This window comes from Malaclemys terrapin, chromosome 5, assembly GCF_027887155.1.
Source record: "Malaclemys terrapin pileata isolate rMalTer1 chromosome 5, rMalTer1.hap1, whole genome shotgun sequence".
NCBI classification, from domain to species: Eukaryota; Metazoa; Chordata; order Testudines; family Emydidae; genus Malaclemys; species Malaclemys terrapin.
In genome coordinates, this window is record NC_071509.1 from 135,179,902 (window position 1) to 135,309,327 (window position 129,426).

At 46.9% G+C, this 129,426-nt stretch overlaps 3 protein-coding genes across 8 annotated transcripts; 2 read left to right on the top strand and 1 right to left on the bottom strand.

Moving 5' to 3' along the window:
- Nucleotides 1–29,646: 29,646 nt before the first annotated feature.
- On the bottom strand, nt 29,647–31,492 carry LOC128838592 (uncharacterized). The gene is made up of 2 exons (XM_054030903.1): nt 31,139–31,492; nt 29,647–30,151 (listed from the first exon to the last, which is right to left on the bottom strand). Exons 1-2 carry the CDS (start codon nt 31,289–31,291, stop codon nt 29,675–29,677), a joined length of 630 nt encoding a protein of 209 aa, XP_053886878.1. The 5' UTR covers nt 31,292–31,492; the 3' UTR covers nt 29,647–29,674.
- Nucleotides 31,493–32,844: 1,352 nt separating this feature from the next.
- On the top strand, nt 32,845–39,518 carry SMIM19 (small integral membrane protein 19). 2 transcript variants are annotated; one of them, XR_008445051.1, is made up of 4 exons: nt 32,845–33,068; nt 34,470–34,594; nt 36,324–36,442; nt 38,003–38,082. XR_008445051.1 is itself a non-coding variant. In XM_054029527.1 (3 exons), the coding sequence occupies exons 1-3, from the start codon at nt 32,905–32,907 to the stop codon at nt 38,065–38,067; spliced, it is 354 nt and encodes a 117-aa protein (XP_053885502.1). In that variant the 5' UTR covers nt 32,850–32,904; the 3' UTR covers nt 38,068–39,518. The 2 variants fall into 2 exon arrangements, 1 of the variants encoding a protein (XP_053885502.1); XM_054029527.1 differs by lacking the exon at nt 36,324–36,442 and having other exon boundaries at nt 32,850–33,068; nt 38,003–39,518.
- A 315-nt stretch (nt 39,519–39,833) lies between these two features.
- SLC20A2 (solute carrier family 20 member 2) lies at nt 39,834–107,396 on the top strand. Of its 5 annotated transcripts, none has more exons than XM_054029394.1 (11): nt 39,834–39,915; nt 65,206–65,755; nt 74,169–74,309; nt 75,853–75,938; nt 80,683–80,779; nt 83,328–83,444; nt 84,019–84,225; nt 86,364–86,955; nt 96,467–96,652; nt 97,280–97,364; nt 105,447–107,396. In XM_054029394.1, exons 2-11 carry the CDS (start codon nt 65,467–65,469, stop codon nt 105,609–105,611), a joined length of 1,965 nt encoding a protein of 654 aa, XP_053885369.1. In that variant the 5' UTR covers nt 39,834–39,915; nt 65,206–65,466; the 3' UTR covers nt 105,612–107,396. The 5 variants fall into 5 exon arrangements, with proteins under 5 accessions (XP_053885369.1, XP_053885371.1, XP_053885370.1 ...); XM_054029396.1 differs by lacking the exon at nt 39,834–39,915 and adding an exon at nt 40,505–40,654; XM_054029395.1 differs by lacking the exon at nt 39,834–39,915 and adding an exon at nt 60,731–60,806.
- Nucleotides 107,397–129,426: the final 22,030 nt, after the last annotated feature.

Consider the following 129,426-nt stretch of genomic DNA (forward strand, 5'->3'; position numbering starts at 1 on the left):
AGTTCAGAGCAAATAGACCAGCCCCAAGGCCGAACATTGTCCCAGCCTGGAGAGAAAATGAGCTTGTGCCCAGCAAGACGTGGGCAGTGTCATGAACCCCCACATGAGGAGTCAGCTATTCCCCCCTGGGCACAAGGTCTCAGCCCCATGGGAGGGGGAGAGGCTCGTTTGTAGAGCATGTATGCCTGTCCACTGACCCTCCCCTGCCTCCTTCTCCCGCAGCACGTCCATTTCTGGCTCCAGTCCAAAAACATTCAGGAGAGAGTTAGAGCCATACGGTGCAGCGCTGCCCTGCTCCAATTCGCCACCTCCCTGCCCGGATTTGACGTAAGTGACCTTTAACCCCAGCATCCCGTAAAGTCAGGGCTTGAGTCAAGTTCCTCATCCCCTGGCTAATTGGTCGGCCCTGGGTCCGTGAGGGATTGCGTTCCATAGGCCACGGGCTGGCAGGGTCGTGCCTGGCCTCAGGGCCCTTGTTATTCTGGAGCAGCCTGGCAGCGAGTGCTCATAGAGGGCCCTTGCCCTGGTCCCTTTGCTTCAAGCTCCTTTGGGGTCAGAGAGAAAGAGGGCTCTAGTTCCTCTCCCTCAGCGCCTCCTACAGATGGATGGGAGCAGAGCTCTGGCCCAGAGGAGCTGGGAAGCTGAAGGGAGAATGTTGATGGATTCCCCTCTTCTCCTCCCACCAGACCTCCTCCGATTTCCCTAAGGCGGGCAACTTTGTCCTGCAGCTGGGTCTGTACATCTCGGACCCAGCCAACGACATCAACCAGCAAGCCAGGAGCGGGCTACATTGGCTGCAGAGGCTCCTGCTGCAGAGGAGGGGTAAGAAACCCAGCTGGGCAATGGGGCCCCATAGAAGTGAGTCCCTTGGCGACTAGCTCCAGCTGGCCATTGGGACACTAATAGAACTAAGGTCTCTTGTGTTAGACCAACTGCAGCAGGGCAGAGGGACCTCAATGGAAACAAGGCCCCTGTTTTGGGCCCCCCACTTGCTGGCCAAGGGACCCTACAGAAAGAAGCCCCCTCCTCTGAGACCAACCGCAGCTTAGATGATGTCTCACACTCATCTCCCTAATTCAGGGAGAGAGGAAGGGGACGAACGTGCCAGGGAAATTGGCAGCTTTACCTCAGAGCCTGGCTCCATCCCCCAGCCCAGGGAAATCAGCCCACCCAGGGGAGAGCCAGCTGGTGAGGGGACAGGAACGGAGCTATTGAGACACGTGGAGGGAAAGAGCCCACCATGAGGGCAGGGGCAGGGACCACAGGAGAAGGACCAAAGCTTGCAGGATGTCACCAGTTGGGTAGCTAGGGCCAGATCCTGACTTCAGTGGGTGGGGAGGGGGGGTTCTCAGTATTAGACACCACTATTAACAGGCGTCCACTCCCAGAGCACGATGGCCATAAGGGACCATGATTGCTGTGATGAATGAGACAAATCCCCCTTCAGCTACTTAACCGCCTGGTCCATGGGGTGCTCCGAGGACCCCGGCCAGTGTTCACCCAGCAAAGGGAACAGAAGGAAACAGGCACTAAAACCGGATGCTAACCCTCCCCAATGGGTGTGTCTCTCTTCCCCAGGGTTGAACATTCAAGAGGCGAGCCATCTGTGGTGCCGGGACAGACTCCGGGACACCGAGCGCCTGGCCTACAGACATATGGCCAGGGTCGGGGAGGTAAGGACTCTCTGCTGGTGCATTGCAGCAGCTCAGGTGTGGAGCTGTCTCCCCCTGCAGTTAGTGTGTTATGGAGAGGGAGGGATAGCTCAGTGGTTTGAGCACTGGCCTGCTAAACCCAGGCTTATGAGTTCAATCCTTGAGGGGGCCATTTAGGGATCTGGGGCAAAAATCTGTTGGTTGATTTAGTTGGTGTTGGCCCTGCTTTGAGCAGGGGGTTGGACTAGATGACCTCCTGAGGTCCTTTCCAACTCTGATATTCTATGATACTTATTTCCAGCTGACAGCATTCGGCTACAAGAGGCCGAGGACTCTGGGTTGGAGCCTTGCTAATGGTCCAGGCTTGTGTGTGTTCCATGGATCTATGTCTACGTGGCATACAAGAGATCCCCTGGGGGGTTGAGTTAATGGAGGATTGTATCTCCGGGGATCTGGCTCCACTCACTCTCCCTGGCTGACAGCCTGGTGTCTGAGAGGGGAGCCCCTGGGTCAGTGAGTTGGGAAGCTCACACCAGCTATCGCCAGACCAGATCCCCGTTGGAGTCCCTGCACCCTGTGGAAGCACAGGCTGGGTGTGGGGTTTGCCCAGCACCATGGCGAGTCAGGGAGCAGAACCTGCCCTTGCGCTGGGCGTTGGGGTGAGGGACACCGAGCTCCTTTCCTGGGCTGAAGTCACTGCACCATGACGCTCGTGGGAATGTCAGTGGGGGGAGGAGCGGGAATGGAAGCAGATCTAAAAGGCCCTTTCCTCTAGCGGGTGAGCTGCAGGACATATCGCTGCTGGGAGCAGTAGGGATCCTTTATTGTCTGTGTGAGCTGGTTCCAGAGCGCGCAGACACATTCCCAGCATGTCATGGCACCTGCGGTGAATCCTGCTCCAGAAAGAGCTATTCCTCAGTGCCTGCAACCTCTTACTGACGGGGGACCCTGGGTCCATGGGACCCCAAAGGTTGGCTGCCCCAGGACTCTTCTTCACCTTGTGAGATACTAGAGGGATTTGGAGCCTGGTTCTGGGCAACTGACAAGGGCTGTGGTGCTGTTGGTTTTAGGTCTTTGGACAGATCTTTTCAGAGGGCCAGAGAATATCTTTCATCCAGGCGGCGCTTCTGGCCATACATGACCCCCAGATCCATGTCAGCCAGGCTGGGCTGGTGCTAACGTACTCCATCCTGGGGGAAGCCGGACAGCTGATAGGGGATGAGGTAACCAAAGAAGGATCAACTGGGGAGGGAGCCCCAGGGCCTTTCACCTCCAGGCCATTGAAAGTCATTCCCATCCCATCCCCATGCGCTGACCTGGGAGGAAGGAGAGGATGAACCCAGGCAGGTGCCGTTGGTCGGTGCCAGCTTATCCCCTGAGCAGCTCAAAGCAGGGCAGACCCAGCTCTCCAGCAAGGTTATTTCCTAACATTCATCACATCAACACGACACGCTGCCATTGCTCATGCTAGGGGCTGCCAATTCCCCATGTGACCACTGTGAGCCTTTCCCACTCCTCAGGGCCTCAAGCTGGTTCCTAGGGCTCTGGGATCGTGTTATCCCAGCCACCCCCTGCTCTGGGAGAACTGGAGGAGTCAGTCAGCAGAGGCTGCTCAAGTGCCCCATTCCCCAGAGCCACTGTCCATGACATCTTAACAACAGGGGCGTCCCTTGGGAAAAGGTGTCAACATCCTCTCACCCCCCGGCACTACTGCCCAGAGCCTCCCAGCCCCTCAGGTGGAGGAGGCGAGGGTGGCTGAGGGGGGTTCAGCTCTGCTCCCCAGAATCTCAGCTCTCACGGGGGGCCTGAGAGGAATGGGGGCAGGAGTTCATTCCACAATGGTGAGAGAGGGGTTGGAGGTCACTAGAGAGGAGACAAGATTTCGTCTCGGGGGTTGGGTGCGGGAATCCGTCCCTCAGACGTGGGGAGGGGTGGGGTGGAAATTCTGCCGGTTCCCGTTGCCGTTAATGCCCTTCGTTGCCATGGGTGTCTAGTCTCTGACTGATTCTTGTTCCCTTTCAGCAGGAGGATGTTAGAGCAACAATCATGGCACACCTGTTCTACATCCGGTGCTTGCGCCAGGTGCCCAAAGCACTGCAGGGTCTGTGCGCAGTGGGACACCTTTGAAGTCCCCTCTCCCCCCTCGCATGACCAGAAGCTCCCACTCCCTGCCACAGGTACTGCTCTGTCTCACTGGGCCTGGGGGAGAAGGGCTGGGGGGGAGTGGACATAAACCCCACAGCACTGAGAGAAACCCAGGCCGAGCACCTCGCTCTCACCACCATGCCCCTCCCCGACCCCTGGAGCTGGGGCCAAGCCAGTTACGGTCCCTGCCTCCATGCCCAGAGGCCAATTTCGTAAGCATCAGGCTGTCAGGGCCGTGGGGCTGGCCCAGAAATGAGAGCATCTGCGGAGCCAGGGGTTATCCTCAGGAACCATTGAAGTCTGGGAGGGGTGGCCCGACGTGGAGCCCCTCCCCTGCCATCACTGCTCAGACCTTCCCATGGCCCGTGTCACCCTGCCGCAGTGACTGTCTGAGCATCCCCCACCTGGGGCCCAAGCCACCCAGCCGGTATCTGAACCCTTCCCAGCCAGGAATTAAACTCCCCCCTAGCACCTTGGGGCAAGGAAAGCTCCTCCCCATCTGGCAGGTGGGGTCTGAGACACAGAGGAAGGGCTGTGCTCCTGGTCACACACTCCTGGGGATAGATCTGGGAACTGGACTGGGTCCCAGGCTGGTCCCTTTCCCCCAGGGGCACCTTCGCTTTCTGCCCTTTATTCTCCCCTCCTGCTAGGGGGTCTCTGAGTGTGAAAGGAAGCAGGAGGGTGATGGGGTCCTGGCACAATGCCGGGGTGGGAGCTCCCCTGGGCTTGGACCCCAGAGTATGAGACATCTTTGTCATCTTGCTCTCTTTCTTTTATTCCTAGGAAGGGAGTCCCCCAATGTGGGGGCTCTAGAGCTCCAGCTGGGCAGTGCCTAGGAGAACCTGTAAGTCATCCTGGTTCCCGCCTGCATGCACCAGCCTGCCCTGCCCTGCCCTGCGGTTCCTCGCTATTGACTCTGGCTTGACCCTTGGCTCCGGTCTCTGGTTATGACTTCAGCGTGACCCTTCTTGGCTCCAAATGTTGGCTACCGACCCTGGTTCCGTATTCTCCTTGCCCTTCTCTAGTCCTGCTCCAGGCACCCCACCGACCCGCTCCAACATTGCCTTCTCCTCCTCATCTTCCCCAAGCACTCCGACTTTGACTACCCGGCTTTGACCCTCGGCCTGTATCTGGACTCTGGCTTGACATTGACTTGGCTGATCTTTGGTCTCTGACTACCTGGCTACGACCTCTGGCCTGGACTTGGACACTATCTCTGCTTCTGCTTTGTCGATGGACTCTGATCTTGATTTTGACCCTGGTGTGTCCCTGGACCATGATTCTAGCACCACTCTTAGCCTAGGCACAATCCTGCACCTCCCTGCGACCTATGCTCCAACCACTGGGCCTAATTATCAGACGCAGCACCTAACATTAGGTGGTGCAACTTTTTACAGAAAAGCAGGCTCTCCGCAAGTAAGTGGCCCATATGCAACAGGGACACAGCGGTAGTATAAGGGATCTACCCTACCATCAATCAAAGCCTAATCCCACCCCTTCACCCCTTGGTCCCGCCCACCTGTCACCAGAAGTCCCAACCATGGGGGTATTACTTCCGGGGTCAAGGTGCCACCTGACCGGAAGCAAGGTGTGCCATGTGACCCCTCTAAGAACTCCTCCCACCACCCTCTACCACTCAGGAGGGGTTTCGTCCCGATAGGACCGCCCCGAGAGGAGATTTTGACCAATCAGGGTGACTTCCGCAGTGGGGGGGGTGACCGGTCCAGAAGTGGGTCGTGTGACCCCTCTAAGAACTCCCCCCACCACCCTCTACCACTCAGGAGGGGTTTCGTTCCGACAGGACCTCCCCAAGGTGAGATTTTGACCAATCAGGGTGACTTCCAGGTTGGGGTGACCCTTCCGGAAGTGAGGCATGTGACCCCACTAAGAACTCCTCCCAAGGACCTCTGCCAATCAGAGTGCCGCACCATTGCCTCATAACTCCCAGCGCCAGACAGAGGATGCGGCCATCTCTTACCAAGGACACGTGTTTTCCAAATCGCGGAAAGGCTGCTGCAAGGAAACATGGACTCCTTCACCACCCCCGTGAGAACTTCGGACTTTGTTTTAGCCCCGAGCACCTTTGGATTTGTGTGGAGAAAGCGCTACATCAGCAACAGTTCCGAGGAGGACCCTTTGACCCAGCCGTTGATGGAAACTTCGTAACCCGACCCTGAAACCCTCGTGAGGCACCCCGCTGAGCGTGACGGCCTCTCTTTGTCCACCCCCTCAGAGGTGGAAGGTGATCGCGGCTCGGGGGAGGCACCGGCGGACAAAGCGAATGGAAAAGATGGAGCTCAGGTAAAATGAATGATTAAGAAGTGGAGGTCAATGAGGGGTGGGTAATGGGGTAGGAACCGGGGGTTGCGTAAATGAAAAAACAAGCAGTGGGGGTGCTTACACAGTTTCTTTTCTGAAAATCTCTCAACAGGTTGACGATGCCTTTTTAGAGACCTTTAAGAACTTACACATCGGAAGCCCTGTGCGAGCAAATATATCGTGCGTCAGCTGTTTTTGCTCATGTCTGAGACACAGATCTCAAGCTGAAAAGGACAAAATGGAAGAATGAACCATCTGAGACTCCCTTATGGTAGGGGTCATGGCATCCCTTTTTACAGGCGGCTGTAAAAGTTTGTGTTAAACCAGGCGATTAATAAAGCTTATTTAAATGTGTCAATATGAATGTGTCCCCTTTCATACTCGTGGTAGTAAAAGACGGTACCAGTAACAGTCATGTCTACACAGACGGCTCTGTTAAAGAAAATATATTCCGCCTCCGGGGAAGTTGGGAGCTTCGGCGGGGTCAACCCTCTTTTTCAAGTGGCCAGAAAGCATAGTAAAACTTTAAACAGAAGACAGATAACAGCATGGCTTTCAGACCAGGATGCTTACACTTTACACAAACCGGCTCGAATACGTTTTAAAAGAAACAAGACCATTCGTTCAGATGTGGATGCGCAGCGGCAGGCAGATTTGGTGGATATGCACTGGTTCTCCAAACACAACAGCGGTTTTAAGTACATCTTAACAGTGATAGACATTCTATCCAAATATGCCTGGGCCTTAGGCCTAAAAGACAAGACGAGTGGTGAGGTATCCAAGGTCTTTAAAGCTATTTTCAGTGACGGTCGCGTGCCTCAAAAATTACAAACCGATCAGGGGAAAGAATTTTAAACAAACCTTTAAGTGGATTGTTAAAGCGGCATGGAGTTCACCATTTTGTTACCAATAATGAAGTCAAAGCAGGGGTTATGGAGCGATTTAACAGAACTTTAAAAACTAGGATGTGGAGATATTTTACAGCCCATAACACCTTTCGCTATATTGACGTCTTACCTGACTTTATAAAGAGTTACAACCAGAGCTTTTTACCCTGAAGAATTACAAAAAGTAAACCCCAAACAAGACAGGATTTACAGGATTGAAAAAGTTCTAGCATAGAAAGGAAAAGGGAGAAAAAAGAAGCTCCTGGTCAAATGGTTGGGGTGGCCCGATAAGTTTAACAGCTGGGTGGAAGCTTCTCAACTCTGTGACATCTAGACACGAACAAAAAAGTTTCCTTCTGCAAAGACAGAGAGAGAAAAGTGAGCGATGGCGGGTTTTACATTACTTTGCCCAGCAATGCCAGCTCTGCAGTTTTTCCCCAAAACACCATCTCGAACTTTACAATACGGCTAATTAAGCCCTTGGATCTCCCGGGTGCCTGGGAGGTGGGGTTAGTGGAAATACAATACCCGCACAGCTGGAATACTATCAACGAAGACACCCCTTTCGAAATCACCTTTGGAGCTACAATGTGGAATTTCATCCTACGACGAGGTTATTACTCGAGCATACCCGAATTACTGGAGCATATGAACAGCAACGTGGCTCGTCATCCCGGACCGCCTGAGGTGGTCATGAACTACGACCCTGTGGGTAGAAAAGTGAGACTTAAATCTACCGATTTTATGTATGTGTTTTCTACTGGCGGGGAGCTAGCTAACGTTCTGGGTTTGGGCCCCAAACGCAACGTCCAAAAATTCCCCTTCTCGGCAGACATCACAGGTGGTTTTAACTCCTTGTATCTATACACGGATATCTTAGAACACCAGTTTGTGGGGGACTTTTCTATTCCCCTGTTACGCTGCGTCCCTGTCCGAGGAAGGAACAACGAGTTTGTTACCATCACCTACGATAAACCTCATTACGTACCTGTCAGTAAACACCACATCGACACCATCACCATTGAAATAAAGACAGATCAGAACAGACATGTCTCATTTCGCTTCGGCAAGGTGATCGTCAAGCTGAATCGGCGGCTGCGGAGAGAGCGAGGTTTCTAAAAACGCAAAACCCTATTATGGCGATCCCAAAAAATTATGGCGACTCCACCATCAACAGGAACTATTACAAAGCCCAGGCTGGATACGCCCTTCCTGGATATCATGGGGGAAGCCTGGGCGAAAGAGGAGACGCGCTCTGCCTGGTAAAAGAGTCATATTTTAATCAACATGGCTTTTGTTCACTGCGGGTCTGAAGAGTGCACCAAATCCGAACTAGACTTGTTTCAAATAGCCCCTACGCAGACCAGCATGGAGAAAAGCATCTACATCGAGGTGCCGTCTCTATCGGCCATTACGGAGTCTGCCCCCATTGACTTTTTTATAGCAGGGAATGGCATAGATTATATGGATTTAAACAACACGCTGCTGTACCTGTGTTGCAAGATTGTAAAAGGAGACGGAACTGAACTCGCCGTGGAGCCGAAGTGGGCCTGGTGAATTACCCCGTGACCTCTGTTTTCAGTCAGTTGGATGTCACGCTGGGAGACCGCCTCATAAACCAAAGCAACAATGGTTACCCTTACAGGGCCTTTATAGAATCGGTGCTCAATGACCGCGACGACACCCTCGCCACGCAATTCTCCGCCGGCCTGTTTTACAAAGACACGGCTGGACAACATGAAGAAACAGAGTTGGATGGAGGGAATCTAGGGTTTGTGAGACGTGCAAAGCTGACGGTCGAGAGCAGAACGGTAGAGCTGCTGGGCCATTTACACAGTGACCTGTTTTTTCAAGAAAAACTTTTGTTAAACCGAGTGGATGTGAAAATTAAACTGACGCGCAGTAAAGACGCTTTCTGTTTAATGGGCAGTGCGGCTGAAGGCTTTAAACTGCGCATTGTATCAGCGTCCCTTTTTGTGAAGAAAGTACGGGTGGCCCCAGGAGTCCGTCTGGGGCACGCGGAGGCCCTGCTTACCGCTAATGCTAAATACCTCGTGGATCGTGTGGGAATGAAAGTGTTTAGCATCCCCGCGGGCAGCAGGGTCAGTAACCAGGAGAACTGTCCTGTTCTTGGGACAGTTACCCAAAATGCTTGTCCTAGGGAAAAAGAGGCCTCGTGGGGGGTACACTAACTTTTGCAATTCCAAAATAATTTGCAAGGGGTCCAAATGTGTCATAGACTCTGTCGGGGTGTCTGAGAGGGTATTCTTTGGTTTTGTTTACGGCCGGAGGCTCTGCTCCTCCCCTGACTCTTCGGCTCTGTTCCCTGCGCCGCCGGAGCCCGGGAGGGGAAGTGCCCGGCCGGCGGCTGGGGTCCGGAGGCAAGGGGGCTGCCTGAAGCCCATAGCGCTCGGGCAGCTCGGCTCTTAAACAGAGCCGAAGAGTCAGGGGAGGAGCAGAGCAGCCGCGGGAGGGGAAGTGCCCAGCCGGCATTTTCCCAGACATGTTCGGCTTTTTGGCAATTCCCCCTGGACGGGGGTTTGATTGCCGAAAAGCCGGACATGTCCAGGAAAAACCGTACGTATGGTAACCCTATTTAAAATCCATTTGGCACAGAAACCCTTGTTAGTTTGAAACACACATACCACCAGTTTAAAACCCACAGTTTGCAACCAAATACTTTTCAAAACCCCACATGCATTTAAAAGCCACATGGTTGTTGTGTCCCCCCAGCCATGTGTGTTTGGGTTAGTTAGTAGCATTCCCTCTCCCCAAATGCCTCAAACCCCATTTTTAAAATCCCATCACATTATGCACAGTAAAAAAAAAAAACCCTGTTAGTTTGAAACAAACCAAGTACTTAAACAAAACAAAAACCTCTGCCTTGCACAGGCCCCTCACACACACACAAAACAGCCGCTTTATAAAACACACCAAACCAAGTTTGCAGCCATACTAGGGTTACCATATTTTGTGCCTCCAAAAGGAGGACACTCCACGGGGCCCCGGCCCCGCCCCCGGCCCCGCCCCAACTCCGCCCCTTCCCCAAACTCTCCGCCCCCTCCCCTGCTTCCCGCAAACATTTGATTCGCAGGAAGCCTGAAGCAGGTAAGTGGGGTGTGGGGGGGGGGGAGGAGGCACGGCCCAGGCTGGCCCCCCCGGCGTTTCCAGCCTGGGTCGGCTCGGGCTCTGGGGTGCCGGCCCCGGGCCCGGCCCCCGGCCGAGCACCCCCGGCCCGCCCAGCACCGCCGGCCCCCGGCGCCGGATTTTCCTGTTCATGTTCGGCTTTTTGGGATTTCCTCCCGGACGGGGATTTGAGTCCCAAAAAGCCGGACATGTCCGGGAAAATCCGGACGTATGGTAACCCTAAGCCATACACTTTTCAAAAACCCACATGCATTTAAAAGCCTGTTGCAAAAAAATAAATAAATAAAGTTACCTTTCACTATGGGATAAAGTGTTGCAGGCACATGCTTGTTCTGTTCCCCCTCATGTGTGTTTGGACCTTCAGGTTCAAGAACAAGCAAAAATGTTAGTTAGTATTACCCTAATCCCTATACAGCCTGTGTAATACTTTTTTTTTTTTAATTCAACAGTATTAAGCACAACTATAGTTAAAATGAAGAACAGGAGTACTTGTGGCACCTTAGAGACTAACAAATTTATTAGTTAAAATGGTTTTTACCTTGGCCTGGTGGTGAAATGCAGTTTAAAGTTACTGGTTCCACGCTAAACAGATCACACTGCAATAAACATAGGCACCATTATTTACTAAGACAGCATGGGCAAAGAGTGGCATTATATAATATATAGTTTCAGAGTTAAAGACAGCAAGTCTTCCCTCTTTTTGCAGTCCAGCAGCTATTCAAGAAAGTTTTCTATTGAAAAGGACAAGCTCCAGCATACCTGAGGTTTTTATACCATCTTAGCCCATTGTTTCCAACAGACTTCAACACAGTTGCTAACAGGTTAATTTAAACACCCCTCCCATAGCATTCCCTTTTGTGATCTGGGGTAGTGAAACCATTTTGTCTGCACAACAGGGCTTCCCTCCAGCTTTAAGTTAAAATACATTTGTGGCTTTCTTACAGTATTAAACAGTACCCATTTCCAAGTGGGGGCCCTTTGCAGATCTCAATGAATGTCTTGGGGGTTGGTTGTTTTTTAAACCATGTTTCTTTCATGCTTAAAGTTTGGGGGGTGGGGTTGTTGCCTAGAAAGAATGGCCCATAGCATTCAACCAACTCCTGGACCATATTTAAACTGTCCAATAGCGTTCCACCAACCCCAGGGGTTATATTTAAACTGTCCAATAGCATCTGTAAATTCCTGAGGTTGAATTTCATTTCCTATTAAGCAGAACTCAGCATCCACCCCCAGCCACCCCTTACTATGGGTGCACTCCCATGAAATGTAACCCTATAGCAACGAGGGTAAGTAATTGCAGTCACCCTGGCTATTCAGTGAGGGGTGTGTGTGTGGTTAAACCCATTCAGTTCAACAGATTAAGGGTAGCTCAGTGGTTTAAGCATTGGCTTGCTAAACTCAGGGTTGTGAGTTTAAGCCTTGGTCTGGGGCAAAATCAATCTTTGGTCCTGCTAGTAAAGGCAGTTCTATGAGATAGGTATATCTCCATATTAACTCTATTGTCTGAACTAGCCTTGTTTGTTTTATTGTAAGCACATTTTTAGGATTTTTTCCCCCCTCCCACCACAACATACATTTCAGCTTTTTGCTATACATAGCTCACTTAAAGGCCAAAGGCCTTCTAACAAAACACAGATAGTCACAAACCCCCTTTTCAAAAATTTACAGCTACCAAGTTTTATATCGCATGTTTGTCCCCTCACCATTCTCTAACTTAATCCTTTTAGATTTCTTACCAATAGTTTTTTTCTTAAGCAGGGCTCTATAACTCTTTGTGCGCACTAGACGGTCAATATAACGCTGTAAGCAGGCATCTTCCGGTTTGGTCCTATTCTTTAGAACACGGTCAGGGTCTGCACTGAATTGCACAGCATTTATCAAGGTCACCCCTTGCGCTAAATGTTCTTGGGTTAGGCACAGACATTGCATAGCAGAACCTATGGCAATAACAGTGTTTAATAAGCTTTCCAAACACAGCTCAGCACACAGGCCCCGGAGCTTGCAGTTTATATCCACTGAAGTCCAAGTCACACAGTCATGGTGCCTTTGGCCTGGCGCATCTATGACACAGCCCTCACAATCTTCAGAAAGCTTTTCCCTAAGGCAGTGTTTAAGGAGAGCATAAACAGCAACGCGTACAATAGTCTGCATGACTTTTTTACGCTCACGACGTGGCACTGGCTCAGGTAGTTCTATGCCAAGCCGCCTCCTAAACTCCTCCTAGCCATCATCCTCAGAGTCCTCTTCAACAACTTGTATCGGCGTTGAGCAAAAACATGGTGGGCCCGGTTCATCTTCGCCGCTTGATGCAATGCTGTCCAGGGCCTGTGGGTCCTCTAGAAAGGCATCGTTGAGCTGTTGAGAAATTTTCAGAAAAGAAAACGTGTAAGCACCCCCACTGCTTGTTTTTTAATATACGCAACCCCCGGTTCCTACCCCATTACCCACCCCTCCTCGACTGCCGCCTCTTAATCATTCATTTACCTGAGCGCCGTCTTTTCCGTTTGCCTTGTCTGCCGGTGACTCCCCCGAGCTGCAATCGCCTTCCACCTCTGAGGGGGTGGACAAAGAGAGACCGTCACGCTCATCAGGCTGTCTCACGAGGGTTTCAGGGTCAGGTTCCGGCGTATCCAGCAACGGCTGGGCCAAAGGGCTCCCCTCGGTCACTCCCACCTCCTCCTCGGAACTGTCGCTGATGTAGCGTTTTCTCCACGGATGGTCAAAGGTGCTCGGGGCTAAAACAGAATCCGAAGTTCTCACAGGGGTGGTGAACGAGTCCATGTTTCCTTTCAGCAGCCTTTCCACAATTTCGAAAACACGTGTCCTTGGTAAGAGATGGCCGCCTCCTCTGTCTGGTGCTGGGACTTATGGGGTAATGGTGCTGCAGTCTGATTGGTGGAGGCCCTTGGGAGGAGTTCTTAGTGGGGTCACAGGATTCACTTCCGGAGGGGTCACCCCAACCTGAAAGTCACTCTGATTGGTCAAAATCTCCTCTTGGGGAGGTCCTGTCAGGACGAAACCCCTCCTGATTGGTAGAGGCTGGTGGGGGGAGTTCTTAGAGGGGTCACACGACCCACCTTGCTTCCGGTCAGGTGGCATGTTGACCCCGGAAGTAATACCCCCATGGGTGGGACTTCTGGCGACAGGTGGGATGGACCAAGGCTCCCTGGATTGCGAAGGGGACTTTGGCTTGGGGAATCGGTTGCTGGTGCCTGTGTCCACAACTGGGATGTTGTCATGAGGCTACTCAATGGTCCATGAAGCGCCATGCGAGCACGGGGAGAATGGGCATTAAAGAGCGAGGCTGGGACCTCTGCGGAGCTGCTGCAGTCGAGCATCCACGGCCAGAAGAGAGACGATGGGAAACTCGCTTCGATGGCTGGCTACAGCCGCAGCAGCTGTCTCATAAAGCTCTGCTCACGCTCCAGCCAACAGAGGCAGGACAAAGAGCCACCCAGTGAGAGCCTGCGTTGCAATTCGCAATACGCGGTTTTTCAGTGGATTCTGCTGCCCTGACAGTCTATTTCCTGTAATGTGCACATCCAGCCTCCCTGGCTGACCTCAATGGGAGTTAGGTTCTCCGTGCCCACAGGACAGGGCTGGTCTTACCATGAGGCGAACTGAGGTGGCCGCCTAAGGTGCCAGACTGCGGGGGGCGCCACTAGGACCCAGAGTGTAGAAAATTGTGTCTGCTGCAGGTGCCTATGTATTCTCTCTGCTCCAGATGCACAGAGATGGTGCAGTGCTGTGCTGGAGGAAGGAAGGCACAAGAGACATAACAGACAGGCAAGCGAAAAGGTGAGAGGGAATAACAGAAAGCAGCAGGAGCTGCGAGGAGAGAGAGGAGGAGGAGCCTCTTGTGTACCTCTCCAGCACCCCCAGGAGCCTGGACTGATTAACACCAGCTTCTCAGGGAGCTTCCTGTTTCCTGCTGCTTCCCTGAACCCACTTGAGGAGAACAGGCAGTCAACTGAAATAGTAGGAGCCAGTTAGGCCCTTAAGACGCTGATATCTTCCCTCACTCAGACTCTGCTACCAGTCTGCTTATTTGTCCCCTTCAATTGAGTGTTGAGAGCCACTGTAGCTGGCACAGAACAGCAGTCCTAGTGAAAGAAGAAAACGCCCCTCTGGGGCAGCATTCAGAAAAAGAAAGAAAGCAAAAGAAGCTTTTCTATCTAAGCAGGAAGGAGCTCTCCTGAGATACACGGACACAAATGTTCACGATGGACCTTCCAGCCCCAGTGAGGATGTGAGTGGTGAGGAGATGCCTGATCTTCCAGTTAGTCAGAGTGCAGGTGACCTGGCAGCTACTGCAGCATCCATATCTCCATCTCAAATGGGTGTAACCATGCACATTCCTGAAGAAAAGTGTAGATCAGAGAAGAGTGTGGTGGAGGTGCAAGAAACAGCTGCTGCTGAGTTTAGTTCCTTAAGTCTAGATGATCCAGGACTGTGGACCCACTTGAGCAGTAGCCTGAGGGACTTCCTTGTACTGCATGGGCCACAGCAAGTGAAAAACTTCATGTTCCTCAAAGACAATGAACATAGTAGCTTCCATCCAACACATTACTGGTGTGAAATCCCCAATGGTGACAAAGTGAAGAGGCCATGGCTTATGTACTCAAAAACCTAGAATGCTGCATCCTGTTTTTGTTGCAAACCCTTCCAGTCTAATGTTCCAGCCACATTGGGTTCTTCAGGAACAAAGGACTGGAAAAATCTGGCTAGAAATCTGGCATGCCGAGAGAAGGCAGCAAATCACCAGAGAGCATTCTATAGTTGGAAAGAGCTTGAGATGAGAATAAGGTTAAAGACCACCACAGATGATCAGCATCAAGAGAAGATTGCATCGGAGTCTCTTCACTGGCAAAATGTTCTGAAAAGGCTCGTTGCCATTGTGAGAATGCTTGCTACCCAAAACCTAGCACTGCGTGGCCCTTCAGATCAGCTGCATGTGCCAAACAATGGAAACTTCCTTAAAATTGTGGAGCTGATGGCTGAGGTTGATGCTGTACTCCAGGAGAATCTAAGAAGAGTCACCAGCCAAGAAATGGACACACCCCACGACCTCAGAAAAACAATTCAAAATGACATCATACTGTTACTGGCAACAAAAGTCAAACAGAAGATTGTGGCAAATCTGAAGTCAGCAAGTCATTACTCTGTTATTCTGGACTGCACACCTGACATCAGCCATATGGATCAAATGACTTTCATGGTGCATGTTGTAACAACAACAGAACCTAATGAAAATGTCCCGGCAATGGTGACCGTCAGAGAGCATTTTCTAGAATTTATTGACAGGTTTCAGAGTAGCAGCCGTGTTAGTCTGTATCCGCAAAAAGAACAGGAGTACTTGTGGCACCTTGGAGACTAACACATTTATTTGAGCATAAGCTTTCATGGACTACAGCCCACTTCATCGGATGCATAGAATGGAACACACAGAAGATATTTATACATACAGACATGGCCAGCTCTTGGTTTTTTGCTGCCACAAGCAACAAATTTTTGGATGCCCCCCACCCCAGCCCTGGGTTCTCCCCCTCCCCTCCCAACTGCACCCTCCTGCTGCCCCAGCCCTGGGTCACTGGTAACTCGCTCCCAGCGTGGGTCATTCAGCAGGAATTCTGGATGTGCACAGAACACAGACAGGATTGGTTCCCATATGGTTACAGAACTGCAGTAAAGTGGAACAATTTTCAGCTTGTGTGACTGGAGGATATCTGGATGCATATTATAAGACTGTCCTACATAAATGAGAAAAAGTTGAGGTGCCTTTATTATTCTTTTGTTCCATTCTTTGTTTCTATGGGGAATTTGCGAATGTAATATCACGGTCTTCCTTTTAAACAAATAAAACTAAAACTTAAAAAAAAAAAAAAAAAGCAATGGCTGTTGAAAATAGCAATTCCAGTCCTAATAACCACTGGGAAGCGTTTCTTGCTCAATTTATTCTACTTTTTCTACAGCAAGTTACAGTGGATCAGTATATTTGATTTGGGGGAAATGAAGTAACAGCTGCCCAAATTGAGCTTGAGAACTCCTGAATTTTGAGGGTGTTCAAATCTGGAAGGCAGGTGCTAGATTCCCTTTCTGAATATTAGCTGTATCTGGAAAGGAAAAGTCAATTTCTGTTTCCATAGCTCAGAAGTGGAAATCCTCCTAAGTGCCTGGTACTGTATCTAAAGCTGCCCAGCTCCAGAGCCTCCCCTCCCTTACTTTTCATTTTAAATTCTACTGGGATCCACATACCTCCCTTGCTAGGCTTCAGATAGAGAGGTGCACTGTCCATTTAGTCCCCCCAATTCCTTCTTTGGGGGAGAGCCCAGGGCTGGGGAGGCAGGAAGTGCGGGAAGAGCCCAGAGCTGGGGCGGCGGGGGGTGTGGATGGGGGCCAGAGCGGGGGCGGCAGGGGGTGCGGGTGTGGGGGGTAAGAGCCCAGGGCTGGGGCAGCAGGAGAGTACAGGTGGGGGCCAGAGCTGGGGCGGCAGGGGGTGTGGGTGGGGGTGGGGGAGAGCCCAGGGCTGGGGTGGCAGGAGGTGCAGATGGGGGCCAGAGCTGGGGCGGCTGGGGATGCGGGGGGTGGGGTAAGAGCCCACGGCTAGGGTGGCAGGGGGTGTTGGGGGGAGAGCCAGGACCTGGAGCAGCAGGAGGTGCGGGTGGGGGGAGAGCCCAGGGCTGGGGCAGCAGGGGAGTGCAGGTGGGGGCCAGAGCTGGCACGGCAGGAGGTGCGGGTGTGTGTGGGGGGAGAGCCCAGGGTTGGGGAGGCAGGAGGTGTGGGCGGGGGAGAGCCCAGGGTTGGGGGGGCAGGAGGTGTGGATTGGGGCCAGAGCTGGGGCGGCTGGGGATGCAGGGGTGGGGGGTAAGAGGCCACGGCTGGGGTGGCAGGAGGTGCGGGTGGGGGAAGAGACCAGGGCTGGGGCAGCAGGAGGATGCAGGTGGGGACCAGAGCTGGGGCAGCAGGAGGTGCGGGGGGCGGGGGGTCAGAGCTGGGGCAGCAGGAGGTGTGGGCGGGGGAGAGTCCAGGGCTGGGGCAATGCAGGGATGGGGCGGGGCAGAAAAATAGGGTTACCAGACGGCCGGATTTTCCTGGACATGTCTGGCTTTTTGGGCCTCAAATCCTCATCCGGGGGGAAATCCGAAAAAGCCGAACATGTCCGGGAAAATAGGGAGGTGCTGGGCCGGGGCCGGCGGTGCTGGGCCGGGGGTGTGGGACCGGGCCAGGACCGGCGGTGCGGGGCCGGCAGTGCTGGGCCGGGGGTGCTGGCCCGGGGCTGGGGGTGCTGGGCCGGGGGCCGGGGCCGGCAGTGCTGGGCCGGGGGCTGGAGCCGGGCCGCGGGCCGGCAGTGCTGGGCCGGGGGCTGGGGCCGGGCCGGTGCCGGCGGTGCTGGGCCGGGGGTGCTCGTCCGGGGGCTGGCCCGGGGGTGCGGCGCCGGCAGTTCTGGGCCGGGGACCGGGGCCAGGCTGGGGCCGGGGCCGGCAGTGCTGGGCCGGGGGTGCTGGCCCTGGGCCGGGGGCCAGGGGTGCTGGGCCTGGGGTCGGGGCCGGGGCTGGCAGTTTCACTAGCAAATTCTCAGAAAATTCATTCTTTAGTCAGGGTTTAGTGCTGTCAATACGAGGAGGACATGCCTTAAATAGGTCAAGAGGGAACAGCTGGACACAAATTAATAGGGGAGTACAAGGAAACAAGGAGTTAATATGGTCAGCATGAAAGGCAATGACCTCAGCACAGCACAGTGAATCTCTGCTTAAGTGGAAGCAAACTCAGCCTTCTCTGTGGCACTCCTCCATGCTATAGAGTACGTACATTGTACTTGGAGCCACATGGACATTTTTTTCAGTGTTGCAGAAAAGTGAGTTTGTCATTTAGTTCTGCTTTACTGGTTAGAAGTATATTGATAATTTTCATGTCAGTTGCACATATGTCTATATTTTGCACTAAATGCTGATCTTATTAAAGATAAGTGGCAAAACATCAATTGACTTCAAACTACCTGTATCGGGTGGGGTGCGGGGGGAGACAGGCTTTCCCAGTGCTCCTGTTTCCCCAAAGAAGCCAACAACATAACTATACCTGTTCTTCAAAACCTTCAGTGATGGGGATTCTCCAAGCTCTGTTCCAGAGCTTAACTAGCCTTATAATTAGAAAGATTTCCCTAATATCCAACCTCAATCTCCCTTGCTGCAAATTAATCCTATTACTTCTCTCTCCCATCAGTTTACAGCATCTTCACCAGAAGCGCTATAGTAGCGCAGCTGCATTGGTGCAGCTGTGCTGCTACAGTGTAGACATAGCCTGTGTCCTCACTGGGGCTGCACTCCCCAACATGTGTTAGTAGAACTTGTAGGGGCATATCCCACCGTGCTTTGTGCTACAGTAAACTGAGCTCCTATGATTCTTTCCTAGTGAATTGTGGGAGAACTGGTCCATCCTTCTGGGCATACAGGGGGAATTGTGGGAAGGCACTAGAGGAATATCAGCATCCTCACTGCAAAGTGGACTCATTACCGTCCTGAGTGAAAGCAGCACCCAAGCTCTAACCCACCCCCTACCTGGACCAGTTAGCCCAGGTTGAAAGCACCACCACATGCAGATGAGAGGGTTTTGTGTGTGGATGGTGGGATGGACAACAGCCGAGTAGGAGCCCTGGTTAACTCTGCGGTAAAGACAGGCTCAGTAAGATCTACAGATAGAAAGCGCTATATAAGAGCGAGGGTGGTTTGTTTTGGTTTTAAATTTGAATTAAATCTGTTCAGCTGGGCCTGTTTCAGAGCTGTGCATGAATGAAAAATGACATCTCCCCCTACTGAAAATGGTTTGGCCTTGCAGCATGGGTGCTGTGCTTCAAGGCAAAATACTGGGTCGTCACATTGTATTTTCCAACAGTCATAACTTTGCACTGTAGAAATGTTTTGTCTTTTTCTGCAAACAAGGTTATTGAAGTGAGGACATGAAGAATTTGAATCTTATTACTTGTGTGACAGATATGGCAATTTCCTACAATATCCTTAAAAGACCTGCTCGTATTAAGTCTCTGTGTTGTTATGGGCCAGGAATTGTATGCAACCTCTTTAGGGGGAAGATGTGAGACCTGGAAGTTCAAAAGACTAAACTGAAAATGTGCCATACAGGTGTAGACTTTTGGTGCAATAAGCGTTAAGTGGATTTCCTGGGGAATCCCTAGGGTGATCTTAATGCAAATTCCCCAACTCCAATTATGCAAAACCTTAGCCTTTTGAAGTTCTGACGAGAGGGTTATTATTTGCTGATTACTTGTTACAGGAGCTCCAAGCTGTATAAAGAAACAGCTGATCTGCCCAGTCTCTCTTCTGGTCATGGATCTAAGACGGATGAACTTGTAACCACAGGGAAAGCCCAGTTGTGGGTTTTGAAGGACTAAAACCTAGGCTGAAGTTGAGGGTGACCTCTGGTCTAGGGTGACCAGATCACCCAAGGCAAATATCGGGACGCGGGGGGGGGGGGGGGCGTGGCGGGGGTGTGGCCAAAAAAACAACAAAAAAAACACACCTTCCTCCGCAGAGGCCCGGGAGACGCAGGGGAAGCGCGGGGCCGGGGTGAGTAAGAGTCCGGCCTGGCCCCGAGCAGGCAGGACTCAGTCAGGTGGTAGGGAGAGGAGGGGGGCGGCCCGCGGGGCCAGGCGGCGGCTGTTCTCCCCCCCGGGCAGCGGGACTCGGGAGCAGCCGCTGCTGCAGCTCCCACTGCCGCGGGGGAGGAAGCGGCCATGGCGCTCCGCGGCTGCGGCTCTGGCGCCCCCGAACCCCCCGAGCCGGGGCCTGCTGCGGGGACCCAGCAGCGCGCACGCTGGGCCCAGCCCCTGGCCAGTCGCGTCTGGGCTGCTGCCCAGCTGGTGCTATCCCGCGGCGGCCCCGGAGTGGGGGCAGCGGGCCCCAGCCCCCCCGTCCCGCAGGGGAACGAACGGGGCTGGGCGGCCGATGCCTCCGCCCCGGGGCCGCCGCGGGATTGCACCAGCTGGGCAGCAGCCCAGACGCGACTGGCCAGGGGCTGGGCGCAGCGTGCGCGCTGCTGGGTCCCCACAGCAGGCCCCGGCTCGGGGGGTTCGGAGGCGCCAGAGCCGCAGCCGCGGAGCGCCATGGTCGCTTCCTCCCCCGCGGCAGTGGGAGCTGCAGCAGCGGCTGCTCCCGAGTCCCGCTGCCCGGGGTGGAGAACAGCCGCCGCCTGGCCCCGCGGGCCGCCCCCCTCCTCGCCCTACCGCCCGACTGAGTCCTGCCTGCTCGTGGCCAGGCCGGACTCTCACTCACCCCGGCCCCGCGCTTCCTCTGAGTCTCCCGGGCCTCCCTCCAGCGCTTGCGGAGGGAGGGGGAATGGTGAGCCCGGGGAAGAGGCGGGGATTCGGGGAGGGAGCCAATCGGGGGAGGAGGGGGCGGAGTCGGGGCGGGGGGGGGGGGTGAGAGCACTTCCGGGCTCCAGGCTCCGGGGCATTTCCTTGTTTGTCCAGTGTCCCAACCGCATGTCGGTCGGGACGTGGGACAAACAAGGAAATATCGGGACAGTCCCGATAAAATCGGGACGTCTGGTCACCCTACTCTGGTCTGCTTTTTTAGCATGTGTGTATGTTCTTTTATTGTTCTGTTTTCTCTGTAATAATTTTAAGCTTAATAAATATGGTTGCTTAGAAAGGGCTGGGTGGTGATTTATAACTGGTCATAGCCCTTGGAGAGAAAGCAAAGCCCAGGACCTGGCCTTTTTAGACAGTCTGGCTTGCTGGGGATATCACAGCATAAGGCCACTGACGGGGAGAGCCACAGGAATGTTGATCCATGCCTCCCAAAAGCCTTACTAAAATCAAGGTAGATCATATCTACTGCTTCCTCCACCCCCCAATCCACTAGGTCAGTAACCCTACAGAAGGAAATTAAGGTGGTTTGGCATGATTTGTTCTTGACAAATCCATGCTGACTAGTCCTTATAACCGTACTATCCTCCAGCTGCTTATAAACTTGCTCCAGTATCTTTCCAGGTATTAAAGTTAGGCAGACTCGTCAATAATATGGCTAAATTAAATGTATACATCTGGAAACAAAAGAATGTAGGCCATACTTACAGGATGGGGGACTCTATCCTGGGAAGCAGTGACTCTAAAAGAGGTTTGAGGGTTATGGTGGTTAATCAGCTGTACGTGAGCTCCCAATGTGATGCTGTGGCCAAGAGCTAATGCAGTCGTAGGATGCCTAAACAGGGGAATCTCAAGTAGGCGTAGATAGATTATTTTACCGCTGTATTTCACACTGGTGTGACTGCTGCTGGAATACTCTTTCCAGTTCTGGTGCCCACAATTCAAGAAGGATGTTCGTAAATTGGAGAGGGTTCAGAGAAGAGCCACGAGAATAATTAAAGAATTAGAACACATTTCTTATAGGGACAGACTCAAGGAGCTCAATCTATTTATCTTAACAAAGAGAAGGTAAGGGGTGACTTGATTACTGTCTATAAATATCTACACAGGGAACAAATATTTAATAATGGGCTCTTCACAGTCTAGTAGAGAAAGGTCTAACCAGATCCAATGGCTGGAAGTTGAAGCTAGACAAATTCAGACTGGAAATAAGGGGTACATTTTTAACAGTGACGGTAATTAACCACTGGAACAATTTAGCAATGCCTGTGTTAGATTCTCCCTGATTATTTTTAAATCAAGATTGGATTATTTTTCTAAAAGATGTGGAATTATTTTGTGACAATTCCATGGCCTGTGTTTTACAGGAAGTCAGACTAGATCAAAGGTTCTCACACTGTGGTCCCATGGACCACCAGTGATCCGCAAGCTCTATTCAGGTGGTCTGTGGATAGTTCCCTCTAAGGTGTGCACCTGGGTGGCCGCACACAAGAGACTGAAGGGCCACCCACATAATTAGGTGTCTGGACCCTGGAGAAGACACACATGTAAGGTGAGGTGGTGGCCTTGGGGGAGAATAGGGGGTAGGTGGGAGGGGGCAGTGGGGTGAGAAGAGGGGGTGGGGGGAATTTGGGACGTGCAGGGCTGCGGTGGCCAGAGAAAGAGGCAACGTTCCCCAGCTCCAGGGCTGTGGCTGCCAGGGAGAGATGGCCCTCCTTCCCAGCCCCAGCTCAGGGGCTGCTGTGGTGGGGGAGAGAGGGAGAGACCCCCCTCTTCCCAGCCCCAACCCAGGGGCTGCCACAGCAGGGGAGAGAGGGAACATCCATCACATTAGAAAGGTAAGACTACTGATATTAAAATACGAGTTTAATTAAAATATGAGGTGCATCTGAAGAAGTGATGTTTTTACCTATGAAAGCTTATGCCCAAATCTGTTAGTCTTTAAGGTGCCACCAGACTCCTTGTTGTTTTTGTAGGTACAGAATAACACGGCTACCCCCCGATACTTAAAATATGAGTTGTGTGCTTTTATTTGTAGAACCAAAAAAGTTAATTACATTTTTTTTATATATATAGCGCTTTTATCCAAAGCACTTTACAATAGTTAGCTAACGATACAAACAACATTTGGAAAGATCATTAAGTGGTCTACCGAGACCCTCAGCAATTTTCAAGCAGTCCACGAAAAAAAAAGTTTGAGAACCACTGGACTAGGTTATCATAGAAGATTATGGTTGGAAGAGACCTCAGGAGGTCATCTAGTCTAACCCCCTGCTCAAAGCAGGACCAACCCCAACTAAATCATCCCAGCCAGGGCTTTGTCAAGCCGGGCCTTAAAAACCTCTAAGGATGGAGATTCCACCACCTCCCTAGGTAACCCATTCCAGTGCTTCACCACCCTCCTAGTGAAATAGTGTTTCCTAATATCCAACCTAGTCCTCCCTCACTGCAACTTGAGACCATTTCTCCTTGTTCTGTCATCTGTCACCACTGAGAACAGCCAAGCTCCATCCTCTTTGGAACCCCCCTTCAGGTAATTGAGGGCTGCTATCAAATTCCCCCTCACTCTTCTCTTCTGCAGACTAAACAAGCCCAGTTCCCTCAGCCTCTCCTTGTAAGTCATGTGCCCCAGCCCCCTAATCATTTTTCTTGCCCTCTACTGGACTCTCTCCAATTTGTCCACATCCCTTCTGTATTGGGGGCACCAAAACTGGATGCAATACTCCTGTTGTGACCTCACCAGTGTCGAATAGAGGGGAATAATCACTTCCCTCGATCTGCTGGCAATGCTCCTACTAATGCAGCCCAATATGCCGTTAGCCTTCTTGGCAACAAGGGCACACTGCTGACTCATATCCAGCTTCTCATCCACTGTAATCCCCAGGTTCTACTTCTCATATCCAGCTTCTCATCCACTGTAATCACAATGGTTCCTTCTTCTCTTGAATCTATACTGAAGGAATTCCCTGGGCCAGCTAAGCTGGTTTTGTAGTCTCTTCATAGCAGTCGAGCTGCTATAAAGAGGCTGCAGCAGGCCCCAGAGTCAGGGCTTACCCCTCCAAAACCCCTATGGGGAGAGCCCTGTGGGGGGAAACAGCTCCCATTCGGCAGGTTCCATGTTGTTTCACTGAAGGAGAGTTGTGCCACATGCTGCAGGTCTGGGAAGACGGCTTTCTGAGGATAGGTCTACACCATAAAGAAAAACCCACATGTCTAGGGTCCCAGAGCTCGGGCTCCAGCCTGAGCCCGGAAGTTTACACAGCAATACAACAGCCCCTCAGCCCAAGCCCTGCGAGCTCAAGTTGGCTGAGACAGGCCAGCCGTGGGTTTTTCTTTGCTGTGTAGACAAGAGTTAAGCAAACCACTGATTTTAGATGCCCCTTTCCTGCCACCAAAAGCAACATATAATGCTACTAATCACAAAACTGAGTGTGTGTGAGGGAGAGAGAAGGGGGAGACAGAATCCTGCTTTTTTGGCTGCAGGAGGGGTGTAGAAACAGGCCCTTAAAGATAATCAGTGTTATATTTAATTAATTCAACCCAAAAAACAGTACACCGAGAAGCAGTGTAGACCAGTGGCTAGGGTACAGGACTGGGAGTTGAGACCTGAGTAATATTTGCAGCTCCGCCACAGACCTAACGTTGGGTCAGTCACTTCACCTCTCTGTGCTTGTTTCACCTCCTGCCTTTGACTTGTCTATTTAGCCTGTAAAGCCCAGATCCTCAGAGGAAATCAATGGGACAGGCACCTAAAACTCTTTGTGACATGTGTTTGTCAATACCTAGCACAATGGAGCCCCGATCTCAATGAGGGCCTATAGGAATTAGTGAAATACAAATGACAACAACAAAATCGAGGGAGCAAAAACTGTTCTTTTTATTCCTTTTATCTCCCTTTACAGATCACAAGAATCTTGTCTTGGCAGGCTATATTAAGCCAGTTAGCAGGAGATTTCAACAAGTTGGTAAAAAGAAAACAAGACCCCCTAGATCACTGCAATTCAGTGAGAAACTGTTTAAATTTCCTGTGAACCGGTGTTTAATTAAGTGTTCTAAATAAAGTTGGCTAGATGATAAACTCCCCTTAGGACTTTACACAGCAGTCTAACTGGATGCTATTTCGCTTTAATGAAATGTAATTATGTCTAACTGGCGTTCTTTAGCTCTTGTTCCCCGTGCTATGTGGGGAATATCACTCTTCCCATGAAGCGGATACCAGTCTCTATTTCTTTTGTATAATAGCAAGCGTTGTAATTTTTATTCTGAGATGTGGTAGTTTTAACTTGTCTCAGGTTCAGAGCCTACTGATTCAGTAGAAAGCTTTTGAAACAGGCAGGGGAGGCAGAGGGAGTCTTAACTTTTCACTGAAAAGTAAACATGTGCTTACTTAAGATGAATTTAAGTGCATGCTTAAGTGTTTTCCAAAATGCGGTCCTGGATCGAGATCGTGCCATAATCACCCAAGTCTTTGTCAGCTCCAGGCTGGATTACTGCCACGTATCCTACTTGGTGCAAAATGCAGCAGCCCACTGATAGCCTGATCTTGTGCCCACTGAAGTCAACAGCAAGGCTTCCATTGAGTTTAATGGAGCAGGCTCAGATAGTGTCTTAGTTGTGCTTTATGCCAGGACCATATTACCCCAGTGCTCCCTGTTTTCTAATTCACTTCCAGTTCTAACTGAGGCCTTGGCTACACTGCCGCGACAGCGCTGTGAAGCGCGAGTGTAGTCGCGTTCTCTCGCACCTCTCCGAGGGGAGTAGCTTGCAGCGCTGCGAGCGAGTGTGCAGCGCTGCAGGCTCTGATTACACTGGCGCTTTACAAAGCTGCACCCGCTGCGCTCGGAGGGGGGGGGGCGTTTTCACACCCCTGAGCGCAGCAAGTTGCAGCGCTGTACAGCACCAGTGTAGCCAAGGCCTTAGAGAGTGAAAGCATTTAAGTGTTGGAATTTAGGTAGCTTTCTCTCTTAGTGTTTTACTCAGGCAACTGAGATGAGCTGGGATACTCGTACTAGTAAATCTGAGCTGTGTACTCTTGCCTGTTCTTGGCGGAGGCCGTATGGCTCCAGAACCTGCTTGGTCTGATACAGCACAGGTTGGCTGACTTTCCAGGAATGCTAGAGCCTTTCTGGTCAGGCAGGCTTCTTCCAAATGGATGGGTGGAGAGCTCTCTGGCTGTCTTGCTCTGCCATGAGTCTGGGCTGCATTTCACGTAGTTACTCCTGTATTGCGCTCAAGAGCTTGTATTTAGCTAAAGCATATCTCTCAGAAAGGCATCAAGTCTTGACTTGAAGATATGGAGAATCTGCTACTTCCAATGGTTAATCACATCTCACCATTAACACTTTCTGCTTTATTTCTAATGTGAATTTGTCTTGCTTCAGCTTCCAGCCATTGTTTCTTGTTCTGCCTTTCTCTACTAGATTAAAGAGCCCCTTTGTACCTGGTATTTTCTCCCTGTGAAGATACTTATACACTGTAATTAAATCACCTGTCAATCTTTTGAATGAGCTAAACTGATTTGGTTCTTTAAGTCTCTTACTGTTAGGTCTGTTCTCTAGCTCTCAAATCACTTGTGGGGCTCTTTTCTGTGCTCTCTCCAATTTTTCAATAGCTTTTTTAAAATGTGCACACCAGAACTGGACGTATTTCAATATCTGGCTCACCCATGCTATATACATAAGTAAAAGCTCCTCCCGACTCCCCATTTATATGTCCATGTATCACATTAGCTGTTTTTGCCACAGCATTGCACTGGGAGCTCATGTTGTTGCTTGTCCAGTATGACCCCTAATTTTTGTAGAATTACTATTTTCCAGAGTTTATTCCTCCATTTTGTAAGTACGACCTTGTATTTGGTTGTACTAAAATATCTCTCTGTATAATTGCCCTATCCTCATCATATGTTACCATTCCACCAATCTGCATCATTCTGCAAATATTAGCAGTGATTTTATATTTACTTCCAAATAATTGATACAAGCGTTGCATAGTCAGACCTAGAACCAATACCGATGGAACCACTCTAGAAACACACCCATTCAATGGTGATTCTCCATTAACTACTTTGAGATCTTTCAGTTAGTTCTTAAACCATTTAACATGTGCTTTATTGTTGTTGTATAGTTCTAATTTTTAATGAGAATGCCATGCAGTACTAAGTCAACTGCCTTACAGAAGTTTAAGTAGTTTACATCTATGCATTTACCTTTATCTATGTCAACCAAACTTGTAATCTCATGAAAGAATGAAATCGGGTTTGTTTGACCAGACCTATCTTCTATTTTTTTCCTTGTGAGGCTATAATTTACAGTTTAGATAGTATTTAAAACACTATTTAAAAAACACTTAATAAAATTTAGATTTCAAAATGCTGTAAAAAGGACACAAATTGCAGTGACCAATGACATAAGCTAACAGCATTACACAATGTGTATTTTACACCAGAGCACTAAAGTTAAGAAGGTTTAAATTCCATGTGAACCAATGTTAATTAAATGTTTGCTAAGTGGTAAATCCCCTCTGTGGTTACACAACACCCTAACTACATGCTATTATGTTTCAATGAAATATAATTATGCCTCACTGCCTGGGGTTCTTTAACTCTTGTTTCCCAGTGCTATGTGGTGGAGCTATTCAGTCCCATGCGGCAAAGGCCAAAATATTTGTTTTTTTTTTTTATAAGGATTGGGTTTGTAATTTTTATTCTGATACAGCAAAGTCTGCTTTGTCTGAGGCCTTGTCTACACTACGAGAGTAGTTCGATTTTACTTAAATCGAATTTTTGGAATCGATATTGCAAAGTCGAACGTGTGTGTCCACACTAAGGACAGTAATTCGACTTTGTAAGTCCACACTAACGGGGAAAGCGTCGACATTGGAAGTGGTGCACTGTGGTCAGCTATCCCACAGTTCCCGGAGTCCCCGCTGCCCATTGGAATTCTGGGTGGAGCCGCAAATGCCTTCTGGGTAAAAAAAATGTGTCCAGGGTGCTTTTGGGTAACTGTCGTCATCCGTCCATCACTCCCGCCCTCCCTCCCTGAAAGCGCCGGCGGGAAATCAGTTGGCGCACTTTTCTAGTCAGTGACAGCGCGGACGCCACAGCACTGCGAGCATGGAGCCTGCTGCAACCATCACTGCAGTTGTGGCCGCTCTCAACGCCTCGCAACTTATCATACACCTTTCCCTGAGGCAGATGCAGAAAAGTCAGGCGAGGAGGCTACATCAACGCGGTGATGGCCTGAAGTCTGAGAGTAGCACAGACCTCTCAGAAAGCAGGGGACCCAGCGCCGAGAACATCACGGTGGCAATGGGTCATGTTGATGCCGTGGAAAGGAGATTCTGGGCACGGGAAACAAGCACTGAGTGGTGGGACCGCATAGTGCTGCAGGTCTGGGATGAATCCCAGTGGCTGCGAAACTTTCGCATGCGGAAGGGAACTTTCCTGGAACTTTGTGAGTTGCTGTCCCCTGCCCTGAAGCGCAATGACACCCGGATGCGAGCAGCCCTGACTGTCCAGAAGCGAGTGGCCATAGCCCTGTGGAAGCTTGCAACGCCAGACAGCTACCGGTCAGTCGCGAACCAGTTTGGGGTGGGCAAATCTACTGTGGGGGTTGTTGTGATGCAAGTAGCCAAGGCAATCGTTGATGTACTGCTGCCAAAGGTAGTGACCCTGGGAAACGTGGAGGCCATCATAGATGGCTTCGCAGCGATGGGATTCCCAAACTGCGGTGGGGCCATAGATGGAACTCACATCCCTATCCTGGCACCGGAACACCAGGCCAGCCAGTACATTAACAGAAAGGGATACTTTTCCATGGTGCTGCAAGCACTGGTGGACCACAGGGGACGTTTTACCAACATCTACGTGGGATGGCCGGGCAAGGTTCATGACGCTCGTGTTTTCAGGAACTCTGGTCTGTTTAGACGGCTGCAGCAAGGTATTTACTTCCCGGACCACAAAATAACTCTTGGGGATGTGGAGATGCCTATAGTCATCCTCGGGGACCCAGCCTACCCGCTAATGCCCTGGCTCATGAAGCCCTATACTGGCGCCCTGGACACTGAAAAAGAACTCTTCAACTACCGGCTGAGCAAGTGCAGAATGGTGGTGGAGTGTGCTTTTGGACGTCTCAAGGGGAGATGGAGAAGCTTACTGACTTGCTGTGATCTCAGCGAAACCAATATCCCCATTGTTATTGCAGCTTGCTGTGTGCTCCACAATCTCTGTGAGAGCAAGGGGGAGACCTTTATGGCGGGGTGGGAGGTTGAGGAAAATAGCCTGGCTGCTGATTACTCACAGCCAGACAGCCGGGCGATTAGAAGAGACCAGCGGGAAGCGCTGTGCATCCGGAAGGCTTTGAAAGCAAAGTTCCTGAGTGAGCAGGGTAACCTGTGACTTTAAAGTTTGTGTATTGAGAAGCTAAACCTGCCCCCGTTTCTTTACCCAGTTAATGTTGACTATCCTATCCAGTTACATACCCCCTTCACCCCACTTCCAACACACGTTTCAAAATAAAAATAGTTCTACTTTGTTAAAGCACACCGTTTTCTTTAATACTGTATTCGCGGGAATTTTTTAAAACTGGGACGCAGACTGTGGTGCGGAGCGGGTGTACTGTAGTGGCGCGAATGCAGCTTCTAAACTCAAGGATTGACAGGCTCCGCTGCGGTGGGATGGTTGTTTCAACGGAGCCTGTCACCCCTCCTGATAGGGACTGTGTGTATGGGGGGGTCTATGTGACTTTGTGGCAGGGGGAGGACGGTTACAGATCCCCTGCTGTGTGGCTCTGTGATCCTGCCTAAGGACCGCCGCTTAAGATCTGTAACTGCCCTCCCCTGCCACAAAGTCACAGAGCAACCCACCCCCCACCACATAACATGAAAACAACCTCCCAGACTAACCAGGGTAACTAGTCACTGCATCACTGCACTATGTATGTGCCCTGCTGCTGTGCCTGCCCCCGACTATATACCCTGCCAAAGGTGACTGTCCTGTCGAATTACCAACCCCCTATCCCCCCCTCCTCCAAAAGAACATGATGGAAACAGTAGTTAACAGAAACGTATTTTTTATTATCAACCAAACATGGAACTGGGAAAGTGAAACTTGGACGGGGGCTTGTGTCAGGCGGGAAGGAAAGAACTTGTCAAATTTTGGGGAATGAGAGCCTTCTGCTGCTCGAGCTCTCTGCAGGGGTGGAGTGAGAGTTAGCAGGGACTCTGCCGCCTCTCCTTCTGTGCACTTTGGGTGAGGGGAGTATGGGACTTGGTGGCGGGGGAGGGCGGTTAGAGATGGACTGCAGCGGGGCTCTGTCCTCCTGCCTCCGTTCCTGCAGAACATCCACAAGGCGCCGGAGCGTGTCCGTTTGCTCCCTCATTAGTCCAAGCAGGGTTTGAGTCGCCTGCTGGTCTTCCTGACGCCACCTCTCCTCCCGATCCATGTTGGCTTGGTGCATTCGGGTCAAGTTCTCCCGCCACTGGGTCTGCTGTGCTGCCTGGGCTCTGGAGCAGGCTATAAGCTCCGAGAACATGTCCTCCCGTGTCCTCTTCTTCTTATGCCTAATCCGCGCTAGCCTCTGGGAGTGTGATGACAGGCTAGGTTGTGAGACAAGTCGCAGATGGGGCTGTGGGAATGGGAAAAAGGGAGTGAATTCCTCAGAAAGATAAATGTAGTTGTGAACAAAGAACATAGTCTTTCTCTGTGAACAAGACCATGCACAGCACCTATCACATGCGCACTCAGCACAAGGTCGAATTCTCGGCCTTCGCATTCAGTGCCTGGGGTCTTCTACAGCACATTTGAGAAGCCTCTCAGGAGAACGGAATTTCTGTTGCAGGCAGACATGGTAAGCCGTAGACTTGTGGCAGCTTAAAACTTTATTAGCAATGGCCTCATTTCACATTGAAATCAATGTCGGTCCCTGCTGCCAGCAATTCGGCAAGCAGGAAGTCTGCTCCTGTCCCACACCCTCGCGGCTGTCCCCGGGAACGATCCCTTTCGGCTGCCCCTCTCCCGCCTCCACCGCGTGGCTGCAAACCAGCGGTTACAGTTCTGTAAAAGAACGGCAAAACAGTCCCAACACTAACATTCCCCTACCTCATTCAAAGCAGGTCATCATGAGCGACATCACCCTCATGAGGATCTCTGACAGCGAGAAAGAGCGAATGCTCCGGGAAAGCCTCCAAAGACCAGGGCCGTATGCCGCCATGCTGTGCAGAGCAATGATTCCAGAGTACTTGCTTGTCTCGTGGCGTGGCAACGTGTCCTACTACGGAGGACCCAATAAGGCCGCTCTCCCCAAGAACCTAATGCAGCGGATTTCCAATTACCTCCAGGAGAGCTTCCTCGAGATGTCACAGGAGGATTTCTGCTCCATCCCCGGACATATAGACCGCATTTTACTGTAGCTGCTGTAGCAGTGACTAACCAGTAGAGCGGCTTGGGCAGGACAATCATGCAAAACCGGACATTGCTAGATTTTTTTTCAATAGTTGCACTGCCCATGACTGAACCGTTAAGCTAATCAAACTAATCATGAGAAACCCATTTTTTAAATTGTTAATATTCCTGTTCTGTTACAAATAAATGTTTAGATTTTTACAACACTTACTGGCTGATCCTTCCCCAGATTCTGTGTCCGGGGTAACGGCTGGGGAGGGTTGGTAGGGGATCTCTGTAAGGGTGATGAAGAGATCTTGGCTGTCGGGGAAATCAGCGTTGTGAGCGCTGTCGACTGCCTCGTCCTCCTCATCTCCTTCCTCATCTTCCCCGTCCGCTAACATGTCCGAGGATCCAGCCGTGGACACTATCCCATCCTCAGAGTCCACGGTCACTGGTGGGGTAGTGGTGGCGGCCGCACCGAGGATGGAATGCAGTGCCTCGTAGAAACGGGATGTCTGGGGATGAGATCCGGAGCGTCCGTTTGCCTCTTTGGTCTTCTGGTAGCCTTGTCTCAGCTCCTTGATTTTCACGCGGCACTGCGTTACATCCCGGCTGTATCCTCTCTCTGCCATGTCTTTAGAGATCTTCTCGTAGATCTTTGCATTCCGTCTTTTGGATCGCAGCTCGGAAAGCACGGACTCATCGCCCCACACAGCGATGAGATCCAAGACTTCCCGATCAGTCCATGCTGGGGCCCTCTTTCTATTCTGAGATTGCACGGCCATCACTGCTGGAGAGCTCTGCATCGTTGCCAGTGCTGCTGAGCTCGCCACGATGTCCAGACAGGAAATGAGATTCAAACTGGCCAGACAGGAAAAGGAATTCAAATTCAAATTTTCCCGGGGCTTTTCCTGTGTGGCAGTTCAGAGCATCCGAGCTCGTACTGCTGTCCAGAGCGTCAACAGAGTGGTGCACTGTGGGATAGCTCCCGGAGCTATTAGCGTCGATTTCCATCCACACCTAGCCTAATTCGACATGGCCATGTCGAATTTAGCGCTACTCCCCTCGTCGGGGAGGAGTACAGAAGTCGAATTAAAGAGACCTCTATGTCGAACTAAATATCTTCGCGGTGTGGACGGGTGCAGGGTTAATTCGATGTAACGGCGCTAACTTCGACATAAACGCCTAGTGTAGACCAGGCCTGATACTCTTCAGGAGCGACATTCTTGCTGACTCATGATTTTTGGAGTTTGAGGCCCCAGTTCCTGGAGACCTGTGATAATCATACAAATGTTAGGCAGGAAGGACCACAAGAAACCATCTAATGCAGCCCCCCAGGCTGCGGCAGGACGAGCTATACCTAGACTAGTGGTTCCCAAACGGGGGTTCGTGAACCCCTGGGGGTTCGCAAAATGTTACAGGGGGTCCTCGGGAAAAATAATAGTGTGTAATAAGCATGTCCTAAAAACCAATTTTATATGTCCAAGGTCACGGCTTTTATAACTTACACTCAGGTAAAGGAGAAAATCCCTGGAAATTTTCATTTTTAAGCGGGGGTTCACGAGACTTGACACGCTAGTGAAAGGGGTTCACGGGCTGTTAACGTTTGGGCACCCCCGACCCAGCCCAGCCCTAACAGGGGTGGCTCTGGCCGAACCGGCGCTTCACAACCTCTCCTAGGGACGCCCCTGCCCGGGCCGAGCGCGGTCTGACGGGGGTCCGGGAAAGTCAGGCGCCGACCCCCCCCCCGCAGGAGCTGGGCCCGGGGAGCCCGTTGCGGGGCCGAGCGAGCCCAGAGCTGCTCCCCAGCGCCAACCGCGAGCGGCGCAGCCCCGCCCCGCAGCCCGGCCTAGGCGGGGCTCACGGGCCTGGGCGGGGCCGCTGTGGACCCCGCCTTCTCTGCGGCCCCGCCCCGGAAGTGACCTCAGAACCCGTGACCTCACGTCCGGCGTACCGTGTGGTGCGTCCCCGCACAGCTTTCCGCCCCGGCGCTTTATGGCCGCGGCGGGCGGGGGCGGGGGTGAGGGCGCGGCGGGGCCCGGCGTCATGAGCGACAGCGACGCCCTCGACTACTCGGTGCACGAGGCCTGGAACGAGGCCACCAACGTCTACCTGCTGGTGGTGCTGGCCAGCCTGGCGCTGCTGGTCTACGCCCGCCGGTGAGGGGCCCCGCGCCGAGCCGCTCCGCCCCCGCGCACCTGGTCCTCCTCGGGGCGGCCCGGGCCAACCCCCGCGCACCTGGTCCTCCTCGGGGCGGCCCGGGCCAACCCCCGGGCACCTGGTCCTCCTCGGGGCGGCCCGGGCCAACCCCCGCGCACCTGGTCCTCCTCGGGGCGGCCCGGGCCAACCCCCGCGCACCTGGTCCTCCTCGGGGCGGCCCGGGCCAACCCCCGCGCACCTGGTCCTCCTCGGGGCGGCCCGGGCCAACCCCCGGGCACCTGGTCCTCCTCGGGGCGGCCCGGGCCAACCCCCGCGCACCTGGTCCTCCTCGGGGCGGCCTGGGCCAAAACAACATTTACAACTGTGCCTAGTTTATTTGTCAGACAACCCCCCGTAGTCACGCCCCCAGATTTAACGAGTTGGGTCCATGGCTGTCAGAATACGGCCTGCGAGTGTGTTGTGCCACACGACAGACAGCAACAGAGTCAGGACATTGCTTGGCAAAGCGAGTCCTGCCTAGGCATATTACTGCGGCACTGTCAGTAATAATTCATTTAGTCTGCAATAGGGAAATCTATTTCCTGCCCCCCTCAAGCAGGGCAAAGTCTGTGGGGAGCCGGGGTAATGGAGCAGCTCAGGGAGAGGAAAGGAGCCAGGGAGTAAACCTGGAGGGTTGTTGGGTGTGGGTGGGAGAAGCATCGAATAGGTTTTTTTTAAGAGGGGGAAGGATTGTTGGGGAGCATCCACCATGTAGACCCTGGCTGACCCCTAGCCTCTCCCATTCAGTCATGCATATCTGCCCCTTTCCCCATATGTCCCTGCAGCCCTTCCCCCTCCCTTGCAGCCCCCAGCTCGATGCTGTCACCTCTCTAGCTCCTGTGCCCCAGTCTGTCCCCCCACCCTCCCACTAGCCCGTCTGAACCTACGTGCGCTGTAAACTGCGTGGCTGCGTAGCAGGCTCTCAAGGGCCACACAGGCAGGTGGGGAGAGGTGCCCCTCCCCCAGCCCAGGCCCCCCAGAGCTGCGGGGGAGAGGAGCCCCTCACCCGGTCCTGAGCTGCTGCGGCAAGAGAGGGCTGGGAGGGAGTACTCACTCCCCACTGCAGCCCCAGGGCAGTTTGCACCCCAAACCCCTCATCCCTGGCCTCACCCTAGAGCCTGCACCCCAACCCTCTGCTCCAGCCCTGAGTCCCCTCCCCCTGCATCCCAACCCTCTGCCCCAGTCCTGAGCCCCATCCCACACTATGAGCCCTCGGCCCCATTCCCACCACATTAAATTTGTTGTGCTCAAGGTAGTTTTTTAATACTTAACTTGTAAATAAAGACCTGGGAAGATACTCTTTTTTAAATACTTGGAAATGTTGTGTTGCAGGTTATTTAATATTCCTTTCTATATTTTAGGAATAAAAGGAAGATCATGCGAATATTCACAGTGCCTCCTACAGCAGAGGCACCGTCAGAGCCAAACTTTTACGACAGTATGAAAAAAATCCGCTTACGACAACAATTAGAGATGTATTCTCTCGGTAAGATAGTGCTCTCACCTCTGCGATGTTCAGATTCCTGAACAGTCAAAGAAAGATGCATGTTTTAAAATAAGAGTAAATATTTGGACACTGTAGCTCTTTGTATCACAAGTAGAACAAAATCTTACACTGAGGGCACCCTGAGCTATTTTGTGCAAGGTACCACGTTGTCGGAAACTAACAATTATGGAAAATCTAAGGGCCTAGTTCTGTCCTCACACGTGCAACTCTCATGTAAGGCTTTGATCCTGAAATATGGTAACTTCAATAGGGCTCTATGCAAATTCACCATGTGCAGCACATTGCAGAATCAGGCCCCTACTGTATGGGTATTTTAGTTGTCAACAATTAATCTAATATGGCAACTAGAAAGAGCTCTTAAGGCCAGAAGGGACCATTATGATCATCTAGTCTGACCTCCAAATACTAACGTGCAGCAGAAGTATTTATAACTGCAAAGAGCTCAAGGTGGGATTTTCATAGGCTCTCAGTATTGGCCTAACTTTGCTTCCATGGAAGTTTTATTATTGTATGTGTATTATTTATGTGTACCAACAGTTCCCAATTCTTTATCACAATACCAACTGTATCTGGTGTTGGGCAACTCTTCATTGGCATGTAGCTGTCAGAGCTGCACCAGCCACCCCCGCATTGGCATAGGAGGCAGTGTGGCAGAGCAGAGCTCCAAGGCCCATCTCAGGCATACCCTCAGAATCTCAACAAGCTCCCTGATGGCTTCCCCCTACCCCAATGAACAATAACCATACACAGTTGTGGAAGGGTAGATGACCAAGAAAAATCTAGTGTTTTTGAGTCCTGGTGTCTAAAAGGTGGTTTCAATTCTAAAATCAGGCCACCATCTAATCTATGAATGAGCATGGAAGGACAGGATCACATCTCCCATACCCTACTGTCCTTCTGGTGTGGGAATTTTTAGTGTCCCACAAACTAAGAATACAAGAATGGCCATACTAGGTCAGACCAATGGCCCATCTAGCCCAGTATCCTGTGGCCAATACCAGATGCTTCAGAGGAAATGAACAGACCAGGGCAGTTATCACGTGAGCCATCCCTTGTTATTCACTCCCAGCTTCTGGCAGTTAGAGGCTTAGGACACCCAGAGTATGTGTTTGCAAGCCTGATCATCTTGGCTAATGGCCATTGATGGGCCTACGTGATGAGTTACTTTCTTGGCAAGGAACAACAAGATTGCAGACTGGCTTAACTGATCTTCGTGGAGAACTCACTCACTGACAGATGGCTCCTAAACTGAGTGGGTGGGTCAGTATCTGTCATGTTCTCTGGTTAATGGGTTCCTATGCTCCTCTGAGTACTTACCTTTTAGAAGTTTTTGGTTTCTAGAAAACTCTTCAGCACTTTCTGGTGGTGGTATACCTTTACTTACATACTGCAGGGTTGATACTGCTCCCCTTCCTTCCCCCGCTTAGCTGGAGAATGATGGGCTATTTCCACAGCAGATGTGGGATATTTATGAAGATGGTTCTAGGAGTGGTTTATGTACTCCAAATTGGTGCTGGAAAACTGCAATTGGCAGTTTTAACTTTTTTGTTCATTGATCCTTTGGGTGCTATTTTTCTCTTTCTGTGGAGACCTCTTTGAACTTTGTAGCCTCCAAGAGGGAGATTATTTTACAACTGTTGCTATAGGGGGGGTGGGTGGAATTCTTTTCATAAGGTACAAGTTGTAATAGATCCTTGTCACCTTCCAGCTGCTTTCCCTGCAGAGTTGGAGATATGTTTGATATGTTGATACTCCAAACTTCCATGGCAGCTAGAAGCGTCAGGGAGCCCACTACGCTGGGAGCTAGCATCCTTCAAAACTCTTCAGGTACGGGAGTTTTCAGCTGGTTTTAGACTGGAAGCACAAAACCCAAATGTGTGCATCTATTACAGTGTATACCTTCTGAAAAGGATTGTTAGAAGAAAGTAAGTTTCTTTTAGGTTCTTCTCACCAGGCCCACAATGGCCATATAGCGCTTATGCATTAATTTATATTTTTAAATACCATCTACAATAATAAAATATACCATATGTATGCAGGCGTATAGCTAGAGTTGCTGGGGGAGCCATAACTTTGCATTGTTTCCTTACAACTTCTAAGTATATATAAATTAGCAGCATAGGTTTTGTCAGGACTGTCTCAGTGGGTCAATGGCAGTAAGTCTGAGCAATGTCATCACAGGAGGCGGTCCCTGAAAGGCGTATCCATTTGGGGAGAAGTCTTAGGGGAGAAATTTGACTAAAGTTGTTGAGCCATTGCGGATCTGCACTCACCTATTGGAGTAGTTCAGAAGCAGCCTTCATTCTGCTGTGTACAGCTGATGCTAACTTCTGCTTTCAAATCACTGCCAAATAATGCGACTTCTGCTCACTGGCAACTGGATACCTCAGCAGGGTGGAATAGATACAGTTTCTTACCACTATGAGTTTTGCTAGTACTTTCATTGCCTTTGAAGATATAGAGGTAATTGTTTAGAAAAATTTAGGGAGATCCTCTCCCCTTTCTGTCCACATTTCTGACTGAAAGATTTCAGGATATATCCCAGATGTTTCCCTTCCCCATCTAGGATGACAACTCTCCTTTCCATCTCCCCTGTCTTTCATTAGGATGTCTTAAGTCTACCCTCTGGGTTTCCAGAACATGTGAGCTGGATTGAGTGCCCAACTCTCCACCCCTTCTGAAGTTATGAGCTGTCTTTATAAATAGTTTATCTCAGGCTGAGGTACTTAGCTTCATGGTCACAATTGGCATATTAGAAGCTGCCTAATGCATTAAGTACTTGGTCCTGCTAGTGAAGGCAAGAGGCTGGACTTGATGACCTTTCAAGGTCCCTTCCAGTTCTAGGAGATAGGATATCTCCATAAATTTGATTTAAATTTTTTTTAATTTAAATCAAGTTTATTACCCAGGTAGTTTCCACTGGGTAATAAACTTGGCTAATCCTTTTTTTCTTAGTAGTCTCTAGAGCTTTTTAGCCACAGAGAGTGGGACGATATTCTAACTAATTAGAATCTTTTACAAGTTGTAATAGATTCATTCATGCCCACACAACCTTCCCAGCAGTGTTGTATATATATTTGCATCCTTTACTGTTGTCTTCAATTAAAAAATAACAAATGGTGGCATTAAGGGTTGTTACACCCTGTCAGTTTAAGTAGAACATAACATCTGATTTTTGTTGAGTAGTTACTGCCTCTAAATTTAATGAATTGGACATTTTGTGAAATCAGTGGTTTTCCTTCAATGAAACATTTATTTAAATTACAGACCAAGACTGGTCTCATACCAGAGCTACTCTTCCTATTAAACCCACCTTCCCAGTGATCACCATGCCTTTATGGAGTATAAGGGATTACATAATTTAATTATGTTTTAACTCTTTTCCAGCAAGGAAGTATGACCAACAGCCGCCACCGAAACAGACTGACAGCGTACAGCTCTCAATGGAATGAAGTCTCAAATTGTGGGAACTCAAGCAATTTTTACAGTGCTGATAATGACAGGAGAGTTGGTATGGAGTCATTTTCAAAGGAACTTTAATGGCGTATGTTTTTAAAAAAAAACTCTCCTATATATTTCTTGGAAACGTTTCTTTGGGGCTGTTTAGGTACTTATTGAACATCTATTGATTCTTTAAAAATGAAAGCACCTAATACATTCCAGTCTTGCTCAAAGAAACACTTGAGGGAAGATGGCTGTAGTCCATAGTAAAGAGATGTTCAAAATGTTCCAGTGGTTTCCACTGTTGCCAATACTTTGGTGATCAGCTCCTTTGCTGAACAGAGGTATTTTTGCAACATGGCAATAGAGGACATTGGAGTTATTGGGTAAGTTTCTACTGTCTGTCTCCTCTGAGGATGGTTTCTTAGGGGAACACATGGAAAAGTCATGCAGTGCCTATGTGCCTGAACGTTGCCAAGTTTTATGTCTCATTTGAACATCATTGGTTTCTGCTGTCAGGGACCACAGAACATTTACAATACATGTAATTGTGCTGCTGTAAATTCACAGCTGAAGTGAATAGCTCTTGAGAGCCAGAAATGTATATCATTGGCCTTATTGGAGGAAAAAAATGAAATTTTCATCTGTACAGAGAGAATAATTATAGTACTGTACCTTCCATGCTGAAGCTTTAATGAAAGCTAAGATCAGGAGGGTAGTACATAAGTCTTGTTTGCTAAAGGACTGTATATTGTAATGCTGTAGCAAAGATAATTAAAATTAGAGAGGACTCCAGTAAACCAGCCAGCTAAGTGAGGTCTCTCCCTGGCTAGCTGGAGCACTTGATTGCCTGTTCTTTTCATTCCCTCTGAAGCACCTGGGATTGGCCACTGTTGGAAGATGGACCATTGGTCTGATCCAGTATGGCCATTCTTATGTCCTCCCCCAGTCCCAGGGGCAATTATCAGCCAGTGCAAACTGGTGAGTCTCTTAGGATCAGATTAGGACCGAAAATCTGACTTGTATCCTTTAAAATGCCACAGTAGAGCTGTGCAGATGGAGAAATAATACATATGGAGCAACAGAGGAAGGAAATGCTGATTCTGACAGGAAAAATGCAGCCTAATACATCTGTAAAATAATATTCAGTGGGAGGGGAAGTTAAACTTGTAAACATGTTGGATATCAGAGAAATTAGAGATTGAAGAAACCTATTAGGTTATTTATATCTGTCCTGCTAGTGAAGGATTGTATTTATACTGAAGTTTCTACTTGTAAATTTCAAGTGGTGAATCTTCCTTTGGAAGATTAATCAATAGTAGATCTCAAGTTGGGAAGTTGCCCCTGATTTTCAGCCTTAATTTCCCCTTAAAGTGCTCTTGGGTATGTGAAATGCTGTTTTTTTTGTATTGTATTTTAATGTGTTTAATGGCATTTAATAGTAAAATACACGTTGAACTGAGGTTGACTGAAGAGCTTTTCTGAGAAATGTGCTCGGCTACCGTGGGGGGGGGGGGGATCACGAGCCTGGCGTTTACAGGCGGCTCCCGAGACACACTTGGGAGGGACGCGTACTTGCCCCCCGGTGACCAGAGCAGATCTCCAGGCCCTGGCGGATCCACACCTTCCCCGCGGCGGCCGGGAGCTCGGTACGGGGGGCGAGAGGGGTCAGTCCGCAGGGCGGGGAGCCGCGGCATCGCTAGCCGGCGCGCGCACTCCTCGGCCCCGCCGGTGGCCCCCAGCAGTGACGCTGGGCCCGTGTTCTCACGTCCCTCCGCGCTTCCGTATCCGGGTCGCGCGCGCTGCGGGCGGCTGCTGTCCCTGCGCCGAGCGCGAGGCTGGAAGGCGCCGGCTGGGCGGTAAGTAGGAGCTGCCGCGCGCGGCCCGGCCCGGCCCCTCCCCCCCGGTGTGTGTCCGGCCCTGGGCCGAGGAGCGCCCCGAGCCGGCGCGTCCCGCGGGCGGGCTGGAGTCCGGCTCCCTGGGCGGAGGTTACCGCCGCTCCTCAGCCGGTGCCCGCTAGGCTCGGGGGAGCCATGGGCTGCCCCAGCCCGGCCCTCACGGGGCGGCGGGGCCCCGCCTGGCGCCACAACGCCCCCCCCCCCCCCAGATCGCCCGGCGCCAGGCCCCCGCCCGTGGCGAGAGCAGGAGGCTGAGGGGGGGGGGGAGCGAAGGAGACCCGCTGGTGGGGGGGGGTACGGGGCCCCCCCAGGGACAAGGCCCCAGTGCACTAGCTGGGTTATGCGCCAGCTCCCCGGCCAGGACAACGTGCCCCGGGGGCGGCGGGGCCGGGCTGGCCCCGGAGCGAGAGCGGGGCTTTGAAGACGCCCTTACAGCCGAGCAACCCGAGGGCGCGTTTTCCTGTTCAGACCCGCGAGCCCCAGCGAACGCAGCTCGCCGCAGGACGGTGCGTGCCCGAGAGCCGAGACACTCCCACGGGGCGCCCCAAACGCAGACCCCGGGTCACTGATCTCTAGAGCTTTGCTTTCTTTAACGTGAAGAATGGAGTTCAAACAATGCATGCCGGCAGGATTAGGGAAACTAAACCTTTTACCCTGAGGATGGAGACGATTCACTTGAGGGCAGGTCTGCGGAACAAAGGTCAGCCCAAGTACATGGCTCGGGGCTGTGAAACACTTCATGCCCTGTGTAAGCCAGTAGGGAGAAGAATTCTTTTGATCTATCACAGGGGTGGGCAAACTTTTTGGCCTGAGGGCCACATCTGGGAATAGAAATTGTAGGGCGGGCTGTGAATGCTGACACAATGGGTTGGGGGGTGAGAGGGGGTGAGAGGTGTGCTTGGGGAAGCGGGCTCTGGGGTGGGGCTGGGGATGAGAGGGCTGGGATCAAGGGGTTCAGAGGGCAGGAGGGGGATCAGGGCTGGGGCAGAGGGTTGGGGTGTGGGGAGAGGCTCAGGGGTGAAGGCTCCGGGTGGTGCTTATCACAGACAGCTTCAGGAAGCAGCAGCATGTCCCTTCTCCGGCTCCTACGCGGAGGAGCGGCCAGGCAGCTTCCGCACGCTGCACCATCCACAGGCACCACCTGTGCAGCTCCCATTGGAGCACTGGAGGGGGCCATTGGAGTTCATAGGAGCCAGAGTGGGGCCATGTCACTGCTTCTGGGACCCACGTGGAGCGGTCCCTGACCCTGCTTCCCAGCTGGAGTGCCGGAGCGGGGCTATGCGGCTGCTTCTGGGAGCCGTGTGGAGTGGCCCCGACCCTGCTCCCTGGCTGCAGCGCCAGCAAGCCCCAGACCCCGCTCCGCAGCGGGAGCTTGAGGGCCGGCTTAAAACGGCCCGCGGGCCATAGTTTGCCCACCCCTCATCTATCGCCTCTCCATTGCTATAGTAAATGGTCTAACCCCTTCCATTGCTATAGTAAATGTCTATGCTACAGCGGCACAGCTGCAGGGTTTCTTGTGTAGATTTTCCCTTAGTCCGTGTGACACCAATAGAAAAGAACAAATGCAAAATATAAATGGAAATTAGGAGGACTAAGAGGAAGCTTGAAGGGCAAGGATCCAAAGAGATACAAACAAATAAGAAATTATTTAATAAGCAAGAGCTTCTAGAAGCAAGAAGCCTTTGAGAATTATGTTCATGAGCTACCAAAGAGCAAAGGGAGCAATTAAGAGGAAATGGATATTGTGGAAAACTAATGATTATTTGCATGAGGCTTCATCACGGCCTTACCCCAGACCTATGATTTTTAGGCATTAAAGTTGAGATACTGTCAGAGACTGACATGTCAAAAGAGGAGATACTGGAAAAATAGCAACAAGTTACTAGGACTGGATGATATATACTCAATAGTTCTGAAGGACTTTAAGAATGAAGTGCTTAGCTATTAACGAAAATGTGCAATCTCATTAAAATCAGTCCCTGTATCAGAAGACTGGAGGGGTAGGAAACGCTGTCTCTATCTAAAACAAATCTAGGGATGATCACAGGAATTAAAGTTTCATTAATGGACAGTTCATTCCTTAATTTTCCAATTCGGGGATTCTTGCGCCTTCCTTTGCAGTATCTGATACTATGAGGCAGGATATGAATCTGACCCATTATTTACAGTTCTTGTGTTTGTAAAATGGTGGTCAAAGCTATCTGCACTTTATAAGTCTTTGGCTAAATCAGTGTGTAGTGTGATTGACTGTGCATAGACCTTGTCTGCTTTCACACTGAATCTGTGTTAGTAAGAACAGGCTATCCACTAGTTCGGGCATTCCCAAACAGATGTGTGTATACCATTGGTGGTATGTGAATTTGATGTTCTATCACCTCACTTCACAACAATTTAAAGGTAGTATATGAACCAATAAAGTTTGGGAACAGCTGCTAGTTGATTACCATGGCTTTATAATACAGTTGATGGAAATATGGCAGTCTTGGTATAACTTTTTAAATATAATCTTACTAGAAACTTAAATCTCATCTAAAATATTGTACCTATTAGTATTACTAGTAAAATGTCCATTACCTTAACTGAAATAAATCAGAGGAAAATATTTTTTTCCACTTTGTACACTCTTATTTCCCATGAAGTCTGTCAATTTCTCCTGTTTTGGGTTTTTCCACATAACAGGAGATGCAAGTTTTAAATAATCAAAAACATTGTTGTTGGGAGGGTTTTTTTTCTTGGTTTTTTTGGGGGGGGGGGGGAGGAGGAGAAGGGTTGCCAGGGAGCATGGGCAGAGCAGAGTTAACCAAAATAATTTTTGCTTTTTGTGAAATTGACTAGTTTCAATGTGTCCCTTTAAAGATGGCTCTTGCAAAGTCCCTAGTTCCAGCATCAGTGTGGACAGGCTAGTAGAGAAGTTGCTTTCTTTCCTAGTTGGGGAAAAGGGACAAAGAGATGCATTGGTCCCTGTGTGGGAAGGGATTGAGAAATGTGGGCTCGCAAAATTAAATGTAGTGGAAACAACCAAAATGACAATCCTTTAGTTGGTAGTAATGTCACATGGGCAGGCAATAGTTAAGTGTCCAACATACTGTGTACAATACAGTAAATGAATCCAAATACTGTATCCACTGGGTCCGTGGATGGTTCTTTTTAATACCCTTCCAGAAGATGACTCAACTTCTCACAAGCAGAGAGTTCTGAATATTCCTTTTCTGTACAATACATATCTCACAATAATGGAAATTGGAAAAGGTCCTGATGGTTCATGACTGGATTTCAGAAGTTTCACAGTGTCATCAATGAAAAGAACTGGCTTACAGACTGAGAAATAAGATGTTGAATCCTTGAGTAAATACTTCCATTTTTAGTATTTGTTTAAAATTATAAAAAGTACTGTTTGGAAAACTGGTACACACTAGTCTGTAAAATGGAAGTGCGGCTATGTCTTTCAACTATCTCTAATACTCCTTGTTTATTCGTTTTAATAAAACATTTAAAAAAATCTTTCCAATTTATTAATCAAAATTATCTTTCTATGTACAGTAGCTAAGAATTTTCCAGGTTTCTGCTAAACCGAGCTGGAAGCAATTGTGAAATGTTCAGAAATTCTGAAATAGTATGAAGCTGTGTTTGTTTTCATGGAATCAGGGTACAGATATTAAAGGAGATTAGGTTTAGTTCTTATGACCTTTACTTTGAAGAGCCAAGATAGTTTGGTTATTTTAAGATGGAGCAAGAAGAGAGAAATCTTGTTGTCCAGAATACATATATTTTACAGTAAAGAAATCACTACTTGTAGTGACTTGTGAAGAATGGTGCTTGAACCATGAATGAGAGAGAAGTGGTGTGAGGAAGTGGGAATGTTCTTGATGTGTTCTTTGAATACTGAGTGGGGAGTATTCACCTGGGAAGGTTGCAGAGGAGTTTTGCTGGGACTGTCTGCATGGGGGATGGGAGACTTTCCTTGAGGGAAGTTACCTGAGCATGTAACATGAGAACCCAGGAAAGGGGTTGGGGGCCAGGTGACACCTCTGCCACTGGACAAAGGCTGGGGGAGGAGCTGGGGGAAGGCTGAGTAAAAGGGCTGGAGAGGGTTTGAGTTGGAAGCTGGCTGGGGAAATGGAGAGGAGCCCCGATGGGGCTCTGGTCTCCCTCTGGCCTCCCCCCCAGATGGACCTAACTGAGGGGGTCCTGTTGTCGGTACCTGCAAGACCTGTCTTGGACTGTGGTCCTGTCGTCTAAATAAACCTTCTGTTTTACTGGCTGGCTGAGAGTCGTGGTGAATCGCAGGAAGCCGGGGGTGTAGGGCCTTGTCTTCCCCCCCCCACTCCGTGACAAGTGGTTATATTTTTTCCCCTCTGTTGGGTAATACTACATTAAATTTCAGCAAATCATTCACTACATCATTTGGTTCCTGTATGAGCTGAGGGGTGCAAACATCTACTATTTAATGTTGCGTGATAGTTTGGGGTAGATGTGAGGGAGAGTATTGTTGTTCTGAGCTTAACAATGTAGACAAAGTAGCTAGCAAGCAACTTTTAAACATGTACAATTTAGATTATACATTTGTAAGATGTCTTTAACGTTTACCAGTTAATTGTCAATATTGACTATGTGAAAAAAGTACTTACTTTCATGGTAATAAAGACCTATAACAAAGGGACATACGTAAGTTTGTAGCGCTTGGTGTTGAAATGATAAATCAAATTTCCTGCATCAATTCATAATAGCTTGACTAATAAGAACATACAGGATGTCTCATTACTAATTTTCCTGTTGACTTTATTCTTACTAGATTATTGGATCTCATTGGACAGGACATATTTGTGATCGTTTAAAAACGATGTGCCAGGTTTTACGTAAGCTGCATTTGTTTTGGAGAATGTTCCATAGAGATGGATCATTACATTTCCTGTTCGATTGCTCAGCCATATATAAAAAGATGTTATGGAACCTAGATACAAGGTTTCAGAGTAGCAGCCGTGTTAGTCTGTATCCGCAAAAAGAAGAACAGGAGTACTTGTGGCACCTTAGAGACTAACAAATTTATTAGAGCATAAACTTTCGTGGACTACAGCCCACTTATGCATCCGAAGAAGTGGGCTGTAGTCCACGAAAGCTTATGCTCTAATAAATTTGTTAGTCTCTAAGGTGCCACAAGTACTCCTGTTCTTCTTTTTGTAGATACAAGGTAGAGCTGTATAATCACAGAAAGTCTGTAAAGGAGAGCTTTCAGAGTCTGGTTTTGTTCAGCTGTAACATTGATGTTCCAGGGTTATGGCTGCAGATGTTTTGAACTTTGCTTTTTGCACACAACTCTAGGGTTTTTTAAGAAGTGATACCGTCAGTCTGAGAATATTGAATTAAATCTAAAAGTAACAGAGCTAAGATAAATGATGCAATACTTAACAAGTGTAGTGCTTTCCGTCTTCAAAGTACTTTATAAACATTAACTAGATTCTGTAAATTACAGGTTAGATTTTTAACATGGCTCAGCGTCTGGCAGCTCTCGCTGCTCTCCAGGGGAGTTGTTAGGTGCTGAGGCTCTTGAAAATATGGCCACTTAATTAGATGCCTAAATAGGAGCTGTTAGGTGCCAGTTTTTTTTTTTGAAAATGAGGTCCTATAATCTTAACTAATCTTAACTATCCTAATTTAAGCACTTCTGTTGTTTGGTGAAAAATAATCTTTTGGTCATAACGAAAATATAGGGAGGTTTTGCTTAGTATTGTGCATACCTAAATTCTGCTGGCAGAGCTTATAAATTTAATGAAGCTGCAGATGTGGTTCTTATGAGTCACACATTTGTATTGTTTGTGAGCACAATCATATAGGAGCTCTTAAGTTTTCTAATGAACTCTGCCGGTTACAATAATTGACATATGCCCCCACCGACACACACACAGACATATTTCAGGCTTTGCTAAAATTAATAGGGTCACATCCTCAACCTGGTGTAAATTGGCCTATCTCCATTGAAATCAGTGGAGCTATGTCAGTTGACACCTGATGAGAAATGTGGGACTTCAAGAGGTCATTGAGTCTAACCCCTTGTGTTGAGACAGGGCCAAGTAACCTAGAGCACCACTGACAGGAGTTTGTCCAACCTGTTCTGCAAGCCTCCCATCATGGGGATTCCACAGCCTCCTTTGGAAGAGCTTAACTACCTTTATAGTTAGAAAGTTTTCCTAATATCCAACCTAAATCTCCCTTCCTGTAGATCAAGCTTTTTACTTCTTGTTCTGCCTTCAGTGGATGTGGAGAACAATTGATCACTATCTTCTTTATAACAGCCCTTAACATATTTGAAGTTTGTGGTAAGGTGACTGGTCCCCCCTTAGTCATCTTTTCACAAGACTAAACATGCCCAGTTGTTGTTTTTACTTTTCCTCATAGGTGAGATTTTCTAAATCTTGTTGCTCTCCTCTGGACTCTCCAGTTTGTCCACATGTTTGCTGAAGGATGGTGCCCAGAATTGGAGACAGCTGAAGCCTCACCAGTGCTGAGTAGAGTGGGGCAATTACCTTCCAAGTCTGACATATGACCTTTGTATTAATACACCCCAGAGCCTTTTTCTCAGCTACCTCACATGGTTGACTCATATTCTATTTGTGATCCACTATGACCCCCAAATCCTTTTCAGCAGAACTACCATTTAGCTGGTTATTTCCCATTTCATAGTTATGCATTTGATTGTTTCCTTCCTAATTGTAGTACTTTGCACATACTGGATTTCATCTTGTTGGTTTCAGATCCATTTTCTAATTTGTTCAATTCAATTGTTTTGAATTCTAATCCTGTTCTCCAAAGTGCTTGCAGTCTCACCCAGGTTGGTGTCATCCACAGATTTTATAACTGTACTCTCCACTCCATTATCCAAGCCAATAGTACCAGACCCACGACTGACCCCTGCAGGACCCCATAGATATGCTTTCCCAGTTTGACAGTAAACCATTCCTAACTATTCCTTGAGTACAGTCTTTCAAGCAGATGCGCACCCACTGTATAATAATTTATACAGACCATGCTTCTTTAGTTTGGTTATGAGAATGTCATGTGGGACTGTGTCAAAAGCCTTACAGAAATCATGGTATGGCCCAGGAGTTCCAGGGCATGGTGCTTATCAGATGTTAAACTCTGTCAGAACTTGGTTTTAAGGCTCCATGTGATACATTGTAAGAACCACAGAAGAAACCTCTGCATGACTTACACTGCCCAACAACACTAGGAGCTCTGAAAGTGGGAAGACAATCCTGATAAGATCACAGCCTATCATGCTGAACAGTACTGTCTCATGGTTTACTTGTACTCCCCTGTCTGCATCCAGCTATTGTCTCTTGTTTTATACTTGGATTGTAAGCTCTTTGGGACAGGGATTGTTTTTATTCTGTGTTTGTACAGCACCTAGCACAGTGGGGTCCTGGTCCATGAGTAAGGCTCCTAGGCACTAAGAAATACAAATAAATAATATTAATGATGCCTTCACCCCAGGATGCCTTGCGTGGAAGTCTCTTTTGTAACCTTAAATCATTAGTCATGGTGATTCCTTTTGACACTGTTATGAATCTTTTTGTAACTGGATAATTTTACTTACATGTATATATGAATGGGCAGGATTGACCAGAAGCCTCCAGTGTGCTCCCCTTCTAAAGCAGCCTAATTTTGTGTGATCAGTAGGGAGGCTTGTCATGGTCTCATGATTCGCTGCTTCCTGAAGCATGACGAGGGCCAGCTCCAGGCACCAGCGTAGCAAGCAGGTGCCTGGGGCGGCCAATGAAGAGGGGGCGGCACGTCCGGCTGTTCAGCGGCAATTCGGTGGTGGGGCTGTCACTCCCTCTCGGAGCAAAGGACCTGCCGCCGTAGAATGAAGTGGCAGTAGAGCTGCTGCCGATCGCGATCGCGGCTTTTCTTTTCTTTTCTTTTTTGCTGCTTGGGGCGGCAAAAACGCTAGAGCCGGCCCTGAGCATGACTCCCTCTTTTAAAATTTGTGAGGTCAGGAGTGCTATAGCCATGGGGAAAGATGCAATTGCATGCCCTACTCAGGTGAATATGCTGTTTCTCAACCCCTGTGCAGGGGAGAGTTGAACAGTTTGCCACTACTTACCTTCCTCATGTGAGAGACAGAAGACTCTATCACTACATGCCTTCCACGGGGAGGGAGAAGTAACTTTTGTTGGAGGGAAACACAGCAGTATTAGCTCCCTTCTGTCTTTGGCCCAATGCACTGCAAGAACAGTAGTGTGAGAAGACCTGGCTACAAGATTGACCACTCCAGGTCTCAGTTTGGTCCTGCCCATAGTTTGAAGAAATGAGTAAAAGACTATTCTGTCCACATCGCATGATTGGACTGTGTTTTAACCATGGTAGGAGGTGCTCTTATGTTGTAACCTGGTTCACTGACATGGTGGTTCTTTGACTGAAGATGCAGCCTTTGATGTGGACATGAGACAGCTGCTGCTTAGGAAGAGAAGGCTTAGTGCCTCAGACTCATGAGAGTGGAGGTAAGATCATCTGCTTTCCAGTCCCACTCTACAAGTGGTATAAGGGCTGGGGTGGGAGCGAGGGAGGAAGAGAGGGGTGTTTCCTGGAGTCACCTTCAGATGCTGAATGCAGCACAAACACTCCTTCCTACCTTCCTGGGGACTCCCTCTCATTTGGGAGGGATGGTGAGGGGGCAGGCACTGAAAGCTTAATGGCACTGCCGGCAGAGTTACTGAAGCCTATGGCAGGTGTCTGATGGAGGTTGTGAAAGGAGGAAGATTTTGCTGCTGTTTCAGCAGAGGGTGTAAGGAAGGCAAAGATCCTGATACCAAGAGCAGAAAAGAATGAAGGGCTTTGGCTGCTGTGAGATGAGGGAATCAAAAATGCTGCTTCTCCCAGTGGGTAGAAAGTGCGGGGAGCATTTAGCCAGCCAGTAGGGAGTGTTATCAATCTATGAAGGGTTTTAGGCAAGGCAAAGGGCTAGGAGCTAGGTATTTTTTAAAGAATGAAAGCTTAGCTCTTCATCTGACCTTTGTGTGGAATGTCTAAAATTGAGGGTGTTACTAAAGCTTAATAAAAATAATTCCAAACTCCAAGACTAACAGCCTTGACAAATAGTCAAAGGAACCAATCTTGGATTAGAAAAACAATAGACCAAATTGTACATTTCTGAGCCAAGCCCATTTTATTAATTTAAGATACGCAGTGGCAAAACCTGGTAACCTTTTCATAACTGAAAAATCTCCCCATTTTCCAAATACTTATCCAGCATTCTTGTCAATTACACCCACACATCCCTTTTAAAAAAAACAACTCCTCCCTGACAGAGGTCTATGAATGACACATTTGAGGAGGCTTGGTTTAACAGTGGTGAAATCTGAAGAGGATTGATTTAAACTAGGAGGATTTAGTGAAATCGGAGCAGTAGAAGCAAAATCAACTTTGTATATATAACTACAAACTTAGATTCTGCATAAACTTATGCCTAACTATACACATGGGTCGTCTCATTAAGGTGCTGACTAGGGCCCAAGTCCTACACGCACAGATGTGCCTAACTGTACATGTGGGCCTACATTCACGTGTAAAATAAAGCATGTGCATAAGTGTTGGCAAGGTCGGGATCCTAGTCTGCAACTATATAGATCGATTCCCCCTTTCCACAGGTCATTAGTGAGGTTTTTTAAAATACAGCACTCAACCTTTATTATCCTAGAGACATTTTTTTTTGTAATGCAAAATAGAAAGTTACCTTTAGAGAGAACTGAACACTAAGTGGATATACTGCTTACTAAAATATTGCCTGTATCATCCGGAAATAATAGCCTGTAATATGCTTTTGACTGACATGGTGGGGTGTGAAGTCTAAATTCCTGGGTAGAAAGATGTACCCTGGTTGGGTAAGGGGGCTCCATGTGATCATTTTATTTATGGCATGTTTCTCAGATGGCATGTTCCACGAATAGAGCAGCTGTTATGAACTTTAACCAGCGTGGAGCTGTGAGTGCGTTTAACCTACTCCCTTTTACTATATTAAGATATTGCTGTAGGCCAGGATGAGCAATATCAGAATTAGTTTGAGACACTAGTTTTATAAAATCAAGCAATAGCTTAGTAAATACATTTTATTGACAGCAGGTAGAAAACGTAAGCATAAAAAGGGCATATTTTTTGTAGCTCAACTTCAATGGAAAATTTAGATTAGGAATGCAAATTGGAAGCTGATATAAGCCTCCCACATCCACTTCTTTAGTGTTTAAGATGAAGAAAGGACGGGGCTGGAAGAAGAGGAGGGCCTGGATTGTTTTCAGAGGTGGGAAGAGATGGGATGGAGAGAAGGGGTTCTTGACTGTCTTTACCTATCCTCTTTACCCATGTCTATTGTGTTAAACAGGAGTGGAGCCATTAAATAAACTTGCAGAGATTTTCCTTCTTTTTGGTGATGAGCTGTGCATTGATAGAAGTTGGTGCATGGGCAAGACTTGGAAAAATGTATGTCCATAACTATTCTAATTGATACATTTACATGACCTGTATGTGGAAGATGGATTTTTTTTTCTGGATTTAGGCAAATATAGAGTGTAAAAAATACAACTTTTTGTCTATTTCTAGCACAACTTATTGAAAATTGTAGCAGCTAAAGCTCTCTCTCCTATGTGTTGTAACAGATTTCCTTATCCTGACTCTGTTTCTGCAGATCTCAAAGCTTTAGCATTCTAAGTCCATTAATGACTTAAAACTGATGAACCAGTGTTGGTCTTACTGCTTCTAAGAGTATCTCTGCCACAGCTGAAGGCGGCAGAGCTCTCCATCACTACTGCTATTGTGCTTGGACAGTAGCAATGTCGTGAGGGCCCAACACTGAACTTCTCTGCTTGAATTTCAGCTATTGTTGATGAGGTTATGGGGTCTGGGAGCAGAACTATGCTACCACATGTGATTTGGACCTTTGTTCCTCTTGGTTCGTGAAGGGCAGTGGGAAAGGGCCAGGACCATTATTGATTATTCCTTGCAATCTGTTGGTCTCCCCTGCAGGAGGGGAAGGAGGACAAGGGGCAAGTGCTTTTAAGGAAGATATTTTAAGGTCATTTCTCTAGAAATCAACTCTTGATACTGATGCACAAAGTGGGGGGAGCAGGAAGGTGAACTTATGAGTGGATCCAGAGGGAAAAGCAATTGGTTGAATAAATGCCAACCTTCTCATAACCTCATAAATTTGGGCATCAGGGTCTTCTGGATTGAGAGTGAGAGGAATTAGATTTCACTTTACCCCAGTTTGAGTTACTAGTCCTTAATAGAGCTTAGTGGTTTAGAATGATTTGTTACTTGGTTAAAGATGTTGGAAAAGAAGGGAAATAGGCCTATATCCAGTGCCCTCTGTTAAAGTTTGAGTGGGCTGTTTATGTATAAACCAATGGCTCACGCTCACCTGGAAGATGGTTTTCAGTCATGGTCACCCCATCCAAAAATATATACAGCAGAAATATGGGGCTTCAGTGGTGGATGATGGAAAATTATTAGAGGCATGGAGAGACTTTGAATGAAGAATGGAATAGAGAAGGTAAATAGCGTCACTCGTTCTCCCACTACAAGAACAAGAGGACATTCAACTAAATTGAAAAGCAGTACATTAAAAACCTTGATACACAGTGCATACTCATGCCACATGATGTTATTGAAGCCGAAAGCTTAGTGCGTTTCCAAGGAGGATTAGACATTTATATAGATAATGAGAACACTCAGAGTTATATTAAATAGGATTAAAAATAAATTAGGGATATAAACCTTCATACTAACTGATGAGGTTGGGAAGGAATTTCTCCTGTGGGAAAATTACATCATTGTCCACTATAGAATTTCTTGCATCTTCCTCTGAAGCATCTGGTACTGGTCACCGTAAAAGCCAGGATTATAGACTAGACAGACCACAGACTTGATCTGATATGGCAGTTCTTGTGATCAGCTATGATGTCCTATCTGGATAGAGTTCCCATGAGAAGGATTGAGAGGGTCCTTTGAAGTTTTACAAGGCAAACTACTGCACACTATGGGCTCAGTTTTCTATATTTTTTTAAATGAAAAATGACAACTTTTGTTGAAGTGGTATTAAAAGAAAGGGTCCAGAGGACTATCTACCTTCTTGGTAATACTAACATCTTACATAATTATGGAGCCCAGGATCGCTCTATGCCTGGGATCGGCAACCTTTGGCACGCGGCTCGCCAGGGTAAGCACCCTGGCGGGCCGGGCCGGTTTGTTTACCTGCCGCGTCAGCAGGTTCGGCCAATCACGGCTCCCACTGGCCATGGTTCGCCACTCCAGGCCAATGGGGGCTGCGGGAAGCGGCAGTCAGCACATCCCTCAGCCTGCACCACTTTCTGCAGCCCCATTGGCCTGGAGCGGCAAACCGCGGCCAGTGGGATTGGCCGAACCTGCGGTAAACAAACCGGCCTGGCCCGCCAGGGTGCTTACCCTGGCGAGCTGCGTGCCAAAGGTTGCCGATCCCTGCTGTATGCACTACTGCAATACAAGTACGTAATATAGTATAAAGAACTAAGATCTTGTACAAGCAGGCTGCTTTTTGCAGATTAGTTTTCTCAAGGATATCATGAAATACAAGAACACACCCTTGTTGTTTAAAGTACAAATTGACTTTAAAGGGTGTCCTGTCCAACATTGGGGATTTCAGCAAGGGCAGAAGAGAAAAGGGGTTGCTCTTTTGATGGTCAGAGTAAGGCAGAGCACTAATAGAGCTAATAGTTCCAGCAGTCTTTACTGAGCAAGAGGCTCCTCCTAGCAGTATTGGCACAACAACAAGAGTTGACGTTGGTCTCAGCTCTCTAGTAAGTAAATTTTTTCCCCTTCCTTGAAAAAAATCATTAAAGGTTTCCAATGTCTGAACTTCAAGGTAGTGGACAGAGTTTGATTTTTCTGGTATATTTGGGCTCAGCTATTCCAAGATCCTTAGATACTTCCCACGGGTGTCTTTCCACATATAATGTTCAAAAAAATGTACTTAGATATCCTGTACTCTCTATACATGCATGTGTGTGCGTGCACACACAGAGACCTGTGTCCGTTGAGATTCTTGGATTCACACAGACATACTTGTGTCCACTGAGACAGGTGAAGATGGCAATTTAAAACGGAGAGATATCAGTTTCTCCCTTTATGCAAATTATGTAGCGTGGTGGAAGATCCATGTTTTAAGGTATTCCTGATGCAGGAAGACTGGCTGGTGAGGTAGGAACTGAGGAAAGTGTACCTCTCAGTCCAGTGGTGAAAATTCGTAATGTTCTGCTAGGTGGAGGACTTTTGCAGTTTAGTCCACTCTTTGTCTGTCTCTGCTCCATGGCACTCCGCTAAACTCCTGAACTCTGTGGTAGCCCCCTTCTCTGTCAGCATGTTACTTGTTAGATGGCATGCTGGTCGAGGCACAGAACTTGCGGGCTGGTTGTATCACAGGTCTGTTTGAAGAAAACAACTCTAGAAAGCCTGGGATTCTTGAGAAATTCACAAAAATGATGCAAATATATTTCTACGTGGGTACTTATATGGCCCTCAACACTGTAATACCCAAGCACTTGGGATTTATTGTGGTTTCCCTCTAGCAGATTCTCAAATGCCCCCTGGAAAGGACACTGAGGACAGATCATAAGGTTTCTTTCTGTATCCATCCAAGCTTTAGTCCTGAGCCACGTCATCTACTGTAATCTACAAGGCTCAAAGCACAAGCCCTCTGGCGATAGAGAGTGAGAACCCATCTGTATGCTCATCCCTTCTTGCTAGAGGTGTAAGAGGAACTGGCATGATTGCTCTGTCATTTGGAGCAGGTTGAGGGATGTTAATTATGCAGTCTATTGTGGGGCAAAGTGTCCTTGTCTGGCTAGAATGCTATCATTAAATAGATTAAAGAGGGAAGGAGGGATTTGTATTTAATCTCAAGTATCAGGGGGTAGCCGTGTTAGTCTGTATCTACAAAAACAACAAGGAGTCTGGTGGCACCTTAAAGACTAACAGATTTATTTGGGCATAAGCTTTCATGAGTAAAAACCTGCATCCGAAGAAGTGACGTTTTTACTCACGAAAGCTTATGCCCAAATAAATCTGTTAGTCTTTAAGGTGCCACCAGACTCCTTGTTGTATTTAATCTCAGGAGGTTAAACTCATGGGAATTGGAATTTAAGGAATTTGGGATGGCAGCTGATAAAGAGGAATGTGTTGTGGTTCTCCTGGGAAGGGATTTTGGTGCTGGTGTGTGTTTTTAAAGATGGCCTTGCCCCTAGTAGGGATGGATGGAATTGCTTTAGTTTCTGTTTTCTGTGAAAGAATTAGAGAGCAGTTTTGGGTAACTGCTCCCCTGTCTATAGGGGTTTGTGACTGTTGCAGAGTTCCGTTCCGTCTATGTCAGACCGTGAGGCACTTTGGGTTAGGGTGTCTCCAGTCTCTGGGTGACTCTCATTGCTATGATTTCCTCTCATTTGACTTGGAAATGGTTGGTCTCAGGACTCGGATGGGAGTAAACCAGCTGAGGTAAAACTGAGGGTTATGTTGGTAGATTGGGGGAACTACTAGCAAAAAGACCAGAAGCCTGCAACACTTATTTTGGGATGTGGACTTCACCAGAGTAATACAACCCTTTGTAACCTCTCATGGTTAGATTACTCTAAGGTCAGTGGAGCATATGGCAGTTACGTATTTGTTTTGCACCTGTGTTTTACAAGATACAATTATCAGAATGTCTGTGCCCTGGAACTCTTCCCCCCTAGAAGACAGGTGGGGAAACCTAGAGGAAAGATTTGCATTTTGGGGGTGGTGTAATATGTTTTCCACCATTATTGTGGCATAGAACTCTAGATCTCCTAGGGAGTCCTGCAGATAGAACCTGGATAGAAAGAACTTAAATCTCATTCAGCAGTGGATGAGTCAGCAATTTCTTTTAGCTGAACTGACTGCTGGAGATTAGATCCAGAGGCTTTGGCAATAGATCCCATCCTCCAGGGCATGTAAGGATAGCATAAGCTTTCCTCCCATTCACCAAATTATCATGGACAGAGGCTCAAATGAAGCCCAATGCTGGCAGTATTGGAACTCGCTGGTCTTGAAATAAAATTCCTTTTTCCTAAAAGGACCTCAAATCAAAGTTAGGGTTTTATTAAAGACACAGAGGAAAGTTGTTGTGCATCCTTCTTTTTTTCACCCCTGTGATGTTTCCTGTTTTGCTTCTTGAGATACAGGTCTCATGATGAGGAGCTTCTTGGAAATGGAAGTCTGTTGGATGAGTCGGAATGAAGAAGAGTCACAAATTTAAGAAGTTGGCTCAAGTTTTCATTGCAGGCATTGGATGTTTCTGAGACCAAGCCCTGTGAGAAGAACATGGGCAAAGAAGAGGGAAATGTAGATCCAGTCTTTATAGGAGGAAACAGGGACTGCAGGATCTGAGAGAGGACATTCCACATACAGCACATAACTTTTTTTTGTTCTTCTCCTTCATCCATGAACTATAACACTTCTTGTTTCTCTGTTCTGGAAATTTAAAAAAATAGAACTCATATCTGTGTCTTTAATACAATCCTGACTTTCCTTTGAATTCACCCTCAGAAAAAGCATGAGTTCACTGCACTTAAATTTTTCTTGATGATTGGATAGCTGCTTCTTTGTATTTTGGAAACAGATTTTCTTTTTATAGGAACATATTGAGTTCCTAGAGAAGTATTCAGCATGTACCAGTTACAGAACATGGCATAGCTGGGCTTTGCTTATATTTAACAAAGCAACTTATAATACAAAATATTATAAATGTGCATTTAAATCTGAGGAAGAACTCCAGTCCCCTCTCATTCTATTTGCCCCATGGTATATGTACTTTATAAAATGTTCCTGTCCTGTACTCTAGGTGCATGTCAATATCAAATAGACTTCGAAAAATCGAACTGGTTATCAATAGTCCCAAAATGTTCAGCCCAAAAGAACTTGGAACTTTTACTTCCCAACTTCTCTTCTCCTCAAATCCCTGCTCCTCTTCAAGCTCCTGGGGAAACAGGATAAGCTTGTTCGTGTTCTGTGTAGGCTAATGGACATTGGCTTTGCGTGACCAAAGGTTGAAGGCACGTTCCAGAGTTGAGTGTAATTCACTGAGCAGAGCTTGTGATCAGCTTCTTCCCGTCTAAGCCAAGGGACTGTTTGCTGAGGCATTCGAACTGATTCCAGTGGCCTCCATATGAGGCAGGGTGAGAGGTGATCTAAAGTAGCCAGGGCCCAAATCATATAGGGATTTAGAAGTTGAAACCATCACCTTGAATTGCACCTCAAAATGAATTGGGAAGCCCTTGGAGATCATGGTGCACAAGTATGATGTGAAGTAATGCTAAATACTTTGGCCAAGCTGTTCAAAAATCACCTAAAGTTTGGGTCTTGAATAAATAGTGATTTTCAAAAGTCAGAATGGCCAGCAACTCCCATTGATGTTAGTGGGGAGCTGTTGGGTGTTCAGGACTTCTGAAAGTCGGGTTACTTATTCAGAAGCATAACTTTAGGTTCTTATTTTTTAACATGTTGGCCCCTGTATGAAGCATCTCCAAATAACAGCTAGCCATGTTCTGCACTACCTGAATGATTTTCAAGCTACACATGATATTGCTTAATGCAGTGGTTCTCAAAGCCGGTCCGCCGCTTGTTCAGGGAAAGCCCCTGGTGGGCCGGGCCAGTTTGTTTACCTGCCGCGTCCGCAGGTTCGGCCGATCGCAGCTCCCACTGGTTGCGGTTCGCCGCTCCAGGCCATTGGGGACTGCGGGAAGGGTGGCCAGCACGTCCCTCGGCCCGCGCCATTTCCTGCAGCCCCCACTGGCCTGGAACGGCGAACCGCGGCCAGTGGGAGCCGCGATCGGCCGAACCTGCGGACGCGGCAGGTAGACAAACCGGCCCAGCCTGCCAGGGGCTTTCCCTGAACAAGCGGCGGACCGGCTTTGAGAACCACTGGCCTAATGTGTTATGATCATGTAATTATACCTCATTGTTTATAATCAGTATGTGCAAGGGGGCCTTTAAAGTTTGCCTGACATGTACATTTCAAATCTTAACGTTTAATATAGTTTTCTGTATTGAATAGTGTTTCTGATGAAGGTGGATAAGAAATCTGCTGGTCTTTCTAATCTGAAGAAAACAATGTAACTGTAATGGTGTTCTACCCTTAATAAAATGTTAGTTATTTTTTGCATCATGACTAAATGCTTGGCTTTGGGGGTTGGGATTTTTATATATCGAAAATGTATAAGCTTAGTTGTTGATAGGTATAGTTCTTTAACGAATAATTCGTATACTTTCACTTCCAAGTAAATAAATGTAATTAGATGAATTTATTAGTTTGTTGGAAATGGTTTAAAGTTTATGATAAGGGAACAGACATTTTAGACACCATAATGGACAGTATATCCTGACTCACCTTCCTAGCCAACAACTGTACTGTATTCTAAACCAGTATTATTTTGCTAGGTAAAGAAACAATGAAAATCCCCATATAACTGAACTACTAAACTATAATTGGATTCAAAGTGTCTGCTTTTAGAGATTTTATCAGTGATATCCATTTTAAAAAATGCACTGTATTACTGTATAAGGCATACTGATCTATTAGTAGCTCCCAAGTAATGTGAGACACTACAGTACTACAGTGATGGGACCATATAAACACGTGGATAGACCGTCCATTCTGAGAAGATATTCCTGATGCAATACTAAAACCTTTTTAGGATTCTTCAGCTGCTGACGCACAAACCAGTACATTTAAAAAAAAAACCCAGCTACCATCCATTAGATTGGAACATGAAAACCTGAACGTTTATCGGTGTCTATGTATGGTTCTACCCATTGCTGATGTTTCTCCCAGCTTCACTTGTTTCATGATACTTACATTGTTCAGCTAGGCATTCCTTCGAGGGACTCTTGTTACTGGTGTTCTTTTAAGATCTCTATTAAAGCTTTACTGGTTATAGAGAGCTGTAAAAGTGAGGGACTTTGTGTGATTTTACTTCTCTCCTATCTTGAGATGCAGCTACAGGTATCGGAAGAGAAAATCCCTATGAATATAGGTGAAAACATCCCTCTAGAAACCCAAATATTAGAATCACAGGATTAGCAGATTAGGAGAGGGTGCAGTCAGCAGCTTCTTTCTTATTTTAAATGTTTCTTATTAGTCTATGAAGAGGAGTGTGGCTTGAATTTGATAAAGTTCTCCTCCGTACAGCCCAATGCCCCAGAATTGAGCATGAATTGCAGCAACAGTTTTCACAATTCTGAGTTATTTTGGGATGGTGGAAATATATTTTTGTTGATTTTGAATAAATTACAGGGTAATTTAGATGCCATGGTTTAATCTTGTCTAGAACAAAGAGCTGTTAGAGGAACTTGTAAAAGATGGATTTGATGAAGACTGTACCAAAACCTTTTTTTATATTTCAGTGGGCTAGATATTTGAGTTTTGATGGGAATTAGGTTGGTTTTCCATACTCAAATCTGTTCCTCATATTTTTTTGTTTTTATTCTTTGCTTTACTTGTTTCTTCAGTGGCATGCTATATTACATACTCATATTTTAAATGTGATGGAAAACCTTTCTGGGATTATGAGTTTTCCCATGACTGAGGTCCATGATGTTGATCAAACAGAACAGAAACTTTAAAGATGTTTCCTTTTATTATGTTTACTTTTCTTTGATTTAAAAGTTTAGATATTTTTGTCTATGCAGTTTAAAATGAAGGATAAAATAACCTCTGTGACAGAGCCAACAACCACTTGAAAAACAACCACAGACAACTGCGCTCTTGGGCTTGAGTTACTACATGGGGTTGGAAGTCCTGTTTTTTTGATTAGCAGTAAATATATCTGTTAAACCAGACATAGGAAATTCTTTTAATCTGGGTGCATTCATTCATTTTTACTGAGTGGGAGTTTGTGGGAATTAGGGTTGGGTTTGGGGTTTCGTTCTTGGAAATTCTCACTTCACAGCTGGAACAGAAGAGACGGATAACACTTCAAGGTGGATATATATACTGGAGTTTTACCAAGCCAGATGCAAAAGGCCAGCAGTGACAAACAGAAGGAATATATTTTAAATCCACCTCTGTCTTTACATGCTAAAGACTGTTCCAAAAAGTGGATATTTTGCATTCCCTCCCCCCCATCAAACCTGGGACCCAATCCTACAAACATTGATAGTGTATATTCAACCATGAGTAGTCCCTTCATTAGGGATACTTGAGAGTACCTTTAATCAGATGTGTAAGAATCTGCAGGATTGAACCCTGGTCTGTATTATTAAAACAATGTCACTGAATAGGTATGGAAAGACCAATAGGAAAGTGCCAGGTGCTTCAGGCTTTCTCACGCCTGAAACTTGTGAGCATAGTCCTCAGTTATTCTAGAATCAAAAGGAAAGACTCTACAACCAAACACAGCGATGTGATTTCTTAACTAAATTATCAAGTATAATGCCAGCTTAATAGCATTTTGGATCTTGAACATAATTAAAGGCAATGTTGTCTATGAGGGATTGTTGACTGGAAGAGAGGACTGAATTTTATCTTTGACTTTGACTTTAGGCAGCTATGCATTGTTGTTTTGTAACTGGAATTTTGCCCTACTGATTCTTTATGTGGAAGACAATGTAGACTTGCTAGAATGTCTGAGACTCCTTGTAAAGAACCGAGTCACCTTTCAGATTCACTAAAAGTTACACGTGGATGACTATGATCCCCAACTTAATCTGGGAACAGACAACTAGTTTAGACATCTCTAAACACTCCTTACTAGGAAAGATACTTTATTCAGTAATTTTAAGGGTGGGATTTTCAGAACTGGCTGCATAGTTAGCCTCCTAAATCCATATGTAGGCACCGAAATCAATGGCCTGATGTTCCCAAATGTTCACCACCCAGCAAGTCCCATTGCTTTCAGCACTTTTTAAAATCAGGCCACTTTTTAGACACCTAAATATGGGCTAGAACTAGGATCATAACTATGCATCAAGTTCTACATGTTTTGGTCAAAATGTTCAATTTAGAACATAATTTATTGGTAAACCTGAAAACTCAAGTTTACTGAAATCTGAAACATTATGCTGGAAATTTTACAGTAAATATTTTTTCATATAAATCAGTTTTTCAGTTGTATGCTAAACTTAAAATAGTAACGTAAATATCTTTTATAAAGCTAACCCAGGTGCTTTTGGGGGAGGAGGGGAGGATTAAATCTTTGCTAATGTATATTAATAAGAATGTTTTTAATTTGTAGGAAAATGGATCAAGGAATTTTAATTGGGTATTTTAATGTGAAGTTTTATAACAAAGTTTTGTGTGCTTGGGCCTCAGTCCTGTAAACATTCGTGCATATGCTTAACTTTATGCACTCTGAGTTGTCCCATAGAAGCCAATGGAAATACTACTCACATGAGCAAAGTTACACACAAGCAAACATCTCTTTAGTACTGTTAATGCAGTTTTCATACTGTGAAATACATAGATACTTGGTCCTGCTTTTGAATAGCAGACTTGTAACTTTTCAAAACTACTTGATTGTGCTAAAAATCCAAGCAGTGACTTCTGAAAATGAGATTTCCCCCCTATCTGTGCCAGTGCTTTGAAAGGGATGGAGGTGGAAGAGAACATTGTTTCTTTTAAGATGAGCTTTATTGGATTGGTTTGTATGGTTAATATAATCATGACGCTACGTTATGTTTGATCAGTGCCCGCCCCCGGCAGAATAACTTGTTAAGAGGAGGCAGATTTTCACATAGTGAATAAATCCCTGGACACACATTGCTTGTCGGTGTTGTCTTGGCTGTCTCATGTATTGGAGTTAACTTTATCCAGGAGCTGCTGTGTAAGTTGTAGAACTGCTTACCCAATGTAAGTTTGTATGTTCAGTTGTGGCTCTGCTGAATGTGATAAGATATCTATTTTAGATTTCAGACTCTGTATACAATCAGGAGGGAAGTCACTTGAAAAATTAATTTAGCTCCTCTTTCTCTTTGAAACAGCCTGTAAATATTAGGTGAATTTTTAAGATTTGTGTGTCTTTGCAAAATCTATTTTTGGTATCCTTCAATACTTATTGTTTGGTTTCTAGTCCAGGAACTAAAGTCTGTAGTGTCAAACAATAAAAAGGTTTGATTGATTAGAAAGTTTCTACTCATTTGCTGCAAGACAAAATCGCAGTTCTTCCAGCAACAGTTTTTAATTTAAAACCGAATGAGCAACAAGGACTTGTAGCTGCTTGCATTTGTTTTCCCAGCCTATTTCTTTAATTTCTTTATATGGTGAATTGAACCTCTTTAAATAACTAGTTAAACATAACTGCTGTTTGTATTTTCAGTGACTCTTTTCTGCAAACGTTCTGAATTCATTTCACCAACAGAACAAAATGCCCATGTTTAATATTTTGTTTGGGTTGAACAGGAACAGTAAAGAGAAGCTTGATCTTAAAAATATGCGTAAAGGAATTTTTTAGCTGAGATGGGGGAAAGTATTTTTAACCTTTCAGTGGGAGAGAGAGGGAGAATAGGAACTAATAAATGAAAGTATCCTCTGGAAATTTTAGTAGCAGAAGCGGAGACCCTCCCCCACCCATGTTAAACTTGATCTGAGTCCTTAAAAACTATGAATAGCAGTACTGCCGCCCTGTAAAATAATTGCTTAAAACCTTCTTAAACTTTAACAGGAGGGCTGTAGCTGAAATAGGAATTGGCTGATATATTGACTGCTTCTATGTGTACAGTGATTTCTTTTTTTTTTTTTAAAGAAGTCAGGGCACCTCTGGTGTCCTGGAGCATAAAACTTGTATCATAGTTGGCCCTATGACAAATGCTATGCCTGTAATTTAGAGCCATATAGGGATGTTCTTTGCCTAGAACCACTTGAATTACACCCCCTTTCATGTCACGGATGTAATATCTGCAGCTTAAATAGATAATGTGTGAGTGTTGTGGCCTGTGGAGGAGCAAGGGAAGATAAGAACTATTAATGTGAATTTTAATTTGCTTGTATCTTCAGTTACAAGATGTATTTGATGGTAATAGGATGAAGTGCAAGATCTGTGGGATGCTGTAAAGTCCATAGATCTATAGATAAGGAAGGAAAACTTGACACTCTTTTTGAATGAAAAACACGATTACATGAGAGTTTGAGGGGTGTGGAATAACCTACCAAGTGCTCCAGTGTACTAAGTTTTTAGACAGACTTCTCAATTAGTGGTAGCTAGAAGTGAATGTTTTTCATTACGATCAAATGTGATTACTTAAAGAGAAATGTCTATTGTTTTGAACAGTGCAGGGGGAAAATCCTGTTGTCTTGTATGTTTTATCATCTAAAATTTTCTAAAGGGGACTGTTTGTTACCTAGAAAATGGTAAATTTACCCTTTAATGTTTGCTAATATTCAAGCAGCAAAAAGGGCCTTTTAAACTGAATCTCCCTGAAAAGAGGAATTGTAATTCACCTTTTCTCTTGCAGAATAGATTAAAACATGTTAGCCTAAATCAATTGTTGTGGGGGGAAGAGGTAATGCACAGCAAGGTTCACGTCAGTTTAATTTTTGCCATTGCCTGAATAGATGGTGTCCTAGTTTTCATCAGAGGGAAGATTAAAAGACACCCTGTGGGTTCTCACTCTCTGGTTGCTTGTTTCCTTCATGCAGCATATTTGTTTTGTGTCACTGGTTGGTAATGTATTCTAGTTGGACTTGGACTCTGAACTTGGCTTTGTGAGTGTCCCTTTCACCCTTCACCACTGTTGTCTGATGGTTCCTGGCCCTCAGGGATTTCTCTCTTTGATAGCAATTCGTTTGGCTAGAGGAGTAAAAAAAAATTATGCTCTAAATTTCTCACTAGTTTTTCACTAAGGGCTTTTCTGTCTATAGTTGAAAATTTACCAAAATAGCTATTTCAGCATAGTTATTTTGGTATAAGCCCCTGTGTAGACACTCTTACTCCCCAACAGGTATTTTGGTAAATTTCCAAATGTAGACAAGCACTAAGATGAAGTGTTTGTGTTACACCCCAAGTTCATTCCAAAAGTTCCCTCTGAATTCCACATAAATCGGGTATGCACCTACCTGTTTTCTCCTCCAACCCATACACCACTGTAGAAAATAGAAGCTCCATTCCCGGGATATCCATCAAGCTTTCGCTTTCCACCTGCAAAGGGCCAGACCCTTCAGGAAATCTCTGAGACTCTTTGTTACCATTGCTGCGCAGATGAAAGGGGAAGAAATCTCACAGAGACTCTAAATGGATCTCAGATTGCATCCTGCTTTGCTGTGAGCCGGTGGAGACTTTTCACCCAAAATGTAAGGCCACACTCAACCAGAGCCCTGGCTACCTTGGTGGCTTCTCTTTAGGGTCTCCTCCTCCTGAAGATCTGTAGAGTGGCAACATGGGGTTCTGTGCGTAACTTTAATAGACATGATGCCCTAATACAACTGTCTTCAGCAGACGCATCCTTCAGTACAGTGGTCCTGTAGTCTGTGGTGTAGCATGGTTCCTCAATGAGACGCCCAGAGCGAATACCTACAGGGGACCACAACTTGAAGAAGGAAAGAAGGTGACTTACCTTACGATAATTGAAGTTCTTTAAGATGTTTGGTCCCTATGAATATTCCACTACCCAGCCTACTTCAAATCCCTTACTAGGTATTCGCAGTAGAGTAGGAACTGGAGAGGCAGTCAGTCCACACCACCCCTTATGCCCTTGCTTCAGAGCATAAGAACTCAGGGTGCAGGAATGGATCAACAGACGACGATAGTAAAAATCTTACCGTTTCAGGTGCATGAAACGCATGCACACTCCCAGTGGAATGCCCATAGGGACCACACGTCTCCGAGATCTCCAATTATTGGAAGGTAGGTAAGTCATTTTTCTTTTTGCCTGGCTCCCAGTCTTCATCTCCCCTTCACAGTGATCATTCGAGAGGGGAAAAATCTGCTGGGGGCTTACATAGATGATGATCAAGCTTTTTAATTTTTTCCCCCTAAAAAAATGTCTATTGGCTCCTGTTGAGACTATCAAAGTTTAAGGGCTTGAGAGGACTGAGATGAGGTTTGCGTAATTGTGTATGTGAAGAAATAAACCAGGCTCTTTCTCTCTTGAAATCCATTCTTTTCTGTTTCAGAGCAGCAGACGTGTTAGTCTGTAGCCACAAAAAGAACAGGAGGACTTAGAGATTAACACATTCTTTTCTGTAAATATTTTGTTTGGAAAATCTGAAGAAGTAGCACAAGATAAAACTTTAGCCAAAGGATATCAGAACTCTGTCTGAAAGCTACACAAGAACCATTGAAAAATGTATATTTGAGTATAATAGATCCAGCAGTGCATCATACTGTTCAATGAACTAACTAGTTTTCCCTAGGAGGAAAAGAACCTTACATTTATTGTTGTTTAACTTTTTCGTTAAATATCTGTTCTGTGACCTGGATACATATAGATGCATATAGGTACACTGAAATAAACACTGTGAAAAATCACAGTATGCTCCAGTGATTGGAAGGCCATAAGGCTAAAAGGCTCCAATATTCCCACTACCCAAAAGCGGCAATAGATAAATATTTGGAGACATCTGGATGCCTTCTCCTGTGATGTTTAATGTTTATGGGGGGAGGGATAGCTCAGTGGTTTGAGCATTGGCCTGCTAAACCCAGGATTGTGAGTTCAGTCTTTGAGGGGGGCCACCTAGGGATCTGGGGCAAAATCGGTACTTGGTCCTGCTAGTGAAGGCAGGGGGCTGGACTCAATGACCTTTCAGGGTCCCTTCCAGCTCTATGAGATAGGTATATCTCCATAGATTAATAAATATGTTTTCAAAATTAAGGGCCAAGTCCTCACCTGCAGCTGATGTAAATTCACATAGTCCCATTGAAGTCAATGGGGAAAGGTCAATTTACATCAGCTGAGCCATTCACTTACTGCAAGAAAAAAAAAAGTCATCTTGTTTTTCCGCGAGGACCAGTCACATTGTTTGCTTAGAATTTAAAACAAAACCAACTTTAAAAATATATCCTTTCAAAGTGACCCGGTACATTTTTCAGTCACTGATAACGCTAAAAACCTGTATTGCTTTTGAGTTGACCTAATTTTAATCTTGTCTGAATTGCTTTATGGTTGGCACTGTCACGTGCCAAAAATAGATCCCATTAGTGGATTGAAATATTTTATTTACTTCTGAAAGGACACACTGTTACAAGCTTTGCAGACTGTTTCACTTTTTCAATCTTTCTTCTGTTCCAGGACAGGACACTGCAGTTGTACCAGTTTTGAAGCAAAATATGGAATGTGTTTCACTGCTGACTGAACCCAGCCAAATGAACAGTATTGACAGTAGTTTGAAAATCAGCAGTTAGCAGTCTGTTCACTACCCAGCCCTTTCCAGAGAGAACTAATTGTTTGCAAGAAATCTGCTTTACAAATCCGTTACAATAACCCTCCAACTTTGTCTATTTAAATATTTGCAAAGGGGAAGCATTTACCTACAAGCACACTCTGGGAAAAATGGCAATGGATGAGTACCTGTGGATGGTCATTGTGGGTTTTATTGTCGCTTTTGTTTTGGCATTTTCAGTTGGTGCAAATGACGTTGCAAATTCTTTTGGGACTGCTGTGGGCTCTGGTGTGGTCACTTTGCGCCAGGCCTGCATTTTGGCTTCAGTTTTTGAAACCGCTGGCTCAGTATTATTGGGAGCAAAAGTAGGAGAAACGATTCGGAAAGGTATCATTGATGTTAATCTGTACAACAGCACTGTGGATCTGCTGATGGCAGGAGAAGTTAGTGCAATGGTTGGTAAGTAACCGTCTTTCATTTTTGAGTAATAATCTAGTTATAATCCCGTTCATCATGCATTTTTCTATGCCATTTAGACATTCCAGCTTTCAGTACTTACGTGTCTGGTTTTTCTTTCTCTTTTAAAAGGAGACCTGGACTACTTTTATGAGTCTCTTGTTTTTTTATTGCTTACATTCTAATCACGGATTTTTCTTTAATGTTCATAACTTTTCATTTTTAAAAAAGAACACTCGTTTCGTAAAATGGATTGAATAAATGGTCTAAAGAGGTACTGAACAAGTGACTTTTAATTTGGAAAAGGTATTAATAGGATAATACACCATTTATGGCCACACAAAAAATCTTGAAGAAATGGCAGTTTATGGTGAATACCTATTCTGAGGATTTAATGAAACTGTTAATTTTACTGGAAGATTAAAATATTCACTTAGACTCTTCACTGACCACATTACTATATACTTGTTCTAGCACCATAACATTAAAGGAATAATAGATTAGAGCATGACCAACTTCATGTAATTTTAATCCTTCTGATTCATAGTCCCTCATAAAACTAAAAGATGTTTGTTTTTTCTGTCTACTGACATAGCTTTTGTTTGCTTTTAATCTAAGCCTGAGTTAGATCAAATCCTGCATTTCCAGAGGGAAATTACATTAGTCCCAGACCATGTTCTTGGTTTCTATGCAAGCAGTGCTGTGAACTTTGGAGATGTGTGATAAGAAGGGACAGCAATAAGCACAAATGCAACCACGTTTTAAAAAGGTCAGGGAGAGCCAGAAGGGACAATTTTCAATGTAAAAAACAATTAAAATGAGGCCAGGGTAGTCACCCCAATCTCGCCCTACATGCTCTCTACAACCACTCTACCGTCTTGCCATGTGTTCCTTAAAGCCCCCGCTGCTGGAGTCATCTGATTATGTGGAAATATCTTATTTTTAAAGGAAAGTTTCCACCCCACCCAGCACACGCAAGAGTTCCTCCCTTCAGAATCCCCCCCACCTCTAGCATCCTTCCCTTCTATAGCCACCCATGCATTTCTGTCCAATTCCTCTAATCTCTCTACAGTTTGCATACAGTGCTTGTCAGCAAAGATCTGCTGCACAAAGCCTAACACACACAGCTGTTTTCTCTGTCCTTTCCTCCAGAACACACTTTGTGTGGGGCTTCAGTCTGAGCATCGAGTGCTGGTTTCTCTAATACTGTTCGGAGGTTGTGTGCTCTGGGGTGGGGAGTCAGGATACCTCTTCAAAAGGGGAGATGGCATTCTGTTAGCAGGGCTCCCAGAAGATCTTTGCTTTCTTTCACTAGCCAAGAGGGATAGGAGTCAGTCATATGGGATGCACCCCCTCCCTCCCCCTTCTCTCTTTCCATGACTACTCCTGTGGAGATAATGCCAAGTTCTGGGAAGAAGAGTATAATAATCATATCTCTGGCCCAGTGCCCGACTTATTGTCTGGTAAATCATCAGACACTAAGCCCTGGTCTACATTGCCGGGGGGGGGAATCGATCTAAGTTACGCAACTTCAGCTACGTGAATAACTTAGTTGAAGTCGACATACTTAGATCGATTTACCGCGGTGTCTTCACTGCGGTGAGTCGACTGCTGCTGCTCCCCCGTCGACTCTGCTTGCGCCTCTCGCAGTGCTGGAGTACAGGAGTTGACGGGAGAGGGCTCGGGGCCTAGACTAGACACGATAAATCGATCCCCACTGGATGGATCGCTGCCCGCCGATCCGGTGGGTAGTGTAGACATACCCTAGGTCTCTCTAGATCTAGGATAGTGCCTTTTTCTAGGTTTGCTAGTACCACTATACTGTATACTTAGACTTGCCAACACGGGGGCGAAAGGGGGGACTTTTAGCACAGACATAGTTGCATAAATTTAAACTGCCACTTGCTCTGGTGCAGCATACCCTACTTTGAAGTTGAAGTGACACATGTCTGCTGACCGTACATGCTTAATAACCATGATCTCTTTTAGCAGGAAGGCTTCATTTTCCTCATTTGACACCCCAGTCCTGGAAACCCCCAGTCCAGGCAAAGGTGACCCCATTTGTAAGCATTGAATACTGCCTGCAAAGGCAACTGGCCAGGAGCTCAAAGAACACAGCTCATTTGCAAAGACATTTATATAAGCCAGTCTGAACTTTGTGACCTGTTGCATTCCTGTCCTCCAGTGATGGCTTTAAAAAATAAATTCCACATTTTAAATCTCTGAGTTAATGAAATAAAGTTCACTAACCACAAATGCTCTTTTTCTTTGCCTTGATTCCCTCTCCCAATTTCCTTCCTTTCTTATCCGTACCAATTGCTTTTTTCCCTTTGTGTTTTTCTCTCTCCCTTTTAATCAGGTTGTTTTTCTCCTTTTCTTTTTCTCCCTTTTCTTTGGGCTTGGGAAACAATTTTTCTCCCCCTCTCTACATGGAATGGACTCTTCCCCACCATGATCACACTATTGTGCACAGGGTCTGCTTTAGTAATTTGGGGAGGGCCAATGAAATGATTCTTCAGGGCACACCGAAATGTAACTCTCTTTATATAAAGAGCAGCGGCAGAAGTGGAGCTTTGTTACTTAGTCGGGGGCTGTGCATAGTTCCCAACATTTACAATGTTTCATTGAATTGGTTTCCCAGCAAGCTGGAGGTTTGGGGACCATTAAGATTTGGGGGGCATTTTGGTGAATTTTACCACTTGTAGAGCATCAACCAATCGTCACGCTGTCCCGATGCAGTGGGTAACTATTACCCCAGTGTTACTGATAGGAAACTCAGGCAGACAGTTTAGGTGACCTGACTAAGGCAGCAGAGGGAGACAGTGTCACAGCTGGGATTAGAAAGCCTGGAGTCCCTTGCTCTCAGTCCTGTGCTTGGTCCACTCTTCCCAGCTGCCTCTTGCACTACGGCCACGTGCTCAGCACCAGGCGGCGGACTAGGAGGGGGAGCTTGCAGCAGCCACGCTCATAGCATTTACTCACAGTTGCAGATTGGTCTGAGGCCCCCCCCAAATCAAAAACCCTGGACTTCCCAAGTCTGAAAGGCCAGCCCTAGGTGGTCACAGTGGGAGCAGTGCAAAGCCTGTGGTCTTTATAAAATAATGACAAAGATGGAGAATGTTTGTAGTGGTGTTCAAGCCGTGTTGATCCCAGGATCTAAAAGAGACACGGTGAGTGAGGTAATGTCTTTTATTGGACCAACTTCTGTTGGTGAGAGAGAGAAGCTTTTGAGCTGCACAGGTCCAGACAATCAGGGGCCTCCGTGACTTTGGGCTTTGCAGGCTCCAAAAGCTAATTCTGCCCTCACCCAAATTGTATTTCCCTCTGGTCCCCAATCTCCAGCCTTAAGTATATCCAGGTCACCTTTATTCCTTGGGTCTTACCATCTAATAGTGCCCCAATTACTTTCTCTCTAGCACTCCAACCTTCTGCTGGCTGGGGATGATAAAATAAGGGATAGTATCAGACCTTGCATATTCACTAGCAATCTTGCCACAATTCCAGCACGGCTTTGGTTTTGTTGCACATATTTTTGTGACCTATCAGGAACGGAACCAAGTATATTCTATTTATAAAAAAAAAAAATTGCTACAGAATTTACAATTTTATATCTGGTTGACCTATCTGATCTTTTTACAGACTCTACCACGTCGTCTCATTCACAGCACATCCCACGTGCTGGCCTCAAAAGTTTACAAGTTCATCTATTCTATTTTGGAGTAGAACAACAGAAAGCTATAAATTACAGAGCAGGTGCTCCTTGTTTCAGCTAGGGCTTCCAATAGGGGTAGAAGTGCCAGTTGTTTTGGGACGGAGGCCCGGGAGAGATTAGTTTTACTAGTTGACTTCCATATTGAGCTATGTGCAGTGCCAAGATTGAATAGCTCCATCTCTGTCAGAGGGAAATTTGATCATGAAATAGCTGATTTAAAATGATAAATCCTTGTTCAAACCTGTCTAAAGCATTTGCATAAGTGTACCTTGAGTTCTACCATCATGTTCATTGATCGGAGTTCAATGTGTCAGGTTGGACAGTCTCAGCCAGAGTTTCCTAATAAAGGTAATATTGACCAGCTGGTGCTTACTCAGGTGATAGTTGTCCTAGCAGTGGGCATTGGTATCATAAAATTTCCATCCCCATCCTCAGAAGGGCTTGTATGGTTTAGGTCCCCCATTTGGAGTCATTCCCAGAAATCACATTAGGAGTATTGGGCTTCTCTTCTCCTGCTCCTTTCACTTCCAGCCCCTGCCTTCCTCTTTTTGAGCAACGCTCAGTCCGACTTGTCTCACCTCTCCCATTCTGTTACTATTATCTGCTGCCCACACAGCCCCTCCATCCACCTTCCTTTGTGACTCCTGTCTCTCCCTCTCCTCACAGTCCTTCCACTTGTCTCCCCTTGCCTTCCACTTCCATGTTGATAGCCTTTGCCTGCCACTGGCTGCCCACCTCTTTGCTCTTTCTGCCTTGTTTGATCTTGAACCCTAGATCAACTCGTCTACTTGCCAAAACAGTCTTCACAAAGCACTGCTTCCTCTGGTCTTCCGATTCTGGCCATCACCTTGTCTCCTCAGCATCACCCACCTGTCCCTTATCTGTTGCCGCTCCACCCAGCGCTTCTGTAGCTTTAAATCCCCCCAATGTTTTCTCTGCCTCATCACGTCTTCCCTCTCTCTCTCCTCACTCTCGTCCATTGAGTCACTTGTGGTGCTCCTGAACCTTCTCACAGTGCTCTGTTTCAGCACTTCAGGGGCCTCGTCTGGTGCATAATCTTTTCAGCATGTTACCCTGTGAACTCTGAAGGCCCGAGAGCTCTCTTGTGAGGCACCCTAGAGAGGCTCCTGTAAATCCTCAGAGTAGGAAATTTGAATCAGCCAAGACCCCAGAGTTTCAGGACTGGGACGCATCAGTACACGCCCATTTGCCCTCTGTCAAGCCCAGCAGGGCAGCTTCCCCTCCAGAGCATCTGGCACTGTCACCCTGGAAGCAGAGGACTCCTTCAAGCACTGGCTTCTCTACACAGTTGCAGCCTTGGTGCTGAGCTCCAACGAGAGACTGAGGCAGGAGGCAGCAGCTTCCTGTCTGCTTCTGTCACAGCCCCCAACTCCCAGGAGGCTACATGCCAAGGCCTCCAGAGTTTCCCTGCTACTAGGAGCAGAGAGGGGACAGAGATTCTGGGTAACAATATATGCTAAGAGACCTTGCTCAGTCATTGAGGGTCTCTGCAAGGCACTCAGTACTGGCTGCAGTGTGTCGGGAGAGGTAGGATCTCTCAGGGCAGCAGGGGTGCTGTGACTAGTGATCCCTGGCACAGGAAGATTTGGTCTGGATGCAGAGTTCCAACCTCTAGTGCAGCCCGTGTCAGAGCCCTTTGAACTTCTGTCAATGCGCCAACCCTCACCCATCACAGAGACAATTCAAGCCACTTGAAGCCTCTACCTGAGCCAGTCTGTCCTCACTTTGAGCTGAAGGACCTTGCCTGTTAGTGGGAAGGGAAAGCAAAGGACCTCTGCTCTCCACAGGTGACAGAGCATCCATCCTGGGACCAGAAGTTCCTTGATCTGCCAGAAAAAGTCAGGGAACTTCCTGTTTGTCCGTATGGCCTGCCTAAGGGGTTCCCCAGCTCCTGCAAGTGACAAGTAGCAAAGGGCACAGCAAGGCACCCTGGTCTCTATGCTATTGAGCAGTAGGCCTCTTGACCACTTCGACTAGGGTGAGCTGCCTGGTCCAAGAGACAACCACCCACTTAGGGAAGATTTATTTCATCCTATAGCCCTCCTGGAGTGTGCAGCCTAGGCCACCATCGCCTTGTGAAAGAGACAGATGCTGTGGCAGGACTGAAAGACTGCATTTTGACCCGCCAGTGGCATCCTAGATGCATAAGGAATTCAGTCAGCTGGGGATTTGGGGGGAGGCATCCTGCAAGGTCACTATCCAGTGGCCCCTGCCTAGTATTCTTTCTGCTCTAATCCCACTCTTGAACTCTGGGGTATCTCTTACTGTCACGGTATAACCTGTTGATGTGTCCTCTTGACCCTATTCTAACTCCTTTTCTTATTCCCACCCTCTGTCATCTCTCTTGGCATGCTCTGGTTTTCCAAAACCTAAAAATCCTCTCCCTCAGCCCCATCTGTCTCTTCAACTTCCTTCCTTTTCTCTGGAATATGCATTCTGTTCCCACTGCCTTCCTCCTCTAATTCTCTGTCGCAGGGGTTCTCAACCTTTCCCATACCTGAACTGCCCTCAGACTCTGCCCTCTTAGCAATATGCAAAGGGTATGGTAGCCACTCTCTCCGACACCTGTCTGACCCCCAGGTTGAGAACCAATGTCGCCCTTTGCCCCTAGACAGAAGCATTCAGAGAAAACCACTGCTGGTCAGTAAGGTATTCAGCGAGGGCAGAGCCACATTCAGCAAGGAAAATCTTGTGTCTTCTCTGAGCAATATCCAGCGATTCTAAACTTTGCCCTGTGAAAGCCAACGAACGTCAGTGTAGAAGAGGAGCAGCCAGTGTTGAATGCCCTTTTCGTCACATAAAGTAGCAGAGAGGGGTGTACTGGTGGGCTTACCTTTGTTAAAGTTCACAACTTTTCCAACCTCAACTACCTTTTTTCAGTTCCGCTGACACTGTCTTTGTTCAATTCGCCAGGAAGCTTTGGTGGCAATGTGCCCAGACGAATGGGATGTACTCGTTGCCTTTGAATGGAGCAGGCCGAGTTCCCAGTCCAGACAGCAGTGGCACTGGAATATTGCCTGGATATTAAGACCTTGAGCGTGACAAACTAGCATTAGCGTTCTCTTGTTGCACTGCTCTCGTTATTTGCTCACACTGTGTCTGTCCCTTAATTGTGAATCTAGTTCCTTCGCTGATTTTTCTTTTCCTTGCCTTACCACTCGTCCCCCAGCAAAAGCATTGCTGTTCCTACCTAGGCTGGGATACTCAGCCCCTTTGGAGCATCTCTGTGTTGCTTCATGCACCCCTGATAGTCAGAGTTGTTGAAAGGGCATTGCACCCTCCAGGAGTCACCTTCGCAAAGCACCCAAAATGCACCACAATGTTCTGCTGCCAAGTAACTGGACTTGCTCCAGCAACATTTGAGACTAAGAACCTCCACAGCTTATTGGTCAAACCTTTCATGTCTCTTTGGGCTTTGCTGGGATATTCATGTCTCATAGGGGTATGGCATGGCTTCCGTATGAGGAGAGATTAGTAAGACTGGGATTTTTCAGCTTGGAAAAGAGGCGACTAAGAGGGGATATGATAGAGTTTTATAAAATCATGACCGATGTGGAGAAAGTAAATAAGGAGTGTTATTTACTCCTTCTCATAACACAAGAACTAGGAAAACAACAAGGAGTCTGGTGGCACCTTAAAGACTAACAGATTTATTTGGGCATAAGCTTTCGTGAGTAAAAACCTCACTTCTGCATCCGAAGAAGTGAGGTTTTTACTCACGAAAGCTTATGCCCAAATAAATCTGTTAGTCTTTAAGGTGCCACCAGACTCCTTGTTGTTTTTGTAGATACAGACTAACACGGCTACCCCCTGATACTTGACAAGAACTAGGGGTCACCAAATGAAATTAATAGACAGCTGGTTTAAAACAAACAAAAGGAAGTATTTTTTCCACACAATGCACAGTCAACCTGTGGAACTCTTTGCCAGAGGATGTTGTGAAGGCCAAGACTATAACAGGGTTCAAAAAAGAACTAGATAAATTCATGGAAGATAGGTCCATCAATGGCTATTAGCTAGGATGGGCAGGGATAGTGTCCCTAGCCTCTGTTTGCCAGAAGCTGGGAATGGGCGGCAGGGGCTGGATCACTTGGTGATTACCTGTTCTGTTCCTTTCCTCTGGGGCACCTAGCATTGGCCACTGTTGGAAGACAGGACACTGGGCTAGATGGACCTTTGGTCTGACCCAGTATGGCCTGTATGCATGAGGGTATCAGCAGTCTTTATCGAAAGTGAGTGTTTTCCCCAGCAGCCACTCTTATGCTTATTAGCTCTGACTCTATGCACAAACTGATTAAATGGGTTATAAGGTTAAAAGCTACACAAAAGCAGCACTTCTGTGCCACCCCAATGTCCCGTTAGCCTGAACTAGACAACAGGAGAGATGTGAACTAAAGATAAACCTGGTCCGTAAATATTGGAGTGATCAGGAAGTGCTGTTTGTAAGACAGAATCTCAAGGAGATTTGAAGTTCACAGCTCGGTTATGTCAATGTGTCCTTCTAGCGGCTGACGGAACATCATAAAGAATGTTTTGTTCTAGTTTCTATTGTGGGTGCAGGGAGTAGGCAGCTCTGGGAGAGGAATGTGAGCATGTGGTTGAGAGAGCCATGCAGTACACTGTTATTGTTGGTGCTATTATCATTGTTTATATCTGATATTTTCCTCCCCTTTCAACTTCTAGGTTCTGCTGTTTGGCAGCTGATTGCCTCTTTCTTGAAACTCCCAGTATCTGGGACCCACTGCATAGTGGGTGCTACCATTGGATTCTCACTTGTTGCGATCGGTACGCAGGGTGTTCAGTGGATGCAGCTTGTCAAGATTGGTAATTGACATTTCCTTTTATGCGTGAGGGTATGTGGAAAATCATGTACTGACTGCAAACGTTTTGACAGAAATACTCTCTCATGATTTTAATGTGCTGCATTTAACTTCCATCCCCCTCAAATCCTGTTGTTCAGAAGGCATGTGTGTGTCGTGTTCACTAAGGGCTAGATGGTGGCTTGAGGCACCGCCCCGAGCAAGGGGTGGTGTGCAAACTGCATCACCCCAGGAGTAGCTCTGGGAGACTTTGTTCCTCAGGGCTGACAGATCCTCCCCTGCTCACTCCCAAGGGGGAGTACTTTTGGTGGTGGCTGATACCAGCAGCAAATTATGACATCTCTCTTCTCTTCTCTTCTCTTCTCTTCTCTTCTCTTCTCTTCTCTTCTCTTCTCTTCTCTTCTCTTCTCTTCTCTTCTCTTCTCTTCTCTTCTCTTCTCACACACACACAGGCTCAGCTGTACTGGTCAGCAAATGAGGGGTGGAGCCAAGGTGCCCCTCATCCTCCACCCCACACACACACCCCTGCTCTGAGGAGGGAATAAGCATTCACATAGCACCCACCTACGCTTGAGCACCTGGTCCCAAGATCTAGGGTAGCCCCTGTAGGAGTTTAAGGGGGTTCTTCCCACTCTGCATGGGCACGTAGTCCAAGTCACGCTCTAGCCCTATGTTTGTTTTGATGGAGAAGGTACTAGCGTACCGCAGGGGCATTTGACTAATTGAAACTACATTTTTTTAAAAATTCTGTTCTTATATTTTTGTTGAAGGTAAAATAGCCAGGTAAAATAGCCGAAAGGCAAGCGTAAAATATCAGTGTGTGCAAAACTTTTAAACTGATCAGTCTGTTCTTAAAACCACGGGTCCCAAACCATCAGCACTCTTGGGTGGGATTTTCAGAAGTGTTCAGCGCTGGCTTAACTCTGCTTCCAGGGAAAGCAGTGTGAGTTTTATCCCTGACTGCAGGGGGAGAAGAGCGAGGTCAGCTCTGAGCACTTTTGTCAATTGTAAAAAGTTATTTGCCTTGTCAAAACTCAGATCACAACAGTATATTCTGTAACTTGTTGCTATAAATCTTGGCCCTGATCCTGTGAGTTGCCCCTAACAGGCAGATCCCTGTGCCTTCACTGAGTCCCACTGAATTCAGTTGGGCTCTAAACAGGAACGGGTCTGCTCACCCAGAGCAGCTTTCAGGATTCAGGTCCATAAAGATTAACCAAAGATCAGAATTCTTATTCCGATAGCATTCAGCCATGGGAAAATTCTTGTGAGTGGTGCAGTTGCTGTAATTGCAATGTTATTCTGGAAGCCTCTTGCGTGAGATTTTCAAAAGTGCTCAGCATTAGTGGGAGTTGACGTAAGCCAGTGCTGAATGCTTTTGGAAATCCTAGGAGAGCACCTAAGCTATATAATCGCAATGCCAGCTGTGCGAGAAGAATCAACATAAACATTGTCCATTGGTTATTCTCCTATTTGAAAAATACAGGAACTTCCTCAATTACATGGGATGTTACCACTTATTGTTTATTATATCTTTTTTTCCTCAGTTGCCTCTTGGTTTATTTCCCCACTGTTATCTGGTCTGATGTCTGGACTGCTGTTTCTGCTGATTAGATTCTTAATTTTAAAGAAGGTAAGGGGCTAGCAACTCTCCACTCCAGTGCATGGAGGTCATGACAGCTGTGCACCATTTGGTTGTTGACATTTCCAAGGAGTTAAAAGGGTGCTATGTAAATCTAAAGCATTTATTTTAATATACACTACTGCACTGGGACATGGCATATTGGGATGGCTGCTTTATCAGCATATCTCCTTGAAAATGGCTTTGCACAATGATGATAAATGATAATGAATGCTGCTTAACCAGGACAGTGCTAGCGTAACCTTTATTTAATAGGAGTGAATTAGCTAGTGCCAAGTAACAAAACAGAGTTTAACAGGTGTGAAATTCTAAGCTCTGGTTTTCTGGTACACCAGAAGTCAAAAAAAAGATTGAGGTGTACGTTATCCTGGATGCTCAGGAAGCCGCAATCGGTGGCGGCTGGGTTTCAGTTGAGGGGAGGGCAGCAGCATCCAGGAAGCAATAAACCAAATAGTTCCACATTGTGGAATTTACAAGCGCTGTCTGCATTTGTTTGCAAACCAGCAGTGCTTGAAGTCAGATGCTCCTTTATTATCATTTTCTGCCTCCCTCAGACCTCCCAATCTGCTGTGGCCCAAATGTGGGATGCAGTGTCACGGAGACCCAAAACAAGGAGAACAAAAAAAAGCCATACAGGAAATTTAAATAGATGCAGTATTAATTCCTTTGGCATAAGTAACTCTTCAGTAACCTCAGCTTCATTCTTTATTTCTAATATAAATAAATGTCAACAATAAAAGTGGAGGGATGCCACATTTGTGTGGGATATGAAGAACTTTGGGATTATAATTCATGTGGGACATTTCAGTGAGATGATCTCCCTCACCCCCTCTCTTTTTAAACCTGTGAAATGAAATGCAAAAAACATACATAGAACAACAATCAAGCCATATATCTAAGCACTCAAAACTCAGGAAAAATCACAGTTTAGGCTGAAAATGCAACTTAAAACTCAGCCCACTTGTGTGTATGAATTACATGATGGCATATTTCACAAAAAACATATACAATTTTTTGTACAATGTTAGATACACATGGGTAGCAACTTGTACAACTGTGTATGTAACACAGTAGTTCTTCGAATGTGTGTCAGTGTGGATCCCACTGTTCGGTGAGAGGTGCCTCGTGTGAGACCAGAGTGTTTTTGTATAGCGGTGTCTGTCCGGGCTGTGCATGCCTCCTCCTGCTCCCATATAAGGGGGGTAAAAAGGATGGGATGGTCATGACCCTCCTCTCAGTTCCCTCGCATTTGGCAGTGAGAGAGACCCTGGTGAGTGTCCAACCCACTAATTCTAAGCTTTGGCTAAACCTTCTACAAACAGTCAGAACTCTTCTGATTCTTCTACATACAACCGCCATGATCTATATCAACTCATCTGGACTGAGTATTATTGGTTAGGCCCCATCCTTCCTGCCCCCACATTACATTCCCGCCCTCTTCCATACAAGGTTACTTAGCATGGTGGACTCAAAACCTGCGGGCTTCAAACCCTGTCCATCCTGGAATGGTCTAATTCCACAGAAAGATGTACACGGTAAGTGTTTCTTCTGCCTAGGAGAGTCACATACACTGAGCAGACGTTTGTGCCTATCCTTCAGTGGTCACCGCCATGGAAAGACCTTCCAGCTTCACCTACAAGGCTCAGCTGCCACCAGCCATGTCTGGGTACTGACCAGTCCAATGCCTGTCCTAAGAGCCAGCCGTATTCATGTGGTATGCTACCACTGCCCTGTTGGGGTTACTGGGGTCCACTATCCATGTATTGAGAAGGTCAATTGGTGACCAGAGTGGCCTTGCAAACAGTTATGGATGTCTTTGACACCATGGCCAGGTCTGTGACCGCTGCAGTAACAATGTGTGGAACACGGTGGCTCCAGGTACTGGGAATCCCCAGAGAAGTACAGGCCACGATCGAGGACTCGCAGAGCTGTTTAGCAAGCAGATAGTACTCTATGCTCATTAAGACTTGTGATGCTGCACGAGATGCCAGCAGACAAGAAGCTACATGCTTTGGATGTGTCCAGAATTTTGCTCTATTTTCTTAATAGGCCCAACCCTTTCTGACTGTCTCACTCCTTGTTTGTGGCCAGTTCTGGCACCCATCAGAAGGCCAAGCCATCTAGTGATAGAGAACCTCCAAATGGATCACAATGTGTTTCCACCTTCTTTCAGATAGCTGGCGAGTCTCACCCTCTGAACATCAATGCATACTCCACCAGGGCACAGGCAGCCTCTTCCGCCTGCTACAGGAACATTCCAGTCTCTGAGATCTGCAAGGCTGTAGGCAAGCCACTGACTCCTTTTAAACATTATGCCTTTGACAGGACAGCCAGGTCAAGTGCCACGCTCAGGAGAGCAGTACTGCTACCACTGTTTGACTGATACAGTTGAAACGCCTCACTCCTACCATTCAGAGTAGATGCTGCTTGCCAGTCACTGTAGTGGGATCTACAGTGACACGTACTCAAAGAAGAGAGAATGGTTACTTGGCCTAGAGTAACTGTGGATCTTTGAGATGTGGTCCGTGTGGAACCTGTGACTCATCCTCAGCTGCCAATGGAACCGTGAGGGAACAGAGAATCATAGAATATCAGGGTTGGAAGTTACCTCAGGAGATCATCTAGTCCAACCCCCTGCTCAAAGCAGGACCAACACCAACTAAATCATCCCAGCCAGGGCTTTGTCAGGCCGGGCCTTAAAAACCTCTAAGGATGGAGATTCCACCACCTCCCTAGGTAACCCATTCCAGTGCTTCACCACCCTCCTAGTGAAATAGTGTTTCCTAATATCCAACCTGGACTTCCCCCACTGCAACTTGAGACCATTTCTCCTTGTTCTGTCATCTGTCACCACTGAGAACAGCCTAGCTCCATCCTCTTTGGAACCCCCTTTCAGGTAGTTGAAGGCTGTTATCAAATCCCCCCTCATTCTTCTCTTCTGCAGACTAAACAAGCCCAGTTCCCTCAGCCTCTCCTCATAAGTCATGTGCCCCAGCCCTCTAATCATTTTCATTGCCCTCTGCTGGACACTCTCCAATTTGTCCACATCCTTTCTGTAGTGGGGGGCCCAAAACTGGACGCAATACTCCAGTTGTGGCCTCACCAGTGCCGAATAGAGGGGAATAATCACTACCCTCGATCTGCTGGCAATGCTCCTACTAATGCAGCCCAATATGCCGTTAGCGTTCTTTGCAACAAGGGCACACTGCTGACTCAATCCAGCTTCTCATCCACTGTAATCCCCTGGTCCTTTTCTGCAGAACCGCTGCTTAGCCAGTCGGTCCCCAGCCTGTAGCAGTGAGTGGGATTCTTCTGTCCTAAGTGCAGGACTCTGCACTTGTCCTTGTTGAACCTCATCAGATTTCTTTTGGCCCAATCCTCCAAATTGTCTAGGTCACTCTGGACCCTATCCCAACCCTCCAGCGTATCTACCACTCCTCCCAGTTTAGTGTCATCTGCGAACTTGCTGAGGGTGCAATCCACACCATCCTCCAGATCATTAATAATGTTGAACAAAACCGGCCCCAGGACGGACCCCTGGGGCACTCCGCTTGATACTGGCTGCCAACTAGACATCGAGTCGTTGATCACCACCCATTGAGCCAGACAGTGTAGCCAGCTTTCTATCCATCTTACAGTCCATTCATCCAGCCCATACTTCTTGAACTTGCTGGCAAGAATACTGTGGGAGACCGTATCAGAAGCTTTGCTAAAGGGAGAGGGAGAGTCCTGGCTGACCTACCCGTAGTGCCCTGGCATGAGGAGGCATGGGGTACATGCACAGCCCCAACAGATCCTGCTATTCAAAAAAAAACTCAGGTCTTGTGCACATGAGGTAGATGCAAAACTACAGTGAGACCCCCATGACTACAACATCTTAAAGACCTGTAACTATTGGGTAATAGCAGTTCTTTACACTTAACAGCCTTACTTGTGAGGCACAAAAGGATTTATGTGAATTTCCACTGTTACACTCATCTGCTACATTTATACATGTGACTGTCAATATGCTACACCGCTTTAATACAATTACCTATTTAGCACATGCAGAAACCTTTGTCAGCAGATGGAAACATTCAGTGTTTTAAACAGAGGCTAGAAATAGGTTTTTAGAAATCACTGACTAGGTCACTGCAGTAATACCAGTAATACCTAGAGCCCTAGCAAGATCAGGGCCCCATGGAACTGGGTTCTGTACAAACACACAGTGAGAGAGTCCTTGCCCCAAAGAGCTTAAAGTCTAAATAGACAAGACAGATAAATGGGTGGGTGGGTAAATAGAGACACAGAGAGATGAAGTGACCTGCCCAAGGCCATTCAACAGGTCAGTGGCAGAGCCAGGGACAGAACCTAGGTCTCCTGACTGGAGTCCAGCGCCCCATCCACGAGACAATGCTGCCGCCCATATTTTTAAATTACTCGCCATTGAACTGCTATGCTGACCTTCTTCCCCAAGCTGTTATCCTATTTGTGACTGGAGGCACCATTGCTATGAAAGTAGGTTTTATGAATAATACAAACCCAAATCATTTCCTCACCATCTACCCAGGGTAACTGGGTTGGAGAGTAGGGAACACAGTGGTTGGAAGTAGGGGGGGAAAGCCAAAAAATCCAACCAATCCAACCACCTGATGGTGGGGGATGGGTGATTTTTTTTTCTCAACCTTTGCTAGTCCTGGTTCTTGTGTACACAACAAACCCATGTGACTTTTCCTCTTTTCTCATTATTATGCAGGAAGACCCTGTACCCAATGGCCTTCGTGCACTTCCAGCGTTCTATGCTGCTACAGTAGCCATTAATGTGTTTTCCGTCATGTACGCAGGGGCACCAGGTGAGTGCAAACTCTTGCATGTGAAGTCCAGAAGGAAAGCTGTGTTCTGCCATGCATTAGTATTAATTCATTTTGTATTTGCTCACAGGTCCTGATGTGCACCGTTGAAGAATAATAAAAACTTAATGCATGTTAAATTCTTATGTTAACAAATAATACAGGCAAAGGATTAGTAGATCTCGCTCCATTAGTCTCCCAGAACCTTAATGGTTGTCTTGATTTTTTTTAAATACAAATGTATGACAATCTGAAGATCAAGCAGTCTGTTCAGTGGAGGGTTTGATCTTTTTACTCTTGGCTCCATTGCTGCCCTCTTCTCTGTCACTCATGGCTTCCTAGGAGGCGCAGGACCAGCCCACTTGGATTCTTTCGGGATGTTTTGCCATAGAGGACATAGCGCTGCAGTCCCTCTAGTGCTGCTTGGGTGTTGTGAGAGTGGTCAAGCTTTTTAAAACTGCAGTTAGCAGCCCAGATCCTCAGTGGGTGTAAATTGGCATACCCAATTGAGCTACACTGTTGAGGGCCTGGCCCAGTGTATCTAAATTCATTTCCTTTATTTTCCCCTCATTACAAGAAACTGTCCATAGCCAGTGTAGCATTAAGGCAACGCCTCTGAGGTGATGTGTGTATTACGGAGACACTACTAGCAGCGCTACGTCACCGTAGCTGTGCTGGCATAAGCCGGAAGTGTAGAGGCAGCTTACTCCGACAGAAGGAGTTTTTCCGTTAGTGCAGGAACAGCACCTCCCTGAACGATGGTAGCTACATATGATGGAAGCGTTCGTCCCTCGACATAGCTGCATCTACATAGGGGGTTAGAGCAGCGTAGTCAGAGGTGTGGTTTTTCACAGCCCTGACCAACGTAGCAATGTTGACTGACTTTTAAGTGTAGACCAAGCCTCATATAGTCCCTGGAAGGGACTGGGGATTCTGAGGGGGATGTTGATGGATAGTACTGTAACTATTCCCTTCTCTTAATTGGATTGGTGCACACGCTGTTTAAGGGTAACCAGAAATGTTCCTTTCTAGTTCTGTTCACAGCGTGTTAGCCAGGCATTCTGCAGTGGCTTAATAAATAACATAAACAAAAGAGTAATTTTAACATCCTTCCTTTCTCATCACACTTTCTGAAATATATAAATGAAGAGAGAAATCTGTTTTAGACATAGCAAAATAAGTGGTCAGACTCTGAGGCCCCTGTTCTGTAAGCTCTTACACAGGTGCTTAAGTTAAGCATGTGAGTATTCCCATGGTTTTCAAGATAAACACAAAGGTAAGTGTTTGCAAAATCAAGGCCCAAGTTCTTTCTTCCTTGAGGACCTGATCCTGCAACTCCTAAATACATAATCAAATTGAACTTGCACAAGGCGCTCTATTGACTTCAGTGAGGCTACTATGTGAGTACGAGTTATTCACATGATTGAGGATTGCAGGATCGAGACACGGTGAGCAAGGCACTCAGGTGGCCTATTAAGCAGATGTTGAGGTGAGCATCAGGGTTTACTGTCCAAAGCAAAGATTTACCATAGTGGACAATATGTCTTGATGTATGCTAAAATACTGATGTTCGCACTCATTATGGGACTGGTCCAGCAGCAGTGATGTTGATTGGAATTTTGCACTGACTTCTATGGGAGCAGGAGCAGGGCTTATGTGCATTGTTGCAGAAATCCTGAGGACCAAGTCTTCAAATCTGTGCATGCCATTTTAGTACTTCAAATAACCCATTGTGCAACCACATGAGTCAGGGTTACCTATGGATGTGTGTGTGTGGGAACCTGAGCATCCCTCTCACATGAGTTACCAGTAGGCTGTGAACTGAGGACATTTTGCATGCAGTGCAGATGAGCTGATGATGTCACTTCTTTTGCTGACCATAACAAAAAGCTGCTGTTCTCTAGTGGACAATCCCCAGAGGGGGAGACAACACCCACTTTGCCAATGTTACCTTAACATGAACTTTCTTCTGCATCTCAGGGTATATTCATGCCTAAATAGTGCACAAGAAAATACTCATGAAAGTATGGCCCCAAATCTTTAAGTGTTGCGGCTGACAGCAGCTGAGAATCTGTAACACTCCAGCCTATATTTTAAGAGGCTTTTCTTTATTCTTTTAGTCAGTGTAAATAAAGGAGTTGCACTGAATATTCTCAAGTGAAATTCCTCTTCCAATGCATTTGCTTTCAGTATAGTTTGTAAATCCATTTCAAACGTTAACTTTCTAACCATACATAGTTCGTTCTTGACCTCAGTGTATGGCATTTGCCAAATAAGTGAAATTTCATTTTTGCCATAATTGAGGTCTTAATCGGCCAAACTGACCCTTTTCAAAAGCTTTATCCCTTCCCTTGTACAGGCTTGCTGCATCAAAACAGAACTCCAGCCCTGCTGAAAGAGCTTATTAGCTACCAAGATGTGGGGTTCAGTTTTGTTACGGATGCAGCAGAAGTAGGCAGTGTGTTATCTTTAGTACTGAAGTTGTAATATTTTAAGGAACTGACATTTTTGCACATTAACCTTTAACTTTCTTCTTCTTTTCTCTTCACAGTGCTAGGACTGGTACTTCCTATATGGATAATAGTCCTAACATCATTTGGTATAGCTATAGTATTTGCTGTTCTAGTGTGGATTTTTGTGTGTCCATGGATGAAGAGAAAAATAGCAAGTAAGTATTTAGTAGACAAAATGCTAGTGGTTTAAAATCCCTTGTGAACTTGAATATATTTATTTTAGGTTTTAAAATATAGGTGTTAAAGGAAAGAAAAGGGACTTGCATAATGACTGTATTTAAACCATTTCTTTTATTTTACTGTAAAGTTAAACTAATCAAGGCTTTTTGTTTTACAATAGGTTTTTAACTTAAAACAAAACTACCTTGCGATGTCCGCTGAACAGGGTTGCAGAGTTTAAAAAAATAGAAAGTTTCAGATTGCATTAGTAAATTGGAGGACTTCAATAACATCACCTAGTGAACATGTAGATAGGCACAAGGCATTTTCATGGCTCTCAGAGAGGCTAATGAAGATAAATATGCTAGTAATAAATTCCCATGAAAGAATGTATGTCTAGATTAATTAACAAAACAGAAACCAAACCACTCAAGTTGCTGTATTCAAGTTTATATTTTTAATGATACTGGCATTTTGTTAGGAATACCAGCAGTAGCATAGATAAGTTTGAATAACCGTAACCATCCTATAAAAGATTCGTTTAGAATTATAATCCTGGCATTTCTGTAGGCCGGTTAAAGAAAGAAGCCGCATTGTCAAGGATATCGGATGAAAGTCTTGATAAAATTCAAGAGGAGGAGACACCTGTTTTTAAAGAGCTTCCTGGAGTCAAAGCAACTGATGAGAGCACAGTTCCCCTCACTGGCCCAATAACAGAAGCTGCTGGAGTGTCAGATAGCAGCATAGCAAATGGAAACCATCCCCGTGTGCCATATGGTAAGGAAACATGAACTGTCTTGTCTTTCCATTATGTTGATGGGGTATCTTTGTCGTGTTACATCCATCTATATTAAGTATAATTTTCTTTGTAACTTAATATTTCTTACAAACCCTTCCTCTCATTATGTATCCACTGGTATGTTTTCCTACAGCAGTTCATGTTAGCTATTTTTTTGCTTGCTCACAACTTAGTGAAAATATTCTCTTTTTTTGAGGTAAGTTTTCCAAAGATGATTTAAAAAACAAACAGAGGAAATGTTGTTTGGCAGTATTTGAGTTTTATATACAGCTGAAAAAGGAAATTCTTCTATTCCTAATAATACTTATTTCCTATTCTTAAAACCACATTTTAGAAGGCAGAGAGAACGAAAGTTCAAATTTAGCATGGAAATTCAGAGTATGCTGTTCTAGCTAGTTTGGGAAAATGTTGGGCTTGAGTTTACAAAGTTATGACCGTTTGGAGTATATCCACGAGAAGAATCACACGTATAGGTCCACACATACAAAAAGTATCTATGCATGTAATAAAGCTCTCGTTTGAAGCCCTGATTCTGCAAGCTGGTTTGTGTGGCTGGATCCCTGTGCTCACACACAGCCACATTGATTTGGATGGGGCTCTACATGGATGCAAGGGTTTGTCCATGCAGTTGGCATGGTTATGGCCTAAGTGTGCCGTGCATATAAGTAAATGCAGTTTTTCACAATTAAGAGGCACATTTGGCTGAGTGGTGCCTATTAGCTAGTCAGCTGGGAGTTTTTGTTTTTCTCATTGACACCGAAGCAGTGTCTATACTGACCTGTATAATTACTATTAATAGAGGACCATTTGATCTTGTGAGAACAAACTAATTGGATATACACCTCTACTTCGATATAACGCTGTCCTCGGGAGCCAAAAAATCTTACCATGTTATAGGTGAAACCGCGTTATATTGAACTTGCTTTGATCCACCGGAGTGTGCAGTCCCCCGCCCCCCGGAGCACTGCTTTACCGACTTATATCCGAATTTGTGTTATATCGGGTCGTGTTATATCAGGGTAGAGATGTATTATCTCCATAAATGTATACTACCACTACAGACCTTTTTAAAATAAAACAACAATATTTTAATGTTGAATAGTTAAAATCCTTAAAGTTCAGAAATGGACAAGTTAAGGTGTCTTCAGCAATGTTAACTTAGCCACTCTGTGAATCCTGTAATCCACATTTAATACAAACATGTGTAGACAAGCATACGATATAGATAAAAATAGCTATGTGTCACTATGTTTATTATGTTAATAGAAGTAAAAAATATTCAATATGTTTATTAAAATTCCTTTAGCAACTTTATCTTTTCCATTTCTAAATTTTAACTGAGCAACATTAACAACTTTATTTGTAATATTTGTAGAGTGCCCACAGTAATATGCTTTTATTCATAAGCTTTGGGGTTCCGTTTATGGAGTCTGTACAGTCAGTGCTCCCAAAATCCGATGACTGACTACCAGTAAAGTCGCATGGCACTGTATTATTTATTTAGTGTAAAATTTTCAAACACACCTAAATCTCCATTTTCAAAAGTGACTTAGGCACTTTTAAAAATGGGACTTAGGTTTCTAAGTCACCTAGGCACTTTTGAAAATTTCCCCCTTACTCTGAAGAAACCCATAGTCAGAGGACTGTTCCTGTCCAGGAATGCTTACAATCTAAATAGACAAGCCAAACAAAGGCGAGTAGGAAAGAAGTATTTACTGCCATTTTAGAAATGGGTAATTCAGACATAGAGAGATTATGGGTCGAATTTTAAAAGTTGCCTTGTGTTATGCATCCAAATTCCAGTCTAAGGCACTTGCCCAAAGTCACACAGCAGATCTGTGGGAGATCTGGGACTTGAGCAAAGATGTACTGAGGCACAGATTAGTGCCTTAACCATAAAACCATCCATACTCCCAACTGTAGACATTCCCTTAAAAGTTAACCATGTTTGGTTTGAAATTGAACAATGCATTCATGTATCCGAGATGAACTTCTGTATCGTAGCCTGCAGATGTCTGTCCCTTCAGCCATTCACACATTGTTTTGGTGTCTTGCTAAGCATAGAACTTTCATATTTCATATGATAGAAATAAAATCTCACCGTCTGTCTTTACAGGAAGGGCTTTTTCTATGACGCAAACCACCATGAAATCTCCTGTTTCCAATGGCACTTATAATGTTGACAGCAGCCATGTGAGGAGTGATGGCCAGGTGTATCACACTGTGCATAAAGACTCAGGATTGTACAAAGACTTGTTACACAAAATACATCTGGACAGGGCAAACAACGATAGGCCCTCACAAGAAAACAATTACAAGATACTGCGTCGCAACAACAGCTACACTTGTTACACAGCTGCCATCTGTGGAATGCCAGTACATGCATCCTTCAAGGCAGTTGATCCATCAACCCCAGAAGACAGTGAAAAGTTGGTGGGAGACACAGTGGCCTATTCTAAAAAGAGAGTTCGCTATGATAGCTACTCCAGCTACTGCAATGCTGTAGCTGAGGCAGAGATCGAGGCAGACGAAGGTGGTGTGGAAATGAAGTTGGCATCGGACCTAGCAGATCCTAACCAACTCCCAGAAGATTCTGTAGAAGAGGAAAAGGAGGAGAAGGACACATCTCAGGTCCACCTACTTTTTCACTTTCTCCAGATCCTAACGGCCTGCTTTGGATCTTTTGCCCATGGCGGTAACGATGTCAGGTAAGTGTGTGAGAACTCACAAGCGGAGTGCTTTTTAATTAAACTCAGTGCTTGGAGAATTATTTGGCACCCAGGAGGGTGTATGTAAGCACTGGGACATCATTGCTTTGCTATAGAATCTAACTACATGGAGATAGCCAGTGTTTCTAAAGACTTGGACTGCTCAATTAATAGTTTCTTTCCCTATAGCAGGAACCTCTTTTCTATTCTATGCTAAATAGTTCACGTTTTGGTGAACTGCAGCACATGGAGGCCCCTGTCAGGGCCCTGTTGTGTGGTAGATTCTGTATGAACAAGCAAAACAAAGACAGTCCCTGCCCTCGGGAGCTATTTTTAGTCAGAGATCAGAGCCCGTCAGCAAATGAGACGTTTAGACTATTTTTGTCAATGTACTTAGACTGAAGTTAATCTTTCATCATGGTGCCCAATCATTCGGTGTGTTCAAGTCATGTAGAATTTCTCTGTTCTCATTTTACTAACCAAAACAGCGTCACCAGCTCACTGTCTACTTCTTCCAAAGCTTTGGGGGGTGAGGGGAGACTTCCCAAGGTACAAATGGGGCCCACCAGGGAGTTGCTGCCTCTTGTGCCTTTGAAAATATCCCTCTTGGTAAGCAGGCTTAGTAATGCTGGTCCCAGTGCTAAACTGTGGGGCACCCTACTATTAACCTCTCTCCACTCTGAAGAGCAAACATTCTATTAGAAACTGGCTACAGTTTGTGTTGGGGGGTAAAGAGTTGACATGAAAACCAAACTTTGAGCCTGCTTCTGACACCTTTACTCATGGGGAATAGGATTTTACTCCCATTCGTTTCAATGAGACCACTAGCATGATCTCCAAAGTCTGCACTTCTGTAGGAGAAAAGACATGGCTCAGACACTCGACAGTCTGACTTGGTGCACTTGATAGTTTAATCCCTTCATATAATTTTTCATTTTGACTAGATTCATACTTTGTTCTGGGATCCACTTTATTGCCCCACTTTGCCCATTTCAGAATATTTTTGTAATGTGGTTATGGGAACTAAACAAACGTTGAAGTGGTTTTAACTGGCTGCATATACCATAGTACATTATTATTATGGTTATTTTGAGTCCAAGCTTCCAGAAAGGCTGTTGTTAAGCCCCCCAGCACTGCCTGCCAAGGTTAAAGCTGCTTCAGCCCCCTCAGTTCCCGTGGACAAAGTGGCCCTGTATCTTTGGTGAACTTTAGAAGGATGTGATTCAGATTCCCAGATAAGAGGCAGCCCCCTGAGTACTGAGCTGTGGAGCCACATCCCTTCAGGCTTGCAAGTTAGCCCCACAGAGGTCAGGAATTTCCACTCTAGCATGGTAGTGGACTCTCATTTTTCAGGTTGTCCTCTAAAGCAATCCAGAGATTTGGAGAAAATACATCATTTAAGAGACCGTAGTCCCTGTGTCATCTGATGCCTTTTCAAGGTTATAGCCTATACAACATTTCTAAAGTCTGCCTATTCCTACCACCAAAACCTTGGGGCAGGCTCTTTCTCACATTCTGACTTCTGCAGCCTTTTTTCTTCTGTCTTCAGCTTCTCAACTTACCTGTTTTCAGTCCTTTACAAATGCTGCTGCAAAGCTTCTCTTTCACTCTCTCCCTTTGAATCCTGTCAGCTAACTTCCCTTTCCTTCTGTCATAAGTTTATCTCTTAATCCACATCTTGAAGGCTCTGCACAGTTCATCTCCTCCTGCTCCCTTTCCAGGCTTCTCACTCCTGTCTTGTCCTCCTTCCCCAAGACTCCCCCTATATTGGAACACCCACCCCTCATTTGCCAAGTCTCTTCTGCCAGGCCCTTTACTACGGACCCCTCAAGTGTGGGAGAGGATAAAGAGAGAGAAGAGGGGGGAAGTTATAAATTATCGGCTGTATGAAGTTTGATGTTCGCCCTATTTTATATTTTATTTAAGTGCATTATAGTGATGTACAGGCTGGTTGATAATTACATTTAGACTGAACAACTGATGTCTAATGTGGATTGTGTTGTAAGCTTCCTGCAGGTCAGTGTTCTCCCATGCTTTGTACATTGTTGACTGGACTTTTGGTGCACAGTAAATAATATGGCTATGTTCCATGTATTCCATCATACTGAAGAGACTAGGGGAAGACTTTTGATTCAGGCCTTGAAGAGGTTAAATTGGTTTATTGCCTCCCAAACCAAGTTAGAATGGACTCACTGACCAGGATAGCTGAGCCAGGAAATCTGGCCTTGACAGTCCTTCATGATGCATATTTCCACATGCTAATATCATACCAAATCGCAAATAGCTCCGATTTTTGCATCAGGATTCAGCATTTGCAGCACTCTGGGCTCCTCTTTGGGCTGACATCAACAGGGATGATAGCAATAGCGGCTGCCTGTTAAAAGAAGCAGAGAGCAATGATGATACCTTATTTGGCTGGTTGTTTCATTCAGGCCACCTCCCTGCTGTAAGCTTAAACGTGCTGTGGCAACGACACTGGATCTGTTCCAGGCCCTGGGACTAACTGAGCCAATCCAGGAGCCATGTGACAACGTGGTGTGCATGTGCTGAACAAAAGCTAAAGAATTTTAAATCCCAGCTAAATGTGTTAGAACAGAAGCTCTGAAAAAATGTTGTTGTTAAACTTAATTGTGTGGCGTGTGCAGGTTTCACTGGCTCAGGACTCAGGCACACGGGGAGCACACGGGACCACTCAGAGGTCAACACAAGAATGAAAAGGGCAGTTCAGAAAAAAGATGTGGCCCAAGAGTGTGACTGCATGCAGAGTTGCCAGTGTTTGATACGGTTGTCTGGGGCTAATTCTCTGAACAAGTTGGAAGGGCTGGGGCCCTACTCGCCCCCACAGAGGGTTGTATGCATCTTCCGGAGAACTATGGATTTTAATGATCAGGAGCGCAATACTGTTCCTCTTGCAGTGTTGTAAAAATACCTAACCGTCGGTGATGGGATCCAGCTAGGCATTCAGAAGTTTGAATTGATGGATGTCCCCAAGAAGCCTCTCAGTCCTGTCTCTCCACACAAAGGGGTTCCCCTGCCTGTAGCTGACTTCTGGTGGGGGATCCAGTGACCTAATAATCCACTGGCATGCTGGGCACCTTCCTAATCCTCCGACACCATCAGAGGCACGGCGCACTGCTCACCAAGGGCTTGGTCCAAAGCCCACTGAAGTTAATGGAAAGACTTCCTCCAAATTCAGCAGTCTTTGGATCAGGTCCCTAGGGATGTGATGGATTCTCCATCCCTTGGGGTCTCTAAAAGAGATGCTCTAGTTCCACCACAAATTTCTGGACTTGCTGCAGGAATTCCTGGATGAAATCTAGGGCCTGTGTTCTGCACAGAGTCAGATTACGGGATCACACCTGTGTGTGTGTTGGGAGTGGGGTGGGAGGAGACTCTCTCTTACTAGCTCATTTCCTCAGATTAGATTGGACGTTTTTCTAAAAGAGACATGCTCTGGTTCAAACAGGAATCCTATGGCCTGTGTGTTACACACGAGGGCAGACTAGGTGACCAGAATGGTCCCTTCAGGCTTATATTTATGAGATAGATTTTGTTTCTTCCCACCTCATCCATAAGAACTGGGAGTGTTGGAGGGGACAGATTCCTTGCTTCACAATGGGTTTCCTGTGTCAGCTGTTGCATCTCAGTCTTCCTGTGCTTCAGTTCCCATCTGTCCAGTGGGGATAATAGTCTCCCCTATTCAGGACTCATTAGGAATCACCTCCCCTGTCTCTGCTGCTGCGAGATGAAATCAGGTTATCCTATATCCAGTGCCCTGGTGTGTGAGGCAGAGGGGAACTGTGGGGAGTATCTCTTCCTCTCCTCAAGATACCCTATCAGACTCTGTGGCCAGATGCTGGCACAACAGTCAGATTCCCCTCCTCTCTGCCCCTGCGCAGACTCCTCCAGGGCTAAGCACTGATCAGCAGATTTTGCCTTGGCTGTTTGTTGGGTTACCTGCTAGTATCACACTTTCATTGTGGACTGGGCTTGTTCAAGTCAGAGATTCCATTTGCCAGTGAAAAGTGTATAGAATTAAAACTGTATTTTAATACAAAAAAGCATCTTTGCTGTTGCAGTTTATGAAGACTTTTCTATCTTCTGACCAATTACTAGCAGGGCTTTTAAGTGTCAGTGGTGAGTCTCTTACAGATCAGTATGAGCCAACAATTTACTTGTTCTAAATTTACCTGCTGTTAATTTCAGTGACACTTTGTTCCCGTATTATGTAACAATATAAAAAGGAGGGATTGATCAGTTTTCACTACATCCTTCAAGTCAGATTTTCTGCCTGGCCGCACCCCCAGTCTGTTTCTGCACCCATAAGATTGCAGGTACCGGTAAGTGCATTTAGACGTCTACTTACCTATTTGGGCCTGCAAATCTGGTACTTAAACACCTAAATAATTTAATTTGTCCCTACAAACTGTGGGCACAGCAATGAAGTCTTGGTTTAAAAATTGTAAGTGATTCAATCAAGTGACTCTTCTTCCTTCCAGGCAGAATTGTTTTTGCAATCCTACACTACAGGGCTTCCAATCATTTCCTTTGTGCTTCTGTTGACTTTATCATTCTTAGCTATATCTCAAGCATTCACAATGACTCCTTAGAAGATATGTCAGCATATGGGAATCTTAGAATATTTTTGCTAATTGAAATTACCTTATGTTTAGCTAAAACGGATTTAATCTGCAATGGATTTAATCAGTGCAGTGCTTCTAAAAATCAGATTTTTATCTCCATTTTTCAGAGTTTTTACTAATTTGAACCATTTATTGCTGCTAGGGCCTTTCTCCAAATCCCTAAGACTCTTTTGCCCAATTAAAAGTCAAACAATAAAACCACTTTTAAAGTAATACAATTTACCATGCAATTGGAATGTCTCATTTTTTTGTCATGCATTCCTAAAAGAAACTTCCTTCCTAATCACTGCTCCAGGCCAGTTCTTGGAGTTATTTGCTTGGGATGGAAGTATTCACACTGATCTGTAAGCAAAGTCCATTTATGACAGTGTTTCTCACATCATTTTAGAGCTTGATTTCTCATGAAATAATGAAGTGAGAGTAAGGGCCTCATTTTAGATGGAAGAAAAGAATATAGTGAAGAGAATGGCAGGCAAGTGGAGGGTACGCAGAGTGTGCATGGAAGAAATTAGGGGAAAGATGGACTTGGGACTCTGAGCAATAGACTGGAGAGTGCACGGTTGAGGTGGGCTGGACACATGGTAAGAGTGGGAAAAGAAAGACCATCAAAGAGAGCAAGAGGACTGCCAGAAAGGATGTGAAAGCCCAAGGATACGATGGAAAGACTCTGTCAAAAGAAGTTTGAAGAGAAAAAGACGAACTCCAAGACCTATGAACCCATGCCAAGGACCAGATGGAGTGGCAAACAATCATGGGCACCTCTTTTTTCCCCCATGTAAATGGGAAAAGGAGTTGTGAAGTGAAGTGTAAGAGTCACATTTTACGTCAGTGCTTCCTAGGAGGTGCTGAGGACTCTCGACTCCCAGCGACTTGGGCAGGATCAGACGCTAATACTTTATTCCAATGAAAGCTCGGACTCCAGTTTTGAAACGATACACATGATTAATTACTAGCCACGGTGGCTTGCCTTGTACAGTATAAGACCTCAAAGCTGTCCCTTGCTCCAGCTGTGTGTTTTGGTACTGTGCCAGGAGTAAATATAGCCAGTCCGGGACCCAGGGCAAGTGTAACTGTCAATCCCTGAATTCTGCGTTCTCAGAATCCCACTCGCTGTTATCAGTTTGTAAAGAGAGTAGCTGCCTATTAGATTTTAAATCTATTGAATTATGTTTGACTTTTTAAAATTATTTATCTTCCGTTTTGTAATCACTTAGATGTGATTAGAATCTGATAATTACAATGCAACCTTCCTTTTGTGCTTTCTTGGGTTGGGGTAAGGGAAGTACCAATTAACGAGTCATATTACAACATACCATATCAAGGAAAGTCCTGTACAATCAGTAGAGTATATTTGCCTTGGGTAAGAGTTAGTATGCTTTCTTTGGTGATGTTAGCCTTGGCATTGTGACACAGCATTCATAGAACCTCACCTTAGCTGTACAACTGGGGCCAGATTTCCTAAAGCATTCCTTTTACCTTTAGGTACTTAAATGAAGCATGTGTCCTGATTTCTCAAAAATATTGAGTTTCCGCTTGACAATAACAGGAGCTTCTGCTAGATGCTGAGCTCTTTTGAAAATCTGCTGTAGTCTGCTAAAGTGGCTACAGGTATCGATTAATCCATAGAATCATAGAAAAGTAGGGCTGGAAGGGACCTCATCAAGTCAAGCCCCCTGCAATAAGGCAGGACCAGGTAAACCTTGACCGTCCCTGACAACCTCTCCCAGCTTGATGTTATCTGCAGATTTTAAAGCATATTCTCCACTCCATTGTCCAAGTCATTTAATGAAACTATCAAATAGTACTGGACCCAGGACTGATCCCTGTGGAACTCTACTAGATACGCCCTCCCCGTTTGACAGCAAACCCTTGATAACTACTCTTTCAGTATGGTCTTTCAACCTGTTGTATATGCGACTTAAAGTAATTTAATCTAGACCACATTTCCAAACACTAAAATCAGGGTGTATCATGTCAACTGCTTCTCTATTTACCAGGCCAGTAACGCTGTTAAAGAAGAAAATTAGGTTGGTTTGTTCTTGACAAATTCGTGCTGGCTATTCCTTATAATCCTGTTCTAATCTAGGTGTTTACAGATTGATTGTTTAGTAATTTATTCTAGTATCCTTCCAGGTATCGAAGTTAGGCTGCCTGGTCTATAATTCCCCAGGTCCTCCTTGTTCTCCTTTGAAAGTTAACTACTGTGTTTGCCCTTCTCCAATACTCTGAGACCTCACGTGTCCTCCATGAGTTCTCGAAGATCATTGCTACCGGTTCTGAGATTGCTTCAGCTAGTTCCTTAAGGCCTGGTTTACACGGGGGGATCAATCTAAGATATGCAACTTCAGCTACGAGAATAGCGTAGCTGAAGTCAACGTATCTTAGATCGAATTAAAATTACTTACTTTGCGTCCTCGCGGCGCTGGATCGACGACCGCGGCTTCCCTGTCGACTTTGCTTCTGCCTCTCGCACTGCTGGAGTTCAGCAGTCGACGGGAGAGCGATCGGGGATTGATTTATCGCATCTACACTATACACGATAAATCGATCCCCATAGATCATTCGCTACCCGCCAATCCGGCGGGTAGTGTAGACATACCCTAAGACTAAGTATTTTAGGATGAATTTCATCAGGCCCTGCTGACTTGAGTACATCCAACTTATCTAAATACTCTTTAACCTGTTATTTTCATATTTTGGCTTGTGTTTGTTTCCCCCTGGTTGTTAATGTTAGTTGTATGGAGTATCTGGTCACCATTTCACTTTTTAGGGAAGACTGAAGCAAAATATGCATTGAATACCCCAGGCTTCTTGATGTCATCAATGATTGATTTTCCTTTCCCGCTGACAGGACCGGCTCCAGGGTTTTGGCCGCCCCAAGCAGCCACAAAAAAAAAAAAAAAAAAAAGCCGCGATCGTGATCTGCGGCGGCAATTCGGCAGAAGGTCCTTCGCTCCTAGCGGGAGTGAGGGACCGTCCGCCGAATAGCTGGACCTGTCGCCCCTGTCCGGAGTGGCCGCCCCAAGCACCAGCTTGCCAAGCTGGTGCCTGGAGCCGGCCCTGCCCGCTGAGTAGAGAACCTCATGTCCCTTTGGCTTTTTCTTTCTCCTAATGTATTCATAGAACCTCTTCTTATCACCTTTTATGTAACTCATTTTGTGCCTTAGCCCTTTTGATTTTCTTCCTACATGCTTGTGCTATTCTTTGATACTCCTCCTTAGCAATTTGTCCTTGTTTCCACTTTCGGAAGAATTCCTTTGTGATTTTCTGGTCACTAAAGAGCTCCCGATGGAGCCATATTGGCCTTTTCCTATTCTTCCAATCTTTCCTTCACATTGGGATAATTTGCTGTTGTGCCTTGAGAAACTGCTATTCTCCTGAATTCCTTTTTCCCTTAGATTTTCTTCCCATTGGCTCTTACCTACCACTTCCCTGTTTAAGTCTGCTCTTTTGAAGTCCATTGTCCTTATTCTGCTGCTCTCAGTCTTTCCTTTCCTCAGAATTATGATAGTCACTCTGATCAGCTTAAGCCGTAAAAATGTTAAATATGTTCCCTCTACGTGTATTTGGTAAAGAAATATTTCAAAGTATTTAATGTCCGTTCCTTTAGGCCTGCTTCACACATTCCTACATTTATTTTTTTCCTAATGCGAAAATCTGAAACATCAACAGAATAATGCAGATGTTAAATTTGATCCAGCCAACGTAGCAGATGTAAGCTCTTAACAAGGATCTCTGATGTGTTGCTAGAAACTGCAGATTTTCCCCTGAACGCTGTCACCATATTCTTCCATAATTCTGACTCTTAAGTCACTGAAAGGAATCCCTAAAGACCACAGAGTAACAGCATTGAATTGAGAGTTTAGATGCAGCATTTAATTTAGAGTTAGGTCTCTCTCTTTTTATGTCATTCTGACTTGATCAGCTGCAGGGCAAGACTTCTCATCAGCACTAAAGGCAGCATAAGAACAGATGTTGCACATATCGGTGCTGCTGATACTTTCAGAGTGCAAGTCAGAGGTGTGTGCAAAGTTGGCTTACACGCTCTCTGTTGCCTTTCTCTGACCCTGGCACAACTTCTGTGCAGAGCTGGGTCCACGGTGTCATGTCAGAGCAGCCTGACAATTGCGTTACCTTGTAATAGCTGTAACTGGCCACAAAAGGTTGATATTGCAGCCAGAGTTTAACATGGTGCAGAGGCACACCAGCCATGTCCCAGTATTGCCATCCCTGAGCATTCAAAAATGAGATTTAAAAAAAACCCAGTCACCTTCTTGTAACTGTATCAGAGGGGTAGCTGTGTTAGTCTGGATCTGTAAAAAGTGGCACCTTATAGATTAATAGACGTATTGGAGCATAATCTTTCGTCGGTGAATACCCACTTCGTCAGACACATGGCATTCTTGTAACAGTTCCTCTTTGAGTGCTTGTTCACGTCCATTCCAGTCCGGTGTGTGCGTGCACATGGACACGGTAGCCGGAAGATTTTTCCCACAGCAGCATCCGTCAGGTCAGTACGGGTGCCCCCTGGAGTCGCGCCTTCATGGCGCCCAATAAGGAGCCAAGACATCTGTAAGGTACCAATTTCTGGAAAATTATTTGCATAATAGAAACTTCTGTCAATTTCTGCCATAGTGATCAACAGTGAAATGTAGGCAACAAGGGGCTCCTGAATTTGGATCTGATCCCATTTGTCACACACTGCAGTCTTCTTACAAATGACATTGTACAAAGTTTTAATCTATTTCATGTGGTGGGATTAGAATAATGCTACACCCAGTTTTGGAGAAAAATGAATACAACAAATGTGACTTGTTGAAAAGCACTTGCCTCTGTTTTTATAACCCCGATATATTTTATTTTCTCAGCAATGCAATTGGTCCTCTGGTAGCTCTGTGGCTTATATATGAACAAGGAGGTGTAATGCAAGAAGCTGCGACTCCTGTCTGGCTGCTGTTTTATGGAGGTGTTGGGATCTGTGTAGGTCTCTGGGTCTGGGGTAGAAGAGTTATCCAGACTATGGGTAAAGACCTCACTCCAATCACACCTTCGAGGTAGGTACAAGATGACTAATTTGATTGCCTGAATTTCTAATAGGATCTAGTTTGAGAAATTGCTGCTGTAGTTTTGCTTTTAATTGTGTGGACTGCTGGGTTTGCTTTTGATTTGATTCTAATGGTAACTGTTTTGACACGCTACCTTGTTAAAATATCCCTGTAAATGAATGTGGTAGGAGTCTGAATTGTAGAGGTCTAGTTGACCAATGTATTCTACTGCTGTCCTAATTAGCATGTGAAACCATGAAATTTGGAAATCACAAAATTAGCTTTCTCCATGTGCTTCATAACATTACAAATATGAATCTGGCTCTTAGTTTTGCTTTAATGCATACTAGACCTCTGCTGCCACTAACCTAATGACTAATTAAGCATGGTTCACTGGACTGTAGAGTAGTAAAACAGCCTGAAGCACTGAGCTGTGCAACCAGTTTAATGCAGATAACTAGTGTGTATTGTTTCCATTATTCAGTAGTCCATTGTTCTTCTAATGTAATTCTATGGCCAAATCAGTTGGAGATAAACAGTTGAAGAAGATACGGGTAAGACTTTGGCACACTGCATGGTGTCAGTCCAAACTGATACAAAGAGTGACTGTGAAGTGTTTTCTTATGCTTCCTGCAGTGGATTCACTATTGAGTTGGCTTCGGCGTTCACAGTTGTGGTAGCTTCCAATGTTGGACTTCCTGTCAGTACTACACACTGCAAGGTATGCTTTTGCCATGTGACTGCAGTCATGGCAGTCTGGACTGTACATCTTTAAGTTTGCTGCTCAGGTCGCTGTACAATGGCATGATTCAATGCAGGAAAAAGCTGAAATAGTTCTCGTCTGCAAGGCAAAATCCAATTGATGTTGAGGCATGGCCCAGTTCTGGTCTTTCAAAAACAAACAAACGAACAAAGAGATTTACATCAATGTAGAACTGGAAATGTTCACTGTAAAAAATACATTTTTGATTTTCAGATTGAAAATCAATTGTAACTGGGGCATAGGAGCATACAGGGTTTGAACTCGATAGGCTCTGCCCAGAGTAACCCTTCCCAAATATGGCATCCACAGCTCTAAAGAGAGAATGATCACAAGCAAAATTAAACAGTTCCACAGTATGTTGGGAGTAGAAGCAGACGATTTGCTTTTCTTTGATTATGCCATTTGAACCTAGATCTGTAGCATTCCTCAGTGTTCAGAGGCTATGACACCTTCCATCGTTCATACTTCACTGTCTTGATAAGTGCATGGCATGGGATTTCCTTCATGTAACTCTTATACTACAACATTTCCATCTATCTTTTTTTTATTTCTTCACAGTGGATTTTGCATTGAAGTAATGTGTGCGCTAACGGTACTTGTAGCCTCAAATGTGGGTATTCCAATAAGCTCCACTCATTGCAAGGTATTGGAGTTTGCAGTGATAATCTCAATCTATAACAGTCAAATTCTGAGAAATGCTGATCGTTGCAGTTTGCCTTCATTATGTTTTGCGCCAAATAGATTTTGATGACCACAAACAAACAAACAAAATTACATTCAAAAGAACTACACAGATGCAAAGTTAAGACTGAGCAATTGCACAAAAGGGTGGAAAGTTTAAGGTTCTTACCATAATGTTAATTTGGCCAGTGTGAATCTGACTAGTGTAGTTTACTGTTCACAGTGTTATTGTAGACTTAGGTGGTCACATTAACATATGTTTAGCGGTCTTATGTTGAGCATCCTCAATAAAGCATGGTGCACATGCAACATGTAGTGTTCAGACAATTAGCTTAAATTGCTAACTATGGCTAGTAGAAATGCAACATTCCTATGCCGTGAGAAGCTCTGAAATGTAAAAGGAAAAAATCTTTATTTTTGCAACAGCGAGAGCCCTGTCCCTGTGGAGAGGAGGGCACAGAGTCCCTGTGGGTTTAGTCACTAACCCCAAAACGTTCGGTATCTTTCAGCTGTTGCAAGGTATAATGTTTGTGAGCCAAGCAGGGTCCATCCACAAGGAGCCAGTTGTAGCAACAGAGCCTGGAACTTTCGGTTTTGGCCATTGGTTCACATGCCAGAAAGTTACTCTGGAACGAGGCTTTTAGTAGAGTTAGCCTGTATTTATTCTAATCCATGAAGCCTACGATTTAACACACAGGGGCTTCTGAATAGCTTGTACTGCACGTGACAGGCAGATTTGATTAGCTTGTCTATGCACTGAAATAACAATGGAAAATGGATGTTATAAACATCCTCGCTACAGAAGTGTGTATTTTAGCAGGCACCACTGTTGAATGCAGAACTACTTGTTCTATACATCTGTCGTTAAACAGAGCATATGAAGGCAAACTGCATTGGTTTGAAACCAATCTGAAGGTAGCTGTCATCGAATATCTACAAATCATTTTTGTTTTTCTCTTTTGAAGTTTTAACTGCTTTCCTAATCTTTAATTCATCAAAATCATTATTAATAAACTAAACTTTCATAGTGTTTAGAGCTGGATTTACCAATGCCGTCATTGCTGATATCTTTTTAAATTTCAAGAAAAAACAAAAATTACATCTTGCTTACACACTAAACCAGACTGAAATTTGATACAGTAACCTTACACAATAGATGGGAAATACAAGCTGATACAAAAATTGTGTGAAATGTATAATATACGTAGGACTTCTGATTGTCTGTTTTTGATATCGGGGTGTATTATCAGTTAAAACTTACAAACAAAACACCTGTTTTTTATCCAGTAAACACCAGACATGTTTACTTGTATCTAAGGGCTTGTTTACATAGCGCAGTAATGCATACTATGGTGGTGTGATTTCTAAAGTGCACTAATATGTTGCACATTAATTGGTCCATGCAGGCCCTGCTGGTGCGCACTAAAGGTTCACTAGAGTGCTTTAACATAGTGCTGTTTGAGAGAGTTCTACATTAAAGTGTACTAGGGAACATTACAAATATTACTCATTACGATATTTACAAAGAGAGCCTTGAAAGACCCTGATTTTTGGACACAGAAGTGTAGGACTGGAAGGGACTTCAATAGATCAACTAGTCCAGTCCTGTGCACTCCAGACAGGAATAAGTAATAACTAGACCTTTCCTGGCAGATGTTTGTCTAACCTGTTCCTAAAAACCTCCAATCATGGAGATTCCACAACCTCCCTAGGCAATTTATTCCAGTACTTAACCATTCTGACAGTTAGGAAGTTTTTCCTAATGTCCAACCTAAACCTCCCTTGCTGCAATTTAAGCCCATTGCTTCTTGTCCTGTCCTCACAGGTTAAGGAGAACAATTTTTCTCCCTCTTCCTTGTAACAACCTTTTATGTATTCAAGTGTCATCATGTCCCCTCTCAGTCTTCTCTTCTCAATACTAAACAAACCCAATTTTTTCAATCTTCCCTCATAGGTCATATTTTCTAGACCTTTAAATCATTTTTGTTGCTCTTCTCTGGACTTTCTCCAGTTTGTCCACATCTTTCCTGAAATGTGGATGCCCAGAACTGGACACAATACTCCAGCTGAGGACGTATCAGCGCGGAGTAGAGCAGAAGAATTACTTCTGGTGTCTTGCTTACAACACTGCTGCTAATACATCCCAGAATGACGTTCGCTTTTTTTGCAACAGTGATATATTCTTGACTCATATTTAGCTTGTGGTCCACTATAACCCACAAATCTCTTTCTGCAGTACTCCTTCCTAGACAGTCATTTCCCATTTTGTATGATTATTCCTACCTAAGTGGAATACTTTACATTTGTCCTTATTGAATTTCATCCTATTAACTTCAGACAATTTCTCCAGTTTGTCCAGATCATTTTGAATTTTAATGCTATCCTTCAAAACTCTTTGCTATCCCCTCCCAACTTGTTATCGTCCGCAAACTTTATAAATATACTCGCTATACCATTATCTACATCATTTATAAAGATATTGAACAGAACCAGAGCCAGGACTGATCCCTGTAGGACCCCATTCAATATGCCCTTCCAGCTTGACAATGAATCACTGATAACTACTCCCTGGAAATGGATTCCCAAGCAGTTATGCACCCACCTTATAGTATTCCATCTAGATTGTATTTCCCTAGTTTGTTTCTGAGACAGTCATGAGAGACAATATCAAAAGCCTAACTAAAGTCAAGATATACACACATCTGCCACTTCCCCCCTATCCACAAGGCTTGTTACCCTGTCAAAGAAAGCAATTAGGTTGGTTTGACATGATTTGTTCTCGACAAATCCATGCTGACTGTTACTTATCACCTTGTTACTTTTTAGGGGTTTGCAAACTGATGTGCGTGGTTATTTGTGTCATTATATTTCTGAGTACTGAAGTTAACCTGGAGGATTATACACCAGTCATTTTATCCTTATTCCCCTTTTTATAGATGGGCATTATTTGCCCTCTTCCAGTCCTCTGGAATCTCTCCCGTCTTCCATGTGTTTTCAAAGATAATTGCTAATGGGTCAGATATCTCCTCAGTCAGCTCCTTGAGTATTCTAGGATGTATTTCATCTGGCCTGCTGAACTGAAGACATCTAACTTGTCTAAGTAATTTTTAACTTGTTCTTTCTCTATTATAGCCTCAGATCCTACCCCATTATCACTGGTGTTCACTATGTTTGATGTCCAATCACTACTAAACTTTTTGGTGAAAACAGACAAAAAAGTCATTTAGCATTTCTGCCATTTACATATTTTCTGTTATTGTCTTTCCCTCCTCATTGAGTAATGGGCCAACCCTGTCCTTGGTCTTCCTCTTGTTTGTATATGTTGAATGGTTTTTTGTTACCCTTTATGTCTCTAGCTAGTTTAATTTCATTTTGTCCCTACATGATTGTGTTGGGGTTTTTTATATTCATCCTTTGTAATTTAACCTAGTGTCCACTTTTTTAGGGCTCTTTTTTGAGTTTCAGATCATTGAATATCTCCTGGTTAAGCCATGGTGGTCTTTTGCCATACCTCCTATCTTTCCTACACAGTGAGATAGTTTGTTCTTGTGCCATTAATAATGTCTCTTTGAAAACTGCCAACTCTCTTGAACTGTTTTTCCCCTTAGACTTGCTTACCATGGGATCTTACCTACCAATTCCCTGAATTTACTAAAGTCTGCCTTCTTGAAATCCATTATCTTTATTCTGCTGTTTTCCCTCCTACGCCATTCCGTAGAATCATGAATTCTATCATTTTACGATCACTTTCACTCAAGCTGCCTTCCACTTTCAAATTCTCAACCAGTTCCTCCCTAGTTGTCAAAATCACATCTAGAACAGCCTCTCCCATAGTTGTTTTCTTCACCTTCTGAAATAAAAAATTGTCTCCAATACGGTCTAAGAACTTGTTGGATAATCTGTGCTTTGCTGCGTTATTTTCCCAACAGGTGTCTGGTTGAAGTCCCCCATCACCACCAAGTCCTGTGCTTTGGACAATTTTGTTAGTTGTTCAAAACAAACAAAAAAAAAGCCTCATGCACCTCTTGTTCCTGGTTAGCTAATCTATAGTAGACCCTTGCCATGACATCAGCCTTGTTTTTTACCCCTCTTATCCTTATCCAGAGACTTTCAACAAGTCTGTCTCCTATATCCATCTCATCCTCAGTGCACGTGTATATATCTCTGATTTACAAGGCAACAACTCCTCTTTTACTTGCCTGTCCTTTCCAAGCAAGCAAACATCTACATAAAACTCAAAATTTGCTGTAAATAACCCCCCAAAAAGAAGCCCTAAATGTATTATTAAGGAGCCAAGCAACACGGTCCTTTCTAGACAGTTTTCTGTGGACCAAGGGGCTATTCAGAAATCTGCTGTTGTTGTGTTTCTCTTTATTTAGGCTGGTTGCCGCTTCTCCTCAAGACAACTGCAAACCATCTGGAGCCATCTACAGTACTTGCTAGCCCCAGACTAGCGTATCAGTGACTGATCGGTTTATTCAGATTAAATGTTACATAGCTAATAAGTTTCTCTTCGAACGGGTTTTTATACCCGCATGATCTTATTAGGTGAAATCTTCTCTTAACTTATTCCCACAGGGAAAGTATCTCTCTTCACCCTCTCCTAAAACACCTTGTTCCGCCCAATGTCTCTAAACCTCTTTAAATGCAGGGAAGTTTTTATTTTAAAAAATTAATGTGGTTCAGTCTAGTCCAGGCAAAGATGCCATTTAGGACCAAATCCAGCTCCACTTTTGCGCTCAATGGAAAGATTCCTGTTGACAACAGTGCGACTGGGATTGGGGCCTTCCTTTAGGAAGGATTCTCAGCCGGAGCATGCCCACAAGGTCTTCTGTTAGCCTAGCCCATATCCATTCTTTAGGCTGTCGCCCATATGGCAAGACATCGAATCCTATACCATGGTGCTGGACGTAGCTACCAGCAACTTTCATGACCATAGAATCCAAGTAGCTAGAGACGGAAGAGCTGCTAGTTCTTCTAGCTCCGCTCTCTGACATAGCACGCTTTTCCATATTATAGGGTCTAGTTTTAAATGCCCTAACAAATGGGGCTTTCAGCACTTTCCTCAGGCAATTATGGCCCCGTTTGATAGATCTGTCAGCAATTCTTCCCCTGCTAGCCTCACTTTTCCCTTTAATTGTTGAAGAACACCATTAAGTCTGTGGCCTTTTTCTTTCTTCTGTGTTGGAAGGATTTCTTGCTATTTTAACATTGGCTTCTATGGAGCTACACTGATTTATACCAGCTGAGGAGGCCCAAGATGCTGCTTCAGGAGTAGAAAGAAAATATAATTTAGAAAAACTTCCCAGACATACTTGTTTCCACAAACTGTTTAAAAATTGTAGGGCTTTTCCCCCCACAAGAAACTTCAATCTCAATACTAAAAAAAGTGGACTTGTAGCTGGTGAGTTTCCTTATCTGAAAATGTAGTGAAAGGAAGTTAGATTTTAACTGTCTCCCTTGCGGAGTCTTATTCTGATGCAGTAATGTACCATTTACTGCTAGATCCCAAAAAGTCACTTTCTAACAGAGAAGAGTTTTCTGTTTCCAGTTCCCAGCTAATAAGAGCTGTGCTGCTACTAATAAATGTTTTATGTCTCAAGTAGCCACATCGTTAATTGCATTACTTCTCGGGCCAGAGGAACTCTATGTCCCAGTTATTAATTTGTAATCCTGCCGTAATCCTCTGGGCGATATTTCCTGATATGAATAAAACCTTCCTCTAGTCCATTGCTGCCCATAGGTGGTGGTATAGTTTGCAGGAATAAGCCACCATTGCTACAATACTTTTAAAACTCTCTCTCGTACAGTAGTACATACATAGAAGTTGATCTGCCAAACCCTTCTGCTAACTATTCCTCAAAGTGTATTTCTCTGTTAACACCTTCTTGCCTTGATGTCCACACTGATTGAATTCCCCACATCATCAGGCTGGTCTAGTCATTTTTAGGAAGGGCTATGAACATTTGATACAAGGAGAGTTGCTGTGATGAGTGGTTGGCACAGAAGCACAGGTTTTACACTAGAAAACACACTTGGCAGACTGCATAAATTTTTATTCTTTAGATTTCAGTAGCACCCAAAATGTGCAAGATGTTTGGCAAACACTAAAGACAACTCAGTCCTTGCACCAAAGAGCTCTCAGTCTAAGGCAGGGGTGGGCAAACTTTTTGGCTCTCGGGCCACATCAGGGTTGCGCAACTGTATGGAGGGCCAGGTAGGGAAGGCTGTGCCTCCCCAAACAGCCTGGCTCCTGCCCCCTCAGAACCCTCAACCCATCCAACACTCCCCCCCCCCCCCAGTTCCTTGTCCCCTGACCGCCCCCTCCTGGGACCCCTGCCCCATATCCAATCCCCCTGCTCCCTGTCCCCTGGCTGCCCCACCCCTGTCCACCCCCCGCCCCCTGACAGCCCCCTGGGACTCCCACTCCCTATCCAAACGCCCTCTGCTCCTCCTCCCCAACCATCTCCTCCCAGGACCCCCCGCCCCTAACTGCCCCCCGGGATTCCCCCTGCTCCCTGTCCCCTGACTGCCCTCCTGACCCCTATCCATATCCCCGCCCCCTGACAGGCTCCCTGGGACTCCCACTCCCAACCCTCCCTGTCCCCATCCCCTGACCGCCCCCCCAGAACCTCCACCCCATCCAACCGCCCCCGCCTCACTGACTGAACCCCCCGCTCCCCGCCCCCTTACCAGCAGCAGGAGCTCGCAGCCACGACACCCGGCCAGAGCCAGCTGCGCTCCCCACCGGGAGTGGCGGGCCAGAGCACGGCCCGGCTGTGGGGGAGGGGCCAGGGACTAGGCTCCCCCGCTGGGAGCTCAGGGGTCGGATGTGGCCCGTGGGCCGTAGTTTGCCCACGTCTGGGCTAAGGCTTCAATTCTGCAATGAGCCCCACACAGTATGATCCCTGTGTCCATGCAGGGCCTATTGACGTCAACAGGCTCGGGGTGGGTGCAGTGCTCTGCCTGTGGAGAGCTCATTGCAGGATTGGGGCCTAAAAAGGCAGAGCACATAGACCTGCATTGACACTAGCAGAGTTCATTGCCATTTGACTGAGATACCGGAATCTAATTAAGCTGCTTGAAGTTGAGGCATATACCAGGGAAGGCATTGAAGAGTCAGCTGCTGAGGGGTTTTCTTTTTTTTTTTTTTTTTTAAACCCCAGCAACCTGCAAGTGCTAAATTCCAGCCATCCTTTAACAAAGCCTCACTCTTCACTGAAGTCTGCATTACTTTAAGATCTTGGCTACTTACGTGGCTGGGTATCAGCTGATTGGCATTGGGTTGGTCATAGAAGTCTCTTAGAGGCTTGTAGATGTTAACCTTGTATCTCCTAACCCTCTTCTCAAACTCCTAAGGTTGGGTCAGTGGTGGCAGTCGGCTGGATACGTTCCAAGAAGGCTGTTGACTGGCGTCTGTTCCGCAACATCTTTCTGGCCTGGTTTGTGACGGTTCCTGTCGCTGGCTTGTTCAGTGCTGGAGTCATGGCGATCTTGATGTACGGGATTCTGCCCTATGTCTGAATTGCCACTTCCCCGCGAAACAGGTCGAGTAGCCCAAGCTACTCTCCCATGGCGGGGGAGGAGAAGAGCCCTGCTAACCTGGCCAATGGAAGTGCTAGTCGACAAGGATTCATCTTCCATATCTAACTTCATATCTACTGTATATAACAATGTGTCATATTGGTGACATGGTGATATAATGTGGTGCCGTTCTTATATATTAAAGAAATATATGCATATAGTAGGGAATAGTACCTAAGTTATAATATAAGTGGGGTGAAAATATTGCCTAGAATTGAATATTTAGTAAAGTCTGTACATAATGTAACATTTCAGTGGCGATTTTTTTAATCTTTTAAAGAAGAGTATGGATTGGGAAATATTTCTTGTCTATTTGATATAAGATAAAGCGAGGTACAGGATTGCATAACATGAATTTTTTTAAAGTTCAAAGATACTGGAACAAAACATGTGCATAAGTGCTTTTCGTAAGATAACTTTGTTCATATCCGATTGATCTTTGTGTACAATACTATATGGCAACTGCTTTTGTAAATACTGACAAACAGTAACTTTTTAATGGTGCATTTCCCGTATATATTTTGGATAAGAAAGTTTAGAAAGTACCAAAGAAGCAGGGAAATAGCTTGCTAGAGTTATGTTGTCGTCTACCCGTGTGTGTACCTGTGTGTTCCCACTTCTAATTAAAGATTGTGTTCACTAAACTATCCCCAGCAAAGCCGGGATAGTACTGTTCATGTTTGATTGTAACTAGCAAAAAAAGTATTTTACAGTTATGCCTGTTCTCGTTATTCTGTATGCTTAACACTACTGTTCGTGTGATTAGTCAACTAACTTAATTATATTTTGAATCTGAAATACACTAAATATTCATCTTCCATCTTCCCCCACTCCTATCAAATCTGAACCCAGTCCTGCCATCAACTTGAACAGGAGCAAGATGAAGCCTTAAATATCTTCTCCTTCCCCAGTAGTTCTCCACCACAGAATCTCAGAGAAATGGGTGGGTGATTACATGGCCTGTACTCTAAAGTCACGCATAGAAATTGAGGAAGGTAGATAGGTAATAAGCGTGCCTGGCACTTGGGGATTAGAAAGTAATGAATAATAATGGGCCCTGCCCCGTGAATGAATTGCTTTCGGGAGTACAGTTGTGTCATTGAGCCTGTCGGATCAGCCTGTGTTATGGATACTAACAAACACTCTAGGGCCGGGTTTGATGTTGAGTAGTCCCTCCTCCCTCCCTGTGTTCTTCAGTGGAATAAGATGCTGCTCGTGGTGACTAAGGGCAGGTCTACACTGCAATCTGAGGTGTGACTGCAGCACAGGGAGACATGCCTGAACCAGCATGGCTACAAATCGCAGTGCAGATGTGGTGGCACAGGCCTCAGTGCAGGCTGGGTACAAACTTGCATTCCTAGCCTACCCTGCTGTTTTTAGCCTGACCGCAATCACCCTGTAGAGTGTGGTGTAGACATGACCTGTGTGGGAATGATTGTCTGGCCCTAGAGGAACTGTGGATACGTATTTGGGTTGAGATTGTCACAGCAGTGCAGGGGATTACATGGAACAAGCGTGGCTTAAATCGCAGCCTAGAAGTCTCGATGCCATTCATGCTGAGGTGACTGTTGTGGGGGCGGAAGACAGTGTTTGGATGGAGATGGGAACCTAGTACTGTTTAAATGCTGCTAAAATTTTGATAGACAAACATTCTTGGTACTCTGTTATGACTTTTTCCATTGATCATTCATACTAAATTTATAATAAAAAGATAAATAGCCCCTATCGTTTGTTTGCCTTGTGAATTTTTTGAATGTTGTTCATCTGCCTCAGACATGAGTGGAAAAGGCACAAGTGCTAAAGATTTCTTACTGTGGGCAGCTAGAACTTAGACTTTGCATTTGTTTAGATCCTGGTTGTCTTTTGTCCATTTGAGACCTTGGATAGATTTTGACAATTGCAGACTAGTAGCTCAAACAAAAGAACTCTGTGACCAGCAAACATGATTTCTGTTGGTCCGGCAATCCCAGCACACACCCACCTCTCTCCTGAATCACCCCAGCCTGGTCCAGTGATGGCTCCTGTCGCAAGTGTCATGGGCGGATGCATATTAAAGTGTCCCCTCGATACTGCCGTGCATTCAGCAAAGCCTGCCCTGCTGGCTGGTTCAAACAGACAGGGCACTTTAGGGAAACTCCCCTTCAGTGGAAGCCACAAACATTTCCATCATGATGGTGTCATGCTTCAAGAGAACTGCTCCTCTAATCCTGCTCTGTGGTCCAGCAACGGCACTCACTCTGGGCTTCAGGCTCACTGGGCTCTCGAATAGAGACCTGCATCTTAATCCCTTCTGGCCTGGGTATTTCCAGGCTGCATATCCCCTGACTATACAGTGATATCCCAAGCAAGAGAGACTGCCTAAGCAGGCCTGCTTACTTTGTATTCAGAGACCAAAAGTGCAATTGCCCACCATGATAAGGTACCACACAGCACTTCCTATGCAAGCCTGTCTTATTTATAAGGTAAAAGCGCTACAGAGAAAACATTAACAATAAAAGAACCTACATGCATGCTAATAAGCTTGCCAGAGCTCACCGCAGATCTCAGGCAGGAACAGGCCTTAAAAACCCCATCCAACGGGTCTCCTTGTGGTTTCAAGTTCACCACAGCTTCAGCTCAGAACTAGCATGGTCTTTATCAGGCCTCAGTAGGCCCAGTCCTTCCAGCCACACCTTAGGATTCGGCTATTCCATGCACCAGGTGTCCTGTCTATTTGCTGGATCAGGAAGAAGGCCCTGAGCTATTTATCCCCAAACCCTTTTTATCTGTTGGTCCCTGGCGAATCCAGTGTGAACCAATCCATGCCCACCTCTCCAGGAGTGGCTTCAAAGGGCTGATTACCGGAGGAATGACATTAGCCTCCCCCGCCTCCTAGAGGAGCTACATACAACAACACATACACAATGGCATGTTTAATGCGAGGGACCCCAAAGGGATTAAACCTAATTCAGGAAGGGTTATGTTAATTCCACCAGGTTTGTCCAGTGACAGACGGAACAGTGGTTTTTAATTGTCAAACACTCTGAATTGATATAAAAGGTGTAGAGTTTTGGTCTTGAGGGGTGGGATTTATGGTAGGTGACTGAGTGACAAAACCGTGTAACAGCCCCATGCTAAGAGTGTGAGACTCAGGGAGCCTGCCGAAAGCTTTCTCAAAGGAGCGGGGCGGAGTGAGCGCTCTTTTGGCTGTCCTGAACGAGATGTGCTTTCAGAGGGTGTGGCTGTGGTTCTGAATATACATCCACAGCAGGCCTTACATTGACAGGAGCCTCTTCCCCTCCGGATGAGCACACAAGGGGCACCATTCTCAGAAAGGGCAGCCTGGAACCCAGGGGGTATCTAGACACAGAAGGCCAAGACACCATGTAATAACCTCAGGGTAAGATGGGAGAAGAGCATCCCAGGGGTGGGTAGATGGGTGGGACACACGCACACCCCTCCAAGAGCCTGCAACAGGGCACAGAGACAGGTCTCAGCCCAACTGTGCAGGAGGGGGCAGTGTGGGACACACAGCGGTTTGCTGATCCTGGATAGGCACCCACTGTTCTGCTTCCTGCACTAATCAGAAACATGGAGCAAGCATAGTGCTCAGGGTTACCATACGTCCAGGTTTCCCCAGACGTGTCCGGTTTTTGGGTCTTTAAATAGCCGTCCGGGGGGGATTTGTAAAAAGCTAAAAATGTCCGGGATTTCCCCCCGGACGGCTATTTAAAGACCCAAAAGCAGCTGACAGGGCAGCCGCGCCGGATTGAGCCGCTCACTTGGGGCCTCTCCAGCAGCAAAAGCTCCTCCCCCGCTCCCCCCTGCAGCTTCAGCACGCGGGCAGCGCTGCGTGGGGCATAGGCACCCCCCGCTCCTGGCTCCACCCCTTCCCCGTCCCCATTCCAATCCCTTCCCCAAATCCCAGGCCCCGCCTCCTCCCCCAGGCGCGCCGCTTTTCCCCTCCACCCCCCTCCCTCCCAGACTTTTGCACAGCAAAAGGGAGGGAGGAGAAGCAGAGCGCTCAGGTGAGCTGGGGGAGGGGGGCGCGGGGAGGGTCTGCCCGCAGCAGGTAACCCCAGGGGGTGGGACGGACACCGGGGAACTGCTCCCCACCCCAGCTCACTTCCGCTCTGCCTCTTCCTGCTGCCTTGAGTGCACAGCCGCACCACTCCACTTCTCGCCCCCTCCCTCCCAGGCTTGCTGCGCGGACATCTGATTCGAGGCAAGCCGGGGGGGGTGGGGGGGCGGAGAAGTGGGGTGGCTGCGCGCTCAGGGGAGCAGGCAGAGCCCGAGCAGAAGTGAGCTGGGGTGGGGTGGGGCGGGGTAGGGAGCGCGGCGAGTCAAGAGACAGGGAGCAGGGGGGTTGGATGGGGCGGGGGTTCTGGGGGGGCCTGTGTGTGGAGAGGGGTTGGAGCAGTCAAGAGACAGGGTTGGATGGGTTGGGGGTTCTGGTGGGGGTGTGGAGAGGGATCGGGGCAGCCAGGGGACAGGGAGCAGGGGGAGGGTTGGATGGGTCAGGGGTTCTGGGTGGGGGCCTGTCAGGGGGCAGGGGTGTGGAGAGGGATTGTGGCAGTCAAGGGACAGGGAGGGTCAGATGAGTTGGGGGGTCAGGGGACAGTCAGCGGCAGTCCTGGGGATGTGGATAGGAGAACAGTCAGGGGACAGGTAAGCAGTGGGGTCCTAGGGGGACAGTTAGGGTGGGGGGGTCTCAGGAGGGGGCAGTCGGGGACAAGGATAAGGGAGGCTTAGATAGGGGGTGGGATCCCGGGGGTGGTTAGGGGCAGGGGTCCTGGGAGGGAGTGATCAGGGGACAAGGAGCAGGGGGGGTTGGATGGGTTGGGGGTTCTGTGGGGGGCAGTCAGGGGGCGGGAAGTGGGGGGGCAGGGCTACCCCCCCCCACGGAGTGGCCTCTTTTTTGAAAGTTCAAATATGGTAACCCTAATAGTGCTACACGCCACAGAGCAAACACTGCTCCTTTCCCAATGGCCAGAAGTGGTGACCGAATAGCTAGTACAATCAAGTCAGATGCAAAGCTGAACCAAGCACGTGGCATGTCCTGTGCGAGTCACATCCTACTCCATCTCTGGGCAAAACTGAGATGGTGCATTGCTTCTGGGAAGGCACATGACAATCCATTTGGGCTGACAGCCACACACATGGATCCATGTCAGGGACAATGAGCCTGGAACACTCCAGGAGTGGTGGCACCATCCACACCAACAAAGCAAATGACAGAAGCCTCCGTCTTCTGTGTAACATGGGGTTTGCTTGACTGTTTGAGGCCCCACTGACTGTGTATAACTCATTATCCCACACCCCAGTGCCCACAAGTGCAGGAGAGGGAATTCTTGCTCCCCTACATGCAAATGGACCAAGCCACACAATCATGGAACATCTGAGGCAGAGAGGGGGTGGGTCTCTCCCTGTCTGCTCCTCCAACAAAGCAAAACTTTAGGACGGGGTTTTCTAAGGTGTTCAGTTCCCTGTTAGGCCCCTGCATGAAGTGGCCAGGTTTTCAAAAGGGCTCTGCCAGCAGACCAGGGAGATCTGTTGGGCACTGAGCTTTTGAAAAATCTGGCCCTAAAACAAGTGCAACAAAAGCTGAGATTTCCAACCTTTGCAGCTAAAAGCTTGTGAGAATTTCTTGCAAGAATTTGGGCCCATTAAAGTCAGTGGGGGTGGCTCTGAGAAAGTAGCTCGCGGGGGCCAGGTGTCAGAAGGGAGCTGCAGGGCTAGCAGAATGAGAAGAGAGGAATGGAGGATTCCCTGCTAGCAGAGGTGCTCATTGCAGTTATTAAACCCCGTTGCCATGTAGCCTCAGAGACGGTACCGATTGTGGCATTTCCGCAGAGAACGCCATTGTTACACGTGCCTCTGCTCTTTGCAGGATAGAGCATCACACGTCACCCTGAGAATGGGGCGTAACGGCATATTGGCCCAGAGAGGCAACAGTCAGAGCATTCCCCAGTTTTACAGGGGACACCCCAGGGCTTTGAGGCCAGCATTTAGCACGTGCTTCCCCAGACGTAGCGGAGGAACTCAGGAGATTTGGAACACACAATGTCCATGAGCTACGCACAGCATGTGCTGCTCAGGAGAACAGGTAACAACAGTAACACAAGCAGCGTTGATTGCCAGCCGCGGGAAGCCTCCGTCTTCTGTGTAACATGGGGTTTGCTTGACTGTTTGAGGCCCCACTGAGTGTGTATAATTCATTATCCCACACCCCAGTGCCCACAAGTGCAGTCTGTTAGACAAAGCAGGTGAGCGGCAGCACCTGCTGAGTGGTTGCAGGAAGCCACACCATGAGCCAGGCTTATCAGTTTTAATCCCCGCGACGAAGGGCTCATCACTGAAAGCCGACCCCCAAGGAGTAAAAATCGGCAGAGCTGCTCTCTTTCCTAGGAGGCCTTCCCAATACAGCCAAGCTAGAGGCACAGAAATGAACACGGACGCCCGTTTCAGTCTAATACGATATACTCTTCTTCCCCAAGGCAGAACTTCCACAGAGATGAGCCTTACCCTCATCAGCGGCGTTCTCGCGAAACCAGGATTATTTACCAGGGACTCTACATCCCATTAATACCCAAAGCGCCCATAGGATGATGCTATATTGAACAGCATGAATGTCACCAAGGCACACGGACATCTGCAACCACTGGGACACCATGGGTGTGACTTGGCTGCACGGCATAACCACTTAGCAGCAACACCAAGTAAAGGGCTCCGCTTCCCCCACGCAAGCTAAAGGAGAATTCCCCTTTGGTATGACCAGTACAGGGCCTGTGGAACACAGCTAGTAAGTTCTCATTCCATCCCCAGAGAGCAGTGGTGCACACCCTCGCAAATCTGTTCTGGTACGTTCAACGCTGGCATTACAATGGATGCCCATAGCTAATGTTCTGGTTCAGGCTGCCTGCCAGTCTGCTGATGTCTGCTGCAGTTCTGCACCAAAGCCATGTGGTTAAACACTGGGGGAACAAGGACTGTGTGCTCCATATCCAATCAGCAAGAGGCTAGTTCAAAGCCAAACAGGCACCTTTGAAAGCCCTTCCTTCTCCCTGATTGATCAGTAAAGTCGCACGGCTTTGGCAATGGGCAAGTAGTTTCAAAGAAAGCCCAGTCAATGTTACGTTAAATTGGGTGGGCAAACTTTTTGGCCCGAGGGCCACATCTGGGTGGGGAAATTGCATGCAGGGCCGGGTCAGGGGTGTGGGGTGTGGGAGGGGGTGCGGTGTGCAGGAGGGGGCTCAGAGCAGGGGGTTGGGATGCAGGAGGGGGCTCGGCGGGGGGTTGGGATGCAGGAGGGGTGCGGAGTGCAGGAGGGGGCTCAGGGCAGGGGGTTGGGATGCAGGAGGGGGCTCGGCAGGGGGGTTGGGATGCAGGAGGGGTGCGGAGTGCAGGAGGGGGCTCAGGGCAGGGGGTTGGGATGCAGGAGGGGTTTGGGCTCTGGGCTCCAGCCTGGCGCCACTTACCTAGAGGGGCTCCAGGGTGGCAGCGGTGTGCACTGGGGCCAGGGCAGGCTCCCTGCCTGCCTGCCCTGGCCTCGCACCGCTCCAGGAACCAGCTGGCACCATGTCCCTGAGGCCCATGGGGGAGGAGGAGCACAGGGCTCCACACACTGCCCGTGCCTCCAGGTACCTCCCTCAAAGCTCCCATTAGCCGCGGTTCCCCATTCCCAGCCAATGGGAGATGCAGGGGGCGGTGCCTTGAAGCGAGGGCAATGCATGGAGCCCTCTGCTCCCCCCTCCCCTCCACCAGGGGCTGCAGGGACGTGGGGTCGGCCACTTTTGAGAGCGGTGTGGGGCTCGCGGCACCACGGGGGTGGCAATTCTGCGGGCTGGATCCAAAGCCCTGAAGGGCTGGATCCGGCCTGCGGGCCATAGTTTGCCCACCCCTGTGTTAAATCAAAGTAAATTTACATCTGAACTTCCCAATGGCAGACAGCTAGCTGGCATGGCACAGCCACTCTGAACAGCCCCATTTGTGACACTCCCCAAGGCACCCGGGCGTGAGGCCAAGCCTCACCACCACCTGCCCTTAACACGCAGCAGCCTTCGCTATGTCTGCTGGAGATCAGCTCCCTGAAACCACCAGCCTCTAGCAACGCAAGCACGGCTTTCCAGGCTCCCACTGGCCTCAGACCCTCAGTACAGCTAGCGATAGGCACACATTGATCCCTGAATACTCAGAGCATTCCCTTATCCACTGAACATTACAGAATTACCAGGTCTGCTCTTCCCAAAGGAAGAGAACACATCTGCTTGTAAAAGTCAGTTCAGGACCAGGACTTTGCTTAGCACCGCAGTACTTAGATAGTGAAAACAAGGAGAAGTTTATTATCAAAGATTAGTATCAGAGGGGTAGCCGTGTTAGTCTGAATCTGTAAAAAGCAACAGAGGGTCCTGTGGCACCTTTAAGACTAACAGAAGTATTGGAGCATAAGCTTTCGTGGGTGAATGCCCACTTCATCAGACGCAAGTAATGGAAATTTCCAGAGGCAGGTATAAATCAGTATGGAGATAAGGAGGTTAGTTCAATCAGGGAGGGTGAGGTGCTCTGCTAGCAGTTGAGGTGTGAACACCAAGGGAGGAGAAACTGCTTCTGTAGTTGGATAGCCATTCACAGTCTTTGTTTAATCCTGATCTGATGGTGTCAAATTTGCAAATGAACTGGAGCTCAGCAGTTTCTCTTTGGAGTCTGGTCCTGAAGTTTTTTTGCTGTAAGATGGCTACCTTAACATCTGCTATTGTGTGGCCAGGGAGGTTGAAGTGGTCTCCTACAGGTTTTTGTAGATTGCCATTCCTGCCATCAAAGATTAGAGATTCAATTATATGAGTAAGAATATTGGAAACAGATGGTTACATAGAAAACCAACCCATAGCACCCTTCCTAGAGACTAAACTAACAGGTAAACTCCTGCCTAAAGAAGTTTGTTGCACACAAAGTTCTCTCCACCTTTTTCACCCAAAGCCCACGTGAGACTGCTCTTTCATGACGCAAACACACTGTCCATTTACTTCCTAGGGGAAGGGTGCCAGGGTGTCTTCTTTGTCTCCCAAATATAAGGAAGCAACCCTTTGGTGCGCATCTCAAGATAGGGATCCCTCTTCTGCCCAGCAGTTTATTTCTTCCTGTTACTTCTCTTTCTTTGACTCCTCACAATCCTTCATTTGTATTTCAGTCAGACTGGTGAGTGGTGACCCACTGAGAACTATACAATACTTAATTTACATTTTAACAGCCAGAGAGATAAACCGTTCTTTTCTAAAAGAAAACCCGTTTGCCACCTTGCCGGTGGCCAGTCCTTAGACATAGACTTCCAGAACATATTTCCAGTGTAGACACAGCTCCGTACACAGTATCTGTACGTACATTTCACTGTGATATTGATGAGTACAGTTACACAGGCTTTTACTACAGCCCTCGCATGACAGCGGTTCTCAACCTTTCCAGATGCCTGTGCCCCTTTCAGGAGTCGGATTTGTCTTGTATACCCCATGTTTCCCTTCACTTTAAAACGACTTGCTCACAGAATCAGACATAAAAATACAAAAGTGTCACAGCGCACTATTACTGGAAAATTGCTGACTTTCTCATTTTTACCACAATTATAAAATAAATACATTGGACTATAAATATTGTACTTACATTTCAGTGACTAGTATTTAGCGCCGTATAAACAAGTCATTGTCTTTATGAAATTTTATTGTGTACTGACTTCGCTAGTGCTTTTTATGTAGCTGTTGTAAAACTAGGCAACTATCTAGATGAGTTGACGTACCCCCTAGAAGACCTCTGTGTACCCCTGGTTGAGACCCACCGAGCTAGAATGGAAATAACAGCCTCGGGAGATTCCTGTAACCCCTAGTATGCCCTCTGTGCCCTTTGACAGTTGGTACTAAAAGGTTCTGGAGTCACACCATTAAGCTGGTTTGGGTCAGTTTTTCTAAAGAGATTTCAGAAACAAATGGGATTTGTTTTTTAATTGTATCGATTTCTAAACCTGGCAAAGAATCCTGGGCCAGACTCTCAGCTGGTGCCGATCGGCCATAGCTCCACAGAAGCCAATGGGCCACCGTGACACCCTATATAAACTCAAACAGTAGATTGTTTAAATAGGTCACCCTTTATTCCTGGCCATTCCCAGGAGATTAAGGCCAGGATTCCCAGATGGACTCAGCACATGCAATTGGGCGCAGATTTTCTGAATTGCTCAGCACGTTGGGTGCTCTTTTAAAAATCCCCTTATGTAGGCACCTAAATGGGTGCGAGTCCTTCTGAAGCTCGGGCCTCGATTATGGGGGCAGAGCACATGAAAACCTCATCCCATGTATCCAAACTAAGCCCAATCTGCTATTACGCCTGTCTGCATTGCCATCGAAATACAATCAATGAACCCAGGATGCCAGCAACTGTATAAATAGACAATGCTCCTATCACAACAGCTGAAGCCAGGGTCGCACCGAAATAAACAGTGTTGCGAGCCAAAAGGGAGCGGTCTGTTTGCTTTTTATTTACTTGTCCCTCTAACACACCTAATCCTGCCACAGGCTTTTTTCCAATACAGTGAGGTTTTTCATAGGCTATTGTGACACTCACCCAAACTACCCCCCAAAGATCATGTTTTCTGAGGCTCTTAGTAACGATCAGGCAATAGTACAAGTGTCCTATCACAGCTTCTAACAGATGGACCAAAATGGCTGGGTCAGAGTCCATGGCGCTACAGGAGAAATTTTCCAAAGTTCCTCAGAGATTTAGGAGCATAAGACCCATTGAAAGTCAATCAGATTCATCCTCCTAAATCCCACTGACATTCTGGAAATCTTCCCCTTTATTCATGTAAATCATATATTTTTAAGCAGATTATTTTCTATATCAGGAAGGAAGAAGGTAGGTCCTTATTGCAACATTATAAGCTCCCTTAAACACTCCTGGACTCTCATTTTTCTGTGCTGAATATAAAAGAATTTGTTTTTCACATGTTCCCCATGTTCGTCCCTTCTTCCTTACAAATGGGACATGACACTTTTCATCGGTACATCTCAAAGCACTTTACCAAGGAGGGCAGTATCATTATCCCCATCTTACAGAGGGGGAAACTGAGGCACAGAGCAGTGAAGAGACTTGCTTTGCTCAAGGTCACCCAGCAGGCCAGTAACAGAAGCTAATAATTCACCGAAGGGAGGCATGCTAAGTCTCTACCGAGAGCCAGTAGCCCACTGGTCATCATAATCACTGTGCAATGTACGTATGGGCAATATTTAAGGAGTTGTGTATCAATACTAGAAATGACGTTCTCAAAACCTAAGAGCCGAGACAGGGCACCAGGCGGTGACATGCCTCAGACAGATTCCGTTCAGGCAGGGGTAACAGATACTTACATCTCTGTCTGGTCACTGGGTGCCTCACAGTATAGGCCTGTTTGCAGCCTGAGTCAGATGCTGAGTGAAGAGATGGCGAAGTCTACACAAAAAGGAATATACAGGAAAAACAGTCAGCAGGGGGTGTCCTGTTTATGAATAAGGACAGTGGATTGTTCCGATAGGGCTCGGGGTGCAGGCACCATAAACCTTGCCTGAGGCAGCAAGCTGACAGTGTGACATCTCTCATGAACAGAAGCTCAGAAGCACGCCGGGCTGTAAAAGACTGCAAGTACTTGGGTGAACAGTGCTCTGTAAGACATGACAGTATCTACTCTAGGGTGACCAGATGTCCCGATTTTCAGGGCCGGCTCCAGGGGCGGCAGATTGTTGGAGGTGGCATTCTGCCCAATCCTAGGGCGGCACGGCCGCTTCCCCCCCCCCCCCCCCCCCCCCGCTCTGGTCGCCCTGTAGGGGGTGGCGGCGCGGAGAACCGGAGCGCCCTGCAGGGCAGTCCTCTTCCTTCCCTCCCCGCCGACCGGAGCGGAGCCCTCGCGGCAGGCGGCAGCGCAGCAGGAGGGGCCGTGTGGCAGCACCCCCACTGTAGCCCTGGCAGCCCCCTTCTCTCTCTCTCTCCCGCCCGCCCCCTTCCCCCCCACCCCCCAGCCGGTCCCCCTGCACTCGCGCTCCGGCCGCGCCGCAGGTTTTTTTTTTTTTTTTTGCTTGGGGCGGCCAAAAAGCCGGAGCCGGCCCTGCCGATTTTATAGGGACAGACCCAATATTTGGGCCATCATCTTATATAGGCGCCTATTACCCCCCACCCCATGTCCCGATTTTTCACACTTGCTGTCTGGTCACCCTAATCTACTCAATTCAGTCTAGGGTCTAGAATGCCTGTTACGATTTTATTTTATATGTGCCCATTTGTTTCCAATACTACTACTTGCTATCACGTGAATCTCTGTTCTTTGGTACATAAACACGTCCTGATTGCACTATAGTCACACCCCAGTGCTGGCTGTTAAGCAGAGTGGGGATCTGAGGTGGAACTGGTAAGCTGGGGGCACCACTTCCTCGAAAGCAGCCAATCTGTGAATACTGCGAATGTTCAGTGGACAAGGGGCTACACACTCCAGGGAGGTGCTTGAAGGGCTCAGGGCTTGGGTGTGCCTATCGCTAATCTGTCGAGACAGAACAAGGCCTGTGAGCCTGAAGGGGAGTGGTTGTGTTGCCCGTGGCTGATGGAGTCAGGGAACTGACCCCTGGCAGGCCCAGGCAAGGATCCTAACACTAAGGGCGGGTGGTAGTGAGGTGCCTCCCAGCCCTGGGTATCTGCGGGAAGCCTCACAAGAGGTGCAGTGATTTACCCAAGGTCACACAGTGAATTAACAGCAGCACTGGCACTAGAAGCCACCTCTCCTCCCACCCAAGTCTATGCTTTGAGCAACTAGCTGTCTCTGCTGCCATTTCCTGACCTCAACCCAGAAACCCGCAGGTCACATCAAGAGCTCAGGGAGGGAAGTGGCATGAACCTGGAGGTGGGAAAGAGTTGGAAGACAGTCCAGAAGCTGAGCTAAGACAAGCAGAGATTGTGTTGGGATCTCTATGTGCCTTGGGTTGCTCTCCTTTGCATGAGATTATGGGATGAGTAGCTAGGTCTCAGCTGTTCTTTGCTGATGATGAGAAGGGATTGGAGCCGCTTGTGGGGGAATTCCTGTGCCAGGCATGGAAGGCAAACATGCTATTTCTCCCTGCGAGGTTCCACATGTTCTCTCAACAATGTGTATGGTGCTGCTCTGGCAGCGAGGTCCAGGGCCCTTGCCTTGGTATGCAGATTTCAAAAATGGCTGTACAGAACTGCAAGTAGTTGCTGCAGCTGTGTGCACAAATGGGTTATTTGCTTAGCCAGCCCCTTGCAAAGACTTGATTTGCACACACACTCACAGACGTTGCACATTCATTAATATTAGGCATGCAATTGCCGATGTCCTGGGGAAAAAAAAAATCAGAAGAAGTCTTTCAGTAGAAGTATTGCTATTAAATTGTTACAGGGAGTGCGGAGATCCTGATGTTCTATTCATTCGCAGGGTTCCTCTTGGTGTAGTTTGGCAACGAAACCTGCCCTGAGAACCGTAGGAAACTGAAGGTACGTCTACACTACCCGCCGGAACAGTGAGTAGCGATCGATCTATCGGGGATTGATTTATCGCGTCTAGTGTAGACACAATCAGTCGATCCCCGATTGCTCTCCCGTCGACTGCGGAATTCCAGCTCGGCAAGAGGCGGAAGCAAAGTCGATGGGGGAGCGGCGGCCGTCGATCCCGCGCCGCGAGGACACGAAGTGATTCTAAGTCGATCTAAGATACGTCGACTTCAGCTACGCTATTCTCGTAGCTGAAATTGCGTATCTTAGATTGATCCCCCCCCCCAGTGTAGACCAGGCCTCAGAAACAGAACACGGGAAGGAGGTTTGGTCAATTAACACATATCCCCTGCAATCTCCGGAGAGCCACAGTATAAGATACGGGTCAAGCTTTGGGGCCCAGAGTTAGGCTCCTAAATACATCTTTGGGCACCTATATTTACTGTGACTTGATCTTCAACAAGGCTAAGCACCCAGCAGCTCCCAGTGATTTCTCCAGCACCCTTATGTTCCATAGCCATGTTCCGGATCCCCTCCCACTCTGCAAACATTGATGCACGGGAAAAGTCCCGTTGATTGCCATCAGAATATTCACGGGCTTCGTGTTAAGCACGTGGGTAAGTGCTTGCAGGACTGGGGTCTGGGTCAGGAGCAGCAGGGGAGAGGACACTGCTTACTTCAGGAAGTATATGGAGGAAAATAATTTTAGATTAGGGGTAAAATTTGCAAAAGCGCCCAGCTCCTATTGACTTTCCCTGACACGTAGGCGCCTAGTGCTCCAGTCATGTCTAAAAATGGGCCTTGGCTCTTTTGAAAATGTTCCCCCCAGCATTTTTTCTACCACATTTGGCCCCAATCCTGCGTGGTAAGACACTCTACTTCAATGGGCCTCCCCTGTAAGCACACACAGAGAACACTTGCAGGAGGAGGCCCGTAAAGACTTTTCAAGAGTCCCTCACGACCTCCCTTAATAACCATGGCGCTGTCATCCACTGACAGGAGAGTCCTGCGAGGAGACAGGACCCTGCAGAACGTCACCTGGGCAGATTTTTTAAAAATGGGAGAGGATTTCTAAAGAGTCTGCCCTACTTTTGCTGTATTAGAAACCAGCAAACCTGCTTTCCTGCTGGATGGTCTATCAAGAACCATGTTAGTAAGCAAAAAATGACAAACAAAATCCCAGCAGTTCGCGCCTGTCAAGTTTAGCCTGGCAGATGTGCTTGCTAAAAACAACGCACGCTGTTTCACGATCTAAACTAATATTCCAGAGCTCACTGGCTGTTCCGAGAGCTCTCCGCTCTCACCATAGTGGGGTTGCTGGTTTCCAAATGTAGATTCCCCAGAGCCTTCAGTGATTTCAATACGGTCTGCCAGCTTCTGTTTGGATTCTTTGAATTGCTGAGAGAACTCGCTAGATAAATTAGTTAAGCAGATTAGCTATGGGCTGTTTTATACCTAACTCAATTAAAGATCACGTAGTTTACATTCTTAAAGTTTACATATTCAGTTATACTAATGGGCCAAATTCTCTGCTGGTTTTGCTTCACTGACTTCAGTGGAGTGACGGCAGCAGGGAATTTGGCCCTGTGCATTTATAGACAGATTTTCAAGAGGGCTCAGGACCCAGCAGCTCCCACGGAGGACAGTGGAGAATCCCCCTTTCCTCCCTCACTGAGAACAACGGGAGCCGCTGAGTCATTGTCAAAGCGGGGCTCAGGATTCCCCGACTGCTGCGTGGCCATGGGTGAGTTCCCGTCCCTTCTGTCTCCCCTTCCACTCTTTGGCTATGAGCTCTTTGGAGAGAGAGAGAGACAGAGAGAGAGTGTGTGCGCACACGTACAGTGCCTAGCACAATGAGGAGGCGATCTCAGTTCAAGACTCGGTGCTACTGCAATACTCATAATAATCAAAACATGTATATAGTGAGCTAAATCCCATGCTCTCTGCAGGTGTTAAGCTAACAGTAAGCATTATGTTGGACTTGAATTAATCTGTCCACTACAAACAATGGACAGATTAGTTCAAGAGAATTAAGCAAATGATGGTTCAATGGAAACTTGCTTAACCAGACCCACCGTGCTGACAAAATACTCCTTGACCAGTTTCATAGCATGTAACAGAGAGACTGAAACCATGGCCTGGATTCCAGAACTTGGCTTGGTAGGAAAAGTTGATGCAGGTACGAACTGGTACCTTGCACCTGGTTCTGCCCTAGGAGTAGGGTTACCATTCGTCTGGATTCCCCTGGACACGTCCGGCTTTTTGAGCTAAAAATAGCGTCCGGGGGGAATTTGTAAATGTCCGGACTTCCCCCCACCCCTCCGTGCAGAGCGCGCGCGGCTAACAGGGCAGCCGGCCGGATGGTGCCACTTACATGGGGCTCTGACAGCCAGAGAGAGCCCCTCCTCCACTTCCCCTGCAGCAGAGATCACTCCCTCCTTTCCTCCCTCCCTGCATTCGCAGATCGCCTCCGGCAGTCTGGAGCTCCTCCCCCGCTCCTCCTCCCCTGCTGCCCAGCGTGCCGGGACGAGCGGCTCAGGCCGTTCCTGAGCAAGTTCACAGAGACATTAGGCGAAGGCCAACAACAAGGGGGCCAGGGGGTCAGAGAAGGGGCAGGGAGGTTCTGGATGGGGCAGTCAAGAGACGGGGGGGGGGTTGGGAGTTCGGGGGGGGCTTTCTGGGGGGAGTGGATAAGGTTTTTGGCAGTCAGGGTACAGGTAAGGGGTAGGGTCCTGGGGGGCAGTTGGGGGGGGTCTTAGGAGGGGGCAGTTAGGGGATAAGGAACAGGGAGGCTTAGGTAGAGGGTGGGGTTCTGGAGGGCAGTTAGGAGCAGAGGTCCCAGGAGGGGGCAGTCAGGGGACAAGGAGCGGGGGGGGGTTGGGAGTTCTGGGGGGGGCTGTCAGGGGGCAGGGGTGGGGAGAGGGATCGGAGCAGTCAGGGGACAGGAAGCAGAGGGGTTTAGATGGGTCAGGAGTTCGGGGGGGGGGCTGTCAGGGGGTGGAGAGTGGTTGGATGGGGCGTGGGAGTCCCAGGGGTCTGTCTGGGGGTGGGGGTGTGGATAAGGGTTGGGGCAGTCAGGGTACAGGTAGAGGGTAGGGTCCTAGGGGGCCAGTTAGGATGGGGGGAGGGTCTCAGGAGGGGGCAGTCAGGGGACAAGGAGCGGGGGGAGGGTTGGGAGTTCTGAGGGGGGAAGTGGGAGGGGCAGGGGCGGGGCTATGGCAGGACGGGGCGGGGCTAGGGCAGGACGGGGGCGGGGCTAGGGCAGGGCTCCTCCCGTCCTCTTTTTTGCTTGCTGAAATATGGTAACCCTACCTAGGAGAGCAAACAGCTGCTCTGCTCTGGCATATGGACTGGGAGATACACTGGCGTGTTCATACCGCCCAAAACATTCCTCTGTTCTGACATTATATTCCAGTACTTGGAACGTCTGCACTTCCTTGGAACACTGGTCCATATAGCCAAACACAGACGAAACGGCCAGACCCGAGGGGTTAGGGAGCTGCTGCTTGTCTGACGGCAGCACAACTGGGGAGGTGCATGGGGGATAGTACAGTCCAGGGAAGGGGCGGGGACTTGTGCCAATGCATGAGGCCACATCTGTCAATTTCACAATAATGGTGGGGAACCACACGGCCAGGACAAAACGCTCCCTAGCGCCTGCAAAACCAGCCCTGATTGGTACAAACATTAAAAAGCCACATGACCCTGGGTAAAAGGCCCTTCAGTTCCTGAGTGCAGGAACAAACGGACATGGGAGGTCTCTACCCTAGGTTATCACACACGCCCTTAGGATAGATTTGGTGAGCTGCTAACTAGCGCCATGAGGTCCTCCTGTTGGATTTGGGGCCTCTAGGGGGCAGGAAGAAAGTTCATCTGAGGTCACCAGTTCTATTTGTGAGGGTTATTCACAGGGCTTTAGCCGTGAGAATAGAAGATGAACCTGCATGCTGCAGCCACTGGCAAGCTGCCTGTTGTCATCTAATATGTCTATGCAGTGTCCTACCCAGTCACACACACCCTCCGGGCACCAGCGCCTGACCTGCTTGCCAAGGGGTCTGCCTACACTTTGAGCTGGAGCTCCAAGGGACATACCCGTGCTAGCTCTGATCGAGTTAGTGTGCCAACAATAGAGTGTAGCCAGGCACCCCAAGTATGAGCCTCGCGTCTCGGACCGGTATGTACCTGGGGCAACTCCCTCCCCCCGCCCTGGATAAGCTGTTATTTTTAGCGCACTAGCTCGACCCGAGCTAGTGTGGATAGGTCTACTCAAGCTGGGAATGACAGCTCCAGCTCGAAGCATAGATAAACCTGGTGTCTCTAGTCGGGGGCTTAGGGCATCACATCACCGTTGCCTCCTCCCTGTAGCCCAGTGGCAGCGTTTGCGACAAACTCTGGTCGGTTCCTGTCCTGGGAGCAGCTGGCTGCAGTGATTTCTTTGAGGGGACTTTTAAGCAGACACCAGACAGAGTTTCACCTGAGCTTGCCTAGTAGAGGGGCAGTGGCTGCCACACACGTTAACATTTGCAAAGCTGCAAGCGAAGTTTTCTTTAACCCTGAAGAGAAAGGCCAGTCCAGTCATCTGCCAGCTTCACCCCGTTTAGCTCAGTGCAGCATTTGGGCTGTTCCTAGATGATGGAGTTAAAAAAGCCAAACCAAACCACGCACACACGGCAGTGGGAGGTCCTCCCTGCAAGCACTTGGCTGTTTACATTGCAGCCTCTCTCCAGAGCCCCCAGGAAGCTCCCCATATTTACAAACAGCGGTCCCGGTGCCGCCAGCTGGTGAGTGACTGTACTCACGTGGAGAGCCCCAGTAGCTTCGCCAGGGCGTCTCCCACGAGTCAAGTTCTCACTTGCTAAAGTGCGGCAGCATGGGGCCCGCTGTCCGTCACACGGGAAGCACAGTTGCTGGGTAGGTATTTCTGAAGCATTCCAAACTAGATTAGCCTGTTGGCACGTATCCCTCCTCTCCGATTACACGGAGAAGCTCCTGCTTTCTCCTCCATTCTGCCTTGAGTAACTTTACATTCTTTCCATGCACGGTGGCAATGACCTGATACCCTCTTTAGCCCTGCTGCTGGTTTTAAAAATATCAGAGTACTCCATGCTCCCCAACTCAGACTTCTGGAAAGGGTCATGTCTCAGCTCTGACCCTGCCGTAGCCTTTTCTTGCTGTCTAGGGCATATCAGAGAGCCACCAACTTCCCAGTTCCAGGTGATTGCATGTAGACTTTAATGTCACAGCATTCTACAAACCCCATAGTCTCCTTTAACAGTGTAATGGGGAGAGAGAGAAAGAGAGAATGTGTGCGGTGGGGGGGGGTCTCCACACCACTGCCCTTTACCGGATGCAACAACAGCTGCTCAATTGTGCCATAAAGTCTATCCCAGAAGCAACACAAAGATTTTCTTTTGGCTCAAGCGGTAGGTGTCTGCTAGGAAAGAGAGTCGCGTGGATACAGCACTGGAGTGAGACTCAGGAAATCCGGGTTCAATGCATGGCCCTGCGATAGACTCACTGTGCTGCGTGAGCTTGGGTAATTCAATTAAAATGGGATTTTCAAAAATATCTTAGGGAGTTAGATTCACAGAGTTTAAGGCCAGAAGGGACCATTCAATCATCAAGTCTGACCCCCTGAATATCGCAGGCTATTACATTTCACCGAGTTACCCCTGTAGTGAGCCCAAGAACTTGTCTTTTGGCTACAGCATCTCTTCCAGAAAGGTATCCAGTCCTTTATCCACCACTGCCCTGGAGACTGGGTCCCAATGGTTAATTGCCCTCTGTATTAAAAAGTTGTGACATTTCCAACTTGAATTTGTCTGGCTTGTGCTTCCAGCCATTGGTTCTTTTCTGCCTTTCTCTGCTAGATTAAAGAGCCCTTTAGTACCCGGTATTTTCTCTCCAGGAAGGTACTTCTACACTCGTCAAGTCACCTCTCAATTTTCTTTTGGATACGATAAATAGAGTTTTTTAAGTCTCTCACTGTACTTTAATGGGAATCGGATGCCTGATTCCTGAAGGTGAGGCATCATCACCTTTCCTCTCGCTGTGCCTCAGGTCCCCATATATAACCTGGGGACAACAATAACCCGTTCTCCTGCATTGCATCTGTCTGGTCTGTGTAGATTGTAAGCTCTACAGGGCAAGCGGAGTCTTAAAGGTGCCACAGGACCCTCTGTTCCTTTTCTCTAACTATGTGTGCAGACTGCACCTGGCACAATGGGGCCTCTAGATGCTACTACACTGCCATACAAAAATAGGTCTCTGCATCTTTAAAGTGACCTGTGAATGGGGGGAAAATAGGGGTCATTTCCCTTATCTGATTCGTTTTGATGCGTGAAAGAGGCCTTTTTCTCCTGCTTGTTTTTTACTTTAAACATGTATGCCTTGGAGAGCAGAGGGTGAGCTGAGTTACCACATGGCTGGACTGGAGAATGAAAGCTGGACATTTGGGAGGAGAAGGGATTTTTTGTCTGATTGTTCCGCTTAGCTATTTATTTAACTAGAGGAAATGCCTGACCCACACCTGGGAGGAAAGAGGTCTTTGCTGAAGATTCAACATCCCCCTCTCTTCCATAAAGGATAAAAAATATCTCATCAAGAGAAACCTTCCACCATACTCTCAGACCTCCAAGGAGTCTGCCAGCAAAATCAGGGCACATGCAGTTAACAAGAAAGAAGAAGTAGTAGAAAAGAAAACACATAGAACCCAACCAACCAGTTAGGAAGGATGGTCATATGGTCAAGGCTCTGCCACAGACTTCCTGTGACCTGGGGCAAGTCTCTTAAGCCTTGTCTACAGTAGGAGAACTTTCTAAACATTTCCCCCTGTTGCTCTCACCAACAATGGGAGCCCTAGTATAGACAAAGCAAAGCCTAGACAAGCCTCTTGCAGCCACAGTAGCTTTGAACACTGGTTAGAGTTGCCCTATAATTTTTTAGAAACTGTCCCCAGTATATAGACAAGACCTTAGACTCTCTGAGCCTCAGTGACTCATCTGTAAAAATGAGGTCATAATCCTTCTTTCTTCCCCCCTTTGTCTACCTAGATTATAAACTCTCAGGAGAGGGATGTGTGTCTTCCAGTGTGTTTGTACAGCACCTAGCGCAATGGGGCCTGGAGATGTCACAGACAAAACTAATAAATCTGTTAGGGCTTCTCTAAAGATCACAAAGGAGCCAAAGAGACCATTACAATATCATACTGGTCACCTTTTATAAACCTGTTTCCTTTGTTTATAGGCATGTCACTGTCAGTTTACAGACAGCATTTAGGGGTGAGATTTTCAAAGGCCCAAAGAGGAGTGAGGCACTTTGAGAGTCTCCCTCTTAAAGCCCCTGGGTCCAATTTTCCAAAGAGCTCAGCTCCCATTGGCCATCTACTGGAAGTGGCCAGATGTTCAAGGGCCCAGCAGCTCCCACTGTGGCCCTAGATAGCCGCAAGGGCAGAGGCTCTGTTTTGGAATGGGAGAGTTGGCTAAAACAAGGAACCATTCCCAGCAGGCGCTCTCTTTAGTAAGAGTGCCCCTATGAAAACAAAACCAAGTCGCGAATGCTGACGGCCCAACAATTTGTGAAGCGCGAGACACACTTAGTCTTGCCAGCTTTCCCTCATTCAGCGCAAGCCCCAGGACTTTGGCTCAGGTCTAAAAAGGTCACAGTGCTACGAGCCGCTTCAGGCAGCTAAGGAATTTCTTCCTACTGCTGGCACCCACCTCCTTTCTCCACCAGAGCTCGCTGCTGTCCCAGCTGAGCTGTACATCTCGACTCTCCCGGCCATTGAAAGGAACAGCTCCAGGGCAGATATTTTGATCGTGTCCTTTATGCACAAGTCCAGAGCATGCCATGCTGACACCTGGCAGGACTGAGAAGCTTGTGCAGTCTAGGCAGAGAGAGCCAGGGGCAAGGAGCTGGTGGGCTCACGTATCTCCTCCTGTCATTATGCCCTGAAGGGGAAGGAAACAAGGCAGGAGTCCCCGGGGGGCGAGGAGTCAAACAGAGATCCCGGGAGCACGGGCACCTCACCTCCATCTTTGTCCCACAGCAAAGCAAACTGCTACAATGCCCCTGCCCAGGCCTTGCCATGTGCAGTCTAGACAGGGAGGGGAACTGTTCTTAGATGCTGTTCATTCACAGCTAGCTAGCAATGGGAACTAGGGGACCCCAGGGGAGATTAAGAACTCCCCTTTGTGGGCTACCCAGAGGCCAGTCCAGGATGGCTGAGACTAGCCTGCCATCTGCAAGAAGAATCACAGTGACACACTTCCAACCCCGACAATGGTATCAATGTCCCGCTTTCAGGGCTAGCAGGAGGCAGAAAAGGGCTGGAATCTGTGCCTCTCTCTCAAGGAGATGAGATTAGCCTTTGCGTTGAGAAGTGCCCAGAAATGGGGTGTGTATGTGTGGATGGTGAGATCCCCAGTAAGCCCCAAAGGTAAGGGTGTTGTGCTCTGTGGAAAGGGAGGTTTCCAGGGAGTGGGAGACAGGGCCATGACGATGCGACTCCTGTCTGTGGTAAATCATGATTTGGGCAAAACTTCCTCCCTGGTTGGGAGCCTTTCCCAGCCTGCTTTCTCATGTCACAGCACCCAGAGTCAGTCTGCATTAACCAGCCGGCATCTACCAAGGAACACAACTATAGATACAGTCAGTCAGGCAGCCTGTCCCTAGCTTTGCCTCCTGGTACCAGTCACCCAGACAGCCCCCCAACCTGAAGCAAATACTCACCAGCAACTACACACCACACAACAAAAACACTAACCCAGGAACCAAACCCTGCAACAAACCCCGGTGCTGACTCTGTCCACATATCTATTCAAGGGACACCATCATAGGACCCAACCACATCAGCCACACCATTAGGGGCTTGTTCACCTGCACATCTACTAATGGGATATATGCCACCATATACCAGCAATGCCCCTCTGCCATGTACATTGGCCAAACTGGACAGTTTCTACGCAAAAGAATAAATGGACACAAATCAGACCTCAAGAATTATAACATTCAAAAAGCAGTAGGAGAACACTTCAATCTCCCTGGACCAGCGGCGGCTCCAGGCACCAGCGCAGCAAGCACATGCCTGGGACAGCAAGCCGCGGGGGGCACCCTGCCGGTCCCTGCGAGGGCAGCAGTCAGACACCCTTCTGGGGCAGGTCCTCTGGTCTCGTGGATTTGGCAGCAATTCAGCGGTGGGTACGCCGAAGCCGCAGGCCCGGCGGACCTCCCTCAGGCATGCCGCCGAATCCGCGAGACCGGGGACCTCCCACAGGCATGCCACCGAAGGCAGCCTGCCTTCCGTGCTTGGGGCGGCAAAAAAGCTAGAGCCGCCCCTGCCCTGGACACTCAATAACAGACTTAAAAGTGGCAATACGACAACAAAAAAACCTTCAAAAACAGACTCCAATGAGAAACTGCAGAACTGGAATTAATTTGCAAACCGGACACCATCAAATTAGGCCTGAATAAAGACTGTGAGTGGCTGAGTCACTACAAAAACTAATTTCCCCCGGTTGATACTCACACTAATTTCCCCCGGTTGATACTCTTGTCAACTGTTTGAAATGGGCCACCTTGATTACATTGGCCTCATTAGCACTACAAAAGTGACTTCCACCCCTTCTTGTCAACTGTTGAGAATAACCCACTTCCACCTTAATTGAATTGGCTCGTTAGCACTGACCCCCCCCCCCTTAGTAAAGCAACTCCCATCTTTTCGTATGCTGTGTATTTATACCTCCCTACTGTATTTTCCACTCCAGGCATCAGATGAAGTGGGCTGTAGCCCACGAAAGCTTATGCCCAAATACATTTGTTACTCTCTAAGGTGCCACAAGGACTCCTTGTTGTTCCCACCATCTGGAGCTCTACTCAGCTTGCAGAGACATCTAGTGGAAATAAACAGACTGTTGCGTTCTCGGGGACCTCTCTCCCCATGTTATGGGGCCCTGTTTGGGACCTCAGCAGCAGCCTGGTGCAAAGTGTTCCTGGTACAGAGTGTCCCTATAAAGGGAGGCTAGACTGCAGCAGGGTTTCCCTGTTCAGTGGGAACAGGCTCTTCCTACGTTCAAGAGACACTGGGGGAGGTGGGAGGGAAGAGCTGCAGAAGGCACTCACGCCAGGTAGTGCACACCCGCTGCCTGGGTGCAATTCACCCTGGTGGAGAGGACTAGCACAAGCCACTGGAAACAAGCCTAAGGGCCAAGAGGAGTGGAGGAGAAGTTTCAGCCTTACCACACCTGTATTAAACACAATCCATTCAGTC

What these genes read in the sequence shown, in the direction of transcription:
- SLC20A2 (XM_054029394.1), top strand. Translation starts at nt 65,467, where the DNA reads ATGGCAATGGATGAGTACCTGTGGATGGTCATTGTGGGTTTTATTGTC. An exon ending in ACTCCAATCACACCTTCGAG is followed by an intron (nt 96,653 to 97,279) that starts GTAGGTACAAGA and finishes TGCTTCCTGCAG; the next exon opens with TGGATTCACTATTGAGTTGG. An exon ending in TCAGTACTACACACTGCAAG is followed by an intron (nt 97,365 to 105,446) that starts GTATGCTTTTGC and finishes CAAACTCCTAAG; the next exon opens with GTTGGGTCAGTGGTGGCAGT.
- LOC128838592 (XM_054030903.1), bottom strand. Translation starts at nt 31,291, where the DNA reads ATGAGGAAGGAGATGAGGAGGACGAGGCAGTCGACAGCGCTCACAACG. An exon ending in ATCTGGGGAAGGATCAGCCA is followed by an intron (nt 30,152 to 31,138) that starts GTAAGTGTTGTA and finishes CCATTCCCACAG; the next exon opens with CCCCATCTGCGACTTGTCTC.
- SMIM19 (XM_054029527.1), top strand. Translation starts at nt 32,905, where the DNA reads ATGGCCGCGGCGGGCGGGGGCGGGGGTGAGGGCGCGGCGGGGCCCGGC. An exon ending in CTGCTGGTCTACGCCCGCCG is followed by an intron (nt 33,069 to 34,469) that starts GTGAGGGGCCCC and finishes TCTATATTTTAG; the next exon opens with GAATAAAAGGAAGATCATGC. An exon ending in ATTAGAGATGTATTCTCTCG is followed by an intron (nt 34,595 to 38,002) that starts GTAAGATAGTGC and finishes ACTCTTTTCCAG; the next exon opens with CAAGGAAGTATGACCAACAG.